This window comes from Manis pentadactyla, chromosome 10 (genome assembly GCF_030020395.1).
Source record: "Manis pentadactyla isolate mManPen7 chromosome 10, mManPen7.hap1, whole genome shotgun sequence".
Taxonomy (NCBI): Eukaryota; Metazoa; Chordata; class Mammalia; order Pholidota; family Manidae; genus Manis; species Manis pentadactyla.
The window spans coordinates 57,394,002-57,515,897 of NC_080028.1; the positions used below are offsets into that span (position 1 = coordinate 57,394,002).

At 35.9% G+C, this 121,896-nt stretch overlaps 1 protein-coding gene across 3 annotated transcripts; it reads left to right on the top strand.

Annotated features, from left to right (window-relative positions):
• The first annotated feature begins 39,614 nt into the window (after positions 1 to 39,614).
• LEMD3 (LEM domain containing 3) lies at positions 39,615 to 117,705 on the top strand. Of its 3 annotated transcripts, XM_036894909.2 has the most exons (13): positions 39,616 to 41,177; positions 67,830 to 67,867; positions 71,557 to 71,623; positions 74,101 to 74,168; positions 104,925 to 105,004; positions 105,084 to 105,229; positions 106,127 to 106,228; positions 106,338 to 106,440; positions 107,102 to 107,280; positions 113,350 to 113,431; positions 115,004 to 115,109; positions 115,225 to 115,303; positions 115,534 to 117,705. In XM_036894909.2, the coding sequence occupies exons 1-13, from the start codon at positions 39,665 to 39,667 to the stop codon at positions 115,695 to 115,697; spliced, it is 2,727 nt and encodes a 908-aa protein (XP_036750804.2). In that variant the 5' UTR covers positions 39,616 to 39,664; the 3' UTR covers positions 115,698 to 117,705. The 3 variants fall into 3 exon arrangements, with proteins under 3 accessions (XP_036750805.2, XP_036750806.2, XP_036750804.2); XM_036894910.2 differs by lacking the exon at positions 115,225 to 115,303 and having other exon boundaries at positions 39,615 to 41,177; XM_036894911.2 differs by lacking the exon at positions 115,004 to 115,109 and having other exon boundaries at positions 39,615 to 41,177.
• The last annotated feature ends 4,191 nt before the right edge of the window (positions 117,706 to 121,896 follow it).

Consider the following 121,896-nt stretch of genomic DNA (forward strand, 5'->3'; position numbering starts at 1 on the left):
GGTGATTGTTGACAAGAGAGAACGACCAGAAATTCTACCTTTCTTAGTTCACTCATTTTTTTAGTTTTTTTAGTTCATTCATTCAAAAAAAACCACCAGCATGTAAACATGTAAACATCTGATGTATGCACTGCGCAGGCACACAGGTTAGAGAGGCAAGTGAAAAGCCCCTGCTCTTGAACTCTCAGTCTAACGGGGGAGAGCGTTCAGAATGAACAGTAAGGAGAGATGAATGTCACCGTGAGGACATGCCCTGGGCATGGGGGTGCCCTAAGGCGAGATGGGCTCTGCAAAGACTTCTTAGAGTTCAGGGCACTTGGGCAATATCCTGCCTGAGGAACTGAAGGTACATAAGAAGGAGACAGGGGATGTCCATGCACAGAGAGCAGCAGGAATAAGGACAAAGAAAACAGAGAAAGAATGGTACTGTCCAGGAGCTGCAACTGGAGAGAGGGAGAGAGGAAGCGGCTGGCCAAAAAGGTAGGTAGGAGTTGATTATGGAAGATTGTGCCAAGAAGAATAACAAATAACTGTGGAGAGACACTGTCCTCAAGGAGGTGGGGCATCACTCCTCATTCCTTAAGTGTGGGCAGTGGGTAGTGACTCACTTTCATGGAGTTCAGTATGGAAAGGGGAAAAAAGAGAAACTTTACAGTGGAGGGACCTGACCAACACGACCTCATTTAGGTGATTAGGTCAGCACCAACAGTGAGAGCTCATGGTGACAGTGTGTACCCTTGATGTGATGATCTGAGAAGGGCACTTTACCTCTGTGGCCTTTTCCTGAAAGCCTATAACCTCTGTTGAACTGTGAGAAAAACATCAGGAAAACCCAATTGAGGGACAGTCTACAAAACACCTGGCCAGTAATACTAAAAGTTGTCAAGGTCACCAAAAGCAAGGGAAGTCTGGGAAGCTGTCAAGCCAAGAGGAATCTAAGGACACTTGACAACTGAATGGAATATATCCCAGATGGGATCCTGGAACAGAAGAGGGACATCAGGTAAAAACAAAGAAAACCCGAATCAACTACTAATGACAAAGCTTCAGTATTGTGGCTCATTAAATGTGGCCATCTACCATACTGACGTAAAATGTTAATAGTAGGGAAAACTGGGTGTGAGGTATATGGAGCTCTTTAGGCTATCTTTGTCATTTTTCTGTAAATCTAAAACTAAAATTTAAAAAATAAAACGTTAGTTTAAAAATACAGCATAAAGACCTAGATACATCCCCAAACACTTAGCTGCTGATGTTTCTCATAAAATTTGGATTTCTAGCATCTCAAGGCTCATGCTGGCTTCTCATGGCCTTTCCAGGAAAAGCTGGAGGCTGGCCATGGTTCCTCCTTACAAGGCAAGGTGCATGAGAAGTGGTTGCACCCCAAGCAGGGCTAGCACCCTCCAGCTGTGACAGTTACACTACTCTGTCTGGCCTGCTTCACTCATTTACTTGGCCTGCTGGGCTTCCGTGGGCTTCTGCAGGCGTCCATGGCCTCTCGTGGAGGAGAGGCAATGGGACAGGGAGGGCGAAGGTGGCGGGAAGGGCTAAAGCCAGCCCTCATCCTGGAAGAGCGGTTGTGTGGAAATAAGGGCAAAGCCTGGTGTACAGGAGGGTCCTGTCAGTGCCCAGCCACCCACTTGCCTGGGCAAGCTGCCTCTCTGCTGGCTACTCTACCTTGCGGTCTCAAGCCAGTGCTGTCTTGGTGACTACAGGTGTCAAGCCTAAGACTGGGGCATAGCAGCTGCACCCTGAGCTGTGTTTGGAAAAGGAGGGGAGCAGGTAGCCCTGCCAAACACTGGCATGGAAAGGCAGCCTCAAAGTAGTAAGGGAAAGGAGCAGGTTGTCAAGCATCATTTTTAATGCAGCCCTTGAATAAAACAGTGTATGTGTACAGTTTATGTGTGTATAAAACCATGTATAAAAATGTCTAAAAGGTTACATGCCAGGACATTTTTAGGGATTATCTATGGGGAGTGGGACTGGGGATAGGGAATGATTTTCACTTTATGCACAAATATTTCCCAATTTAAAAAAAATGAGCAGAAGCTATTATAACTAAAAACTATTTTAAAAAGAGAGAAAGGTCATTTCTTCCCTGTTTCAGTTAGTTTCTCCCCAAGTTAGCAGCTGTCACCACCCTAGGCCAGCATGTGCTGCTGTGCCACTTGCAGAGTTTATCACTTAAGAACAGTACATCACAACACTGGAGAGCTCGTTACCGCAGCACAGCACAGCTGAGGATTCCTCCTGACCCCATGCATAGCCTTGCTCTTCTTTCCTCACATGATGGTATTGCCAGGCAACCTCCCATATCTGGTCTTCCACAAACCATACCCAACATTCTCTGTTCATCCATACTGTTTCATCCCTATGACATTTAACACATTTAACAGAGTATTTTTTTATAATGGGAAAAAACAAAATAATTTTATTGCCCAATATTAGAGGAATGGAAAATAAATTAGAATACCTTCATCAGTGGAAACATTATTGAACTATATTCTGACAGTGTACTCAACTGTGCACGTGATATGTACGTGCAACCACAGAGAGTACATCATCACTCCCAACATTAAATCAAACACTTGATGTGCAGTTTATTAAATGTCAACTGTATTTCACTAAATCAGTTTTTTAAATGTTTAAAGAAATAAAAAACGAATGTTGCATCAGAACAAAAAAGCACTAACCATAAAAGAAAAAACATTGGTAAGTTGGTAAGCTGGATTACATTAAAATTAAGAACTTCTTTTATCGAAAGATACCACTGGGAATGAAAAGCCATAAAGTGGGAGAAGTTACTTGGATGTATAGAAATTGTACCCAGAAAACATAAAGAATTTCTAAAAATTCTTAAGAAAAAGGGCAAACAATCCAGCAGAAAAATGGACAAAAGTCTTAAGCAGGAACTTCATAAAAGAGCATACTTCAATGACCAATTAACACAAAAAAACCTGATCTAGTTCATTAGCCATCAGAGAAATGGGTGTCAAACAACAGTCGGAAATGAATTCACACCCATCAGAATGGGTAGAATGAAAAAAACAGGATATATAAAGTTGGTGAGGCTGGAAAGCATATACTGCTGGTGAAAGTGTAAATCAGTACAATCATTGGGAAAACTGGAAATAACTACTAAAGCTCAACTCAGCAATTCCACTCCTAGAGACAAGCCCAACGAACAAATGTGTACGTATTCACCCACAGACATGTTTATAAAAGCATTATTTATCTTGGCCCCAGAATGTAAACAACTCAAATATTGATTGATAGTGGAATAAATTAATAAATTATTATTATTACTATTACACAATGGAATACTCCATAACAATGAGGGCATACAAACTACAATTACACACTATGTGGATGACTCTCACAGACAGCATGTTGAGCTCAATAAGCCTAAAGAGTACATACTGGATGACTCCATTTACTAAAATTAAAAAACAGGGAAAACTAAGTATGATTATTAGAAGTCAAGATAGTGAAGGGATTACTTTTGGAAGGTAATAATGCTTGGAAGGGGAATAAAAGATGTTTCAGAGTGCCGGTAATGCTTTGTTTCTTGATCTGGATGTTAGCTACATGGGAATATTTATTTTCTGAAAAGTCATTGTTGCCTGCTTATGATTTGTCCACTTTTCTATATGTATGTTGTAGTTAAATTGAGCACTTGCTGAAAAGTATTATGTTATATAAAAAACAAAATTATAAATGATCTAGTAGAACACATGGTTGAATGTATTTGTAAGCTTAGAATGGGGAAGACCTTTCTAAGCAAGACAGTTTAATGCTATAAAAGAAAAGATATATAAATTTGACTTGAAAAAATGGTTTAAATAGGTAGGTAGCAATTAAAGTAAAAATAGCTACAAATAAACAAAACACTGGGGAAAAATATCTGCAAGCACATGACAGGCAAAGGGATAATTTCCTTAATTTCCAAAATGCTTATAATAACCAGTAAGCATCTCATCTAGTAGAAAAATGGACAAGAACATAGATTTCTGTTTCACAGAAATAGAAATACAAAGGCCAATAAGTACATAACTAAATTCTTAATGTAAGAAGTGCAAACCAAAACTGTGAGATATTGTTTTGTTTTACTGATCATCCACATTATAAAAATTGATACTTACAAAATTAGATAAATTAACATTTAGCTAAATGTAAAGTATTGCCAAGGTTGTAGGAAAACAGATACTCTCATATGTTATTGATGAAGATGTAAATTGATTCATCTATTTTGGAGAAGGATTTCTAATTTCCTAATATCCACCAAAAATTCCAAATGCATATACCCTTTGACTCAATAATTCCACTGTTAGGAATTTATTCCATGAACATACACAAAAGAAAACCACACCAAAATAAATTTACAGAGATAGTCTTTGTATTACTGCTTGTAACAAAAGACTTGAGATGATCTAAATATCCCTTAATGGAAAATTAATCAAACCAGTTACAGCACATGCATGCAGTAGAATATCAGGCAGCCATTATCCAGATGAAGGAAATTCTGTAAGGTGCTGATTGTTAAAGCACTCCAAGATTCATTATGAGGTGAAGGAAGCAAGATGCAAGCAGTGTGTATAGTCTGTGTTCCTTAGTGTGCATGAAAAAATGAATATGCACCCAAACATTTTAATACAGATGTATGTGTACACACAAAACATAGACACAGTGGCATGCACACATAGCCACACACACACCATAAATGTATCTGCAGGAAAAAAGTACATAGGAAACTTGATGTCAGCTTTCCTTGGGAGGAAAGAACCATGGGTTAGGTAAAGTTTTGGGGGAGAGGCTTTTTCTATGTTTTTTTTTTTCCTCCATCATTTGAAATTTTTTAGACATACAACTGATTTCTACTTTTTGAAATATTAATAAAAATTACTTGGGTAATATGATTATGAGCCATTTGAATCATCTTCTTTGCTTTTCTATTTTCAAAAATAATAAGAAAAAAATTTAATGACATTTTCAGACACTTTATATGATTTTGAGCAAAAAAACCCCCAAGAAAACAATGTTTTTGTGTAATGTATTATGTGTATTATAAACACAAGAAAAGTAATATTAAGAATGCCCTAAAATGTTAATGAGAAATAAGAAACTTGCCCCTTTGTACTAACAAGAATGATATTGCACTTACATAGCATGGAGAGACAGACTAGGTTCAGACACTCAGAATATCAGCAGAAAAGCAATGGAATATCGAATAAATGATGTTGAGGCCACTGGTTCCTGCTTGGGAAAAAAAAGGGTATCTCTATTTCATACCATGGTCCAAATAAATACCAGACAGATCATATATATATGTTATCTATATATAGCAGGAAACAAAATGCAAGAAAAAAATATGACTTAATATTTACCTGAGAAGAACCATTTAGGCATTAGCATTAAAGACAGAAAACATAGAAAGAAGTTTAAACTTCATTATAATAATGTCCACTGCTGTATTGCACATAGCAATAACAAACTGGAAGCCACCTAAATGTCTAAGAATCAATCATGGGTTAGATACGAATGAAAAGAAAGAAAATACCGCTCATCATTAGGAATGAATTTTGGAAAATTACATAACCACATTTAACAACATCTATGGCATATTGTTGGGTGAAAAAGAGATCATATTAAGGAATATTTTATAATGTGGGAAAGTATTTAAAATGTTATGTGTGTGTGAAAATACATGACTGCAGAACTAATACTTCAAAATGTTAATAGGAACACCAATGTTTACAGCAGCTTTATTCACAATAGCCAGATGGTGGAAATAACCCAGATGTCCATCCATGGATAAATAAAAGTGTGGTATACACAAACAGTGGAATATTAAATATTTTTTAAAAGGGCATGGAATTCTGATACATGCTACAGCATGGAAGGACCTTGAAAACATTATGCTAAGTGAAATAAGACACAAAAGAACGAAAATTGTACAATTCCACCTACGTGGTGTGCCTGGGATAGGCAAATACATAGAGACAGAGAGTAAATTAGTGGTTACTAGGAGGAAAGGGAGAATGAGAAGTTATTGTTTAGTGGGTGTGGAGTTTCAGCTTGGAATGATGAAATGCTCTGGAGCTGGACGGTGTTGATGGTGTGAATGTACAATGTGACTTCGCAAATGTTATTAGTAGCTATCTCAGCTTTGAAAAAATTTCCTTCTCTTATTTGTACTTCCCTCTTTTTGCTTATTTTAATTTTACTTGCTTATTATTACTTTATAACATTCCTGTAAGTGTCATTAAATGTTTATTGTAAATAATTGTTAAAACAGTAGATACGGATTTTTGTGGAAGGAGTGAAGTACACTAATGTCTTTTGAGCACCTTCTATATGTGACAACATTGGTTTTATTAATTTACTCCTCATGAGCATTCATCAGGGAGTCATTATGCATATTGATACAAGAGGCTTGACAAGGTGAGGTCACATAGCTAATCCTCCACAGAGCCAAGGAGTGACCTCAGGCAGGTTTAACCCCAAGTCTGCATCCATGTTGCCACATGATGCAGTCAGGTCTTTTAAAGTATTAAAGAATCAGGTCCCAATTAAATTTCTGATTAAAATTCTTCCCAGATAGTCTGGAAAAACCTCCCCTGATGAGATACAAGAAATTATGTCCCTAAGGAAGGCCTTGAGTTCTGAAGGAGGAGTTGGGCATTTGACTGAGAGGCAGAAGGGAGGGATGGGTGCAGCTAGCAATCTGATTTTCTCAGGCAAGAGACTGAAAGGCTGAAAAAGAACTTAAACCCCAAATGTGTTCTTTCAATAATAATCACATAATTCATGTGAAAGCAATTGTAAGCAGCAAGGCCCCACTAGTAGCTGGTATTTTATGAGTTCTAGCAGCAGCGGTCTGAATCGCTGACATCAAGGCCTGAAGCTGCTCACTCACCTGAGGCCGTGTTCAGGACAGAGGAATAGGAAGGTTTTTCAGCTGTGATCACTGATATCTGAAGTCTCCAGAGCATATGAACCTTCCTCCCCTGATTCTTCTCTCTGACTTATTTGCCAATCTGAGTTCTAGTCTTTCACCCATTCCTATACCCAAAAAGTGATTGCAGACACAGACATCCTAGGATGCAGACACCTGAAGCAATGGAAAATTCCCTGGGTAACAGATACACTATGTGAAGGAACTTCATTCAGATTGAGCCTCAAGAGAAAGAGCAAAATAATTTTGACGTGAAGCTTTGCTGAGGCCATGTTGCCTACAGCAGGATCGGGCACACCACACCCACTCATCCTTTTGATGGGATTGTTTGGGCAACATAGGAAATGTGGCTGCTACCACTGCACAGTAACCTCGTCTCCTCCTTCCCAAAATTTTTGTCTGGTGAGGCTGAGGGATGGCAAAGAGCTGAGAGTGGGATGGAGACATCTAGTTTGTGTATCACTTGGGAAAAGAAAATCTTGAAAGTGTGATGGCATGTAAACATTCTAGAAAAAAATTTCGATGACCATTTGGCAGTCTTTCTAAACAAAAGCACCAAAGATATATGATACAAATATCATATATGAGTCCCAATGATGTATATATTTGCCTTTATATGGTTTCTGTGTGCATATGCATACATATCTATATCTATATGCTTAGTGACACAAGAAACAACTTTAAAAGATAAATGATACCCTGAGGGGAAAATGTTGGGTTAAAGTCCTTAATATAAATCCATTTTTTGCCAAAATTAAGAAAAGAGGTGCATATACCAAAAGCAAAGTGGGCAAATCTCTAGGTAATTGACATACACATACAAATAAAGGAAAAACTCTGGGCCCTTAACATTTTAAAAGATATCCAACTTTACTGGTAATCTTAGAAATGCAAACATATGTGGTATATATCTGGACACTATTTATGTTATCAGTGATTAATTTTAGATGGTTAAGTTACTTCAGATTTTCACTTTCTTTTATATAATTTGGTTCATTATAAGGTTTACAATAAACATGTACTAATGAATAGTAAGGCTATTTCACTTTGAAAAACATTTAATGAGGTATTTTTTTTTTCAGACAAAGAGGTTGAAACAAAATGTCATGTACCCCCATGAATAATGACTGTTTTAAAGTCTGCAATAGCATTCTTAATAGTTAGCCATCAACAAGCCTGATCAAATGAAGTTTTGCAAAGCCTTCATTTGCAAGAATATCCAAGGAATTGAGTGCTTTGGCGCCTTGTCTACATATGTATTTATACCTCCTGTTTAGGTTTTTAGCGCCATATGGGAGGAAATGTAAAGGAAAGACTACAGACTGTGCAATCAAGACAGCCTCCACCTTTCCTCTTCTACCCTATACCCCTTCTCCCCAACCCACTGAGTCTGTATTTGAGGACATTTTGTTTGATTAGCTGTTTCAACTTAGATTCAGTTTAAGGAACACTAAAGTGCCTACAATATAATAGGTATTTCTTAAGTGTCTGTTAAATATTCTTTGAAAGACTTGGTGCAATATTTGGACCCAAATGGCTGTGATTGGTTCCCTCTTGCAACTTACTAGCTTCTTCCATGTTACTACAGGCAGTCTGCAAAAATTTACTTTAACTCAGGCTGTTCTAATGGCATGAATGCCTTTGACATTTATCAACTAATTTGTATGGACCCATATAACTTATTCCCAAGAAGAAGCTGTACCCCGCCCTTTGGATATTTCACTGGAAACTTTACCATTCATGGACAAAGGAGGCACAGGTCTAACTTCACTGTTTGTGCAATCCTAGGAGCATCAACTAGGATCTCAGAGAGCAAGGTGACTCTAAAAGCTCTTCCCACATACAAAAAAAAAAAAAATTACCGTAATTTAAAAAGTTGCACCAAAGCTTTTACAAGGCATATTGTGGAAGTTGCTTTGTTGATAACTGACAACTACAATAAGAGTTGAGTTCTTCTCTCTGGCACTCATCTACATGAATCTCCAGTGGAGTAATCAAAAGATGTGTAGATTGTGGGACAATTTATGTGTGGTCATATCTAGTGCACAGCAGGGCATCAGCCATCTGTGCCTGTACCCTGTAAGAGCCCAAAGGACCCTCCTGTCATTGTAACATCCAAACAATACAAGATTATGTGGCTGGCTTCACTTAGGTAAAATACTGAATAACATTTGTACCTATAATAACCCTCATGAATTTTAAAAGGACACATTGAAAATTTCCAGAGATCAACTAATGGTAAAATGAAGTCCTATTGAGGAGATAATACCCTGTAGAGTTAACACAAAATAGGAAGTTAATTTTGTGCATACAGATCTCAATTTTGTTACTTCCAAGTTGACCAGAATCTCAGAGACTGTTTCATGCAAAACAAACTCAAGTCAAAACTAGGATAAACCAAAATAATAATTTATTAATCTCTTCAGTATGGGGAATGTATTTCTGGAGACTAGAATATAGAAGTCAGTACTTTAAGACATCCCTTTCCTAGCATGAAAGTATCTGCAGAATTCAGTTCGTAATCAGAAGATTGATACACATCAATCCCAGGTGAGAGTATTGGATGGTGAGACAGTTACTTTGTCTTAGCCAGTGAGTCTCAACTGCCACCCACTAGGAGGCATATTAGAAGTTTGTGTGGATATTGTAGGTTGTTAAAATGACAGGAGGGTCCTTTGGGCTCTTATAGGGTACAGCCACAGATGGTTGATGCCCTGCTGTGCACTAGACATAACCAGACGTAAATTGTCCCACAGTCTACACGTCTTTTGATTACCCCACTGGAGATTCATGTAGATGAAAACCTGTTTGCAATTATCTGAACCTAGAAAACTAGCTCCATTTTACATATAAACATACAGGTTTTACTACGTACCAAATTTTCCAGAAATGCAACTGCTGGGAATAGTAAGATTCTGTGAAAAGTCAGATTGTACTTTGGTTTAATTTGGACTTTTACCAAGAATTATTCACATTTTGGAAAAAAACCACATCATGTCTGCTTTTTTCATTTTCCCATACTTTTTATAAAAGCTTCTGATCTTCTTGCTTCCCTTAAAAAGCAAGCTTTTTCTTTAAAGTAGATGCAAGCATCCAGTTATTTCATTAAGTCTAGAATAGTTGTACTTGACCATTTTCATTTGAATACATATTATTTTATAATTGATTTTTTTGTTTCTCATATAGGTTAGAGCATTGTATTTTGAAATTGTATGTGTCAGCATAGCTAATTCTACCTTTGGATTCTATTTGAAGATAATAAATGGAGAATAACATAATATCTATTATAAAAAGGCAGCTTTGGGTCAGACCGTAAAAAGCCATGTACTGTGTGATCTGTCTATGTGACATTCTGGAAAATCAACATAGGAGAGGGAACACACCAGTAGTTGCCAGAGGCTTGGAAGGTTTAATTACAAAGGGGCAGCATGAGAGCATTTTGTTGGGGGGCAATGTTGGCCATTCTGAATCTTGACTGGTAGTGATTTCACAACTATCTGTATTTGTCGAAAGTTAGAGACATGTACACCAAAAAAAAAAGGAAAGTTAATTTTACTGTATGTGAATTTTTTAAGGTTTTAGAAACTAGGGTAAAAGAAAAACAGAACACAGAACAAAACAACCAAAATAGTAACGCTGGGTCTCTGCTGAGAACCGACTGAACTACACCATAGAGACTTCTGGTGGCATTCATGCCCTTGCAGTATAATTCATGTCTCTAAGGACTGAGCTATCATTCTCATAATTCTCCTGTGAATAGTGTCAGATATGCAGAGGGGGAAGAAAAAGCCTCCTCTTTATAGAATTCATGACTGTGACTGAACTATATCTTAACCAAAGCTAGCAAACTATTGACAATTAGGGTTAAAGCCTAGCCACTTATTTCTAGTTATCTTTTACTGCACCATACTGCCTTACTAGTTGTATGCTAAAATAAAAGAATACTGTGAATTCTTAAGTTTTTTCCATTCATTGCTGGTATTACACCTCTAACGTAAAATAAAATACCAGTGCTCACATTATACTACCACCTGACTACTAAGAAAACAGACAAACAAACAAACAAATCATAGTAACATCGCCATTCACATTCCTGGAAGAAAAGCATACTGTAATGTCACCACTATTGACAGAAAATATAAGTCACTTATGTTTTTTATAAGGCATTTACAGTAGGTCGGTGTTTTGGTTAGGGTGTTAAAGGCCTTTTTTGCCATTTACAGTATTTACTCTGCAGCCTTCTGAAACTGCTTTGGGAAATTTTAACATGTAGCAATGTTTAGTTCACTTATTGTAAGTGATTAAGGGAGCAATATTAACTAATAAATGCCTTAATTTGGATAATATACAAATAATAGGTGTCAGAATGATGAATTATTAGCTCCTTAGATTTTCTTGCCTAACAGCTATTCAACCGGTTAAGCTACGTGAATAAGTAACAAGAATATGGCATTTAGGTAATCACTAACTGTTACCTGTGCTAAGAACCTGTGATTCAAATCCATTATGCTGGCTTCCTAAAAGAACCACATAAATGTCACTTTTAATAAATTTGCTTTGCATTGGAAGTTGACCTTGCAACTGAGTGTGAATTAAAATGATTTAAAAATAAAAACCAAAATGTACCTGTATTGATTGTAAGCTGAACTTTGTTGATATGAAGGCAAGATAAAGGTATTGATGTCCATACCATACATTCTAACATCTTGGCACGCAATCAACCTTCAAGTGGTATTCCTATTTCAGTCACTCATAATTGGGTGTGCAGTCCACCATCAGTTTAAAATTGGTAGTTTCTATCTAGGAGGGGTGAGTGGAGGGGAAGGTATAGATGAAATAAGACTGGTCATGGGTGGGTAGTTAGTGAAGCTGAAACTTCCTCTCCTGGCTAGGATGGAGTAACTGGTACTGGACCTGTCCTCCCATTGCAAACAACCAGAAACTGGACAAAATAAAAATATAAGAAATACCTGTCTCAAGATATTGGACAACAGAAAGGGCAGCTTTTTTGCCATGAAAGAAAGGAAACAAATCATTCAAGCCCAATGGTCATGCTGGCTCTCTTTCTGAAGTTACCTTCTCAACTGTGGATCAGAGACAGGGAATCCAAGTACAGCAAGGTAGTCTCTGAGAGGACAGAGACTGGGAAGGTTGAGGCAGCTGGAATTTGTGGAGCAAAAGACTTAGAGGAGAGATTATGTTAAAAACAAAACAAAACAAAAGCCAAAGAAGTCTTCATCAAAGTCCCCTTGAGTCTGTTTCTCAATGAATACTAAGCTGAAAATTCATAGGGGGAAACTTCACAAGGCTAGTTAAAGAACTACTGGGAACCTGTAAACTGAAAAATTCCCAGAGCTCACTCAGAGCAAAGAGACATGTGGGTTCCAATCAACCAAACTGAAGAGACCTTGGTTAACACCTGAGGCACTTGGTGGAGACCCCAAAAGGATAATCCTTTAATGGTAGCGTTAAAGTAGCTCTAGATTAAACACTACTCTAGATCCACCCTAATAAAGCTTAAAAACAAGATTCAAAGCAATCAAGCTAATCTGCAAGTAAGTTAACTCCCTTCAGACAAGTTCAACACTCTTTAAAGAAGAATTTAAAAATCGAGACATTTAAAACCTAAAATTCATAATGTCTGATGAGAAAAGTACTAGGCTTGCATAGAAGCAGAAAAAGGTAATGCATAAACTAGGAGACAAAAATGAGTCAATAGAAAAAGATCAAGAAATGACAGAAATGATGGAATTCACGGATAAGGACTTTCAAGCACTTTAAATATGCTCAAAGGTTTAAAGGAAAACATGAATATAATGAGGAGAGAGATGGCAGCTGTGAAAAAGAATACAATTGGAAGTTACACACAGAGAAGTGCATAATGTGAAATGCAAACTTCACTGAATGGGCTTCAGAGTAGACATACTGTAGAAGAAAAGACCAGTAGGACTAGAAATCATCTAAACTGAAGTACAGAGAAGAAAAGAAGACTGGAAAAAAAATGGAGCCTTGGTGATCTGTTGAACAACATTAAGCAGACTTATATATACGTCATTATAGAGCTCCAGAAAGAGGGAGGAAGAAAAAAATATTTGTAAAAAGAATGTGAAATATTTCCAAATCAGATGAAAACTGCAAACTCATAAACCCAAGAAGCTCAGCAAATCCCAAGATAAACAGAAAGGAAACTACACCAAAGCACATCTTAATCAAATTGCTGAAAAGAAGTGATAAAGAGAAAAATCTTTAAAGCAAGTGTAGAGTAAGACACATTACTTCCAGAAGAATAAGCTTGAGACATCTCTCTAGAAACAATTCACACTTGAAGAAAATGGGTTTATTGTGCTGAAAAGGAAAATAAGTTAACCTAGAATTCTATATTTATTAAAAGTGTCTTTCAAAAAATAAAATGAATGAAAGATTTTCAAACCAAAATTGGAAAAAAACAGTCACCAGACCTCTATTACAAGAAATATGAAAGGAAGATTATGCCAGATGGAAACTAGAAAAGCTAAATATATAGATAACTATAAGATAATATTTCATTAAAAATTTTTTCCTTAAAAAAATTGACTCTTTAAATAAAAAATAATGACAACTTATTATGAAGTTTATAGTATGGCAACAGCAGCACAAAGAATCAGAGGAGTTTCAAAACAAAAGTATACTGGCACAGGGTTCTCATATGGAAGTAGTACAATGATTTTTGAAGGTAGACTGCTAAGTTAAAGATGGATGTTGTAAATCCTAGGAAAAAAACACTACAAAATAAAACAAAGAGGTATGGTTAATAAACTAATACTGGAGATACTATACAATACTAAAAAATAATCTTAAAGAGGGGGAAAAATAACAGAACAGATGTAACAAACAGAAAACACATAGCAAAATGGTAGACAAAGTCAACCATCTCTATAATTACATTAACTAAAAAGGTTCAAAACTTCATTTAAATAGCAGGACTGTCAGACTGGATTTAAAAAAGGAAGATTCAGCAACGCTATCTACAGAAAAAAGTATTTTAAATATGAAGACTCAAGTAAGTTAAAAGTAAAAGGGTGGAAAAATACCAAGAAAACACTATTCTGAAGAAAGCTGGAGAGGCTTTAGTAATATCAAATAAAATTTACTTGGACACAAGGAATATTAGCAGAGATAATTGTTGAGGCTGGGTGATGGATGGGATATAGCAGTTCATTATTCTATTCTCTGCTTTTGTATATGCTTGACATTTTTCATAACAAAATACTGAAAATTGAAAGAGAAATATGTATCAAAACAAAGTTGTTTTTTCTGTGTAGAATGAATATATCCATCACTTATTTCAGTTACTCATTTTTAAGCAAAAATAGCTTTTGCTGTGGATTTGCATTGTTAGCCTCAGACTACAGAGATTTACTCTTTTCTTTTTCTATTGCTGTATTTTCTCTTATACAAATTATAATTCTTCATTTTTTGAAATAATGATGCCTAGAGGTATTAGGGAAGGTTAATAATTCCCCTGGTGAAAGTAGATATTAAGTTCTGGAAAGCTGTGGGTGGATTTGTTTTATTGAGTTCCCAGAGCTACCATATATATGAAACACTGTATTGCAATTAATATTTTAGAGCTGTTTTTCTTTTCAAATAATCCAGAACAAAAAACAATGTTTTCCATTATTAACAGAATATTTTTCTTTTCTTTTCTTTCAGAAAAAAAGAGAAGTCATTTGAAAGTTGCCAGATGGGAAATAGCATATAGTTTACATGATAATAAAACATTTTACAGGGAATTGCTATAAATGACATTTAGCCCAGTATAACAAGGATTTTATCATTTAACTTCTGTCTTCTCTATTGTTATTTATCACCCTTACAAGAGTTTCATACAGTCTATCACAGATAGATACTATTTTCAATTTCAGACAAGGTTCTAGAAACTGACATTAGACCGTTATTCTCCTATTCATAGGTATATGCACGTTCTTCTCTGATTCATGAGGTATCATTCAATAAATTTCCATCAGAAACTGAAGGATGAAGAATTAATATTAAATAGAATTTCATCAAATATGCCACCTTAAACATGCAACCTTTTTTGTTCTATTTTGATACGTTATATTTTTATGGAACTATACCAAGCACTTACATATGGTAACGCACTTTATTTAGCAGCTGTTACTTTCATGAACAGCAATACAGTTTTGTTTTAACTTACACCTTGTTTCAAGAGATTTTAAAGTAGTTTAAAGATTCATTGAATATAACTGGATAACATGTTTTCAACCAGGGATCCTCTTAAAGTCTATACCAGAATATATAATTCACTCCTCTGCTCAAAACCCTATATAGGAATCCTATATATAGGAAACCCTATATGTGAACTATTTACAGTTCGTTTTTAGCACAACACTAGGAAATAGATATTTGTGATTTTTGTATATAAATCTGTAGACATTTGCAGATATTTTGTAAATTTTTTCCTCAGCCTCCCTCTGTCTCACTTCCCTCTAACTTGGTAGAGAAGAGCTACTTCTCTGGACTGTTGTGCATTTTGCCCCTCATTGCCACCTGAAATTTCAAATTCCAAATATATTTTCATTCTCATACGATGTCCTTACCTCCCACACAAGTACCAGGAAGAAGTGAATACAGAGCAGGACACATTTCCCTTGCTGGCTCTTTATTATCCACTCAAACACACTTACATATAAGAATGGACATATTAGACTTCAGTGAAATCTTGGAGTAGAAAAAAGGGGTTGACATTAAAGAAATGCCAACATAGACTTAAATATTCAACATCCCTTTTCTTCTTTGTTTATTCACCTCAAATTTCTGTTTATTCACCTCAAATTTCCCCCTGGCTGGTTTTCTCCATAGGCTCCAGGCTTCTGCTGTTGCCCTTTTGCCCCTCTTCTCTCTCCCATATTCTCTTGTATCCCTAAATTCTGTCTATTTCTGCATTAAATACAGTTTCATTAAATTGTCCCCTTTTACTACATGCCCTTAGGTCCCGTTTGCACTTCTGACTTGTTGTTAAGATATTTTCCTAAGGAAAATCCACTCTTCCACCTTAGGAAGAATTACAGTGCCAGCTGTATAAATTGTTTTTCTCCATTTAAAAAAGTTATATATGAAGGGAAAGAAAGAGGTTAAGGGACACACAGACACACACAAGGCTTCAGGATTCAAACCTAGATCATCGGTGATACCTCTATTTTTTTTAATGTGTGGATGATCCAAGAATCCTGGTCTGGGCAGGTTCCTGTTGACCTTGCATAGAGGAGGATATCAGCTCACAGGAAGAGTGCCTTGTTTCGATCTTGCTTATACATGTGGGTCAACCCAGGACACTAGTCTTTTCATCATACCACACTACAATAGAAGTTGAAATATCTTATGTTGAGAAAGTATGTTTGGTTAATATGATTAATGTCACTATATTAGTGAATATAACTAATCTCACCATAATGCCCTATTTTGAGGAGCTATAAGCTTAGGAAGATATAATTATAGCCATCAATTACCAGTTGACAGGCACTCTTTTGAACCTTCCACATGTGTTTGAATATATAACTCATATAATCCTTGTGATGACCCAAATAATAATTATTATTGTTATTATCCCTACTTTATGGTCAACGTCACACAGCTAGTAAATGATAGAGCTGGGATTTTAAACCAAGTAATCTGGCTCCAAGGTGTATACTTTTCATCACTCTTCAGTATAAAGAAACCATCCCTACTCTACATTCTGACTCTACCCAACCATTTGAGGACTGGCTCTATGCCAGGCTATTCTAAATGCTTCATGTATGTTATCTTATTTAATCCTTACCAAGTATTGGTGAGGTGGGTATGCTCACCCACATTTTATAAATATGGAAACTAAAGCTCACAGAAGTTAATTTACTCATATGAGGTTATGAAACAAATAAATGGTAATGCTGAGATTTGAACCATGTCTTACTATTTCCTATTCTCTTTTCAGCATATATAATATAAATATAAACATACATAGACAACACATGGACTCTAAGCTCTTAATGAGTTTACATGTTAAGAAAACATACAAACACATGAACTTCTGATTTTAGTTCTGATATAAAAAATATGATAAAGATGATTGGAAACATATTTTCCCCTTGACCTTGAGGGCAAAGATGATGTCCTACTTTTGTTTGCTACTATACTCCTTGCTGATATAAGGATTTTTCTTAGGGAAATAATCAAAGTTTCAGACACAAACCTAGGTGAAATTTCCTTGTAGCATAATTTACAATAGCAAAAACATTAGGAATGGGGTGAATATGCAACAATAGGGGAAAGAGAGTATTATGCAGTTATGAACATTGATTAGGGAAATGCTCCTGATGCAATGTTTAAGTGAAAATGACACATAAAATGTTCCCAGTTTTGTTATTATGTGTAGATGGTCTTGTATAAGGTTCAGATTGGGGTGAAATTGGGAAGAAAGAGTAGTTTAAGTGACAATGACTATATTGTTCGTTGTAGGAGGATTTGATTTGCCAGTATATTTGTATTTCACTGATTGAATGACTTAAACCACAGGTGTAATTCCAATTAAAGAGTTTCCTCCTTTATTTCTAGTTGGTTTCAGTATTAATACTACATTTAAAATTAGATAAATGTAAGTGTTCATGTTAAATGTAATTAATTTAAATTTTATTATGTTTAATTAATAAAATGAAAATGCACTTAAGTGTAAAGGACTAGGAATTATATCCTAGCACTGGAATTAATTCCTCATGTCACAACCTATTTCTGTACAAGCCCTTTTAAACACATGGACTCAGACAAATTTATTCCACAAATATTACTGAGTGTCTGCCCTCAAGGAAGTTACAGTCTAAGAGAGTACATAAGACAAAGATGCAATGTGAAATAGTATAAAGAACACAATATGGAATTAAAACACAAATGTTTGAGTCTAGGCTTTGGTACAACCACAGTTGAGCAGTCTATGCAATCTTTTGCAGGGTATGAAGTAGAACCTAAATTATAAAGCTCAATTATGTAATCAGGGAATCATAAAAAGCTTTTTCATCAGTCTGAATGCTCTGTGGCAAGCGTAGCAAGTATGTATTTACCAAGCTTAGAGTTAACATTACTCTATCCTTTTAATTCTTCTCTGCTGCAGAACAGACATGCACATTGTTCTCATTTGCATAATTACAAAAGGTTTGGCATATTGGTTACATCGTAAATAAAAATTTAAAAATCAGAACTAATGGTTAAAATAGAGGTGGCATTATGCTTAGAGAGGCAAATGGGTTATCTTATGCCTGATTCTTAATTAGGGTAGGTAAGAAGACTGAGAGGGCTGTCTAGGAATCTAACTTATGGAAAATAAGCAATACAACATTTTTAGGAGCCAGAGATACAATGATTTTTAAAATTATACAATAGAAAGACAACCCAACCCAATAATGGAATAGCCTCAAATGGATAATGACTGAGGGGTTCAAATAAAATTTGAACGAAAGCTAAAACTGAAACATTTCTAGAAATGAAGACTATGAGCAACTAACGCAATGAGATTTCCAATTCTGATATTTCTCTCTCAGCACAGTACCCTCATATTCTAATTATCCCATTCTTTCACTCTTATTGAATCTACTATTTGTCCAAATAATAAATTAAATTCTTTACTGTTCTCTGTTCTTTCAGAATACCTACCTGCTGCAACTTCATTTACTTTCCTACCCAGTATAACTGTGGCCACCTTGCCAGTAGTTTGAACACTAGACTGACTCTTTCATCAGTATATAAATATGTTGCATTGTCTTTTTGCCAGACATTGAGTTTAGGAAATTCCTAACGTCTCTTGACTCATACACTGAAGCTACCAAACCCAGCTATAGAATCACAGACCTAATCTCAGCTCCTGCTTAAAATGGTGATAGAAGACACAGTGAAAAGTGTCTTCCAAATTCCCTCCTAATTAACCAAGAAAATACATTAAATGAGGAAAATCTTCTATGAACATATGGTAAAATGAAAGGTGGATTCTGTTAAGAAAATAATCCTGCCTGTCTGTGGGGGAAGTAGGATTGAACTGTAACAACCTTGTTCTTGCTCATGGCTCGTTGCCAAGGTGACCATGACTCAGCCCTACAGGCATTGTCCCTACACCCATTTGACCTACCTAGGCCATCTATTACAGAGCCCGAAGCCATGGAATAACATTTTTAGGTACCCAGGGACTCAGGAACCACATTTTGTCTTCCCAGATAAAAGTCCTAAAGGCCCGCTTCCGAACCCCAAGATATTAGTGAAAATTTAGATCAAGAAAAGAAGAGGGGTGGCTGCAAGGAGATTGGGGTTATTAATAAGATAAATTAAATATATAGAGATCAATTGAATTTATACAAATAACGTATATATTTGAAATAAAGTTACTTGAAACAAATGGTTTATATACTATTTAACATGAAGTCAATGTTGTAGTTTACAACTACAGTCGAAAAAAAAAAAGAAAGGGGAAACTCCATCAAAGGAAACTAAAGCCCTGAATTTCACATCCTTCATAGAGGGAAGTAAAGTTCTTATGTTGCTCCCAATTTTAATAATTAGATGGTAAAGATCTAAGATCGGTTTAATCAAAGCAGAATGCTTTCCTTCTTAACTGTAGCAGAGAATAAGAACAAACTTACAGTCAGTGTCTAAAAAGAAGAAAACGATGAAAGTCCAGAAAGTATAAAACAAGATATTTTATTTCTATAACCAATCAAAATGGTCAGTTATGTCTTTTTCTGCCCAGGGTTTCCACATTTTTCTAAGAGAAGCATCCCAAGCCTCTCATCCCCACTCTAACCATAGGCTCCAAATGGACATAACATTGTTTTATATACTCTTACTTGCCTGGACCTAGAAGTGAACATCTGACTTAAGCAGGATCAATCCTAGACCCTCATCATCCCCACCCATTCACCACCCAGCTCTGTAAACTGATCCAGCACACAGGCACAGAGACACCTGGCACAAGCTATGATCATCATACTCATGCTCCAAGGTTTGTTCAACAGGACCTGCATGAAAGGGAGTTTTCACTTTGGAGATAAAGCTGGGAAGATGTGTGGACAAAAGCAGTCAGAGAGAAGCACGAGAGGTAGAGCAAGAGAATCTTCGTGTATCAAGGCTCTGGCTCAGTGAATCTCTAGTTGTACTCTTACCTTTTTTGGCTGCAGGAGCCAGTGAATTTCCATTCTCCCTAAGCAAATTCAAGATGAATTTCTACATCTTGCAACCAAACACATATATGCAGAATTATGATTTTAATAAAAATGAGTTTGATTCTCAGCAAAAAGTCAAAGATTCAGATTGGAATGACAAACAAAATCTGGTTATTTAGAAGAAAGACATCTAAAATAAAAGAGTAAAATCAGTTGCAAATACAAACCAGAGAGGTATATTAGACATATATAATTTAAAGTTGAAACTGTTACACAGAAAAAATGTGGTCCCTTTGTATTGATAAATAGCATAATCCATAGAAATGACATAGCAGGGCTGATGTAGCTGTGCAAGAATGTCTTCAAGGAACTTTGGTATTTCTGTTTCTTCATTCTTGGTATGTGGCTCTCATTTTGGTTACAGAATGGATGATGCTTCAGTTTCAGACATAATTTCTGTGTCCCAGGCAGGAATAAGAAGGGAGAAAAGGGGTTGTATTTAAATTAAGAAAGCAAAACTTTCTAGGAATCACTGGAAGACTTCTGTTCTACATTGCATTGGTAAGTAGTGTTATCACATTGCCATGCCTAGTTGCAAGGGAGGCTGAGAGTTCATAAGCAGAGCATGTTGCCACCTCCAAATCATAATTTGGTTACAAAAAAGAGTGGCTGCACACCTGTCAAAGGTAACATAAACTGGCCATGTTCACAGCTCTTTGGTAGTACTACAAATGATTTGGTAAAATCCTGTTGGAAAGTAATTTGCCAGGGCAAGGTATTTCCATCCTTCAATCCAGTTGTTAGGGTGGAAATGCATCTTCCACACTTCTATGATTTTTATGAGAATTTTTCTAAACATGCTCAGTCTCTGCACAGCTCCTGCCTCAGATGTCCCCAGGAAAGACAAAGTGACTTCTCTGCTTAGTGAGTTTAGGGTAAAAAAATGGGCATGTGTAGTTCAGCTGTCTCTTTCCTCATGGCAGCCGTCTCTTCACAGGCAACACATTTTGGTTGGCTCCACTATGCCACTGGTGTTTTACAGCATTGGGTCCATTGTGAAGAGGCCGCGCTTACCCAGCTATGCCTCTGATGGGTAGTAAGCCTAAATCTATGTCTCAGGCTGTCACACATGTAAGGTACTTTCTCCAATCCAGCCTTAATAATTAAAGGGATATTTAGAATTAGCTTGTCAACTTCTGTAAAGAAATGTTAGGGTTTTGACTGATTGCACTGCTATCTTACGTTAAACTTTTTGAAGAACTACCAAACTGTTTTTCAAAGTTTCTTATTTTATATTCCCACCAGCAATACTAGATCCTTATCAGATATTTAATTTGAAATATTTTCTACCACTCTGTCTACCACTTTGCCCTTTCTTGATAGTATCCTTTGAAGCACAAAGGTTTTAATTTTAAGTCCAATCTACTTATTTTTCTTGGTTGTTTATGCTTTCGATATCTTGTCTAAGAACTTATTCCTTAATCAAAGGTCTTTTGATTTACAACTTTGATTTCTTTTAAGAGTTATATAGTTTCAACACTTACATTTCAGTCTTTGATCCAATTTTAGTTAATTTTTGTGTATGCTGTGAGATAGGGATCTAAATTAATTCTCATGCACATGGATATCCAGTTGTCCGAGCACCATTTGTTGAAGAGATTATTCCTTTCCCTTTAAAGGGTTTTGACACTCTTGTTGAAAATCAATTGGCCATTGATGTTTGGGATTATTTCTGGACTATCAATTCAATTCCACTGGTCTGTATATCTACCTTTATGCTGCTACCACACTGTCTTGATTTCTGTAGCATTGGTGTAAGTTTTGAAATTGGAAAACGTGAGTCCTCAGCTTTGTTAAACTTTCAAAATATTGTTTTGGCTATTCTGGGACCTTTTGCATTTTCCATATGAATTTTAATACCAATTTATCAATTTTTGTAAAAAAGCCTACTGGGATTTTGATTGTGATTGAGTTGATTGGTAGACTAATTTGGAGAATTCTTCCTGTAATGTGTAATGTGCGTAGATGTTTTTATTTCCTCTTTAATCAAGAGTTATTTTAAAAAATGTTTGTCTATCCTTTTGTTATGAATATTTTTATTACAACATCATTAGAAAGTGTGACTTTGGCTTTCGTTGAAATCATCTTTGTTCTCTGATCCAAAATCCATTTATCTGATAATATTTCATAGTCACTGAAAAGAATGCTCATCATATAATCATATGTGCATGTATGAGTGTATATATATATATATATACGCACATACATATATACATACTATATATATGTGTGTGTGTATATGTATACTCTCCCTACATATATATATATATATATATATATATATGCTTTTAATTCATGTTATTTAAATCCTTGTTTATTTTTGTGTTTGTGACATATCTGTTTATAAGAGGGTTTGTTAATAGCGTTAATGATGATTGTGGATTTGTAAGTATTTCTCTAATAAGAGTTCAAAAATGTGTACTTTGAAGCTATGTTGTTAGATTTATAAAGGTTCATAACCATTATACCTCCATAGTCACTTGTTTATTGCATTCCATGTTTTCTTTCCAGTGACTAGAAGGCATACTATATCCCTTCAAAACGTTTTAACACACATTCAATTTCTATTTTACTCATCAACAGCTGGAGTGAATCAGCATTCTCTTAAGACGACATTGAACTTTGGTGCTCTTCCCTTATCCCTTGTATGGCCCCCTCCACATTACCTGACATCTTGAAATCATCTAGGTTTCTACTGCTAGAAAATTAATATTTTATATTGTGTATTAATAATTAGTCATAATAGCTAACTTTTACAGATTCCTTTATTGTGATAATTAAATGAACTAATGGATGAAAAGTACTCAGCCTGGTGCTTGGCAGATACTAATCATTCAGTAATGTTTGCACTGATGAGGGTTGTCAACGTCATTATTATTCTGCACATAACCCTTCTCTCTCTTTTGGTGATTTTATCCTCAACTTTCATTAGCACTCTTACTTGGATGATTTCCAAACCTATGTCACCTACCTGGGCACTGCTCCTGGGGTCCCTTGTTTCATTTACAATTTCAGTTACACATCACCATCTAAATATTCCACTAGAATATCAAGCTCAACACACCCAAATTAAACTACCTAATTTCACAATTTCTGTTCAGGAGACAAGCATTCTCCCTGTTCCCCAATCTGGAAACCTTGGCAATAGCTTTGCCATTCCTTCTATCTTGCCTGCATCCCTCAGTTAGGTAGTTGAGCCCAATGCCTGTATTATGTAGCTGCACAGTTAATGTTAATCTTCTTCCCTCTCCTCTAACTTTAATACATTGCTAAGCCTATGAAAACTTTAAAATGCACTTCCATTTACCTTCCTCTTTATGGCTCCCTCCTCCTAATGTATTACTTTTCATCCAGTATGGAGTTAGACTCTTAGTTTTCCTACTTCCCAATTTCTTCTCCCTTCTGCTACTCTCACAGGTTAATCCTCTTCAAATGCCATTCCAATCATGTTCTTGTTATATCAGCTCCTTCTTTTAACGTTAAGTCTAAACCCCTCAGCCCACTACTCCCAGCTTTCCAGTGATACGAGCCTAATCTCCATCATCGAGTACTCACTGATGGACCCTAAAGATCAGTAAACCTAACACAGTGGTTCCTGGAAACTCCAAACACCTTATGAACTCTTTGGTTTTATTGATATTCCTTGATACTCCTTCTGCCCAGAAAGCTTTCTAACCATCTCTGCCTGCCAAAATCCTGCCTATCTTTCTAGGATCTTCTCAAACACCACCCCTGTCAAAAAGCCTTGACTCACACACCAGATATGATTTGTTCTTTCTTTAAACCACTGTAGTATTTTGTATGCCTCTAGTAGTGATGAAAATAGTTTTACTTTAAGTTGAAGATTTTGAGGATTTTCTCGACCTTTTACCAGACTGTAAGATGTTCATCTTTCAATTTTCTGTAGGCCTTTATTAGTACAGCATATTTCACAGAGTTGGTATTCAATAAATATGTGTTGAATTTAATAAATATTTTATCACTTGAGACAAAGAAAAAATGGTTCTGGAAACATAACCCAAGTTTCTTAAACAGACTATGTGAAATAAAGACTTGTTCAAGCGCCAAAAAAAAAGGCTATTTTCTCTATATGAATCTTTGCTTGGAGAATGGGCTAACTGAACATCTTTGGATAACACACCATTTTTATGGTGGTAAACCTGAAGGAAACATGTACTTTGCAAGAAAATCAGACCACAGAAACAGCTGTGGCATATGAATGGACATCTTTTTGAATATTTAATAAAGTGTCAGAGGTTGGCCTTTGCACACAGCTTATTTAGAACTATTTGGCTTTCCATGGTGCTTCTGTTAATAAAGATAATGATAACAGCTTTCAACCACTACACTATATACACTACACTGCTACAGCCTAGTAGATTTAAGAAAATAATGGGGCATAAATCTACAAATCTACTCTGTGGCCCGCTTCTAGAGTACCTTGAATGCTGGTATTAGGATTTTACATAGTAAGCAGCCCATTGAAATTTTTTATTGTTGCTTGTTTGCTTTTGATCCTCTGAGCACCATCACAGAGATCCACTTCAGGAAGATTATCCATGCAGCAGAGGGTAGGTTGGATTGGAAGGAGAACCTAGAGGTAAGGGCTTAGCTGTCTATTTATAATGGAGTAGGATGAGGTCAAAGGAATTAATGTGGCAGAAGCAAGGGAGAGGAGGGAAATGATGCTGATGCAAGAATTATTACAAGGATTTAGCAAGTGACCTGTAAATGACTGTGATGGTCAGGGTAAGGAGAAACCAAAAATAGCTCCTAAAGTTTTGACTCAGGGAGAAGAGGAAGACAATACTACTGTCGAGGGGTGGAGGAGGGAAGGAGAGAGACCCTCCAGAAGTGGGAAGGTTGGTCCCTTTACTCCTGTGAAAACAGGCCTTCTTCTTAACTCTCTCAGTGGTCCTTCTCTTCTGTACATTGTTTTTTTTTCATTTGCTCTTTTAAAAGTTAGCACTTCAGACCAAGTTACTAATATCTTGGCAATGCAAGTCAATTTTGCAAAGCAAGGAGAACAAAATTTAAAGGAGCTTATCATTTCCAGTGTTATCAATGTAGAAAAAAATAAGATTGATTATATGCTCCTGAGGGAGTATAAATTGGGAATTTGTTTTATGATCAGATGTACATATACTGTATAGTTTGGTTTTTTACAAAGGTACATATACTATATAATTTGGGGTTTTACAGTTTAAATCAACTTTATTGATATATAATTTACATTTAATAAAACACAACCATTTAAGTGTACTGTTAGGTGAGTTTTGACAGACGTGTACCCAAGTACCTAAAAATGAAGACAATTTTCATTTTAAAAATTCACTCACGTTCCCTTGACTCTCATTCTCTCTTCCAGCTCCCACCAAAAACACACATTATTCTACTTTCTATAACTATGAATTAATTTTTCCTGTTTTAAAATTTCAAGTAAATGGAATCAGCTAGCATATACTCTTTTGTGTCTAGCTTTTTAACTAAAAAAAAAAAGCTTTTAAAATATGTCCAGATTGATGTGTATTAGCAGTTCATCCCTACCATTACTGAGTAGTTCCAATGTACAGTTGACTCTTGAACAGTGTGTGTTTGAACTGCATGGGTCTACTTCTACATGGATTTTTTTTCTATAAATATATTGGAATATCTTTTGGAGGTTTGTGACAATTTGAAAAAAATATTTTCTTTCCTCCAGCTTACTTTATTGTAAGAGTACAGCATTTAATACCTGTAACATACAAAATACAAGTTAATGGAGTATTTATGTTATTAATAAGGCTTCTGGTCAACAGTAGGCTGTTAGTAGTTAAGTTTTGGGGAGTCAAAAGTTATCAGTGGATTTCAACTGTGCAGGGGGTTGGCACAGTTGACCCCTAGCCCGTACCATGTTCAAATGTCAACTGTAGTTTCAATTTGTTTACACATTCACCTGTTAGATTCTGTTTCCAGTTTTTGCCTATTATGAATAAAGCTGTTGCTAACATTCATATTTAAGTCTTTGTGTGGATATATGGTTCATTTCACTTGGGCAAATACCTAAGAGTGGAAATGCTAGATTATATGATAAGTATATATTCAAGCTTTCTTCCAAATTGTTATCCAAAGTGGGTGTACCATTTTACATTCCCACTAATATTGGCTGCCAACCCTTGGTTATGGACACCCTTTTGAATTTTAGCTATTCTAGTATATGTGCAATGATATTTCATTGTTTTAAATTTGCATTACTCTAATAACTAGTAATGTTGAACATATTGTCATGTGTTTATCGGCCATTTGTATTTATCTTCTTTTGAGAAGTATCTGTTCAAATACTTCACCCATTTTTAAATTGGGTGTCTTGTCTTCCTGTTGAATTAGAAACATTTGAGATTCAAGTTCTTTATCAAATATATGTATTGTGAATATTTTGCCAGTCTGTGGTTTGTCTTTTCATTTTATTACAGGTGGTTTTTGAAGAACATAAGTTTTAAGCTTTAATGACATCCAATTTACCACTTTTAAAAAAAAGAAAATGCAAGCCTCAGCTTCAGTATTTGCTTCCTGTCTGTTATTAACCTGGGATGCTTGAAAGTTACAGAATTGGGCTAGAATCTAGGCAAATGTTACAAAATTCCACATATGTGACAGCCACTTTTGTTTATGTTTTATCATTTCGTGGGTGTATCTATGCAATGAGCAATGTAAGAAATCCTTCATATGTATTTCATTTAATCGCTGTACAAAAGGCCTTACTGAAGAGGAAACTTGGATTTAGAGTAAAAAAATAATTAGACTAAAGGCTTAATTAAATATTATCAGTGGCAGAACTAGACTGTAACTGATTCCAAAGCCCCTTGAATCTTAAAAGCTATTCCATGTCCAATACAAAATTTTTGTATATGTCAAAGTGATGAAGATATTTTTCCTATGTTTTTTTCTAGGAGTATTATATTTAATTTTTATCCTTGGGCTTGTAATCCATTTGAATTCATTTTTGTATGTAGTATGAGGAGGGACTGAAATTCATCCTCTCCCAAATTGTTCCATTATCATTGTTGAAAAAACTATTGTTTCCTCCATTGAATTACCTGGGCACCTATCTGGAGAGTTAATTGACCACGTGTATGGGGGTTTATTTCTGGAACCACTGTTCTGTTCCATTGTTCTATATCTCTATTCTTAGGTCAATACCATACTGTATTGATTACTGTAACTTAAGAATATGTCTTGAAGTCAGACAGTGTAAGACTTCCAACTTTGTGGTGGTTTTTCTCCAACATTGTTTTGACTATGCTAGTCCTTTGCATTTTTATATAAATTTTAGAATCAGTTTATTAATGTCTATTTTAAAACCCTGCTGAGATTTTGATTGAGGTTGCATTGAATTTAAAAGTCACTTTGAGGAGGATACACCTGTTAATATTTAAGTCTTCCAATTTGTGAACATGCTAAAACTCTCCATTTAATTAGGTCTTATTCCAATTCTCTTAGCAATATTTTTTAGTTTTCAGCGTACAGATAGTACACATATTTTATAAAATCCATCCTTGAATATTTCATGTTTTCTAATGCTATTATAAATGTTTTTTAAAATGTTTAAATTTTTGATTGTTCATTGCTCATGTGGAGGAAATGCAATTATACTTAATACTTCCAGTAGGTCTTTTTTTGTAGGTTCTTGATAATTTTCCTTGTACAAAATCATGTCACCTGTGAACAAGAATAGTTTTACTCCTTCCTTTCTGACGGTATGTCTTTTACTTGTTTTTCTTGCTTTAGAATACTGACTAGGACTTCAGTGCAAATGTGTGCAAGATATGTTGGATGTGGCATGTGACATTTATTCCCACTTTCTTCTAGAGCTACTTCTGTACAGAAGTAGAGGAAAGTCAAATACTAAATTTCCTTACTTTCTTGTTGCCAGAGTTCTACACATGTTTAGATTGCGCCATTTAGATGCACCTACTTGCATTTGAAAAGCTGGAGTGAAAGGGGAGCCTGTTTGCTGATGACAAGCGCAGTTGTGGGACTGTGGGTCTTCTGCAGTGTGCTGTCTCCAGCTTCTACCCAGAGGCAGTGACAGCAGCATCAGCATCAGCTGCCTGGTTCTGGACTGCAGATATTGTTTTTGTTTGTTTGTCTGATTTTATTTTTCACTTTCGTAGTCCTAGTGCTCTCCTGATTCCCTGCCTTCCTGCTTATGGCAGAGGGGGTAACTCCCCTGGAAAGTCAGTTTCATGGTGTTCATGGAGTCACTCCTGGCTCTCAGCTTACAACCCAGTCTTCCAGCCCTTACAGGGATCTTGTAATGATCTAATTCTCTGTATTAAATCCCTTTATGCTTAAATTAACTTCAGGTGGCATCCTTTCCCAGCACTGAACGCTGCCTGATACACATGGTTAGGAGGAACATTCAACAAAGGCTCAAACAACCAGTAATCCCCAGAAGCGGAGCTCAACAGGCAGTTCAGGGACAAGAAGTTAAGTCCTTGGAGTGACAGGTGTGCCAGACACATTCTCCATCACAAGAAAATAATGCATTACCCTAGTCATCAGGGAACTTGAATACCAACTTCCGGACAGGCTGTGCTACAACATAGCTTGTGTGTTGAGTTGGAAAACCTCTATCTTGGGGCTTTTGTGGTTCCTCTTGCTCCCTATGCTGAGAACAAGTCTGATCCCAAAGTGCAGGGCAAGGTAATAGTGTCATCTCAAGGTGAAGCTGTCTCAGCACTGACAGCTAGAAAGATGCAGGAGCAGGGAAATAGGCAGGATAGATTAAAGCTCAAAAGAATAATGTCAAGGCAAGTAAAAGGCAAAGCTGCTTCCTACAGCCTTTAGTAGATATTTGGTACTCATTACCCCAAAATGTGAAACACATATAGAGCTTCAAATGTGTTTTTCCTCATATCCTAGCAAGACACGAAAGTGATTGGGCAAATCATGAAGCTCATTTGTCATCCAATTTAGAAATTCCCTCAGTGTTACTGACTCATGGTTATCCAACTCTTACCTGAGTAGTTAGACAGGGAGTTCATGATTTCATGAACAGGCTAAGATGTTTCTCTAATTATCAGAATGTTATTTTGTATGTTAATCAGTAGTTTTTTCTGTCTGAGGGTAAGCATACGGTCAGTTGTAAAATTTCTGTTCAGAATATCTCTGGTATCCATTCTCACTTTAAAAAAATCCTCGATTTCCTTTTAGGAATTTCATCTCTTTCATGGTGTATGGTTTTCCATGGAGGAGATCTGAATGCCTGCCATTTTGAGGTAGAAACATTTGTCCATATTTAGTCTTGCTGTTTATTTACCTACCAGTCACTCCTCTTGTGTTTCATAGTTATAAAGTGCAAAAACTGCTTAAAGGATGAATGGTGACGTGAGGTGGTTGTGGACATGCAGATAATTTGCAATAGTAATTCTAAATGATTCCTCAGGAAAGCAGGTAGGTCATAGTCTTATGAAAAATGTGTTTTTACACTATTGTAGAACAAATATAATAGTAATTTTATACTTTGCAATATCTATTACTAATTTCATGAGTTTTTGAAATACTGTATTTCTGACAGTTATGAACCTTTTCTCCTTTTGTTACACTGAGTCAAAATGCTATGACATTGGAGGGAGAGAGGCATATTCCAGCTCTGCCCACCCAACCACCCACCTCCTCTCTCTGACACTGATAGATTTGCCAGTAGCAAATTGCCTCCTTCTACTCCCATTCCCCCTTCCAGCACCATCCATGCGTTTGGTGCTATCCTATGGAGAAACAGAGATTTAAATTAAGTTTATCTTATTTAAAAAAAAATCTTTACTTATATGAAACATATCCAAAATTCACATGTATCCAACATCAAATCACTTCTCTTTTTCTCCAGTGCTTACCATCCTGGTCCAAACAATATTAGCTCTTGGCTGTATTCTTGCAGTAACCTGACTTGTTTTAATGGTTCCACCTTTGCCCACCTCCTACAGCCTCTTTCCAACAAAATTCCCAGAATTATGCCTCACCAACATGTGAAGTGCAGTCACTCCTCTACCCGAATCCTCCACATGGGTCTCCAACTCACTCAGGTAACTGGCCAGTCTTGGCAGTCACCTAAAAGACCCTACCTATTCTGACATAGAGTAAGCAACAAATTTCTATTGAGTGGATGATTGAATATCAAGAAAGTTTGATCCTGCTTATTTTCAAATTAATACCCTAGTTCCTCTGAAGAAAAGGCTTCCAGACTTCCATTCTGGTCACACTCCTCTCATATGGACTTTAGATTTTTAGTGTCCCTCTTAAAAAAATGGCACCAAGATGTAAACATAATGATACAACTTTGGTGTCATCAGTGAAGTTTATTTCATACATCCTTCTGTCACTTGGGATTGCATTAGCTTTCTTGGCAGCCATGTCATAACATTGGATCACATTTTGTTAGCAGGGAATGAAAATTCCCACGTCTTCATCCAGAAATTGATGTTAATTCAAATCTACCCACCCTTGTACTTGTGCAGTTGGTATTTTAAAACTATGGAAGGACTGCCCCCAAATTATCTTCTTTTATAGAATTTGATTCTTTTTGTTCAAAGACATTTACATCATGCCTCTAATTGCTCAGTTTTGCTACTATGGCAACCCGGTTAGTTGTTACTATTTTTTCAGCCATTACATTTCCCATCATCAGCTTGTCCCTCTTGTCTTCCAACTGGTGTTCAACACAAAAGTGTGGGTTTTTTTTTCACTGAGATTATTGTGCTAGATCATTTAAATATTTCCTGATATGACTAACTGTAGAAAGAAAAGTTAAATGAAATTCAGAAGATTTGGGTACTGTCCCATTTACGAGCTCTGTGATCTTGGAGAAGTTAATGAAACTCTATGCCTTGATTGCATCACCTACATAACATGAGAATAATAACTTGCATCTACTACTCAATAGGGTTACTTCAAAGTTCAGTGAGATCATGGAAGTGCCAAAGGAGTACTGATAGAAAAAAAGAAAAATGGCTAGAGAAGCAAAATCAAATTATAAGCAAACTCCTCTGGGTGGGCTAGTTTTTTCCTTTAAATTATAGCTCCACCGTACAGAGAACTGGTCTGAAGTTAGGATCTTGGGTTCTAACCCGAATTTCTCACTACCCAGTTAAGACATCTTGGACAAATGATATATCCTAGTAGGCTTTATTTTCTTAGCCTAAAAAAACAATAGGATCTGCCTACATACTTTCTAAGATCTCCCTCAGCTTTTTGAATTTTAAGAAATCTGTCATGCTGGCCCACGCTCAAGAATAACAGAAATCTTATTTGCACATTTGTTTTCATCAAGGTACATGTCTGGTGCTTTTATAATGATTAAGATACTCATGCTGCATTTCAAATAGAACAGGAGGTGTAGTACCTGTAACAGCTAAAAGCTTTTAAAGGAGTCCTAAAACACCAAACTGAAACCAACAAGGTTTAGTTCAAGTAATTAAAGAACCACTTGAGCTAAACTAGAAAGAATTTTCCACTTACTGAATATGAATTTCATAACTCAAACTGCACCCAAAACCTGTGGGTACTAAAGACTTTAATAACAACAACGCATCTGTTTAAATAAAAAGTTAATCTAACATGAGGATTAAAAGATGCAGACATTACCAATCAGTTATTTCTTCCTTCCTTTAGAAAAAATTTACCACATGGACTTTTATGCAAAGATATCAAATACTCAAAAAAGAAACTAAGTTAATATGAGCATAGAAGAGAAGGACAAATTGAGACATTGTGTTAATTTCTCTTTGTGAAGTTTATTTTTATTGAAAACATTAAACATTTAAGACAGTTAAAATATATTCATAATCCAACTACTATAATGCAACTTAAAAAATTTTATTACTTAATTTACATGCATATATTTGAAATGTTTAAACTTTTTGGGACTAATCAGCCTTAGGCCTTCATGGCAAGAGCCTCCTAACTTGTCTCTTTCCTTTCCTCCTTCCCCTCCTAAAGTCTATTCTCAACACAACTGGTCTTAAAAGTAAATTAGATCACATTGCTCTGTTCCTCAGTACCCTACAATGGCTTCCCATCTCACTCAGAGTGAAATCCCAAGTCCTTACCACGGCCTAAAAGGCCCTACAGGATCTGCATTCCGGCTCTGCCACTGATGTGACCTCATCTCCCATGACTCATGCCCACACCCACCTTCCTCTACCAGCTATACTGGCCCCTTTTCTGTCCCAAGCATGATCCCACGACCACTCCAGGTTTTTGCCCTTGCCATTCCCTTCAGATGCTTGCTCAAATGTCACTTTATCAGAAAGGTCTTCCTAACTACCCATATGAAATAGCACCATCCACCTGTCACCTATATTCTTTATCCCATTTTACCTTACTTTTTCTTCTTAGCACCTACCACTGACATATTGCATGTTATTTGTTTAATGGTTATCTTCTCAATAAATATTTGAACAAATGAATGAACAAATCCTGTAGCCTTAATCAGAGACTTGACAAAATATGCATGAGCAGCTAAAGAGTAAACATGCCATTCATAACTTTGATACAGTGAAAATGACTGAACTAGAGTTACATGTCTGAATCTCATAAATACAATGCTCATCAAGAATGTAAGTTGCAGAAAAAAACATATAGTGATATATAAAAAATTTTTAATGAACATATATATACATGTTATGTGGGAGATATATATTTAAATCTATATATCTATATTAAAAGAAAGCAGAAGAGAAAGAGATGATATATGAGATGATAAACACCAAATTCAGACAACAAAAGGGTGTATATCTTAGGAAGGTAGTATGGGCACAGATGTTCATGATATTACTCTTTTTGTATGGTAAAAGAAAAAAATTAGTTTTGTAGACTTTACTGAAAAATTCTTAGGTCAATGGAGAGAATCTTTATACCTTATGAATAATACAACTGAATATAATTCCTAGTACACAATACTGTTTTCCTTCAGAAACTTTTTGTACTACTTGGCCTCAAGTCTTCACCTTTTAAAAAAAAAATCCTTTTATTTTTGAAAACTTTCAAGCATGTATAAATGTAGACAGATTAGTATATTAAAACTCCCATGTACTGAGATTTCTTTTTTCTTCTTTTTATGTATGTATGTATATGTATTTATTTTATACTCTTATTTTTTATTTTGGTATCATTAATCTACAATTACATGAGCAACATTGTGGTTACTAGATTCCCCCCATTATCAAGTCCCTACTACATACCCCATTACAGTTACTGTCCATCAGCTTAGTAAGATGCTATGGAATCACTACTTGTCTTCTCTGTACTATACTGCCTTCCCCATGTCCACCCCCTCCGCTACGTTCTGTGTGCTAATCATAATGCCCCTTATTCCCCTTCTCCCTTCCTTCCCACCCCACCACCAGTCCCTTCCCTTTGGCAACTGAGATTTCTTCTTGTTGTCAAAATGGAATAATAGGGATTCAATTTATACTCTATCCTGGAACAACTGAAAATAAACTGAAACAACAGTTTCAAGACATTGGAGGACAGTGATACTTGAGAAAAGGGGAAGGAATGAGGTGAGCCTAAGACTGTCTCAGTTTTGTCTGGAGAGAAGTTTCAGGCCTTGTAGGAGAGAGTGGAACCCAACAAGCATTGCCACTTATTATGGACCTGTTGTTGGGGGCCAAATGAACAATGAAAAAACACACACCACTCAGAAATGTTCCTCTAGTGTGGATGGGCAGAAAATGTTCTCATTTAGAGATAAGCAGTAGAGGTCAGGAGCAAGTCTTAGTCATGAGTGATGGGAAAGGATACTTTTCTACCCCATTATTAAAAACTAACAGTGGCCCTCTGTCCCTGCTGTGCCCTCTGTCCAACCTTATGCTTCTGGGAAGAACAGGAAAGATACATCAAAGAATACATAAGCCACAGTTGGGAAGTATTATAAAATGCAAACCTGATGATTCTCTATGCCTTTTTCATACAACTTTTTCTTACAACAAAACAACATTTAAAGAAAGGATTGCGTGGAAAAAAATGGGTAATCACAAACTGAGGTGTCCAGATCTATTCGTTTATACCTTTGCTCATCCAAAAACATTGGTATTAAAAACCTTTAGCTGCTTAAGGAAACTGAATCCACAGAATGGCCTGGGTTGTGAGCCTCTGGAAAGATACATTTCTTAAACTTCATGAATTTGTAGACTTTCGTTTTTCTCCTATTTCTAGATAATCCTACAGGAGTCCTATCCCTAATGTATTTTTTCTTTATGTCACCTTAAAGTCTTCCTATGGTATTTTGCAACATGTGGTATGACCATACTATTTATTCATTCAATACACTAGGAGCTGGGAGGGATGCAAATTTCAGTCAGACACAGACCCTTATCTCTAAGAACCCAGAGGGAGAAATAAGGCAAATATATAAATAACTCTATTGAAAAGTATAATAATAATAATTACTGTAAGAAAGTGCTCTCAGGAAATTTAGGATTTTTAATGGTTAAATATTCTTCCTTACTTTAGAGATGAAGAAACTAAAAGAAAAAGGTTAAATAACTCATTTTGTGTAGTACAATCTATTCATGTGAAGCATCATTGTGGGCTAGAAAGAACAGTGAACTCAGAGGCAGACAACCCAGGAGTGATTTTGGATATCAGCCTTTACTAGCTTCCATAGAGGACAAATGATTGAATCTTTCTGAGCCTTAGTTTTCTCATCCATAGAAGCAGATAATAATGCTTGCCTGTTATGGTTGATGTAAAGACCAAGGGAGATAATAAAAAGGTTTTGTAGACTATGAGGCAAGATAAGAATGCAAAATATTGCTACAATTAATTAATTGCAGAACTGGGAATAGAATGCAAATCTCACTTTGAGGCCCTTATCCATCATGTATTCATATGAAATGCTCTCCATGACTGTTAGTACATGATTTAGCAATTCATCTTCTTGTATAGAATAGAATTATCAATCACACATATCATTTACTTGACTCACATGCTCATTCCTCACCTATTTGAATTATATGTATATAGAAAAATAGGACAGTGCTCTTGCTATGAAACTTTCTTGGCTAATTCTCTCAGTAAAAGGATAAGAATTTTGTCCAACATTTTCTCAACACATACCATGTTGTATTTTCAGCCTGTTTATTCTGGCTCCTTCCTTAGAAGCAGTGCTGAATAAAAGTTGAGCAATTAAAAAGAAAAATAAACACCAGGAACTTTGTAGACCAGACTAGTGAACATATACTTGAGGCACTTTAAGAGAAGTTAAGTGATAGTATCATTATAATATTGTGTTACTTCTTTGATCTTCTAAAAAGTTAAATGATATGATCAGTTTTATATTTCTAAGTTTTCTTTCTAGTTGCTGCATGTGAAAGCAAAACTAAGAAATATTATAAAAGCTTTTGTCCTCTTCCTCTCTCCATTAGACTCCTTCCTCTTTAAGGTGGGTAAGAAAAGAGGGAATTAAGTTTATTTTTACACATATTACTTTATGATTTAAGAATGGTATTCAAAAGATGGTATCCTATAGTAGAAAGAACATGGAATTTAAACTCTGAGGTTTCAGTTTTCCATCTGATTCTTTTGAGATTTGACTCAAGTAACTTTTCTGGCTCAGTTTCTTTATCTGCAAAAGATGAAAAGTAATAAAATCTACCCCTTAGATTATCAGAGGAATTATATGGTATTCCCCAATATAATTAAAAGGCAGCTAAAAAGATGCATATCACATTAGAAACATAAAATTAAAATCATTTAAAAAAGTGAGGCACATGAATATAAAGTTAAGAAATTTAGATGGAATCAACAATTGGATTAATTTATAAAATATATGTCATAGAGCCCTAGATACTTGGCTATGGCTGGGCTACAAATTTGAGTCTGAAATTTCTACCTGCTGTCTCAAAGAGGAAAACATAGAAAGTCATCATCCATCCATAAGGTTAGAAACAAGTTTTGTGATTCCTTAAAAAGTTAAACATAGAATTACAATATGATCTGAAATTCTTAATGTCCAAAATAATTGAAAACAGGTATTCAAACAGATACTTGTACACCAGTGTTCATAGCAGCATTATTCACAATAAAAAAAAAGTGGAACCGAAATGTCTATCAGTGGGTGAATAAACAAACTGTGGTATATCCATACAATTAAGTATTATTTATCCATAAAGAGAAATGAAGTACTGATACATGCTATGTCACAGATGAATCTCAAAAACATTATTATGCTGAGTGAAAGGAGTCAGACACAAAAGGCCACATACTATGTGATGCCAGTTATCTGAAATGTCCAGAGGAGTTAAATCCATTGAGACAGAAAGTAGATTGGTGGTTGTCAGGGGCTGGAGAGAGGAAGAAAAAGGAAATCCCTATTGAATCCCATTAGGTGCAGGGAATTCCCTTTGGGAAGTGATGAAAACATATGGGAATTAGAAGTAATGGTTACACAACATTGTAAATGTACTAAATGCCACTAAATGTATGCTTTTAAATGGTTAATATTATGTTATGTGAAATGAATTTTACCTCAATAAAAAATAAAGCAAAACCAAACCAAACCAAAAAAAAAAAAATGAGTTGTCTGGAAAAGTCCAACTGTTTCTAATAGGACCAGGCGGAGTGCGGTGTGGCCAAGCCATACTGGTCTCTGATAAGTAGGCTTAAGGCAGAGATAAAATTATAAACATCTAGAGGAAAAAATGGACTGCCTATCCTTTTGTAATCCATCATCAGTGTGTTCCTCAGTTGTTTTTGGAAGCTACAGAGCAGGAGTGAATTTGAGATTGCATTCCCTGTGTCAAATATGTGCAGTTTGCCAGTTTACAGCCTCATGCTTTAAAAGTTAGCCAATCTGAAAGCAGGAGTGAAATCCAATGGTAAATGAGGAGAACATTGGAAATGAGTAGTGATGGTGCAGAGGTAGTGAAGGTCCATCTGAGAAAGTATTGGGTCTGCTCACTCAAAGGGTAATTATAACCCCATATATTTATAGTTACATGCAATAAATCGTGACCCAGTATCTTCAGGAAGGAAGGGTTTCTTGTAGACTACATGCTACCATGTATACGATAGCTCTTTGTAAAGCGTAAAATTTGTATCAGTTGTAGTTTTCACTGTTATATACCTAGCATGTAAACAGCACATCTGAACAGCATTTTCATATACAGTACTCATCCATCATTTTCAACAAATACTTATTGAATATCGTGTGCCAAAGAGGGTAGACAATATTAACAACATTTTAGAAAATAACACATCGAGGTTTAGAGAGCCTAAGACTTATCCTAAGTTACATAATTTGGAGACTCAAGAATTTTGGTCCCTATTTCATTCCAAACTTTGCTGCCCCAAAAGGCTGAAATGGCCAAGGACTTTGGTTGCCAAAATCCTTCATCCTCACTATTAAATGTGATTTAGTGCCCTGGGTAAAGTTTCACCAGTTCTATTTCTGTCTGTGCAGTGGCATTTTCTTTAATGGCTGTTACATGGAGTTTCAGGAGCTATGCTACCACACACACAATGCGTGGCTTTACATCATTGGCCAACAGTTATCAAGAGCACATTGTGTTAGGCATAGTGCTAAGCATTTTGAGGACCAATGCTCCTTTAAGCCTTAAAATAGTCTTCTGTGGAAGGCTTATCATCTCTTTTGTTTATACAGAAACTAAGGCTCAGAAAGATTTAATAACTTGCCAAAAGTCACAGGCAGAAATATAAATGATCTCTCAACCCTTACAGAAGGATATTTAAAGGTTCATTAAAATCAGAGGCTGAACCAACAGATTTCTGATTCCTACCTGAGATGCCAGTAGGGTGTGGAACAAATGTTGAAATAAGAATGGAAGGCCAGTGCTGGGTCCATATATAGTTTTGTTTAACTCCAAAGCTCACAGTTTAACTACTCTGCTATACTATAAGTTTGCATTCATTTGATTCCCCACCCAGACAATTATGGTAATAAATTCTGGGTCATTATCATCATAGTGGCTAACATTTACTGCATTGAACTCTTTGATAAGTCTTAACATAGATTTGAGAGCATTTGTAAATTTTAGTCTCTTCATGAAAGACAAGGAAGTGTCTGTCCACATAGTTTTATTTTTTGAGATGGAAATCTTATGCTAAGAAGTCAAGAGTTCAGGCTACTGAGTATTATTCTGCTTTTGGCTTTTAGGATGTTGAAAAGTTAGTATCTATACTTTTGGGTAACGTATCTTTTTGTTCAGATGCATATAATAGGGTAAAATAATTCATTCAACAAAAAATGATTATAGTGTGCCAGATATTTGTGTTGCGGTGCAGCTGCTAGTGTTTCAGTACTCAAGAAGTGTCAGCTGTGCTGGGATTTGAGGAAAAGGGAAGAAATCCGTACCAAACTGGATGAATTTCACCTCTGAAGGATGTTTCCTACTTTGTAAAGGAGGGGGGTTGAATACCCAGGTCTTAACTGTTTCTGGTTTTTTGATTTTGTGTGAAGGTTATTCCTCCTCATCTGCCACTATTCTCACGTTAAAATATTCCTTTCATACTATCCTAGCTTTACAATTCATTAATTAGTTCAATGTTTACTGAGCATCTAGTGTCACTATAGGGGAAATCTGCAAATAATAGAAGCAAGGTTCCTCTGCTCACAGAGCTTACAGTTCAAGGGGATAAGACAGTAAATAATTAAATAGATAATATAATTGTAAGAACAAATACATAAAAGTAATCATTAACAATAAATAAGTAACTATAGGCTGAAAAGGTGCTAAGAAGGAAAAAAGTAGGGTGGCTGTTATCTTTTCTTCAGTCACAGAATGATGCAAATGATAGGTTCTTTCAATTACAAAAATGACCTATAATACCTTACAACTAAAGAATGGATATCCATTACTCTTGGGGGAAAAAAAGTATTGGGACTGGTGTGCTCTGTATCTTTTCCTCAGAATGTAAGAGCAGCGAGATACCCCCCACCACTCCCCTTTTTCTATAAGTCAAGCGGAAAGACAAAGTGAAAGGAGATAACCAAGGAAACTGCCAATCTAAGTGGAGCCATCAGGATTTTCTTTCAGTCTCTCTAGGCTCTCCTCGGCAGCGGGAATCTGGATGGAAAGAAAATTAATACCATGAACTTCAGGGCAGGTAGATATCCTTTCCATTTTACTGCCCGGGGGCTGGAATCTGGGAAGAGGTCAAGGTGTGGTTTAGGAAGAGGCAGCTCCCAGGAAAAACATTTGAAAAGCAGGGCAGAGAAGAGCGGCAGAAGGCCACACACAGAAGTGTAGGAATACGCCAGTACCCCAAGGTGAGAGCGCAGAAAAACGCCGCCGCGAGAGCCGCGCGCCGCTCAGGTGGCCTTTTCCCGCTCAGGTGAGCTCCTCCCGCGCCTCCCATTGGCCGAGGCGTCCGTGGCGCTGGGAGGGCGACGCAGGCCGGTCTAGTTCAGGGTCTAGGGCGGCGCGTCACTTCCGGTAGCGCGGAGCTTGTAAAACACCCCGGAGAGAAAATGGCGGCGGCAGCTGCTTCGGCGCCTCAACAGCTCTCGGATGAGGAGCTTTTCTCTCAGCTCCGCCGCTACGGCCTGTCCCCTGGCCCAGTGACGGAGAGCACCCGTCCGGTGTACCTCAAGAAGCTGAAGAAGCTTCGAGAGGAAGAGCAGCAGCGCCGGAGCGGGAGCCGCGGCAACAAGACGCGGAACAGTAATAACAATAACACGGCAAACGCCACGGTCGCTGCCGCGGGGATGGGGGTCCGGCCGGTGTCGAGAGAGCTCCCCTACTTGCGGACTCCTGGGGGCCTGGGCCGAATGTCGGCCTCGAGCCCGGAGAGCCCCTCGGTGGGGGCCGGGGGCGCCTCGGCCGCCCCCACGGCTGGCAGCAAAGTGGTGCTGGGCTTCAGCTCCGATGAGTCGGACGCGGAGGCGAGTCCGCGGGACCAGGCCGGCGGCGGCGGCGGCGGCGGGAGGAGAGACCGGGCTTCCCTCCAGTACCGCGGGCTCAAACCGCCGCCGGCGCCCCTGGCCGCGGGCGAGGTGACTAACAGCAGCTCGGCCGAGCGAAGGAAGCCGCACTCGTGGTGGGGGGCCAGGAGGCCGGCGGCTTCCGAGCTGCAGACCCCGTCGCTGAGAAACGGAGCCGCAGAGGACGAGGGAGAGGACGGGGAAGACGCTGAGGGCAGGGACCCGGAGGCCGAGGAGCCGCTGTGGTCGAGCCGGACGGTGAACGGGAGCCGGCCTCTCCCGTACAGCTGCCTGGAAAACTATTCCGACTCGGAGGAAGAGGAGGACGCCGACGTGGCGTCCGCCAGGCAGGTATTAAAGGACGACTCCCTCGCCCGACATCGGCCCAGACGGAGCCACAGTAAGCCTCTCTCCCCGCTGACTGCTAAATTTGCCGGCAGCCGGCCGGAGACCTCAGTGCCGGGAGGGGGAGGAATCGCGATGAATGACAGGGCGGCGGCTGCCGGTAGTCTAGACAGGAGCCGAAGCCTCGAAGAGTCGCTGGCGGCGGCGGCGGAGCCGGGAGGAGGGTGTGATCAGCTGGACTCCAGCCCCGTTCCTAGATACCGTGTTAACGCCAAGAAACTGGCTCCTCTCCTGCCCGCGCCGCCGACTGACGTGGACTCAACCTTAGATTCGACCGCAGCCTCCCTTCTTAAAACCAATAATCATATCGGCGGTGGAGCCTGCAGTGTGGACTCGCCAAGGATTTTTTCCAACAGCCTCTCTCCCAGTGCGGCGGTGGCCGCCGCTAGTTCACTCAGGATCAATCACTCCAATCACACGGGCTCCAATCATAGTACCTACCTGAAAAACACATACAACAAACCGAAGCTTCCCGAACCCGAGGAGGAGCTTCTTCAGCAATTTAAACGGGAGGAAGTGTCCCCAACAGGGGGTTTCAGTGCCCACTACTTGTCGATGTTTCTCTTAACTGCTGCCTGCTTATTTTTCCTAATACTGGGACTGACTTACCTGGGAATGAGAGGGACCGGAGGATCCGAGGACGGAGGACTCAGCAGTAAGTATTAAGCCCGGTGGGTACGGTAACAAAGGGAATGTTAGTGGTCTGCTGTAGTCACACTTGGCATTTTACATGAGGTGGCTCCGTCTGCATGAACACGGTTTAATCGTGAAACACAACAGATTTGAGTGCATTTGTGTCATCTTTCTTTAAGGGCGAACATTGTAACCATTATCGGAATGATAATCCCATGGCGAAATTAAAAATTTTTCTGTATGATGTTTTGGGAAATTCAAAACATCTTATAAAGGAACAAAATATTGTAAGCATGTTAGTAAAACGCATTTATTTGTGTGACACAGGTTTTCTTCTACCCTTAATCAAGTATATGTGGGGATACTAAATTAAATTAGTCAATAGTTTTGAAGTATGTTGATTGTTAAAGAGGCATCGTTAATGCCCGTGTTTTTTCAAATTAAGTTGTGATTTCTAAAAGGCAATGTAAGATCTCTTAAAATTCTAGTTAAGTATATTGTAATATTCAGTATATGTGTAGGTAGTTCTGTAGTTTCTTTAAAATGAATTAATGTAGGGAGCAGGAACACACCTCTAAATGGATTTCTCACCTCAAAGCACTTCACCCTCCCACCAGTGGAAAAAGTAATGGTAGTGCAGTGCAGGAGTGCACTCAGATTTATCTGGATTGGTTTCTAAGCCTGCCATTTACTTGCTAAATGACTGTAGGCAGAGGTGTTCATTCATTCGTTGAGCCAACATTATCTGTGTTGAGTACTCCACACAGGGCAGTGAAAAGTCAAAAGTATTGCTGTCCTTCAAAACAAGAGGAAGATGAGTACAGGTCTTTCTATGTTCTGTGAAGGAAATAAGGATGTACGCCACTTTACAGGTGGTGAGAGGTGAGATGGTGAGATTTCACTCACTGTTCCGAGTGAGATCTGAAGCAGGAGAAGGAAATGGCCTTGAAGGGAGATGGGAGAGCAGTCTGGGCAGACATTATAAGAGGGAACAACAGCCTTCCTGTTGGTTGTTGATTCAGATGATGCCTATGAAGATTAAAAGAAAGTAAATTTAGTGCATGATAAATTGCTGAATTACATAGTGTAAGTCTCAGTGTTAGGTCTCTCTCACGTCTCCTGCTGAAACATCCTATGCTTTTCTACCAATCAGAATTCACTGTACTGTCCATGATTTGTATTAATAAAACTAGCTTACTATTTTTTATTTCATCCCCTGTTTTATTTCAAAATAGTAGATGATGCAGTTAGCAGACTTAAAGAGTAGGAATCAAAACTTTGATTTGTGGATAGCCAATTCTAAGATAGTCAATTAATAGACTATCGCTTTATTGCTTAATTAGAGGGGTTAGAAGAGTACTGAAATCCAGCACTCACTTTAATTGGTACCCTGGGAGCAAGAGAGAGATATTGTGTCCTGCCCCAGATATTTGGGAGAAAAAAGGTCACACTAGAAGTTAAACATAAATTAAATGACGTTACCTGTCAGCAGATGCCTGTCTGCATCCATTTGTTTTCTCTAATATCACCAATTCTGTGACCTGGTCCTTTTCTAAGGACTAAATGCTTTTCACATATTGTCTCTTTCCAGCAACTTGCAGTGGCAGATGGTGTTATCCTTAATATAGGTGAGGACAGTGAGACTCAAGGAAGTTAAGAAATGTACCCTCCATTGAACAGCTAGTGAGTGACAGGACTAAGATCTGGTTTCAGATTTTTTTTAACTATAATGATTGCCTATATTCTTACAATTGTGGGTATTGTTTGTAGAGAGCTTTCTAAATAAGAGGGTACTTCTGTTTCATTGGGATTAAGAAAATATTTGAATATTAGTAGGATTTCACACAGAATTACTGATGAGCACAATTCTCAATTAAGGTAACTCACATCTTCCTCCTCATTAAGATGGACGACTAGACTAACGTTTTCTTAGGTACTAAAATTTCAAATGGAATAGGAAGGATAGGACTGCTTGGGTTTTGGTGCATCCCCCTTCCTCCCACCTCCACAACATGGAAAGAAGGAAATTAAACAGCGTTTTGCATTTTAATAAATGGTAAATGCAAAGTGACCTGGTAATGGAAAGAACAGTGGCTAAGAGGTAGAGGATCCGGCTCCCGGGACATGTCAAAATGACCTTAGTCAGGTTCTTTAACATCTGGCCCTTAATTCTTGTTCATTAAATGGGAGGAATAATTTCTGTGTTTATAGGGTTGTGAGGATCAAATGAGATAGTTTGCTAAACGTAAAGTGGTATTATTAAAAAGTTTAGATAAAATTCATTGTATTCCTGGTAAACTATATATAAAGGGAAATATTTATAAAGGGAAATAGTTGTTTCTGTAAATGATATTTAGTAGTGTATTTCTTGCTTATTCAACACTTAATTTTTATTACATTCTCTTAAGTACACATTGTAGACATCAATACAGAAATTTGAATCAAAGTGTAATGAATCCTTAAGTGTGTTACATACTTGATTTATTGTATACCCTGGTAGAAAGAAGTGCCTGCTATGCTAGTTTCAGTTAGTGTGCATACCTAACGATGAATAATTTCCACTTCTGTATTTATGTATTGTGAATCCTTTGTCATTTTACAATGGTTAATTGATGGCTTAACCATAGGATTCATTGGTCAAATAGTATTCTTTAGGAAATAGTTTTACTTAGAGTAATAATTTCACCAGAAAATTTTAGGTTATATGCCCAAGTAAGCTTCAGTAAGCTTTTATTAGTTATCATTTAAATGATGTATTACATATAATAGATTAGCCTTTTAAATAGTTCTTAATGATTTGGTCTTTGAACATTTTTCATCAATACCCTAGTCTTATTAAATTACTTTTATTAATTAGTAGGAGTCTCCACTTCCTCATCTATAAAATTAAGGTGTTGGATTAGATGATCTCTAAGTTCTTTCCAGCTCTAAGATTTAACATTTTAACTTTGAATTGCCCTACCAAAACAAAAAGAATCACCCTGTAATCAGATTATATGATGACAATTTACCAAAAGAAAATAGGCAGAATAGATTGTATCTTAGGCTCATATGATCATTATTTAAAAATTGTTTTTCAATTACAAAAGACATGATTTTAGTAGAAAATTTTAATAGATACTTACAAAGCAAAAAATGAATGGGTATTGTATACCTCTCCTAGTCTCATACTCAACCCTAGTGTAAATAAATTCAAATAATAAATACTTTCAGAATTTTCTTAATGTCTTTCATGTGAATACATACATTCGTAATATATGTGTTTATGTGAACATTTTCATTCACCAGTACAGTGGCAACTAACTGCCAAGCACTGTTTGAAGCAACAGAGATGTGTGGTGAACAAGGCGGATGAAACCTCTTCTCATGGAGCTAATAACATTCTAAGGGGGAAGATTGATAAGTAAATAAGAACTATTAGATAGTGATAGCTGCTAACACAAGGTAACGATAGTAAATTTGGGTAGAGAAGTATGCGCATATAGATGGTCAGGCCTCTAAGATGACATTAGAATCTGAGTGGCTTGAAGGAACTAGCCACGGACAGGGAGGAAGAAGAGCATTCTAGGCAGAGGTAACAGCATGTGCAGAATCTCTGAGGCAAGAACAAGCTTGGCGGGTAAATGTCAGAATAGAAGGGGCACTGTGGCTGAGACATAGTGGATGAGGGGGAGAGTGGCATATGATGAAGTCAGAAGTAGGCGGAGCCCAGATCATAAAGGACTTTTAGGTTTTGAGGGCCATAGAAAGCAAAGAATCTTATGTTAAGTGACATCATACTGTTCATATTCTGCAACTTGTTTTTTCACTTAAACTTGTAACATGGGTAACTTTACATGTACTAAATTTAAGTACAAAGGCATAATTTAAAAATCTCACGCTTCATCGGTTCCTTTGCCGTCCTACAAAAATGCTAAAATCCCTGCTGTCTTTAAAATGTTGTTCTTCAACCCTCTCTTCTCTAGTTGTTAATCTCTTGGCCAAGAGTAGTATGTCTTTCCCTGTGCCTTTTATTCAAACCCTTTTTAGTTTAGCTTTCTTTACCATCCATTCTTCTGTAACCTTCCTGCTTCAAGTCATCAATTACTCAGCTGCCAAATCCAAGAGAGGCTTTAAAGTTCTTATCTTTACCCCTTTGAATCATTCAATACATTGACAACTCCCTTTGTCATGAAACTCTCCTCTCCAAACTTTTGTTTCATTACCCTCTCCTAGTTTTCATTTACTCAATGTCTGCCTGTGTTTCAAATATTGGTGGTCTCTGGAACTCTTTATCTTTGTATAGTTTCTCTAGTCAGTTTCATCCACTGTCCTGGCTAATAATTTCCAATTATGTATTTTCACCTTAGATTTTCTCTCCTGAGTTCTCAACTTAATCTGTTTGTTTATTAAACAGTATCTTTTAGCTATACTGTAAGTACCAGCAACATTGTACTCATCAGCTTGTTTCTCCCCTGTTTCCTGTTTTAGTTAATGACACTTCCATCCACCCAGAGCTCAAGCTAGAAACCTTGCATTTGCCTAGATTTCTTCCTTTTGTTCATTTTCCTACCAAACCTCAGTCTAATTGGTAACCAAGTGTGGTAGTTCTGCCTCCTACACTTATCTTTTCAATCAATCGATTTCTCTCCATCATCACCGCTCTCGGTTAGTTTCTTGTCTGAACTGTCTCAGTAGCCTACTTACAAGTGTCCCTGCTTCTAGGGAGTAGCTCTTTCGGTCCATTTTCCAGTGCCAGAGCTATATTTCCAAAAGAAAAATGCAGTAACTCACTCTCCATTTAAAATTTCTCAATAGTATTTCCCTTATCATAGAATCTAAACTCCTTGACTAAACTGTTCGTGATCTGACAGTGTGCCTGCTTTTCTAGCTTCATTTCCTATTGATCTCTCTCATCACACTTTACTTTCTGGAAAACTGGAAGTTTTTGGAACACTACCTGGTGTTCATGGTATATGTCATGAAATTTTGTGCCTTTATTCCTTTGCAGGTATCATTTCCTTCTTTGGGAAGCTTGTTTTTTCCTCTCTATTAGCTGCTGTTCATTCTTAAAATTGTCATCTCTGGGTATCTTCTCTGACTCCTTTATTTAGTCTTAGAGTTTGGCCCATCATTCTCTGCTCAGGTAAGATCTTATACATCCTTCAGAGCATTTACAACAGTGTATTATAATTGTGTATATCTACTGTGCCAGATAGATTACAGCTCCTTAAGGTAATGTTTACATAGGAGCTGTTGAGTACACTGGTTAAGGGCACAGGATTTTCACCCAGTTCTGGGTTTGAATCTTATTTCTCTCTTACATATCTGGTCTGTGACTGCTAGATACTCATTTGCCCCATCCTAAAAATGAAGGTGATAATACCTGCCTCATGGTGGCTTTAAGCATTGCAGTTGGTATTGTATGTAAAGTGTTTCATGTCATTGCCTGGCATATGGAAATAACTTAGTAGATGGAAGTCACATTAGTATCCTTGGCACAGATTCATTAGTCAGTAAATATTTATTGAACAAATGATCATATATCAGGTACCCAGTATACATGCACTGATTAACCCATCATCTTACTCAGTAACTGGTTACCTTGTACCCTACTTAATATTCAGTACTGGGAAGGATCAAAAAAAAAAATCTCAGTCCTGCAAAAGCCTCTACTCCACTGGGAATAGTCATAGGAAATGGTTAAGAAACATACAATATGTGATAAATGTCACACTTTTGTAAAACGGGAGAACTCACTGTAAACTGGATCAGTCTCAAATGATCAAAAGCTCTGCTTCCAAATTTGGACTTCATTCTGTAGGTTGAACAATAGGAATCCATGAAGGTCTTAAAGCAGAGGACTAGCATGATCAAAATTATCTTTTAAGAAGTATAAACAGGTGACAGTTTAGATGAGTGACAGGATTGGAGGGGATGGGGTGGTAGGTATTGGAAAAAGGCATGGAGTGATGAAAACCTGTAGAGGTTGATAAACCTCTACAGTGGGGATGGAGTCACGCCTGTTATTGAGAGAATCCATTTGAATAAAAAAATACATGTAATACTTGACTGTTTGGATACTGAGTATAAAGGAAAAGTAAGAATCAAAGGTTATACTATGGTCATGAACCTGGATGAGTAAGAAAATAGTGATACCATTGACGGAATTAGAGGTATGGAAAAGGGATCTTGTTTGCCTAAAGGTAGTATAGAGAAAATGAATTATTTGCACCCCTTTTTTTTTAGTTCAAGTAGAAGTATCCTGTAAATTACTGTAGTTAACATAATTGGATTGAAGATGAGAAACTGGTACTGAGTGTACTAGTACTGTTTAATAAAGGAATAGATATTTTAAAAACATTTGTTTCTTCTTTTATCAAGTGTTTTCCTTCTAAAGACAAGACCAAGCATTACAAAGGTGTACCATAGTTTTTAAAAAATAGGTATTTTTACTTTTTCAGGTAGCTAAACTAGCCAGAGGTCCAAAACTTAGTATCTATAATGAAAAAGATACAAGGATTTTGAAAAATAGTTGTTACCCTCATTCTTGATGAAAATTGAATGTTACACTTGAAGTTTTTAAAAGTTGACTACTTCGTAAGGAAAAAGAAAGTTCCTAGATTTCTAAGAATGTTCCTGGGAACACCAGGGCTTTGCATATCCCAGTTTGATAATTTATGAAATTAAAATCTACTCTGCAAATGTCTTTCATTTGAAAATTATCTCTAGAATAACTTAAAAACATAGTGAAAATTTGTGAATTCTCATGACTATGTCCACTGAACTGGTTTGAAGAAGCATTGGCATACTTACCAGGTCTTGGATAGTTAAGGAAACAGACCTGGGTTTGAAAATTGACGCTTTCACTTGTTAGCTTTTTTATTAAAGCAATGTACTGAACCACTGTAAACCTCAATTTCCTCATCTGTAAAATAGAGTTAAGTGAGAATTAAATGATGTAATGCTAGTAAAGTACTTGGCTTAGTACATTTATTATTACTTTTAAAATCTATTATACTTTATATTTGTTAATTTATTATTTAAGAACTATAATTACTGCTTTTTAATATTGCTAATATAGTTCTACTTTTTATTATATTATTATGTAAGTATATAGTACTATTACTATAACACAGTGATTATTTTTATAACAACTAACCCTTATGTATGTTGTACTGTGTGTGAGGCACTGAGCTAAACAATTATAATCGTTATTTAATCTTCATTAGGCAAGTATTTATTCCATTTTGTAGATAGAGAAACTGAGACTTGGAGAAGTGAAATAACTTGCCCAGGGTCATGTAGCAAGTAAGTGCAGAAGCAGTATTTGGACTAGGGTGGGGGCTCTTAACCACTCTGCCAGATTGACTTTTAACATATGTAAGTAATAAGGACTCTGTGTATATTCTCTACTGTTGTATTATCCAGAAAATTATGAAAGATATGGGTGGGTGAAGCAGATTAATACATTAAATCCTAGAAGAATTAATGCATAACTGATCCCAGGAATAATCTCTGAATCCTAACAACTTCAGGACAAGAAAGTACAAATTTGAACTCACTCAACAATTAGGAATGATGTAGAACTGTATATCCTTACTTAAGGTTTCAGAGGAATTTGTTGATACATGAGGGGGGCAATCTGCTATAATATAATACAAACTATAAAGTATACTATGTAAAACTGTGACACATAATACTATTTCTAAATTTTAAAAGATTTGCAGTCTCAAAATTGGTAGGAAATGTAGTCCTCTGATTAGCATTACTACTTTAAACTTAATGTTTTCCATTGTCGATTTTCAAGATTTAAAGACCTTTTAGGACATTTGTTCTCTCTCTTTTGCCTCTTTTAAATAAACTTTTTATGTTATTTCCATATACTTATATTTGTTTCATTGAGAATGAGGCCTTCTACAATTTTAAGGATGCTTTGAAATATTGTATATTTTCATGATTCCTCAGTAGAGTTGTGACATTTTAAAACTAGTTTCTCCTTGCTTGTTAATTATTCTATATTAGCTTTACCTATCTAAAAAATATTTTTGTATAAATAAAAGAGACCTCAGGGGAAAGAGATATTTATAACATCACTGCAAAGAGGTACCTAATCTATTTTATAAGTAGTTTAAAAATGAAGTATACCATGAGCTATTAGAAGTCTCCTCCAAAATATATGGTAAATAAGGAGTAACTTCTTTAAGAAAATTGTATTACTAATAGTATGTCTTTATTCTAATCTGTCTCTATTGTACACTAAATATTGCTACCATTTAATTTGGAAACCCAGACCAATACTAATAGTGGAAATTATTATAGTAATTATTGTGTCATAACTTTAATTTTGACTTTCATATTCAGAATGCATTTTAACTAGATTTTAAAGTGATCCACTAGCAGTATATTTGAGTAGTAACCTTTGGATTTTTTTTTAAAAATAATGTATGCTTTAGCCTGATTCATACAAGTGATAGTTTTAAAAGAAAAAAAAACCCTTTGATGTTATTAATGTATTTTATTAACAACACTGTCAAAAACAATTTTATGTAAGAGTTGGCCAGGAAGAACATGTTTAGGTTTTCATATTTATTTACCTCACATTTTATAGTTAATTTCTACGTAAGGAAATTAGCTTTTTAAAGAGATTCTAAAAATTTATACTAACAGGATTTTAGATCTATCATGTGGAGGCCATTAAGTATTTTATGATGTCTTCAATTTTTTTTCTTTATTTCTAGAGGTATAGAATTTAAAATTAAATTACTTCATTTGTCTGGTTAGCAGACTTATTGCTCTATGCCCACAAGCTTTTTGTTTAAAATGTTTTTGCAAGATGATTTCTGAATTCATCTTTATAGCTATGTTGATACCAAATGGCAAGCTAACATTTAGAAACAGCACTTGGGTGCAAACTATGCAAAAATTTAGTTCAGCTGTCCTGAAGTAATTGAGTGATAAGTATGCACCAATTGCTCTCCTGTCCTGAATGTGATATGAATAGAAAAAAACCTTGTAGGAGCAATGTTCATTTTTGACACATAGCAGAACGTTAATTTTGTTCAGCAGTTAGAGACCCCTTTTATATGTATAAATGTACAAATGGAATTGCTGATTGTGGCTAATTCCTAAAAACACTTTTTAAAGAAAGGTTTTGCTCCATAGAAATTTACCTAGGTATAATTTTTTAAACTTACATATAGAGACAGGTCACTGAAATTAATTAGGAGGGATTAATCTTAGAATATCTGTGTCTGCCCTGGGGCTAGAGCTTAGAATCTGGGTCAGCCTTATTGATCATTTATGAGGTTTATAAGGGTACCTCCCATGGTATTACAAATGCTTTCTTGTTTGATTTTAGTTCACTTGAAAAAACAAATATTTCAGTTTTAACCATTCATTCATTCAGTCCCGCAGTCATAAATTATGTATTGAATGCCTACTATGTGCCAAGTAATACCAGAAGGTGAGTATATACTTTCTAGAACTGTAGGGGTGAAATGCTTTCCCCATATACAGTGCTTTCCTTCCCCCCACACTGTTGGTAGCATTCTCTTCTTATTCCTAACTATTTAAGTACTAGCTAGCCTCCAGAATTGAGAAGTGACACTGTTTCAGATTTGTGTATTGTGACTTTAAAATTTAGCAAGTTTGAGTATGCTCTATAGTAAATTTTACCACAATATGTTATCTACAAAAGAAATAGTTTCATTTCTTTCAGGTTTTTAGAAGTAATTTTAAAAGTAGAAAAGGAGAGACATGGAGAATTAATTTGCCAAAAATGAAAATGTTCCAGTCTGACATGCTTATGATTATGGTTCATGATGTCCTAGAAGTATTCTTTTGCTTATGACAATAAGTTTTGTTTTTAAAAAATGTCATCTCCAAATTTCCCATCTTTCAGATTCCAAAGCCTTAAATGATAAAAGCATTTATTGAGAACTTTCTGTCTGTGAGCACTTTATATTGATTTTCATGAGGGAACTGCTGTTACCTCCATGAGAAAACAAATATAGAGGGAATAAGATCACAAGTGACTTGTCCAAGATCATGCTCAGTTTTGGAGTCAGGATTTGAATACATAATCTGGCTTCATAGTCCACACTCTTAACCACCAGGCAGAAGTAGATTTTCTTATGCATCTTTCTTCATCTACTAACTAACTTTATTTGTGCAGGTAAGTCACTCATAACCTCTGGGCCTTAGTTTTTGCATCCATCAAATGGGGTATAGTAAAATCAACTTTATTTCCAGCCAGTGACTTTTGTAGGGAACTAATGTGATAATGACTATGGAAATCCTTTGAAGAAATTTGAAGTAACATATAAACTATATGTTTTTAATACCTTAAGTTAGAATTTCCCAAAGTAATCTAATTTAAGCAAAAATGTTTTCAGCACTGTGGCATGGCCTCTCAGTAATGTTAATAAGTAATAAAAGACTTGGTTAAATTTATAGTCTTTATCAGTATTTTTAAACCTTTCTGTCAAGCTGTATGAGCAGATAAAAGAAGTAGTCTTTTTATATTACCTAATTAGTGTCTTATCTCTAGGTGCTGAAAAAAAATTTTCTCATTTTTGCAGTTACATTAATTGAATAGGTTATGTAGTTATTTTAGATTTTAGCATTGTTGACTAGATTTTAGCCTGGTAGTTTGTTGATAGGAAAGTCACAGGTGGGTTATGTTGCTTTAATCCAAAATACATTAGTGAATTTTAGACAGAAAAATGTTTCTTAGGAATGTGGATGGGTCTTAGAGTAAGCTTCTGTTAACATTGAAGAACAGACAGTGCGTGCAGCTGATAAAGGATGGCCTGTTATGTGTCTTTCTTCAGCTGTTTGTAAGATACCATGAGTACTGTTACTGTTAAGTGGGAGAGTGAGGTGTATCCCTGTGAATAGGCAATAGACAGAATGGGGTAATGAGATTGGGGGGTACAAAATTATGAAATGCATTTGATAAACAAGATATTAAAAATCATGCTACTTAAATTATAAGGAATTTAAAGTACATTAGGATCTTCAGTCTCCTGGATAATTCATATGAAGCATGTAATGAAATTTTCATTCCACTTTGCATATGAAACTGTATGTGATTTGTTTACATCAGAGCTGTTTAATAGAAATATAATATAGGCCACATGTATAATTTCAGTTTTTCTAGAAGCCACATTAAAATGTAAAAAGAAGCAGGTGAAATTAATTTGAATAGATTTTATTTAATCCACTGTCTCTGGATATTATATCGACATATGATCTGTGGAAAAATTGAAATGCTTTACATTTTTTTTGTAGTAAGGCTTTAAAATTCAGTGTGTATGTTATGCTCACAACATATCTCAGTTCATACTGGCCACATTTCAAATGCCCAGTAGCCACATGTGGCTAGTGGCTACTGTATTGGACAGCACAGGTCTAGACTGCCCTAAGTTAGGGAGTTATATTATTGGTTGAATGAGATCTAACAGCTACTAACTTTTGAATCTTTAAATGTGCCTTGCATTGTGTTCTCTATACTATTTTCAATTAATCTTTGTAAAAACTCCATGATGCAGGTTTATTCTAATTTTACAGATACTGTGAAGTATAGAGATAGTAATTCATCCAAGATAAAAAAGGTAGCAGAGAAGGGATTTTAAGTTTGACCCTATAATCTTTGTCCTGTTCACTCTGTTGCACTGTCTTAGAGCATGGCCACTTAGGACAGGTAGGTAGTGTGATTTAGTTCTGACAGTGCTCAGATATTTTTGATCCACTGCAGTGACTTATGATTTAATTACCTCTTACTTAAGGTATAAAGGGCTCCTTGGCTTAACATGGAAGTGGTATCCCCTAAATTCTCACTCATATTTATTTTTGGGAATATTCCTTTATGTTTTCACCATTTCCTATTGTACCTGCTTTGTACAGTTCTTCAAACTAGACATGTAGGAGGGAGGGATGGTCTTTGGATTCTGGCACATGACTGTCCTAGAACATAAGGGAAAAGTCAGCTTCTACTGAGAAAAAAACAGAATGACCAATAAAACTACTGTTGGGGTAAAAAAGTTTTAAGGTTTCAGTACCTTACATTGAGAAGAATTTGGGATGCTCTTGTTGTGTTTTTTGAATTATAAAAAGCATCTCAATTAGAACAGATGGACCTAACAGACATCTACAGAACACTCCACCCAAAAGCAACAGGATGCATATTCTCCTCAAGTGCAAAAGGAACATTTTCCAGAATAGACCACAAACTAAGCCACAAAAAGAGCATCAGTAAATTAAAAAAGATTGAAATTTTACCATCCAACACCTCATATCACAAAGGTATGAAACTAGAAATAAATTGTGCAAAGAAGACAAAAGAGCCCACAAACACATGGAGGCTTAATAACATACTCCTAAACAATCAATGGATCAATGACCAAATTAAAACAGAGATCAAGCAATATACGGAGACAAATGAAAACAACAGCTCAACACCCCAACTTCTGTGGGATGCAGCAAAAGGCAGTTCAAAGAGGAAAGTATATGGCCAAGCAGGCCTATCACAAGAAAGAAGAACAATCCCAAATGAACAGTCTAAACTCACAGTTAATGAAACTAGAAAAAGAAGAACAAAGGAGCCCCAAAGTCAGTAGAAGGAGAGACATAATAAAGATCAGAGCAGAAATAAATAAAATTGAAAAGAATAAAACAATAGAAAGAATTAATAATACCAAGAGCTGTTTCTTTGATAAAATAAACAAAATAGATAAACCCCTAGCCAGACTTGTCTGGAAAAAAAGAGAGTCTATACACAAATAGAATCAGAAATGAGAAAGGAAATCTCTCTATGGACATACAGAAATACACAGAATTATTAGAGAATACTATGAAAAATTATATGCTAACAAATTAGATAATCTAGAAGAAATGGACAACTTTCTAGAAAAATATGACCTTCCAATATGAAGAACCAGAAAGAAACAGAAAATCTGAACTGATCAATTATGAGAAACAAACTTGAATTGGTAATCAGAAAACTACCTAAGAACAAACCACTGGATCAGATGGCTTCACCGCTGAATTTTATCAAACATTTAGAGAAGACCTAGTACCCATCTTCCTTAAAGTTTTACAAAAAGTAGAAGAGGTGGGAATACTTCCAAACTCATTCTATGAGGCCAGCATCACTCTACTACCAAAATAAGGCAGACACAACAAAGAAAGAAAATTACAGACCAGTATCCCTGATGAACATAGATGTAAGAATACTCAACAAAATATTAGCTAACCGAATTCAAAAATACATCGAAAAGATCATCCATCATGAGCAAGTAGGATTTGTTACAAGGATGCAAGGATGGTACAATATTCGAAAATCCATCAACATCAGCCACCACATCAACAAAAAGGACAAAAATCACATGATCATCTCCACAGATGCTGAAAAAGCATTTGACAAAATTCAACATACATTCATGAAAAATCTCTCAACAAAATGGGTATAGAGGGCAAGTACCTCAACATAATAAAGGCCATACATGATAAATCCACAGTTAACATTATACTTAACAGTGAAAAACTGAAAGTTTTTCCTCTAAGATCAGGAACAAGACAAGGATGACCACTCTCTCCACTTTTATTCAATAATACTGAAGGTCCTAGCCACAGCAATCAGACAACACAAAGAAAGAAAAGGCATCAGGATAGGTAAGGATGAAGTTAAACTATGACTGTTTGCAGATGACATGATATTGTACATAAAAAACCCTAACAAATCCACTCCAAAACTATTAGAACTAATAACTAAATTCAGCAAAGTTGCAGAATACAAAAGTAATACACAGAAATCTGTTGCCTGCCTTAATACTAATGATGAACTCGCAGAAAGGGAAATCAGGAAAAACAATTCCATTCACAATTGCATCAAAAAGAATAAGATACCTAGGAATAAATCTAACTAGGAAGCAAAAGACCTATACCCTGAAAACTACAAGATGCTCTTGAGAGAAATTAAAGAAGACACTAATAAATGGAAATATATCCCATGCTCATGGGTAGGAAGAATTAATATTGTCACAATGGCCATCCTGCCAAAAGCAATCTACAGATTCAATGCGATCTTTATCAAACTACTGACAGCATTCTTTAATGAGCTACAACAAATAGTTTTAAAATTCGTATGGAACCACAAAAGACCCTGAATAGCCAAAGCAATCCTGAGAAGGAAGAATAAAGCAGGGGTATTATGCTCCCCAATTTCAAGCTGTAATATAAAGCCACAGTAATCAAAATAATTTGGTACTAGCACAAGAACACACGCATAGATCAGTGGAATAGAATAGAGAGCCCAGATATTAACTCATACATATGTGGCCAATTAATACATGATAAAGGAGCCCTGGTTATACAATGGGGAAGAGGCAGACTCTTCAACAGCTGGTGTTGGCAAAACTGGACAACTACATGTGAGAGAATGAAACTGGATTACTGTCTAACTCAATATACAAAAGTAAACTCAAAATGGACCAAGACCTGAATGTAAGTCATGAAACCATAGAACTCTTAGAAGAAAACATAGCAAGAATCTCTTGATTGTAAACATGAGCAACTTTTTCCTGAATACATTGCTTGGGCAAGGGAAACAAAAGCAAAAATGAACAAACGGGACTACATCAAACTAAAAAGTTTCTGTACAGTAAAGGACACCATCAGCAGAACAAAAAGGCACCCTACAATATGGAAGAATATATTTGTAAATGACATATCCAACAAGGGGTTAACATCCAAAATATATGAAGAACTCAGGTCTCAATACCCAAAAAGCAAATTACCCGATCAAAAAATGGGAAGAGGATCTGAACAGACACTTCTCCAAAGAAGAAATTCAGATGGCCAACAGACACATCAAAAGATGCTCCACATTGCTAATTATCAGGAAAATGCAAATTAAAACCACAATGAGGTATCACCTCACACCAGTTAGGATGGCCACCATCCAAAAGACAAGGAACAACAAATGCTGGTGAAGATGTGGAGAAAGGGGAACCCTCCTACACTGTTGGTGGGAATGTAACTTAGTTCAGCCATTGTGGAAAGCAATATGGAGGGTTCCTCAAAAAACTAAAAATAGAAATACCATTTGATCCAGTAATTGCACTCTTAGGAATTTACCTGAAGAAAACAAGATTACAGATTCAAAAGACATATGCAGCTCTATGTTTATCACAGCACTGTTTATAATAGCCAAGATATGGAAGCATTCTAAGTGTTCATCAGTAGATGAATGGATAAAGAAGAGGTGGTACATATACACAGTGGAATATTATTCAGCCATAAAATAATGAAATCTTGCTGTTGGCAATAACACGTATGGACCTCAGGGGTATTATGCTACATGAAATGAGTCAAGACAGGAAGATAAATACCGTACGTGTGATCTCTCTTAAATGTGGAATCTAAGAAACAAAAAAACAAAACAAAGTTATAGAAACAGAGAATATACTGGTGTTTGCAGGATATGGGGGTTGGAGGAGTGCGAGAACTAGGTAAAGTGTTTTTTTGAATAAAAATTCAGGAAAAAAAATTAAAATACAGGCCAGATTTTTTTTTTTCCAGTCTACGAAGAGACTGTTTAGTACCTGATGAAGCGTTAAGGACCATAGTACATCTTTAACCATTAAAAGTATCTTCAGTGTTTGAAGTATTCACAGTGTGAGAGCTACATGGAAACTGAGAGCAGTTGAGGGAATAGCATCATCATATCTCCAGTCTCAGAGTTTGTCTAGGACACATACTTACTGATTGTAACAGCCAATAGTATGATTTGGGGGAATTGCAGGCACCATTTTTTAGCATTCATTCTCACTTACCTATTCATATTCTCCCACTTTGCTACAAGTGGGAGTTGTAGAAGTTAGATGTAGACATTAGGAGAAAATCTGATAGGATTCCAGAGTGTGTTCTATTTTCTATTTATTGTGTTCATGGGGAAACATGGGTTTTACTCTTAAGGTTCAGTATATTACAATCAACCAAAAAAGTCTTATTTAGCCTAGTTTACAGCTTGTTGTAACTGCTTACATTTTGTCTTATCTGGAGGTTTTGTTTTTGACCTTATGATGACATAAACATTCCTTTATTTCCCAGTGACTTTTCATTTTTGTCTGGTTTCTTCCAGAGCTAAGAGTCAAGATTAACTTTTAAACACATTGCTCCTAAAATCATTTATGGGGATTTCCTTTTTAGCTCTAAATTAAGTTTATATGTTTGTTTCGATCATACTGAAGTCCCTGCTTTGTGCATAGAATTCCCTTTTCCCTTTTATCAGAGCTATGTTCCTTATCCCCATTTCTGAGTGCGATGAGAATTGTCATTTAGGCTTTTTTTCCTATTCGCTTTCTGTTGCACTACAGCTTTTCTCTTTCCACTTTTCTTATTTGCATAGTGTTTTCATGCTACACAAAACTAAACTGGTTTTAGTATTTATTATCCCTAGTCATTTAAAGTGTTAAATGCATGCATTGTAATTGAGAATGTTACTAAGTAGAAGACCTCTTGTATTTATTTGAATGGGAAATGCATATTTTATTGCATTGCAGTGGAGTTAGGTTGTACAGTGTATCACAGATCCCTTTTGGATCTCCAAATTCTCATTTAGCAATATTCTTTCAAAACACACCTTGCTATAATACGGTTTCACTTGGATTCCTGGCAATGTAAACCTTGAGGAAGGGTTATAGCCAGTCTCTAGTGTCTTACAGTTAATGTTTAAAATCTTTTAATTCAGTGAGCTGTAACCATGTTTAATAAATTACAGTATTGCATTAGCATAAATTCCTTTGGGTGCCAAGTTATCTTTTGCACAGATGCTTGGTATTATTTATAGCTTTGTATCTAACCTTTGTGGGTTGACTTGCTTTTATTTTTCTGTTCACTTGTCAGCATGCAGTAACATAATTCTTTAACTGGCATATGTACAAAAAATAGTTTTCAAGAAGAGAATTATGGAAGTACTGGAAAAGATCACTCAAACTTTAGGAGCTTGAGGAGTGTAGTAAAGTAAAGTTCCCATAATTTAAGACATTGCTTTGTCTTTATTTGCATGTACAAATTAGATGGAGGCAGCAACGTAATCTTTTCCTTTGAAGCTTTGAGCCGCTAAGTAAGACTTGTGTGTGTGTGTGTGTGTGTGTGTGTGTGTGTGTGTGTGTGTGTGTGTAAGTAATTATGTGTCTTGTGGTGGGGAGAGATTCATGATTGACTTGATATTTATCCTAGAGTAAGTTGTTAATAATTTAATTAAAGTCTAAAGGTCTTCCCTTGGATTAAACTTTTTTGTTTGAATGGGTCACAGATCAGATTGATTCTATCAAATATTCTCATTTGATTTATGGATGTTAAGATCTTATCAACTAATTTTTGGAAGGAATAGACTATCATTAAAGCCTTTTAAACATGTAATATTGTGATATTTTCTTGATTTGCTAATGATCTAACTTTCTAATTTAGTAATTTTATTTTAGTAAATGAAACAAGTCTTACAAAAATCATTGGTAGGTGAATTACCTCCAACTTAATAGGTAAAGCATGTTAGAAAATGATTTTGAATATTTGTGAAACATGAACTTATTAAAATTTACTAGACATAAGCTCCTATACTTTGGCTATTTTCCTGTATGATGAGTTTCTGACATTATTTTAGTGAAAAAGAGAACTTAAAATCTTATTTGTAAGTGTAAATTATGTGAATTAAAAAAAAATAAGGCTGTATTAGCCAGGTCTTTCTAAAACAGAATCCTAATATAACAATAACTCCTTAGATTTTTGCAAAAGAAAATAAAGTTTTCTTTTTCAGTCTTTGATACCTCAATTTAGATTGAATTGGAAGGAAGATAATGTTTTTTTCTTGTATAAGAAGCTGCAGATTTTTTAATTGGGGTTTTTACCTTAAGTATCTAGGTATTAAAGTGATATTTTACTAGTTTTCTGAGAACTTCACCAGCAACGAATATTTTTTATGCTGCCCTTCCCAGCATTTTATGATGAAAAATTCACATAGAAAATTGAAAGATTTGCACTTTGAGCACTCATATACCCACACTTAGATTCTACAGGCAGCATCTTCTATGTTTGCTTTATTCTATTCTTACCTATCATGCCATTCATCATTCATTTTGTCTTCTTAAAAAATGTATTTCAGAATAAGTTGAAGACATTATGATACTTTAACCTTACATACTTCATGCATATTATTAACTAGAGTGAGGATTATTTTTGTTTTTAGGTAAAATTTGCATACAGTCAGATGCACAGATCTTTAATGTACTATCATGAGTTTTGATGCATGGATCCAGCTGTGTAGCTTAACTCCCTGCAGATGTAAGAACATTACCTTCACCTCTAAAAGTTTCATGCCCAGTTAGTACTCCATCACTGTTCTGATTTTTTCACCATAGATTTTTTTTCTGTTCTAAAACTTCTTCACCTAAGTGAATACTCTTCACGTGATACATTATGTTATACTCTTCATGTAATTCTCTTCCATGTAAAAATACTCTTTTGTGAGGCTTTTTTCACTCAGCATGATATTTTTGAGATTCATCAATGTTGCATTTTCTAGTAGTTTATTCCATTTTATCACTCTTCGTTTATTTTCAAGGTTCAAATTTTTTTTGGCAGAAATTATTTGCCCCTTCCTGAATTGTTAAAGCCCTCTATACAAAATGTTAAGGTAGTATTGATTATATTATATATTGTAGGTACTCTGTCTCCAATACTCCTTAAGCAGCATATTCTCAGAGCATGATGTATTAAATATACTCTGTAAATACTTTTGAATAGTCTATGCTTAGAAGTCTTTCTTACAACATTTGTTACAGAAATCCCAAACTTACGGTATAGTGATAATGTGAAGTTAGTGCTTGAAGAAACACAAAAATTTTCAATTATGGTTATTCATTTTTCCCCTGTAGGGAATCTTTATTTTTATGGTGAGCCAATGTGAGACTTTCAAATGACTACAAGGTTGAAAGAAAACATAATGTTCTTTATTATATGGAGATGAGAGGAATAAGAACCAGCTAAACAATAAGGTTATTGCTAATTTGATTAAGAGTTTTGACCTTTTATTTCTTTGGATACATTATTTTGTTTTTCATTATATTCTTAGGACATTGATAAGTACATTTAAAGCCCTATTTATTTTTACTTTATAAAATCACTGTGTATATGTTCTGTTATTTTTTAAGATAGCATATTTGGGAGAGGCATGGGGTTACTGCCTCTCTTAAAACAGGGCAAGTAAAATATTGGGAGTCCTGCAGGATATGAGAAGTGGTGAAGCTTTTGAGTTTTTGACCTATTCCCCTAGTGTGAACTCATTATCCCCCTCTAGGTTTGTACCCCATTTAGGTTTGTAAATCCAGATAGGCAGATGGAGTTAAAATGGAAAAGTTATTTGTAAATAGGACAAGGGTGGTTCAAGAGTTTGCTTTGTGCAGTTTTATAGTAGAAAGTTTTCCTCTAAAACTTTGATTGCTGATTTAATCTCAATATTCATAGTAATTTTATTAAGTAAACTTGAAGTGAACTCCTGTTTTTTAAAATGACTGTATACGTAATAGAGCTGTGAAACAATGGGAGAACTTTCACAGAACAAATGGGCAGTGTGCTGTGTCACTAAAGAATGCACTGCCTTGGTCACCCTGTCCATATTTAGACCAGTCTGACTGATGGCAAAATTCAGAAGTGTTTGCCACACAGGTGCAGTGTTCTGCAGCTGTTAGAAATATTTGCTCCTCACCACCAGCATATTCACAGATAATTATGTTCTGTTTAAACGATTAATGCTGGAAGATGGGATTTGAGAAAGTGAATGTGTGTTTACCAAAATGAACAAGTAAGAGAGATAACTGGTTGTTTAGGCAGCTGAATTTAACTACCTAGATGATTTGAAGTTTCCAAAGACTAAAACCTAGCCATAAGGTCCTTGAGTTTTAGAATTAGAAAGAGACTGCCTTCATAAGTGCTTGTCTGCAGAGTTGCTGCCTTCCAGATTGAACTTTCTGGGGACAGGGCTTATATATTTTCATTTTTTAAATCTCCTGCAACTAGCATAATGCCTCACACATAGTAGGCACTTGGTACATGTTTGTGAATATCTTATGTTGGAAGATGAAGCCAAAATGCTGTTTACATGTGGTATGGTACTGAATCAGAAATTTATTATTATTTTAACTGATGCCTTACAGTAAGTTTTATAGTAGTTTTAGGAACAAAGTTTCATGGCAGCAGAAGGAAGGAGAGTGATTAATGCTGCCTGTCATGGTTATGGCACACTTATTTTGATAAATCATGGAAAAATATTTTCTGTGACTACAGTTAGAGAACTTGGTTTTGAGTTTTCCTCATCTGGGAGACAACAGTGTATTCCCCAACAGCAGTGTCTTACCCTCCTTATACCCAGTTTGGGCATTTTTCATGCATTACATCTTTGAGGTGTTTTAAGTTTAATGATTCCAAATCTGAAAGTCCTAGAGAGTAATGCTTTCCTTAAACCAAATAGAATGGTTTCTTTTCTGTAGTTGTTTTTTTCTGTAATGAAAATAATCTAGGCTTTGGAGTTGGACATAGATTTGAATCCCGCCTTTTTGAATTCCAGTTTTTTAAACTGTGTTTTACCTCAAGTAAGCAACCTACTTTCCTCATGTAACAGTTTCCCTCTCCATAAAAATGGAGGTAATACCTGCTCTAAAATAGTGGTGTAAGGATAAATTCTGCTACCACCTGAGTACATGGCATCAGTATTCCTGGACCATACCAAGAGCTCAATAAATATGATCTCCTTTTTATTCCGAATAGGAGGTTGCAGAGTAATCAGGATTATGAACCCCTCTGGCATTGGTGAAGCTATTATTCTAGGAAGTTGCAGTATGCCTTCAAGCTTCTATTTGTTCAGTACACATTTGAGAGCCAGTGTCTGCCAGTCATCAAGATAAGAAGAGATTTTTCAGTCTTGTTGGGGGAGGAAAGGAACAACAAATAGTTAAATTATGAGTAGTAAACATATAAACATACTGAAAATAAATACATAGGGGTTTGATCAGAGGAAAGTCACGATGTGTGCAGTGGTTAGGCATCCTCCGTGACTAGCAGAGCTGCAAACTGGACCTTGAAAACAGAAGGGAGGAGCTGGAAAAACCTTCAGGCTTGAAGACGACCAGAAAGATCAAAGACTCCGAGCCTTGCTGGCAGAATTTTTTTCCCCAGCTTTATTGAGATAATAATTGACATACAGCGTTATGTAAGTTTAAGGTGTACAATGCCATGTTGATTTGATACATGAATGTCTTGCAAAGTGCTTACCACCAAAGCACTAGCTAACATCTCTATTCTGTCACATAATTACCATTTCTTTTTTGTGGTGAGAACATTTAAGGTCTACTTTCTCAGCAATTTGCAAGTATATATTACAGTATTATAATCACTTTACTGTACATTATATCCCCAAAAGTTGTCAATTTTATAACTGGAAGTTTGTACCCTTTGACCAAAATCTCCCAATTTCCTCTACTGCCTAGTCCCTGGTAACCAGCACTGTATTCTCTGTTTCTCTTAAGTTTGGCTTTTTTAGATTCCATAGATAAGTGACATGCATTATTGGTCTTTGACTTACTTAACACAATGCCCTTAAAGTCTGTGTTGTTGCAAATGGCAGGATTTCCTTCTTTCTCATGGCTGAATAAATAATATTCCATTGTATGTGTATATGTATGTGTGTGTGTGTGTGTGTGTATGGGGTGTATGTGTATGTATGTATTCCACATCTTTACCCATTCATCCATTGATGGACAGTAAGGTTGTTTCCATATCTTGGCTGTTGTGAATAATGCTGCAATGAATGTGGGATTGGAGATACTTCTTCACCATATGGTTTTGTTTCCTTTAGATACACATACCAAGAAGTGTTATTTATGGGAAGCACTATTCCATTGTATGTATATGCCACATCCTCTTTATCCATTCATCTATCATCAGACCCTGAGGTTACTTCCATATCTTGGCTATTGTAAATTATGCCCTGATAAACATAGGAGTGCTGTATCTTTGCAAATTAGTGACTTTGTTCTCTTTGGGTACATTCCCAGGAGTGGAATTACTGGGTTATACAGTATTTCTGTTTTTAGTTTTCTTAGAAACCATACTGCTTCCCATAATAGCTCTACCAGTTTATATTCCTACCAACAGTGTAGCAGGGTTCTCTTAGCTCTACATTCTTGCCAATATTTTTTGTTTTTGTTTTTGATACTAGCTGTTCTAACTGGTATGAGGTGATAACTCATATGATTTTTTGATTTTTTGGTTTTGATTTTCATTTCCTGATGGTTAATAACATTGAGCACCTTTTCATGTGTCTGTTAGTCATCTGTATTTCTTTAGAAAAATGTCTATTCAGGTCCTCTGTCCAGTTTTTAATTGGGTTATTTGTTTTTTTGGTGTTGAGTTGTATGAATTCTTAGTATATTTTAGATATTAGCCCCTTATTGGATATATCATTTGCAAACATCCTTTTCCATACAGTAGGTTGCCTTTTTGTCTTGGTGATGGTATCCTTTGCTGTGCAGAAGCCTTTTAGTTTGTTTTAGTCCTGCTTGTTTATTTTTGCTTTTATTTCTAACTCCAAAGGACTTGGAAATGCTTTACCTGCTTTGTATTTTAAACGGAGTATCTCCGTTGTCTCTTCTAACCCCTCTAGAATATATGCTCCTTGAAAGGCTTTGTGATTTTATTCACAAAGGAACTTTGGTCTCCACAGACTTTTCTTCCCTTTACTGCTATGGAGTGACCAAAATGGAGCCTTTTTGAGCAGAACATCAAATTATTTGGTAAACATTAAAGCATATACTTTGTGAATATATTTATAGGTTTATGTATTCATTTCTTTCCTTTTTCTATGGGAATTCATAATGATTGATAAATTTATCTCAGCCTAGAGAATAAAAAATGTTTACCCTTGACAGAAGGACCAGTAAAACTAGTAACATTTTTGGAACTGATGAGAAAGAGAAAGAAGTTTGGAGGAGAGTCAACAATGTGTCTTAAAAGTAAGTAGGAATACATCACAAGATTAGAATTAGTTTCTTGAAGCAAAATATAATAGGAATCACTGGGTGATTTTAAGGGGTCTAGTAGTGTAATGAAATATTTTTAGGAATTTGATTTTTACCATCATTAGGATAGTTTGAAAGGGAAGAGAAGTAAAAATAGTAAGGACATTTACAAAGAAAAGTTTGGTATCTAAGGTTTGAAATAACCTGAACAAAAACATTGAGGGAGAAATGGCCCAAACCCAGGAGAATATTAGAAAAAGCAGTAATGTGAAGCTGTTGTGAGTAGGATATAAAGGAGGGCATATCAGGTCAAAAGTAGCTTCAAGGTAGGGGATGGAAAAGTAGTTTGACATAATAACAGTGTTATCATTGCTTTAGGATAAGATATGAGAAAGAACTACAATTTACACTTCACCCATCCCTAGACAAGAGGCTAATAAGTGAAGTGGCAATTTTTTGCTGTGGGATGGCCTTTGAAATACAGTTTCTTCTGTACAGTTGCCTAATTGGCAAGGGAGGAAGTAGTATTTTTACTAGGGATAACAGTCTGTTGTTTCCATTGAAGATTGCAGGTAATTTGGATGAGATAAAAGATACTAATGTGGTTTTAGACATACTAAAATGATTTGGGAGAAGAAAAGTTAGATATATACAGATACATCTTTTAGAAATTTGAGGGCTTTTGGTTTGTTAGAATTGGCTGTTTTTAGATGGATTTCCTCCCTAAAACAAACTCAAGGGTACATTTTACTTCTACTATTGATAATTTAATAAATCTGTTAATTTAGTAGATGATGGTTATGGTTCTAGGTGGTTTCACTGTAAGCATCTTGGCCACAACAATTTACTATGTGGCTAATTGGCAGTAAGGCATCTTTGCCATAAGAAATAAAAAGAATAACTGGTTGACAGTTTAGTTTGACAGTTTGCTTTCATGAGACTGGTTGACTGGTTTCATCTCACCATTGACGCTGTGTTCTTTTGTGTATTACCTAAATCTCAGCCCTCAGAATTCTCCACATAGTGGCTCCGAGTATTGAAACCATATTCCCATAGAACTTCAGATTGTCTATCAACAGACAGGTGACAATATGCCAGGAACAAAGAACAGTGTAGAAGGCTTTTACAACACAACACAAAACTCAGTTACAAATAAGCATCTTAGTATTTGGGAACTGGTAGGTCTCTTAATGAAGAAATTTTAGCAAAAAAAGAAAAAGCACAATGCCAAATGGGGAGACAAATCAACAAGCAAAAAAACAAACAAACAAGTATAATACTATAAACAAAAGACTTTGAAAACAGGTACTTAGGTACAATCCACAAAATAAAATCAGTTCTTTGCATGGTATTGCCATAAATCTACAGTATACATTTTGAATGTATTGAAGAATTTTACAATAAACTTTTTAAATTTTGTTACTCATTTTTCATGTGTGATTATGTCCTTTTTAATGAATGACCATTTATATTTTTTGTAATTTTATCTTTTATTGCAGAATTGCCTTATGTGGCAAAAAATGTTTACAGTGAAAATGCTTATGGTGAAAATACTGGAGATGGACAGTTGTCATAGGAAATTGGGGAAGAACGTTTTTAACATAAGATGTGTAGGATGGAAAGCATATCGTTGGCATTTTAGATTTGTTACACTCTTGGGTATCTTAGCCCATTAGACAAGAGGCAGAAATCTAGAAAGATACAAAGGGCAGAGAAATGTTTTTCAACATAATTATTGTTCTGCTCTTTGACTTTCTTTGTAATCCTATACCTATCCTTCCCTAGTTACTCAGAACATACAGTTCTCCAGTTTCCTGCAGAATTTAATACTTACATTACAATGTTAAAACACACCATGGAATAAAGAAGACTGGATTTAGTCTAGATAGCACAGCCAGCACTTTTCAAGCACTAACTCTATGGCCAACACTATGCTTGGCTCTGGGCACACAAATGTGAATGACGCATAGTCTGTGTAATTAAGAAACTCACAGTAGAGCAGTCTAGTGGGAGAATATCCATAATCTCCAGTAAAACTTTCATAGATACTTGAAGAGCTAGTTTTCCATTTAATAATCCTGACAAGAAATAAGTATATTTGAGTGGATACAGTCAAAATAATGCTATCATGACTTCTTAAACATTAAACCTGTTTTTTAGAATTGTGTGTTTTAATCTTTTTTAGAATTATAAAGAGCAAATAAAATACCTATTTTTAGTATTTTTGACCAATTTTAGTTAGATTGACAATATGTTTTTTGGTAGTGTATTGAACTAGATATATAGCTTTATTTTAAGTTGTTCAAATTTACATTAATAAAAATTAATGTTATTAAAAATTATCTTTTAGTCCAGGTGTGTTCTGATTCTTAGCATTTTATTTAATCTTTAAGATATATTATTTCTTCTTCCTATTCCCCTATGAAACACTTTTGAACTTCTTTTTTTCATAAATTTTCTTTCCCAGCCTTAAAACCCTGTTGCTCTATAGAAAAATGTCTAAAAATCCATTAAGAAAATTCCTTTAAATGATAACAGGATTTTTTTTTCCTTGCTTTTTTATTGTACCTTGTTAAACTGGTCTCACACATGAACTTTCTTAGAATCAGGCAGTTCCTGGTTCCTATGAAACTTCCTGTTTTCTCAAATAAAAATAGAAAAGCACCTCAGAAAGGAAACCTGGTCAGTGTGAACTACTTTGTAGGCTTAGTTAGTCTTAGTTGTGACTTGGATTATAAAGATCCAGGTATCTGCAAGCTTTGAACATTTTGCATGTGTTTTTAAAATAGATGATAAAGAGGAGATTCTAAATAATAGCGATGGAAGATAGTACATATTCAGCCATTAACTTGTTTGTATCTTTTTTTCAGGGTGGTGAGTATAGGGAGGTTGTATGGAAAGTGGTAAATCCTTTCCTTATAATATTTATTGGAAATATAGAGTCATTGAATACTGAGACTTGATTCTTAGCTACTTTGATCTGTGTATTTGTTTCTTGTGGCTTTTCCAGATGGTAGGGATTAGGAGGTGGTTTTTATTTTTTTAATCATTAGAAGTCAAAACTCTTAAGTGAATTTTTCAGTTTTGAAGTATCTTGTAGATTTCCTCAAGTATTAACTGCTTTTAGTCTTTATTTTAAAAAGAAGCCAAGTTAATGTGGAAAGAAATGATACTGTCATTAACAGTAGCAATAGTAGGTAATATATTAAGTATTTTATATGGTTTATCTTATTTAATCCTCACAACTGTATGAGGTAGGTATCACTGTTACATTATCCTTTCTTTATAGAAGAGGAAACTAAGGGTAGCTAAGTAGATGTTAGTTAAAGGTCTTTATTAGTAGGTCATGGAGCTGGGACTTGAATCCAGCCACTCTGACACCAGAGCCCCTGCTTTCTATTATTTCAGAGAAGACCACATATTCAAACAGATTGGTAAGTATAGTAAATCAGAAAAATTGCTTCCTCAATTTTTATTATTGTCAGTTTTTTTACATTTTATTTGCATATTTACATTCAATTTTAGCAAAGTACATGCCTTTCAGAGGGCCTTTTAGTGGGATTCTAATTCTCATTCTGAAATGGTGCTAATTATTCTCTCTTTTCTTTCCTTGATAGTAAAAAACCCTTTTGATGAAACATTTGGAAAAATACAAGTAAGTAAAAGATCGTAATACTGGTATTTTGTCTCATGTTTTATATGATAAAACTATTAGGGTGACTGTAAACTAAAAAGGTTCTTTTAGGCTGAAGCAGTTAATTTTCTTATTTTAAGTATTAACTGTATATTATTAAATTTGGCATATATTTTTATCCTAAGAGCTGAACAGTTTATCCTTTAAGGAAAACGCCAACTTCCAAGTAAAATGACAGTGGCGTATGATCTGGGGATCTGGTCTACCCTTAAAAATATGCCTGTTTTTTTAAGTTGTTAAAATCTATCAGTTTTTGTCCTCCTTGCCCTCATCTTATCTCTCTTTGGATCTTTTGCCTATTGTTATGCCTATTCAACTATCAGAAAGGCAAAGAATTTAGAAAGAAACATCCCTTAGGCTACTATTTATGATTTCTTTTTAAAGAATGTATAATACAAATTTTAACCTAAATTTTACTTACATGAAAATTTTCACTTCATTATAGGCACTTCAGAGATTAAGATATATATGAGCTATCTTATAATACATAATTAGTTAACTTTTTAATTGTAGAAAGTGACAGTAATACAGACCTGTATAGAAAATGTTATTGTTGTATTGAAGGATGAGTAATGTGTAATTAGATACATAGAATATTGCTTTGGATTGTTAGTGTGGGACTTGGTAATGATTATTTTTAGTAGTATTCTATTGGGGTGATACTTGCTTAAAAAAAGTTGACTATCAGTTTTGTTATTAAGCATAACTCTGCTACTAGCATCATAATTTAAATTTCTAAAATATACTTACTGAACATTGGAAATGCAAGACTTTATTTTCATCTGTATAATTTTCCCCATGGGGGGAACTGGAGTTCTGAACCTCTAAATAATAGTTAAATTGTAATGAAGATAATGGCAGTTCACTTACATTAAGTGTTTATTCTGTACCAGGCACAATGCTGTGTTTAATCCATTATTATCACTTTATCAGAGACTTGGTACAAATAGTTGAAAATATCCTTGAGGAGAAAGGCTGAGGATAGAAAAGAAATATTTTAAGGTGGCAATATATGAAAAAATTTGGTAGAATAACCTTGCAGTTTGATTTTTCTCCCAAGAATGAGAACTTTGCTTCAGAGAATGATATGTATTACTAAAGAAATCTGGACCTTACCAAAACAGACAAAATTAGAAAGTAGATATTTTAAATTATAAATTTTTTAAATTCAGTGAACGGTTACTTGAAAGCTTACTTTAAATATGGATTTATTTGTAGATCTTTAACTTGTTTTCAGGGTGGTTAGGGAGCCCGTGGTTAGAAACATTTTAAGGTGAGTGTTAGGAGACAATCTGAAAAGCAGTCAGAATGGAAGACTGTAATGCAACTAAAAGCCAGTATAAGTTTCTATAAGAAAAGAGCTTTAAAAATTGATTTACATGCTTAGATTTACTTCTAATTTAGCATACTGGTACTAAAGATAACTGAACTAAAGCCTTTGTATTTCTTGCTTAAAATTGATTCATTCACATTAATAACATTCCATAAAAGCAATTTAGATCATAATTCAGTTGATCATTTGGATGGCAGTTGAGACCCTTGTAATATGTAGATGGTCATTTTGAGTAAGTTGCTACTGGAAAAGTAATTCTTGAAGAAAATTGCAGTTGAGTTTATGGGGTACTTAAACTGTATGAGAGTTTAACAGTGTATTTGTTATCCAGTAGGAGATACAGTTATATCTGATTAGCTGTGTTCCTCTGTTCATCTTGTTCAGTGTTAATATCTGTGATTAAATGATGTAGTTTATTCCCAGGCTTCTTGATGTTCATTAAAGATTTAATCAGAGGATAGGTATCAGGTTTTTGGATTTAGTTTTGTTTTTGAAGGGGGAGTGGGGATGGGCATGATCAGGAAATGTAAAACAAAAAGGGAAGCAGTCCCTTTTTCAGATAAGGGAAGAACAAACCCTGAAACTCTTAGCTACTTTAATCCCAAAGCTTAATTAGATTATGGTGGCTTTATGTAAAGTCCATAAGCTATACTACTATCATTGAGGCTCCTTCCCATCCTATGATATTGACCATACTTACTCAAAATGATCTTGTGTAATGTTACCACAATTGCGTAGTTTTTAGAATTCCAGGTTTCAGTCCCTCCAGTTACTTTTTGATGTCCGATTGTGGTTTGGCTATTTAAGTTTATGTGAAGTTGAGGACTGACTTCATTAAGAATCTGGTTGAGATTAGAGTTGGGTGGGGGACCAAAAGGGTTGGAAGACAAGTAGTCAGCTGAAGAAATGTCTCTTCAGCCGTCTGACGTAAAAACCAAGGACACTGGTGGTAGGATTGTGGGTGAGTTTTCTTCTTCCTAGTGTGACTGATTAAAGCTGCATTAACAAAAGCACGTCACCTGTTGTGGCAAGTTTGTCTCTTCTGTTCCTGAACACATAGCATGAAAATAAATGGATGAGGTTGCATGTCATTGGGTATATAAATGTTACTTACCTAGCTTTTTTTTTTATATCCTACCTGAATGTGCTCCTGATCACACTCATCCAGTAATTCTGTTTTGTTAGACACTTCAGGAAGAAAGGAAATAAAAAAGACAGCTTCCTTATAAATAATGAATTTATTTCAAGTAATGTGATAAGCTATCATTACCTTGTTTCCTCACTTACCCTCCCCTGTTGCTTATATTGGTCCCTCTTAATTCTGATAGCTCTTAAATTGGGGGTCTCATTGCCTTACACTACTTGGCAAGGTGCTTTGACACTGCAGTAGTGTCCACTCTGGTTTTCTTTCATGTAGTTAGAGTAATATTCGTAATGCACATGTCCTCCCAGTTTTTAGAATGAAGTAAAACTTTTTGTCTCGGTCTTTAGCAGTTGATTACAAACTACTTTTCCAGTAGTTTGCTGAGTCAAAGTAGGCTACTTGTTCTATAAGAAACATAACCAGTGCTTTTTATGCCTTTTCTCATGCTGTTCTTCTTCCTGGAATGCTGATCGATTCTGTTCTTCCTATGAAGTCTGATTTAAATATTCTCTCTTCCATAAATGGATCTTCCCTTCCCTCCCCCTTCTATATTTACATTATATTTTGTTTGCACCTGTAACAGAACACTTAATATGTTTTTTTTTTTGCCCTTGAGAATAGGAACCATCTTGTTCACTGGGTTTTGCTTTGCTGAGAATAGTTCTTGACTCCTAGTAAATAATTAAGAAATGTATGTTTCACTTTAATAGTACATAAATTTATATAGGGCCACTTTGGGAGCTTAGGAGAGGTTGAGGGTCAGAGTGTCAGTGTACATTCCCTTATTATGTGGTTGGGTCAGATTGAAACAAAACGTGAAGGGCAGTCTTGAAGAAAACAGTCTCATAAGAACAGTACACATGAACATGCATTGTAGAGAGGGGAATTGGGAGCATTACTTTGCTGCTTTGTACTACTTTGTGTTAAGACCTTTTTTAGCACTAACTTGAGTTCTAATTTCCTGTTCATCCTCAAGAAAGTATAATGTTTAGAGTGATAATTTACATTCTTAGATTAGTGTGTCTTCAAAATATGGTAACAATTGATTAAATGTGAATTTATCTTTCAGATTGTGTAGCTTCAGTGATTTTAAGTTCATTTGTCCTTTTGAATGGTGATTTGATGCATATTTTTTCTTATAATTGAGTATTTTATAATTTCTTTTAATTTTAGGAAAGTGAAAAAAATCTAATGATGAACACTTTATACAAGCTTCATGATCGACTAGCACAACTTGCAGGTAATTGTTTTAACACTCATTGTCTCTAAAAATGTTTTGAAAATAATTTGCATATGTAGCATGCTGTATCAGTAGAAAGTTTTTTCCAAGTCCAAAATTTTTTTGTGTTTGTGGAATGTTTTCTCTTTAGAAGTCTTTATTACCTATGTGGAGTGGGTTTTTATTTTTATAGATATATTTAATCATGGCCTTATGCCTGCCTGCTGTATGTATTTATATGAAATATGTCTATATTCTCTTACATAATTTTTAAGTCAACCAAATTTCTTCATTGTATTAATATAACAAAAAATTCTGAAAGGTTAAATACCAACTTAATTGGATAAGCAATGAATTAACTAAAATCCTAGATGAATTAACTAAAATCCTAGATTAAATATAAAACTGCAGACTTTTCTTTGGTAATTTTATAGGTGTCATTTCATAGTATAAGGTAAATAAATATATTCTAGAACATATTTTCTCCTGATTCATTGCATTTTTCTCATATTCTGCTCTGATATGTCTTTGAGAGCTCTCAGGTATCAACATACCTTCAATTAGAGTACTATTGCTGAATTGTACCAAGTTTAGCTTCTCTAAGCTAAAGTAGCAATTTATCTGTTTATTACCTATAACTTTTTTTTTTTACCTATAATTTTATTTATATTATTTTTTTACCTATAAATTTATTTATATTATTTTATTTATATTATTTATATTATATTATATTTATATTATATTATTTATTTAATATTTTATTTAATATATAATATTTAATATTTTATTAATTATTTAATTTATATTACATAAATTTATTTATATTAAATTTATTACCTATAAATTTTTCTCATAATCTGGAAGAAAGATGTTGGATTTTCTTCTTATAAACACTTACAAGAAAAGAAAAATGTAGTATCCCAAACTGTTATATATAGCGGATCCTTTTGTAGAAACCAGATAGATCCTTGATGAAAGCCTAGTGGGTAAATGTGGAACTTCTGTGGTTGAATGGTGGAGGCATTAGGATCCTGACAGTTCCCTGTCCTCTCACCAGTCTTTGCTTTTTCACTTTGTGTCCTTAATTCTGGTCAGTTCTTTGGGCTCACAAGTCTGTGTATATCACTGAAAGCCTTCTTTGCACTGTCATTCATACACTGCAAGCTAAAGACGTTCCTTTGGTACGCTGTAGCACCCTGGAATCAGGCTGAGTGTATGTGCTAGCTGGAAATTCCTTATGTAGCTGCCACAGGCTTCTGCAGCTGTCTCTCTAGTATGGTGTTATGAAGTATGCTAGCTCAGCACAGTCTAGGGTGCTTTTAAAGGTATAGAGATTCCTCCTCTAAAACAGGGGTCGGCAATATTTTTTCTGTGACGGGACCAGAGAGTAAATTTTTTAGGCTTTGCGGGCTAGACTGTCGCAGCTTCTCAGTTCTGCCATTATAGCATGAAAGCAGCCATAGATAGAGTGTGGCTGTGTTCCAATAAAACTTCATTTATAAAAACTAGTAATAGGCCAGATTGACTCTGTGAGCTGTAGTTTGCTGACCTCTGCTGTATATCTGTGAGATCTGAATCTCTTAGGATGCATCGTAAAGTGTTAAGTTTGAAGACTTGTTCATGTAATAGGCATTGCTTCCTTTTTTTTACAACTACAACTATTAAAATGTGACTATTTGAATATAACTGATAAATAGAGATGTGGTTACTTTTATGGTAGAAAAATTTGCTAAGCATTTTAACTACTGTACTTTAATGTTAAAAGTTTTTTTAAAAACTACTTCAAAGAAACAAGGCAGGAGAAACTTAAAATTGAAGTTTGGCATATAGATAATTGATTTTTAATAACCACAAATGGCCTGGAAAAAAACACTTTGGATTCTTTTTTTATAAATAGCTAACAAAGGAAAAAGTAGTTTTCCTAATTTTTGAATGTAATACATCCCTTTGAAGAAACCAGGTCATAGCTTGATGCTTTCATCTAATTTCCTAGTTGATCTGTGTTACAATAATTTTTAGGGCATGTACACCCCTTGCTAAAAATAGGTTTAGTTATGTTCCAGAAATGCACATTTTAATTCAAATTTGTTTGAACCCTTGAATTACCACTTTGGTAGTAGATATATATAAGTTAGCACAATGAATTTTCCCCCTGAGAAGTAACACATCTTTGGAGGACCTTCTTTTTGCTAAGATCTGTGAATGGGTATCAGTGTAACATAGTTTCTACTCTGACTAACAATTTAGATGGGAATATAAGACGAAGATGTGTTTCTGTCTAGAGTGAAATGCATTTTAAGGTTGTGGTTTATATAAAGATAACTGTTCATTTATGTTAATTGCTGGGTTTTTTTCTAGAAAATAGAAATGATAATTGTTCATTTTCTTTACTGATTATAATATAACTTATAATTGTGTAATTTATAAAATTGATTAATATGTTTTCTTCTGTTTAACATAGTACTGATTTAAAATTAATAATATGCTAATCTTTCCAGGAGATCATGAATGTGGCAGTTCTAGACAGAGAACACTTTCTGTCCAAGAGGCAGCTGCGTATTTAAAAGTAAGCAGTGAAATTAGAATTTTAATAGCTATATTCTTAAAACATATGTAATTCATTACAACTTATATCAAAAGTACCATGCATTTGATTACTTTAATTATACAGTTAAAAGCTTGGGTCTGCTGTTTGGTGTGATGTGAGCAAATAGAGAAAGCAGACTTTCTTTTGTTTTAGTTACGTTTTAGAACATTGTCTATGAGAGAATGCACGTTAATTTGGAAAGGGTATAAACATCACTGGTAACAGAGAAATTGAGATAGGTAAGTAACATGTAAAACAAGAGGTGTCTAACTGCTGTCATGTATTTCAGAACTTCTGCCCCAGATTAATTTAATCTTAGGATATAGGAAAACTTACAGATGAATTTTCTAAATCACTCTAAGTAATCTTTAGGAAATCTTACATGAAAGAAAAAGTACTAGAAGGTTAAGAGGGACAAGTGTCATTTGGATTTCTAAAAAGTGGAAAGTAGATTTAGAAAACCATACTGGGGAGCTTAATGTCAGTTCAATTCCATAAAGATGATTCCATAAAAATGTGAGTGTTTGCAAATGGAAATGCTGAAAACTAGAAACTGGCAAGGGTTCACTGGAAGCAAGTCATGTCATACAAACTTTATTTCCCTCCTTTTTTATTGTGGTAAGAAACATGTAATATGAGATCTACCCTACTAACAAATTTTTAAGTATACAGTACAGTGTTGTTAACTGTATCCATATGTTGTACAGCAGATCTCAAGAACTTTTCCATCTTACATGACTGAATCTCTATACCCATTGCATAGCAACTCTCCTTCTTCCCCTCCCAGACTCTGGTCACCATCAGTCCACTTTCTGCTTCTATGAGTCTGACTATATAGTAGATAGCTCATATGAATGGAATCATAGAGCATTTTTCCTTCTGTGACTGGCTAAAATCATTTAGTGTAATGTCCTCAAGATTCATCCATGTTGTAATAACGTATGATAGGATTTCCTTCTTTTTTTAAGGCCTAATAATACTCCATTGTATATATACTATGTTTTATTTCTCCATTGATCTGTTGATGGACATTTAGGTTGTTTCCACTTCTTGACTATTGTGAGTAATACTGCAGTGAACATGGGCATGATCTATCCCTTAGATCCTGTTTTAAACTCTTGTGGATAAATACCCAGAAATGGGACTTCTGGATCATGTAACAGTTCTATTTTTTATTTTTTTTAGGAACCTCCATATTGGTTTCCATAGCAGCTGCATCATTTTACATTCCCACTAACAATGTACAAGGATTCCTTTTTCTCCACATCCTCGAAAACTTGTTTTTTTTGTTTTGTTTTTTTACTAATGGTTATCCTAATTGGTATAAGGTGATGTTCTCACTGTGGTTTTGATTTGCATTTATTTCTCTGATGATTAGTGATGTCAAGCATCTTTTCATATACATTTTAGACCTTTGTATGTCATCTTTAGAGAAATGTTTGTTCTTTGCCCATTTTTAATCAGGTTATTTCATTTTCCTTAGTATTGAGTTGTGGGAGTTCCTTATTTATTTTGGATATTAACCCAAATCAAGTATATAGTTTGCAAATATTTTTTCCCATTCTGTAGGTTGCTTTTCCATTCTGTTGATTTTCTTTGTTATGCACAGTGTGGAAGTGTTCCCTCCTCTTTGGGTTTTTGGAAGAATTTAAAAAGGATTAAAGAATTGTTAATTTTTATTTAAATGTTTGGTAGAATTCTCAGGTGAAGTTACTTAGTCCTGGACCTTTCTTTGTTGGTAGATTTTTTATTACTGATTCATTCTCCTTACTAGTTATAGGTGTGTTCAGTTTTTCTTCTTTGTGATTCGGTATTGGTAGATTATATGTTTCTAGGAATTTACCCATTTTTCTGTAGGTTATCCGATTTCTTGGCAAATAATTTGTTCATAGTAATCAATTACGGTACTTTGTATTTCTGTGACATAAATTGTAATATCTCCTCTTTTATTTCTTATTTGTGTCTCCTCTCTTAACTAAGGGTTTGTCAGTTTTGCTGACTTAAAAAAAAAACTCTGTTTCATCTAACTTTTTCTAATTCTCTATTCCATTTATTTCTGCTCTAATCTTTATCATTCCCTCCTGCTAAGTTCGGGCTTAGTTTTTCTATTTCTTTGAGGTGTAAAGTTGGGTTTTTTGAGATGATTGTTCTTTTTTAAATTGCTTACCACATGAATTTTCCTCTTAAGTTCTGCTTTTGCTATATATCTCATAAGAAGCTGTTGGGCTTCTTGAATCTAAATGTGTATTTCTTTCTCCAGATCTGGGGAGTTTTCAGTCATTATTTCTTCAAATAAGCTTTCTGCCCATTTCTTTTCCTTCTAGGACTTCTATAATGAATATTTTGGTCTGATCGATGATGTCTCACAAGTCTCTTAAGCTTTCTTCACTTTCCTTCACTGTTTTTTGTTTTTTTCTTCTTTTTATTAAGATATCATTGATATACAATCTTATGAAGGTTTTTACAACATCCATCCATCTTATCAAGTCCCTTGCACGCCTCATTGCAGTCAAGTCATTCAGCAGCATAAGATGCTAGAGTCACTAATTGTCTTCTCCATGCTATACTGCCTTCCCTGTGTGCCACCTATATTATATGTACTAATCATAGTGCCCCTTAATCCCCTTTGCCATTCCTCCCTACCCCCTTCCCTTTGGTAACTTCCTGTCCCTTCTTGGAGTCTGTGAGTCCGCTTCTGTTTTGTTCCTTCAATTTTGCTTTGCTGTAATACTCCACAAATAAGTGAAATCATTTAGTACTTGTCATTCTCCGCCTGGCTTATTTCACTGAACATAATACACTCTAGCTCCATCCATGTTGTTGCAAATGGTAGGATTTGTTTTCTTCTTATGGCTGAATAATACTCCATTGTGTGTATGTCCCACATCTTTATCCATTTATTTACTGACGGACACTTAGGTTGCTTCCGTATCTTGGCTATTGTAAATAGTACTGCAATAAACATAGGGGTACATAATATCTTTTTGAATCTGGGCTCTTTTCTCATTGGGTAAATTCTAGGAGTGGAATTCCTAGGTCAAATTTCTATTTTTAGTTTTTTGAGGAGCCCCCATATTGCTTTCCACAATGGTTGAACTAATTTACATTTCCACCAACAGTGTAGGAGGGTACCCCTTTCTCCATATCCTCTCCAGCATTTGCTGTTGCTTGTCTTTTGGATGTTGGCTATCCTAACTGGTGTGAGGTGATATCTCATGGTGGTTTTAATTTGCATTTCCCTGATAATGAGCCATGTGGAGCATCTTTCCATGTGCCTGTTGGCTATCTGAATTTCCTCTTTGGAGAAGTGTTTATTCACATCCTCCACCCATTTTTTAATTAGGTTCTTTGTTTTTTGGGTGTTGAGGCATGTGAGCTCTTTATAATTTTGGATGTTAACCCCTTATCTGATAAGTCATTTACACATACATTCTACCATTCTGTAGGATGCCTTTTTTTTCTACTGACGGTGATCTTTGCTGTACAGAAGTTTTTAGTTTTATGTAATCCCATTTGTTCACTTTTGCTTTTGTTTCCCTTGCCCAAGCATGTGTTGAGGAAAAAGTTGCTCAAGTTTATATTCAAGAGATTTTTGACTATGTTTTCTTCTATTACTTTCATGGCTTCATTGACTTATGTTCAGGTCTTTGATCCATTTCGAGTTTACTTTTATGTATGGAATTAGAGACTAGTCCACTTTCATTCTCTTACATGTAGCTGTCAAGTTTTGCCAAAACCAGTTGTTGAAAAGGCTATCTTTTCCCCATTGTATATTCAGGGCTCCTTTATCATATATTGATTGGCCACATATGTGTGGGTTTATGTTTGAGTTCTCTATTCTGTTCCATTGTTCTATGGGTCTATTCTTAGGCCAGTACCAAATTATTTTGATGACTGTGGCTTTATAATAGAGCTTGAAGTTGGGGAGCAAAATTCCCCCCATTTTATTCTTCCTTTTCAGGATTGCTTTGGCTATTCGGGGTCTTTTGTGGTTCCATATGAATTTTAGAACTATTTGTTCTAGTTTGTTGAAGAATGTTGTCAGTATTTTGATGGGATTGCATTGAATCTGTAGATTGCTTTAGGCAGGATGGCCATTTTGACAATATTAATTCTTTCTGCCCTTGAGCACGGGATGTATTTCCATTTATTGGTGTCTTCTTTAATTTCTTTTATGAGTGTTCTGTAGTTTTCAGGGTCTTTCACCTACCTGGCTAGGTTTATTCCTAGTTATTTTATTCTTTTAGATGCAATTATAATTAAAATTGTTTTCTTGATTTCTCTTTCTGTTAGTTCATTGTTAGTATATAGGAATGCAACAGATTTCTGGGTATTAATTTTGTGTCTTGCAACTTTGCTGAATTCAGTTATTAGTTCTAGTAGTTTTGGAGTGGATTCTTTAGGGTTTTTTATGTACAATATAATGTCACCTGCAAACAGTGGAAGTTTAACTTCTTTCTTACCAATCTGGATGCCTTATATTTTTTTGTGTTGTCTGATTGCTGTGGCTAGGACCTCCAGTACTAGGTTGAATAAAAGTGGGGAGAGTGTGCATCCTTGTCTTGTTCCTGATCTTAGAGGAAAAGCTTTCAGCTTTTTGCTGTTAAGTATGATCTTAGCTTTGGGTTTGTCCTATATGGCCTGTGTTATGTTGAGGTATTTGCCCTCTACCTGTTTTGTTAAGAGTTTTTTCATGAATGGATGTTGAATTTTGTCAAATGCTTTTTCAGCTTCTGTGGAGATTATCATGTGATTTTTGTCCTCCTTTTGTTGATGTGTATAATGTTGATGGATTTTTGAATATTGTACCATCCTTGCATCCCTGGAATAAATCCTACTTGATCATGATGGATGATCTTTTTGAATTTGGTTAGCTAATATTTTGTTGAGTATTTTTACATCTATGTTCATCAGCAATATTGGTCTGTAATTTTCTTTTTTTGTTGTGTCTTTGCCTGGTTTTGGTGGTAGAGTGATGCTGGCCTTAGAATGAGTTTTGAAGTATATCCTCATCATCTACTTTTTGTAAAATTTTAAGGAGAATGAGTATTGGGTCTTCTCTAAATGTTTGATTCAGCAGTGAAGCCATCTGGTCCAGAGGCTTAGGTAGATTTTTGATTTCCAATTCAATTTCCTTGCTGGTAATTGGTCTGTACAGATTTTCTGTTTCTTCCTTGGTCAGCCTTCGAAGGTTGTATTTTTCTAGAAAGTTGTCCATTTCTTCTAGATTATCCAATTTGTTAGCATATAATTTCTCATAGTATTCTCTAATAATTCTTTGCATATCTGTGGTGTTTCCTTTTTCCTTTCTCATTTCTGATTCTATTTATGTGTGTACACTCTTTTTCTAGATGTGTCTGGCTAGGTGTTTATCTATTTTATTTTTTCAAAGAACCATCTCCTGATGTCTTTGATTCTTTCTATTGTTTTATTATTCTCATTTTTATTTATTTCTGCTCTGATCTTTATTATGTCCCTTCTTCTACTGACTTTGTGCCTCTTTGTTCTTTTCTGGTTTCATTAATTGTGAGCTTAGACTGTTCATTTGGGATTGTTCTTCTTTCTTGAGGTAAGCCTGTATTGTAGTATACTTCCCTCTTAGAACAGCCTTCACTGCATCCCACAGATTTTTGTTGTGTTGAGTTGTTTTCATTTGTCTCCATATATTTATTGCTTGATCTGTTTTTATTTGGTCATTCATCTATTGACTATTTAGGGGTATGTTGTTAAGCCTCCATGTGTTTGTGGGCTTTTTGTTTTCTGTACATGATTTATTAGTTCAATACCTTTGTGGTTTGCGAAGCTGGTTGGCACAATTTCAGTCGTTCTATATTTACTGAGGCTCTTTTGTGGCTTACTTTGTGATCTATTCTGAAAAATGTTGCATGTGCACTTGAGAAGAATGTGTGTCCTGCTTTTGGGTGGAATGTTCTGTATATGTCTGTTCGGTCCATCTGTTCTAATGTGTTGTTCAGTGCCTCTGTCTCCTTACTTATTTTCTGACTTTGGGCCTCCTTTGTTCTTTTTGTAGTTTAGTTAATTGTAAGTTTAGATAGTTCATATGGGGTTGTTTTTCTTTTCTGAGATAGGCCTGTATTACACTATACTTCCCTCTTAGCACAGCCTTTTTGCTGTGTCCCACAGATTTTGTAGTGTTGAATTATTGTTGTCATTTGTCTCCATATATTGCTTGAACTCTGTTTTTATTTGGTCATTGATCCATTCATTATTTAGGAGCATGTTGTTAAACCTCCATATGTTTGTCGGTTTTTGGTTTTCTTTGTGTAATTTATTTCTAGTTTAATACCTTTGTGGTCTGAGAAGCTGGTTGGTACAATTTCAGTCTTTTTTAATTTGCTGAGGTTCTTTTTATGGCCTGGTATGTGGTCTATTCTTGAAAATGTCCCATGTGCACTTGAGAAAAATGTGTTTCCTGCTGCTTTTGAATGGAGTGTTCTGTAGATGTCTCTTAGGTCCATCTGTTCTAATGTGTTGTTTAGTGCCTCTGTGTCCTTACTTATTTTCTGTCTGGTTGATCTGTCCTTTGGAGTGAGTGGTGTGTTGAAGTCTCCTAAAATAAATGCATTGCATTCTATTTCCCCCTTTAATTCTGTTAGTATTTGTTTCACATATGTAGGTGCTCCTGTGTTGGGTGCATAGGTATTTATAATGGTTATATGCTCTTGTTGAACTGACCCCTTTATCATTATGTAATGTCCTTCTTTTTCTCTTGTTACTTTCTTTGTTTTGAAATCTCATTTGTCTGATACAAGTACTGCAACACCTGCTTTTTTCTCCACACTAGTTGCATGAAATATCTTTTTCTATCCCTTCACTTTTAGTCTGTGTATGTCTTTGGGTTTCAAGTGAGTCTCTTGTAGGCAGCATATAGACAGATCTTTTTTTATCCATTCAGTGACTATGTCTTTTGATTGGTGCATTTAGTCCATTTACATTTAGGGTGATTATCAATAGGTATGTACTTACTGCATTGTAGGCTTTAGATTCGTGGTTACCAAAGGTTCGAGGGTAACTTCCTTACTATCTAACAGTCTAATTAAACTCATGTAGTATACTGTTACAATCTAAAGGTTCTTTTTTTTCCCTCCTTTTTCTTCCTCCTCCATTCTTTATATATTGGGTATCATATTCTGCACTCTTTGTCTATCCCTTGACTGACTTTGGGGGTAGTTGGTTTAAGTTTGCATCTGCTTAGTAATTAATTGTTTGACTTACTTTACTGTGGTTTTATTTCCTCTGGTGAGAGCTACTTAGCCCTAGGAGCACTTCCATCTATAGCAGTTCCTCCAAAATACACTGTAGAGATGGTTTGTGGGAGGTAAATTCTCTTAGCTTTTGTCTATCTGGAAATTGTTCAATCCTTCCCTCAAATTTAAATGATAATCTTGTTGGCTAGAATATTCTTGGTTTGAGGCCCTTCTGTTTCATTGCATTAAATATATCATGCCACTCCCTTCTGGCCTGTAAGGTTTTTACTGAAAGTCTAATGATAACCTGGTGGGTTTTCCTTTCTATGTGATCTTTTTTCTCTCTCTGGCTACTGTTAATGCACTCCCTTTGTCCTTGATCTATGTCATTTTTAAAAAAATTTTGGTATCATTAATCTACAATTACATGAAGGACATTATGTTTACTAGGCTCCCCTTTTCACCAAGTCCCCCCCACATCCCCGTTCACAGTCACTGTCCATCAACATAGTAAGATGCTGTAAAATCACTACTTGTCTTCTCTGTGTTGCACAGCCCTCCCCATGCCCCCCCACACACTATACATGCTAATCGTAATGCCCCCTTTCTTTTTTTACCACCCTTATCCCTCCCTTCCCACCCGTCCTCCCCAGTGCCTTTCCGTTTGGTAACTATTAGTTCATTCTTGGGTTCTGTGCTTCTGCTGCTGTTTTTTTCCTTCAGTTTTCGTCTGTTCTTATACTCCACATATGAGTGAAATCATTTGGTACTTGTCTTTCTCCGCCTGGCTTATTTCACTGAGCATAATACCTTCTAGCTCCATCCATGTTGTTGCGAATGGTAGAATCTGTTTTTTTCTTATGGCTGAGTAATATTCCATTGTGTATATGTACCACATCTTCTTTATCCATTCATCTACTGATGGACATTTAGGTTGCTTCCATATCTTGGCTATTGTAAATAGTGCAGCGATAAACACAGTGGTACATCTGTCTTTTTCAAACTGGAGTGCTGCATTCTTGGGGTAAATTCCTAGAAGTGGAATTCCTGGGTCAAATGGTATTTCTATTTTGAGCATTTTGAGGAACCTCCATACTGCTTTCCACAATGGTTGAACTAATGTACATTCCCACCAGCAGTGTAGGAGGGTTCCCCTTTCTCCACAACCTCGCCAACATTTGTTGTTGTTTGTCTTTTGGATGGTAGCCATCCTTACTGGTGTGAGATGATATCTCATTGTGGTTTTAATTTGCATTTCTCTGATGACAAGTGATGTGGAGCATCTTTTCATGTGCCTGTTGGCCATCTGGATTTCTTCTTTAGATAACTGTCTATTCTCTGCCCATTTTTTGTGGGATTATTTGTCTTTTGTTTGTTGAGGTGTGTGAGCTCTTTATATATCTTGGATGTCAATCCTTTATCGGATCTGTCATTTATGAATATATTCTCCCATACTGTAGGGTACCTTTTTGTTCTATTGATGGTGTCCTTTGCTGTACAGAAGCTTTTTAGCTTGATATAGTCCCAGTTGTTCATTTTTGCCTTTGTTTCCCTTGCCTGGGGAGATATGTTCATGAAGAAATCACTCATGTTTATGTCCAGGAGATTTTTGCCTATGTTTTTTTTCTAAGAGTTTTATGGTTTCATGATTTACATTCAGGTCTTTGATCCATTTGGAGTTTACTTTTGTGTATGGGGTTAGACAGTGATCCAGTTTCATTCTCTTACATATAGCTGTCCAGTTTTGCCAGCACCATCTATTGGAGAGACTGTCATTTCCCCATTGTATGTCCATGGCTCCTTTATCGTATATTAATTGGCCATATATGTTTGGGGTAATGTCTGGAGTCTCTATTCTGTTCCATTGGTCTGTGGCTCTGTTCTTGTGCCAGTACCAAATTGTCTTGATTACTGTGGCTTTGTAGAAGAGCTTGAAGTTGGGGAGTGAGATCCCCCCAGTTTATTCTTCCTTCTTGGGATTGCTTTGACTATTCGGGGTCTTTCGTGGTTCCATATGAATTTTTGAACAATTTTTCCAGTTCATTGAAGAATGCTGTTGGTAATTTGATAGGGATTGCATCGAGTCTGTATATTGCTTTGGGCAGGATGGCCATTTTGACGATATTAATTATTCCTAGCCAGGAGCATGGGATGTATTTCCATTTGTTACTGACCTCTTTAATTTCTCTTAAGAGTGTCTTGTAGTTTTCAGGGTATAGGTCTTTCACTTCTTTGTTTAGGTTTATTCCTAGGTATTTTATTCTTTTTGATGCAATTGTGAATGGAATTTTCCTTAGTTCTCCTCTATTAGTTCATTGTTAGTGTATAGGAAAGCTACAGATTTCTGTGTGTTAATTTTGTATCCTGCAACTTTGCTGAATTCTGATATTAGTTCTAATAGTTTTGCAGTAGAGTCTTTAGGGTTTTTTATGTACAATATCATGTCATCTGCAAATAGTGACAGTTTAACTTCTTCTTTACGAATCTGGATTCCTTGTATTTCTTTGTTTTGTCTGATTGCTGTGGCTAGGACCTCCAGTACTATGTTGAATAACAGTCGGGAGAGTGGGCATCCCTGTCTTGTTCCTGATCTCAGAGGAAAAGCTTTCAGCCTCTCACTGTTCAGTATGATGTTAGCTGTGGGTTTATGATATATGGCCTTTATTATGTTGAGGTACTTGCCCTCTGTGCCCATTTTGTTGAGAGGTTTTATAATGAATGGATGTTGAATTTTGTCGAATGCTTTTTCAGCATCTATGGAGATGATCATGTGGTTTTTGTCCTTCTTTTTGTTGATGTGGTGGATGATGTTGATGGATTTTTGAATGTTGTACCATCCTTGCATCCCTGGGATGAATCCCACTTGGTCATGGTGTATGATCCTCTTGATGTATTTTTGAATTCAGTTTGCTAATATTTTGTTGAGTATTTTTGCCTCTACGTTCATCAGGGATATTGGTCTGTAGTTTTTTTTTTTGGTGGGGTCTTTGCCTGGTTTTGGTATTAGGGTGATGTTGGCTTCATAGAATGAGTTTGGGAGTATTCCCTCCTCTTCTATTTTTTGGAAAACTTTAAGGAGAATGGGTATTATGTCTTCTCTGTATGTCTGATAAAATTCTGAGGTAAATCCACCTGGCCTGTGGGTTTTGCTCTTTGGTAGTTTTTTGATTACTGCTTCAATTTAGTTGCTGGTAATTGGTCTGTTTAGATTTTCTGTTTCTTTCTGGGTTAGTCTTGGAAGGTTGTATTTTTCTAGGAAGTTGTCCATTTTTCCTAGGTTTCCTAGCTTGTTAGCATATAGGTTTTCATAGTATTCTCTAATAATTCTTTGTATTTCTGTGGTGTGCATCGTGATTTTTCCTTTCTCGTTTCTGATTCTGTTGATTTGTTGACTCTCTTTTCCTCTTAATAAGTCTGGCTAGAGGCTTATCTATTTTGTTTATTTTCTCAAAGATCCAGCTCTTGGTTTCATTGATTTTTTTTCTATTGTTTTATTCTTCTCAATTTTATTTATTTCTTCTCTCATCTTTATTATGTCCCTCCTTCTGCTGATATTAGGCCTCATTTGTTCTTCTTTTTCCAGTTTCGATAATTGTGACATTAGACCATTCATTTGGGATTGTTCTTCCTTCTTTAAATATGCCTGGATTGCTATATACTTTGCTCTTAATAAGACTGCTTTTGCTGTATCCCACAGTAGTTGGGGCTTTCTGTTGTTGTTGTCATTTGTTTCCATATATTGCTGGATCTCCATTTTGATGTGGTCATTGATTCATTGATTATTTAGGAGCGTGTTGTGAAGCCTCAATGTGTTTGTGAGCCTTTTTGCTTTCTTTGTACAGTTCATTTCTAGTTTTATGCCTTTGTGGTCTGAAAAGTTTGTTGGTAGGATTTCAATCTTTTGGAATTTACTGAGGCTCTTTTTGTGGCCTAGTATGTGGTCTATTCTGAAGAATGTTCCATGTGCACTTGAGAAGAATGTGTATGCTGTTGCTTTTGGATGTAGAGTTCTGTAGATGTCTATTAGGTCCATCTGTTCTAGTGTGTTGTTCAGTGCCTCTGTGTCCTTAGTTATTTTCTGTCTGGTGGATCTGTCCTTTGGGGTGAGTGGTGTGTTGAAGTCTCCCAGAATGAATGCATTGCATTCTATTTCCTCCTTTAATTCTGTTAGTATTTGTTTCACATATGTTCGTGCTCCCGTATTGGGTGCATATATATTTATAACGGTTATATCCTCTTGTTGGAGTGAGCCCTTTATCATTATGTAATATCCTTCTTTATCTTTTGTTACTTTCTTTATTTTGAAGTCTATTTTGTCTGATACTAGTATTGCAACACCTGCTTTTTTCTCTCTGTTTGCATGAAATATCTTTTTCCATCCCTTGACTTTTAGTCTGTGCATGTCTTTGGGTTTGAGGTGAGTCTCTTGTAAGCAGCATATGGATGGGTCTTGCTTTTTTATCCATTCTATTACTCTGTGTCTTTTGATTGGTGCATTCAGTCCATTTACATTTAAGGTGATTATTGAAAGATACGTACTTATTGCCATTTCAGGCTTTAGATTTGTGGTTACCCAAGGTTCAAGGTTAGCTTGTTTACTACCTTACTGTCTGTCTGAACTCAGTTATTGAGCTGTTATAAACACAGTCTGATGGTTATTTCTTTCCCTTCTTTTTCCTCCTCCTCCATTCTTCATGTTGGGTGTTTTGTTCTGTGGTCTTTTTTAGGAGTGCTCCCATCTAGAGCTGTCCCTCTAAGATACCCTGTAGAGGTGGTTTGTGGGAGGCATATTTTCTCAACTTTTGCTTTTCTGGGAACTGTTTAATCCCTCCTTCATATTTAAATGATAATCGTGCTGGATACAGTATCCTTGGTTCAAGGCCCTTCTGTTTCATTGCATTAAATATATCATGCCATTCTCTTCTGGCCTGTAAGGTTTCTGTTGAGGAGTCTGATGATAGCCTGATGGGTTTTCCTTTGTAGGTGACCTTTTTTCTCTCTCTGGCGCCTTTAATACTCTGTCCTTGTCCTTGTACTCTGCCATTTTAATTATTATGTGTCTTGGTGTTGTCCTCTTTGGGTCCCGTCTGTTAGGAGTTCTCTGTGCCTCTGTAGTCTGAGCAACTATTTCCTCCCCCAGTTTGGGGAAGTTCTCTGCAATTATTTCTTCAAAGACGCTTTCTATCCCTTTTTCTCTCTCTTCTTCCTCTGGTACCCCTATAATGCGGATATTGTTCCTTTTGGATTGGTCACACAGTTCTCTTAATATCGTTTCATTCCTGGAGATCCTTTTATCTCTCTCTGCATCAGCTTGTATGTGTTCCTTTTCTCTTGTTTCTATTCCATCAGTGGCCTCTTGCATCTTTTCCATTCTGCCTATAAATCCTTCCAGAGTTTGTATCACTTCTGTAATCTCCCTCCGGACTGTAATCTCCCTCCGGACATCTGTAATCTCCCTCTGGACTTCATCCGTTAGTTCTTGCATATTTCTCTGCAGCTCTGTCAGCATGTTTATGATTTTTATTTTGAATTCTTTTTCAGGGTGACTGGTTAGGTCTGTCTCTGCAGATCCTTTCTCAGGTGTTGTTTGAAGTATGTTGGACTGAACTAGATTTTTTTGCCTTTTCATGGTGGTAGCAGTGGCTGTAGGCAGGTTGCGGGTGTGTCAGCTGGGAGAAGAAAGTCCTTACCTCTTGCTGGATGCCTTGCCCTTCTCCGCTGCCTGTGACGGTTACCTGCACTCCTGGAGCAGCCACCGGGTTTGTCCCCTAAGCTGCTGTGGACGGGGTCTCCGTCAGAGCAGCGTGGAGCCCTGCGGGGAGCTGCAGGCACGCCTGGTGTGCTCCTCCATGCTAGTGGCGCCCCTGCTGGGCAGCTGTGTGGCAGCAGCGGCCTTTGGGTCTGGCCCGGGCGGCTGTGCGTTGGGGTGGGTTTCCGGTCGGCTGCTGGGAGCATGTCTGCGCCCTCTGGCTCTGCTGCAGCTGTGCGCAGGGCTCTCCCGCGCAGGCCTCTACTGGGCTTCTCTGCCTCCACTGCCACCGGTGTATGCGAGCCGCACCTGGGCTGTTCGGTCGCGCCCCTGCGGGCTCGCACAAGCCTGTCCTCGTCCTGTCTGGCGCCTTTGGTGCACGGATCTGCTCCCCGTCACTTTTGGTGCCTCCACACCTGGTGCGTGCTGCCACTGTCCCGCGACTGGGCCTGCCACTGTCCCGCGACTGGGCTGGTGTGTTGGGGTCTGCGCCAGTTGGAGGAACGAGTGGCAGGCTGCTTAGGGGCTTCAGAGCTGCACTGCCTCCCCGGGGTTTAGGGCGCCTACGTTTCCCCGGAATTCCCAGCTGCTGGCTGAGTGTGCCGGGACAACTTTGTCCAGCTATGCGTTCCCTGTCTCTTTGAGACTTGCAGGAAGCACTCACTTTTCTTTTGTCTCGGGCGCTGCTTGCGGGGACCTGCCCGCAGGTTTTGCTTTTCCGTTTCTCTAATATCCAGCACCCTGTGCACCTTGTGTCTGCATTCCGGGTGCGGATTTCTAGAGCTGGTTGTTTAGCAGTCCTGGGCTTTCTCTCCCTCCCCGTTCCGACTCCTTTCTTCCTGCCGGTTTTTGGTGTTGGGGAGCGTTTGGGTCCCGCCTGGCCGCGGCTTGTATCTTACCCGTTTTGTGTGAAGTTGGGTTCTCACAGATATAAATGTTTCCTGACTGTTGTACTGCATCCACTGGTGTCTCTTTTACGAATAGTTGTATTTATTGTATTTTCATAAATATATATTTTTGGGGAGAAGATTTCCTCTGAACTACTCACACCGCCATCTTCCCGTGATCGCTGATATATGGCATTTTAATTATTATATGCCTTGGTGTTGTCTTCCTAAGGCTCCTTGTGTTGGGAGATCTCTGCACTTTCATGACCTGAGAAACTATTTCTTTACCCAGACTGGGGAAGTTTTTAGGAATTATTTCCTTAAAGAGACTTTCTATCCCTTTTTCTCTGTTTTCTTCTTTTGGTACCCCTAGAATGTGAATATTCTGTTTGTATTGGTCGCCCAGTTCTCTTTTTATTCTTTTATTCCTAGAGATCCTCTTTTCCGTCTGCCTCAGGTTCTTAGTTTTCCTGTTCTTTAATTTCTATTTCATTTTCTCTCTCCTCTCCCTCATCTAATCTGCTTTTAAAATCCCTCTTTTGTATGTTTCATTTCAGATACTGTATTTTTCAAAGTTTTCTGTTATTATCTTGAAGTCCTGAGATCTTGAATATTGTTCTGTAGGTCCATTAGCATGGTTTTGATTTTTATTTTTAAATCTTTATCAAGAGGATTGGTGATTTCAGTTTTACTTAGCCCTCTTTGTGGTCTTTGAGGGATTTTGTATTTTACAAAATTCTTTTGCCGTTTCATAATTCTAGTGGTTACCATGGAGTAACTTTGTGTAGGCGGTGCCGTCTAGTGCCCAGAAGCTCTACCCTGTGGAGCTGCCCAGCACCTGGAGTGATGGCAGGTGTTGCAGTAGAGCTGCCCTCGTGCCTGCCAGGAGGAAAGTGCTCTTTCCTGCTTCCGCGCTGCAGTGCCTGCGCTCCCTGCCAGGGCCAGTGGGTCGAAGATGCAGGGATCAGCCTCTATGCTATGCCCTGTAGCTGCCATAGGCAGGTACGCCCTCTGGCTGGCCTGGCACTATGGCGGAGGGTAGCAGGTGTGTCTGCCAGTGCCTTCTGGGGGGAAGGAGCTGCAGAGTGCCTATATTGCAGTGTGGAGCCTCAGTGCTGCATTGCCAGCAGGGGAATGGAGCATCTGGAGCTCCTGAGTTTCCAACCTGCTGGGCGGAGTGTGCCAAGGTGATTTTGTCCACCTGTCCTTTCTCTTGAGTAGCAAGCTTGCTAGATTCCTTGTCTCTTTAGCACCCCTCTTGCTACTGCGAAGTCTTTCAAAGTGCCTGCCTTTTATTTGTCCCGGAGCAGCTGGTGTGGGTACCTGTTCTCCACAAGTGGCTGGAATCTCAATCTCTCCAAGTATTCCACCTGTCTTTGCTTTCCAACCCCTCTAATCTCCAGAGCACCGTGTAATGTGGATTCATGCTCCTGGACCACAGTCTCCTGGGTTGGGTGTTTAGCAGTCCTGGGCTTCTAGTCCCTCCCGGCTCCGTTTCTTTTCCTCCTACCTGTGACCTGGGGTTCGGGGGAGCATTTGGGCCCAGATGGATTGTAGCTTTGTTACTTTACCTTTTCTGTGAGGTCTTCTCTTTTCCCCAGATGTAGACAGTCTGTTGCAGTCTTCAGGGTGCCCTTTCAGGATTAGTTGTATTTTGCTGTATTTTTGTGTTATATGTGGTTTTGGGAGGAGGTTTCTGCCTCTTCTCACACCACCATCTTTTTTCCTTTTTTCCCCATTGTTTTCTCTTTGATTTCTTCTGACTGGATAATTCCAAATGACTTGTCTTCAAGTTATTTGATTCTTCTGCTTGATCAAGTTAGCTGTTGAACCTATCTAATGATTTTTTTTTCAATTCAGTTACTGTATTCGTCAACTCCAAAATGTGTTTGGTTCTTTTGAATGTTTTCTATTTTTGTATTGATAGTCTCATTTCATTCATATATCTTTTCCCTTATTGAACATCTTTATTCAGTTATTTTGAATTTTTTTTCAGGTTATTTAGATACTTTAGTTTCTTTAGGGTTAGTTTTTAGAGATTTATTTTGTTCCCTTCATTGGGCCATGTTTACCTGTTTGCTTCTTTGAACTTTGTATTGGAATCTGTACAGTTGAAAGTACTGCCACATCTCCCAGTCTTTACAGATTGCCTTCATGTAGGGGAAGACCTTCACCAGTTAGCTCAGTTAGAGACTCTGGGATTCTCTCAAACCTTTTCTGTGAATGCATCTCCTTTGGATTTGTGGATATAATTCTCAGCCAGGGAGGTTTTGCACATTTTTTTCTGGAGCATGTCAGCTCTTCCTCCCTCTGGTGTCTGTCTGTTGTATTGCAGGTCCCCCGGGCAGCAGCTGACTATTCAGTTGTTTTGTTTTTTTTCAGCAACTCCTAGGCATCTAGACTATGTGAGACCTTGTCAGTGCTTTGAAACAGGTGATACAGAGACCAGTGTCTTGGGCAGCTCCCTGATAAACTGGAATATTGGACACATGCTCCAACTCTTTCCCTCCTCAGGGAGAAGCCAGGAGTTGGGGTTTTCCTTCCACTCCTTCTGTACTGAATTGGAGGTAGAGACAATGGCGAGTATGTGCTGCAGTTCAAACCATTGCCTTTGTTTCCGGCAGCACCCAACCTGGTATTCTTATTCATCAGTGCTTAGATTCAGACAAGAGAGAAACCAGTCCCTTTAGTAGCCCCCCCAAAAGTCTGAACATTCGATATATGTTCCAGTCTTTTTCCTTCCTCAAGGAGAAGCCAGGTGTTCAGAATTTTCTCCTGACTGCATTAGGCTGTGCCAGGGGAAGGTGCACTGGTGCATGAGTACTACAAATACTCCTGTTGGCATCCATGCAGCTACTTTTGTGTTTGCTTGGTATACAGGAGACTCTTTAACTGACTTCTAGATTTTTTACAAAGGGAATTGTTATTATTGAATTTGTATCTCCATCAGGGAAGGAGGACCTTGAGTCTTCCTATTCTGTCATCTTGCTGATGTTTCCCCTGCCCTCCCTTTTTTTATTTATTTTTTTTTTTTTAACTTAGAAAGTAGTGTAGTTCCAAGGATTTCAGCAAAGTTTTGGTGACAATATCCCATGATATGCTGATCAAAAAAGAGAAATATGGACTCCGTTTTTAGCTTAACTCATGACTTACATGTAGATACCCATAAGATGTTATGATAGTATAACATGATGGTGATTTGATGTGGATTCAGATTCTAGCACTGCCACATAGCTGCTGTGTGTCTTAGTAAAGTCCTCTTACTTTTCTGTACCTGTTTCTCAGTGTGAAAGTGGGACTGTTATTAACACCTGTCAGTTGTTGGAAGACTTAAGTGAATGAATATAAAAAGTACCGAGCTCAGTGCCTAATGATTATAATAGTTTCCCAAGTTTTCTTTTTCTGTTTCCTAACTACTTAGACCAGTATCACTCTAAAGATAATTTTCTAATAACATACTACAGGATTGGTTTCTTAACCTATGTTGTTCTCTTCTTCATTTTTAATTTGACCTTGATGAGAACATTGATGATAGACAAGTTGTGGATAGTGAAATAACTAATACATTGGATAGCTGCAGAATCTGGGTCCAAAAAGATCTTAAGTAAGGCAGGGTTTTGGTTATGGGGTTCTGTCTTAAGAGGTGGAAAAAGAATTGCTAGATGGATTGTGGGGGTGGTGGCAAAGAAGGGATTGGATTGAGTAGGCTAAAGGGGACATAGAATAAAAAATTCCAGAAAGAGGGTGTAGCAAGTGGGAATCCAAAGCAACAAACAGTTCGTTATGAAAATTTTGGAAGTGTCTTTACTCTAGCAGTAGGAAAAACTGATTCCAACTTGTACTTCTTCCCTGCCTCTCTTTTTTTTTTTTCTTTTCCATTTAGCTCTTTGAGACATAATGCCACAGATATGTATTATGGCTGGTCTTAAATTCCTGAAGCAAGATTAATCTACATTTCAAAAGAACCTGGAGACTCTTAAAATCTGCTGATTACTGTATCTGAAGGACCGAAGGGATGGGAATTGGGCTCAAGGACAGTTTGATCAGTAGTTAAGGTGGAGCTGAGGAAGAGGCAGGGGTTGGTGTGGAAGGGTTATTGACCTCCTCTCTTTCCCCTCCCCAAACCATTTGATTGCAGCTGTAGGTCATCAATAGGATAAGCTAAAAAGAAAGGGACACAGAACCAGAGTTGGGACCAGTCAGAGTCCAATCCAGGCAGTAGTAGGGTATGGAAGATTAGTTCTTCTAAAGACTGGCTATAAAGGAGTTGCTGGAAGCATCATGCAGGAGTTTAATTGGGAACTGCATATTTAATTGGCGACTACCTTTAAAAAATTGATATTAACGAACTCCAGTCTTAAAGGATTTTCTTATCTCTGGCCTGGAATTTATGTTTCAGATTACATTTTCCTTTTCTTACTTAAGCAAAGTTGTTTTATGGAGAAATGAAATGTTACTCTATTCTATGCATTTAGGTGTGTGTGGGTGTGTGTGTGTGTGTGTGTGTGTGGGTGTGTGTGGGTGTGGTGCACGCAAGTGCACACACGGGCACTTATTAGCCTTTTTGTTTTGCAGGCCCGTTTTCAAGTTCAGTACTGAGATACCTGGTATGGCTTGTCACTATCAAAGATGCAGTTTGGACTGCCATTGAAGAAAAAGCATTATACAGGAATTGCCCCCCAAAATAAAGTTTTATGGTCTAGATAAGAGATTTTAAGTACCATTTTTAATAATTATGCATACTTTTTCAATATAACATTAACTCATTCTCATAATTTAATCATACAGAAAATAAAAGGCAAAACATTTCAAATTCACCACCTAAGGTGGTTAGCCACTCATGTTGGTTCATTTTTCTCTAGTCTTTTATTTTTTTCCTTAAAGTTAATATCATTATAAATTTTATAAATATTTGATATCTTAAATATTTATACATTTTTTTCCTTGAAGTTATTGTGGGCATTTCCCATGTCATTGTCCAGGTTTTTGAAAACTGTTTCCTTTTATCACTGGACAATATTTCTTTATATGATTATATTGTATTGGTTTGTGGTTTTTCCATATTATGAAACATTGTAGTCTTTGCACATAGTATTTGATTTTCTGATCATTTCCTTAGGAAATGATGCCAGAAGAAAAATTACATCTTGAAAGATTATGAACTTTTGTTAAAAGTTTGAATATATGTCACCACATTACTTTCTAATTATAATTGGCAGTTTCAGCACTATCTATCCAAGATTGGCTACTTTATTTTACCCAAGTTCTAGCATAAATATGGAAGAACTTACAAAGGTTCATACAATGATGATTATACATAATATTGTAGGCTTTCTGTTTATGCGGAGAGATCTATTAAACCTTTCATGTATTTGTCCTTTGGTTTCACCAGCAACACAAGCTTTTACATTCAGGAGTAAATGGACCAAAAATGTGTAGGACTCCTATGGGTGTAAGATGATTTTTTTCACCATCTTCTGGTGCATTTTAAGTGCAGTATTAGTACATGTTTGACAGTAAAATGAGTTCATAAGTAAGCCTCAGTAGAATTTACTTTCTTGAATTTGATTCCTTACATCCCATTCTTTTATTTCTCCCACACTCTCCTCAAAGGAAGCCTAAATAAACAATTAATTTAAATAATTTAAAACTTTTTCTAACCCCAAGGTTTTTTTATTAATCGTTTTTGAGATTGAAAGCTTGTTTTGTTTTGTGGAAAGTTAAGAGGTCCCTCTGGTGGAATATTTAGGAAATACATAGCATTCTATTTTCATGAAAAGATAAGATTGGTAGATTGGTTTTTAAGTTAAATGGGGGGAGTTTTATATCATAACTTCCCAGTAGAAAGATATAATGAATGATGGCTCATTTCCTAAGTCACTTTCAAATGTGTTGACTCATTAACACAGTGAATATTTGTTTAAAATTTGTGAAAAGAATAGGAAAGAACATAGCTGCAATTGTGTCAATATATGGGGCTTGATAGCTTGGAATGCTAATCACTGTTAATAAATTGTATCTTTGTAGAGGAAGTGTTCTGAGAAATGGAATGAGGCCTAAGTTTCATAATAGTTTTATTAAGTACAATTTATCTTGGTACTTTCTGTACATTACCTCTAATTTCACAATGATCTAGCAAGTTAAATGGTATCAGACACACCTTATAAAGAAACTAAAGCACCAAGGGGTTTAATGATTGGGTCATTCAACTAGGAAGGGATGGAACTGAAAATAAAATCAGAGTATGTGCTCTTCTCAATACTGTTCTGCCTCTTAGATGGAATGACTGGGTTGCTAACTCCCAGCTCTACCTACTGAGTGGGCAAGGGAATGACCCTGAAGAAAGGTTAGAATCTGAAGAAGTGAGCAAAGTAGTGATCAAATACATCTGCATAAATGAGGTATTTTCTCTTGTCTCCACTTAAGGTTTTATATATATAACTAGTCAGTAATGGAGTCATGAACTGATCCCATACCTGCTTGATTTTGAAAGACTATATTCTTTCCAATTATTCCTAGAGGTGAAAGATCAAGTTCCCACTGAATCATCAAGAATTAAATCATATTTACTCTTGTAGTGATTTCTGTGTGTAAAATTTTAATTGATTTAAAAGGTAGCATCTGATGTATAGTCTTTATCATCTCACAGTTAACCAGAATATTCGGTAACTGGAAAGCCACATAGGTATTACCACCATATAAATGATCTATTTTTGAATTAGCCCCATAAGTTTTTAATATTTGATTCATTCTCTCTGTACCAGTGTCTTTCTCCCTCTTTACTAATGTTTTGTTGTTTTACTTAATGATCTGAGTCTTTCACGTGAAACAGTATTATGTTTATACTTTGAAACTATAATCCAAATCCAAAACTTCTGACATGGATTTTAAAGTACACATTTTTGGTCATTAAGGTAAATTTAGAATTGGAAATCAGGGATGCGTCTGTGTGTACGAGTGTGTATATGCATGTAATGTGCTAAAATAGATTTGCTAAAGATTTGGGAAAAAATGCTTTGAATTTAGAAAGAATTATATGAAGCAGCAGTGTGTTGACTTACCTATTGCCTATAAGTAAATAGTAGTAAGTAATAATAATAAACCTGCTTTAAAAACTTAAAACTTAGTTTCCTCCCAATTTTTGTCATAAGTTTTTAAAAAAAATTTTGTTATCATTATTAATCTACAATTACATGAAGAACATTATGTTTACTAGGCTCCCCCCTTCACCAAGTCCCCTCCACAAACCCCATTACAGTCACTGTCTATCAGCGTGGTAAGATGTTGTAGAATCACTACTTGTCTTCTCTGTGTTGCAAAGCCCCCCCCCCCGACATTATACATGCTAATCATTATACCCCCTTTCTTCTTCCCCGCCCTTATCCCTCCCTACCCTCCCATTCTCCCCAGTCCCTTTCCCTTTGGTAACTGTTAGTCCATTCTTGGGTTCTGTGATTCTGCTCCTGTTTTGTTCCTTCAGTTTTTCTTTGTTCTTATACTCCACATATGAGTGAAATCATTTGGTATTTGTCTTTCTCCGCTTGGCTTATTTTACTGAGCATAAGATCCTCTAGCTCCATCCATGTTGTTGCAAATTGTAGGATTTGTTTTCTTCTTATGGCTGAATAACATTCCATTGTGTACATCTTTTTTATGTACCACATCTTTTTTATCCATTCATCTACTGATGGACACTTAGGTTGCTTCCATTTATTGGCTATTGTAAATAGTGCTGCGATAAACATAGGGGTCATCTGTCTTTTTCAAACTGGAGTGCTGCATTCTTGGGGTAAATTACTAGAAGTGGAATTCCTGGGTCAAATGGTATTTCTATTTTGAGCATTTTGAGGAACCTCCATACGGCTTTCCACAATGGTTGAACTAATGTACATTCCCACCAGCAGTGTAGGAGGGTTCCCCTTTCTCCACAACCTCGCCAACATTTGTTGTTGTTTGTCTTTTGGATGGTAGCCATCCTTACTGGTGTGAGGTGATATCTCATTGTGGTTTTAATTTGCATTTCTCTGATGACAAGTGATGTGGAGCATCTTTTCATGTGTCTGTTGGCCATCTGAATTTCTTCTTTGGAGAACTGTCTGTTCAGCTCCTCTGTCCATTTTTTAATTGGATTATTTGCTTTTTGTTTGTTGAGGTGCATGAGCTCTTTATATATTTTGGATGTCAAGCCTTTATCGGATCTGTCATTTACGAATATATTCTCCCATACTGTAGGGTACCTTTTTGTTCTATTGATGGTGTCCTTTGCTGTACAGAAGCTTTTCAGCTTGATGTAGTCCCACTTACTCATTTTTGCTTTTGTTTCCCTTGCCCGGGGAGATATGTTCATGAAGAAGTCGCTAATGTTTATGTCCAGGAGATATTTGCCTATGTTTTCTTCTAAGAGTTTTATGGTTTCATGACTTACATTCAGGTCTTTGATCCATTTTGAATTTACTTTTGTGTATGGGGTTAGACAGTGATCCAGTTTCATTCTCTTACATATAGCTGTCCAGTTTTGCCAGCACCATCTATTGGAGAGACTGTCATTTCCCCATTGTATGTCCATGGCTCCTTTATCATATATTAATTGACCATAAATGTTTGGGTTAATGTCTGGAGCCTCTAATCTGTTCCACTGGTCTGTGGCTCTGTTCTTGTGCCAGTACCAAATTGTCTTGATTACTTTGGCTTTGTAGTAGAGCTTGAAGTTGGGGAGTGAGATTCCCCCCCACTTTATTCTTCTTTCTCAGGATTGCTTTGGCTATTCGGGGTCTTTGGTGTTTCCATATGAATTTTTGAACTATTTGGTCCAGTTCGTTGAAGAATGTTGTTGGTAATTTAATAAGGATTGCATCAAATCCATATATTGCTTTGGGCAGAATGGCCATTTTGACGATATTAATTCTTCCTATCCAGGCGCATGGGATGAGTTTCCATTTGTTAGTGACCTCTTTAATTTCTCTTAAGAGTGTCTTAAATAGTTTTCAGGGTATAGGTCTTTGACTTCTTTGGTTAGGTTTATTCCTAGGTATTTTATTCTTTTTGAATCTATTGTGAATGGAATTGTTTTCCTGATTTCTCTTTCTATTAGCTCATTGTTAGTGTATAGGAAAGCCACAGATTTCTGTGTGTTAATTTTGTATCCTGCAACTTTGCTGTATTCCTATATCAGTTCTATTAGTTTTGGAGTGGAGTCTTTAGGGTTTTTTATATACAATATCATGTCATCTGCAAATAGTGACAGTTTAACTTCTTTACCAATCTTGATTCCTTATATTTCTTTGTTTTGTCTAATTGCTGTGGCTAGGACCTCCAGAACTATGTTAAATAACAGTGGGGAGAGTGGGCATCTCTGTTTTGTTCCTGACCTCAGAGGAAAAGCTTTCAGCTTCTTGCTGTTCAATATGATGTTAGCTGTGGGTTTATGATATATGGCGTTTATTATGTTGAGGTACTTGTCCTCTATACCCATTTTGCTGAGAGATTTTATCATGAATGGATGTTGAATTTTGTCGAATGCTTTTTCAGCATCTATGGCGATGATCATGTGGTTTTTGTCCTTTTGTTGATGTGGTGGATGATGTTGATGGATTTTCGAATATTGTACCATCCTTGCATCCCTGGGATGAGTCCCACTTGGCCATGGTGTATGATCCTTTTGATATATTTTTGAATTCAGTTTGCTAATATTTTATTGAGTATTTTTGCCTCTACGTTCATCAGGAATATTGGTCTGTAGTTTTCTTTTTTGGTGGTGTCTTTGTCTGGTTTTGGTATTAGGGTGATGATGGCTTCATAGAATGAGTTTGGGAGTATTCCCTCCTCATCTATTTTTTGGAAAACTTTAAGGGGAATGGGTATTTAAGGAGAATGTCTTCTCTGTATGTCTGATGAAATTCCGAGGTAAATCCGTCTGGCCTGGGGGTTTTGTTCTTGGGTACTTTTTTGATTACTGCTTCAATTTCTTTGCTTGTAATTGGGTTGTTTATCTTTTGTGTTTCTTCCTTGGTCAGTCTTGGAAGGTTGTATTTTTCTAGGAAGTCGTCCATTTCTTCTAGGTTTTCCAGCTTGTTAGCATATAGGTATTCATAGTAGTCTTTAATAATTCTTTGTATTTCTGTGGAGTCTGTCGTTATTTTTCCATTCTCATTTCTGATTCTGTTGATGTGTATTGATTCTCTTTTTCTCTTAATAAGTTTGGCTAGAGGCTTATCTATTTTGTTTATTTTCTCAAAGAACCAGCTCTTGGTTTCACTGATTTTTTCTATTGTTTTATTCTTCTCAATTTTGTTTATTTCTTCTCTGATCTTTATTATGTCCCTCCTTCTGGTGACTTTAGGCCTCATTTGTTCTTCTTTTTCCAGTTTCGATAATTCTGATGTTAGACTATTCATTTGGGATTGTTCTTCCTTCTTTAAGTATGCCTGGATAGCTATATACTTTCTTCTTAAGACTGCTTTCACTGCGTCCCACAGAAGTTGGGGCTTTGTGTTGTTGTTGTCATTTGTTTCCATATATTCCTTGATCTCTATTTTAATTTGTTCGTTGATCCATTGATTATTTAGGAGCATGTTGTTAAGCCTCCATGTGTTTGTGGGCCTTTTTGTTTTCTTTGTATAATTTATTTCTAGTTTTATACCTTTGTGGTCTGAAAAGTTGGTTGGTAGAATTTCAGTCTTTTGGAATTTACTGAGGCTCTTCTTGTGGCCTAATATGTGGTCTATTCTGGAGAATGTTCCATGTGCACTTGAGAAGAATGTGTATGCTGTTGCTTTTGGATGTAGAGTTCTATAGATGTCTATTAGGTCCATCTGTTCTAGTGTGTTGTTCAGTGCCTCCGTATCCTTACTTATTTTCTGTCCGGTGGATCTATCCTTTGGAGTGAGTGGTGTGTTGAAGTCTCCTAAAATGAATGCATTACAGTCTGTTTCCTCCTTTAGTTCTGTTAGTATTTGTTTCACATATGCTGGTGCTCCTGTGTTAAGTGCATATATATTTATAATGGTTATATCCTCTTGTTAGACTGAGCCCTTTATCATTATGTAATGTCTTCTTTATCTCTTGTTACTTTCCTTGTTTTGAAATCTATTTTGTCTGATACTAGTTCTGCAACACCTGCTTTTTTCTCCCTGTTGTTTGTATGAAATATCTTTTTCCATCCCTTGACTTTTAGTCCATGCATGTCTTTGGGTTTGAGGTGAGTCTCTTGTAAGCAGCATATAGATGGGTCTTGCTTTTTTGTCCATTCTATTACTCTATGTCTTTTGATTGGTGCATACAGTCCATATACCGTCCATTTACATTTAGGGTGACTATTGAAAGATAATGTACTTATTGCCATTTCAGCCTTTAGATTCGTGGTTACCAAAGGTTCAAGGTTAGTTTCTGTAGTATCTTACTGTGTAACTTACCTCACTTATTGAGCTGTTGTAAAAATTGTCTGGTGATTCTTTATTTCTCTCCCTTCTTATTCCTCCTCCTCCATTCTTTATATGTTGTTTGTTTTATTCTGTGCTCTTGTGTTTTCTTTAACTGCTTTTGTGGGTAGTTGATTTTATTTTTTGCCTTTAGTTAGTATTTGGTTGGTCTGCTTTCTTTGCTGTGATTTTATTTTGTCTGGTGACATCTATTTAGTCTTAGGAGTGCTCCCATCTGGAACAGTCCCTCTAAAATACCCTGTAGAGGTGGTTTGTGGGATGCAAGTTCCCTCAACTTTTGCTTGTCTGGGAATTGTTCAATCCCTCTTTCATATTTAAATGATAATTGTGCTGGATACAGTATTTTTGTTTCAAGGTTCTTCTGTTTCATTGCATTAAATATATCATGCCATTCTCTTCTGGCCTGTAAGGTTTCTGTTGAGAAGTCTGATTATGGCCTGATGGTTTTCCTTTGTAGGTGACCTTTTTTCTCTCTCTAGCTGCCTTTAAAACTCTGTCCTTGTCCTTGTACTCTGCCATTTTAATTATTATGTGTCTTTGTGTTGTCCTCCTTGGGTCCCTTCTGTTGGGAGTTCCGTGGTCTGATCGATTATTTCCTCCTCCAGTTTGGGGAGGTTTTCAGCAATTATTTCTTCAAATACACTTTCTATCCCTTTTTCTCTCTTCTTCTTCTTCTGGTACCCCTATAATGCAGATATTGTTCCTTTGGGGTTGGTCACACAGTTCCCTTCATATTGTTTCATTCCTGGAGATCCTTTTATCTGTTTCTGCCTCAGCTTCTATGCATTCCTGTTCTCTGGTTTCTATTCCATCAATGGCCTCTTGCATCTTATCCATTCTGCTTATAAATCCTTCCAGAGATTGTTTCATTTCTGTAATCTCCCTCCGGACGTCATCCCTTAGCTCTTGCATATTTCTCTGCAGCTCCGTCAGCATGGTTATGACCTTTATTTTGAATTCTTTTTCAGGAAGATTGGTTAGGTCTATCTCCTTCCCAGGTGTTGACTCTGTGAATTTGGTCTGTATCAAATTCTTCTGTCTTTTCATGGTGATAAGAGTTAATTGGGCGGAGCTGGCACGTGTGTCGGCTGGGAGAACGTCCCTTCTTGCTGGTTTGTGGGCTTCCTCTCCTGGGGGCACAGTGACCTCTAGCGGCTTGTGTTGGGCAGCTGCGCTCAGATGGGGCCTCTGATTCTTGCCGGCCACTGTGGAGTTTAGCTCCGAGGTTGCTATGGGCGTGGCCTGCCTCAGGCTGCTGCTCCAATATGGCTGAGCTGTATTGGAGGGGAAACGGCCGGGATGCTGTTTATCTCCGTGAGGGGCATCCGAGCTGCGCTGCCGCCCAGGGGGTTAGGGCACCTGGAGTTCCCTGGGATTCCTAGCTGCTGGGCTAAGTGTCCCGGGACGCTTCCGTCCTGCTGTGGGGTCACTGTCCCTTTAAGACTTTCAGAAAGCACTTGCTTCTCTTTGTCCCAGGGGCGCCGGCTGCGGGGACCCACTCACAGGTCTTACTGTCCTGTTTCCCTAGTTTTCAGCACCCCACGCACACACTGTGTGTCTGCGCTCCGGTGTGGATGGCTAGGGCTGGGTGTTTAGCAGTCCTGGGCTCCCTCTCCCTCCCCGCTCCAACTCCTCTCCTCCCGCCAGGAGCTGGGGTGAGGGGCGCTCGGGTCCCACCGGGCCACGGCTTGTATCTTACCCCCTTCGCGAGGCGTTGGGTTCTCGCAGGTGTGGATGTAGTCTGGCTGTTGTCCTGTGTCTTCTGGTCTCTCTTTTAGGAAGAGTTGTATTTGTTGTATTTTCAAAAATATATATGGTTTTGGGAGGAGATTTCTGCTGCTCTACTCAAACCGCCATCTTGGCTCCACCTCTGCCATAAGTTTTTAGAACATAGGCATTTTGTGATGAAGAAATGCTTTACCTCGGGTTGGCAAGCTACTTCCCTGAACCTGTTTTTGTGCAGCTTGCTAGCTTTGGTTTCACATTTTTAAGGGTTTAAAAAAGAAAAATGACAAAGACTAGGAATGTATATGGCTACAAATCTTAAAGTATTTACTCTTGGCCCTTTATAGAAAAGTTGGCCCATACCTGCCTCACAGCTTTCTAGGTGGCTACAAAAAGCTAGTAAAAAAACACTTCAGATTCTTAGACCAGGTAGATGCTATTTATGCTACAGGTGTTAGCATGAGCTGAGCATAAGCCAGAAAAAGTTCAGCTTCTACAAAAATTCTACATTACGTAAGTTTCATTTTATATTATAGTATTCTATGTATTGTGTAGAATATTTGTGGAAATAATGACTTTTTAAAGACTTCATCCTAACTAATCTTTAATAAGGTTTAAAATAAATTATCAGTTGGTTTTTGAAATGTGTATTCATATAGGAGCATTACACGGTTCTCTTGTATTCCAGATAGCAAGCAGATATAGAATGGTATTAACATGGAAAGGAAAACAGAAAGTGGGAAAAATAACAACAAATACCCTTTTCTTACCCTTATTATTTATAACTAGCAGTTTTAAGCTTATTCCCTCACATACTTAGCTTATTAGAGTAGGTGTCCTTCTTAATTTGAACCATTATGTACATTTTTAAGGATGATTAGTGAGGGCAGTAATGGTATTTTATGTCTTCAGCCTCCTACTAAAATTTTTATACTTAAAATACAAAACTAAAAAACTTAGAAATTTGTTTTTACATTATTTGAAACCTTACCTTTGCAGTCTAGCCATCAGTGCTCTATGTAGCAAAGCAAAAATGTCATAATATTCTGCATATTTTACCAATATATGCTGCTGAGCATGTATATAAACACAGGTAAATATAACATATAGATTTCATTTATTTTAAAAATATCCATGTCTTTGAAGGATGCTATAGTGTCTGTCTCTTTGAAGGATAAAGCCTTTGAAAAGGTACTCAGTATAAAATTATTTTTAAAAACCTGTCTTTAACAAAGAGGAACCAATTCAATGTCTCCAGCTCCATGGATAACCTATATTATTCTTGCTTCGTGGCTTTTCAAAGTTCTGTGTAGCTAGTATTTTATCTAATTCTAATCCATTCAGTGTTATCACAGGTGTGTTCTCTTTGATGTTCCTTCTTCAGAGCTCTTTTCTTGTGTAATTTTAGAGCAAGGGAATATGAATTCCATTTGGTGGTAGTTATACACAGTGATTTCTAATAGTGTATTTAAAACTGTTAAAATAGTAATTGCCTGATATTATTTTTGTATAACTTTGCACATTTTAAAGCAATACTAAAATTTAAAAATCACTTTTTTCATTTCTAGTTTTTATTAATCTTTCATATACATGAATATATATGAATTTAGTGTACTTTTACTGTTTTAAGCTTATAGCTATTAAACTCTCATGTCATTTCTGAATTCATAATATCGCCATTGAAATGATCTCATGTAAGCCATCTCAGTTATTAAATACTTATATTGGCTGTACATTTTTGATATTTATAAATAATGCTGAAATCTTCACACTTTTTTCTTTTTAAATAACAAATAGCCTATAGTTATCTTCACCATCTGAAAAATTCTTGTACTTACGCATAAGTAATGATGAGTAGTAAAATTAGTTCTGCTTCATTAAACTTTTTATTGCATTTTCAAGTTTAATATATTAAACTAAATTGTCAGTTTCATATTAGGAAGTAAATTGTACTGATGAAATGAAAACTTATAATTTCCAATGCTGAAGAATCTGTTGATTAAATGTAATAACTATTACTTTTAAAATTCTTCTTTTAAAGGGATTTTTAAAAATGACGTTTCTACTTTTGGAAATTCATTCTTTGCACTTCAAAAAGTAGATAAAGACATACTTTTGAATAGAATATAAGCTCCATTAACTCAAGGAATTTTGACAGTTTTGTGTAGTGCTACATCTCTAGGTCCCAGAGCAGTACCTGGCACATAGTGGGCCCTCAATAAGTATTTGTTGAATGAAAGAATTTTCAAGGATGTTTGTTATATTATTACTTGATATATGAAAATAATTGGAACTCTAAGCATTCATAAATAGGGGACTGATTAAAATGTAAAACAACCATACAGTGAAGTATTATTTTGCTGGAAAAAAATTGGGGTTTTTTCATGTGTACTGACATTGACACAATACCTCATTCTGAAAAAAGCGGGTAGACAAATCATATACATAATATGATACCACTTTTAATATTTTGATTTAATGAAACAATCTACCTGTATACAGCAGTTCTTACACTTTTTGGTTTCAGGACTCTTTCTTATTACTAAAATTAGCAAGGACCCTAAGTGCCTTTGTTTGTGGGATATATTTACATTTAGATATGTATTTGCCATATTAGATATTAAAACAAAAATATTTTTTAATTATTTAAAATAATAATGAACTTACGTGTTAACATAAAGTATTTTTATGAAAAATAATTTTATTTTCCAAAATAAAAACATTTATTGAGAGTGGCATTGTTTTACATTTTTGCAGATCTGTAATGTCTAGCTTAACAAAAGAACTGGATTCTCATCTGCTTCTGCATTCAATCTGTTGGGAATGTTTTGGTTGAAGTACATAAGAAAATCTAGCCTCACACAGATAGGTAATCTAAGAAGGAAGAGTATTTTAACACCTATTTCAGATAATTGTAAATACTCTTCTTTGGTGCTACACCAAAACTTTACAAGTTTCCATTTTTTAGAGATTAGGTGCAATGTGGAATTTGAAACCCTATCAGTGAACTTTTCATCTATCTTTTATCAGTGAACTCTCTCTCTAAAGTAATTAGGTACTTTATACTAATTAGATTTTATAACTCATGCATTGGTCATTTGGAAAACAGTGGTTTACTAGGTTATATAGGTCTTCTAAATTTTGACACATTTTGTTACGCTGTACTCAAAAGCCACGTTCTTTCATATCACACCCATTCTATTTGCAAAGGTTTACAAGTATTGTGAAGCTGTCAAGGGCATAGTAATGGGTGCAAGTTTTTCAAAATTCTACTTTTCATTTGAAAGCTTGAATATTATTATTGGAGGTTTGAAAAACAGTTATTTATTTTTCTTGAATTGATAGTCTTGCTTCATTTACTGTTGAGAAAATGTCTGTGAAATGGTTTATCATTTGTTCATCTAAAAATAGTGTTCCATAAAAAAAGGGGGATAGATTAATTCACCCTTATTATATGACTTATAAAACAAATAACAAATTAAAAGAACACCAAATCTGTTAATGTAAAAAACTCTAAAGAAAACATAGCAGAATATTAACTGGGTCTCAGGGTAGTAGGGAAATGGTGATTTTTTTTTCTCCTTCTATTTTTCTGTAATGGGTAATATATTTTTGTTATATAGTTGAAAGTGCTATATGAAGTATGATATTTATAGGGCAACTTACACAAAGAGTCAAGTGAAAGAGAATTATTAAGAACAGTTATTTTCTTTATTTTATCTTATTAGGATTTAGATCCTGAATATGAAGATATATTTAACACTTCATTGCAGTGGATTTTAGAAAATGGAAAAGATGTTGGAATAAGGTGAAGAATTTAATTACTTAGACCATTTTGTAGTATAAGAAATAATTTTGACTCTAAACTCTCCCTTATTTTTAAATAGGTGTGTTGGTTATGGCCCTGAGGAAAAATTGACAAATATAACCGATGTGCAGTTTTTACAGTCCACAAGACCACAGATGTCTTTCTGGTGTCGTTTTCGACGTGCTTTTATTACTGTCACCCACAGGTTATTGTTGTTATGCTTAGGTAAGTTGTTAAGATGAGAAAGAAGGTACATTGTAGTCTAGAATTTTGTGTCTGTATTTCATCAAATTATAGGGTTGAGAATTTACTTCGGTGATGGTAATATTATAAATCATATCCAAAGTCTTCAGTAAGGTACAATAACATTGAGGGTTTTTTAAAATGTCAGTAGCACTCTAAGGGCTTAGAAAACAGTGCTAGAAAGGGTAGGAATAAAACTTTGTCATAAGACTGTCACAGAAAAAGTAAGTGTATTGCATAGTTAGAAATCTACTTTAGAAAATGAAACAATAAAATTAAGCTTATTTTTGTAATAACAATATTTAAATTAAGTTCATTAAAATTTTTAATTAAATACCAATTACCCGAATTAAAATTTTCACTCAGATCCTTTAATTTTTTGACTGTTTTGATTGGTAATAGGCATTTTAGAAATACAAATTTTTTTTCTGTCCAAGTCCATTAAAAATAATCATTTTCTTAATGTAAGATGTATGTTATAGTCTCATCAAACTTACTTTTTAAGTAATTTAATGCTGTAAAGGAAGTAGTTTGTGCAACATAGTTACTTTGTTTAAAAAAACAGAACTTAAACGTTCACTTAACCTAATGGAAGAAATGGGTGTTTAGAGAGATTAAGTGTAACTCTGGAAAATGTTTACTATTAAATTTTTCTATGTAGTTTTAATTATGTAGCTAATTCAACCCACTGTCTTGAAGACTTTTTCATTATCCCATTATTGCAATGAAAATAAACATTGTATAAACTGCTAAGTTTCTTTTTTATTTATTTTGTTTATACCTGAGTTAATAACTGACCCAATTACTTCAGGTTGCAATGAATGTTATTGAATGCTGTTGACCACAATTTTTAAAACACAAAATATATAAACATTGCAGGTGTAGTGATGGTCTGTGTCGTTCTGCGTTACATGAAATATCGCTGGACAAAAGAGGAAGAGGAAACAAGGCAGATGTATGATATGGTGGTAAAGATTATAGGTATTATATCTGTAATAATAAACTATTCCTAGAATAGTCATTATGTGATAAACTGCAACATAATGCCCAGTGACTGATTGTTTTGTAAATTTGTTTGATTTATTTTCAGATGTTTTACGAAGTCATAATGAAGCATGTCAGGAAAATAAAGATTTACAACCGTACATGCCAATTCCACATGTGCAAGATTCTTTAATACAACCTAATGACAGGTGTGTTCAAAGCATTATGAAGTAAATCATAATGTTGGTGTCTTCTACAGTTGTAAGAATTATATTGAGAGTTGTGATCCTTCTCAGCTAGACCTGCTTTAGTGTATGAGCTTTATTTTTGTACTTAAACCCTCCAAGTAGTCCTTTGTTATTCTCCTGATTTAGAGTGGCATAGGAGACAACTGGATTTCTAAATCATTCTCATTCCTACACATTTTTGATTCTTTGTTGTCAATCTCAACCTTATTTCCTTTAATTTTATCTTGATAAAGAAACAGATAATAGTCAGTAGTGTTTTACTAATTATGTCTTTACTTTTTGTTTTTAACAAAGCTTTTTAAATAAAAGAACTAAATTATAACTTCCTGAAAAATAAAAGATGATGCTGTATCCTAAAGCAGCATTCTTCACCTAGCAACACATCAGAACACCAGTGGAGCTTTTAGGGGAAAAAATAACTGATGTTTATTTTCCACCTATGGAAATCAAAATTCAGTAGATCTGAGGTGGTGAGATGCAGGCATCTCAGTCACGTTTGAGAAAACTTCATAAGCAGTGATAAGAACAGCCAGAGTTAACAACTACTTTGTTCAATTACTAATATTTGAAAGAGATGACAAGGCAAGATGATAGTAAATTTGTCAATTTGTTCACATGACAGGAAAAAAATGAGGAAAGTCTGGGATAGAGCTGTTGACTTCCTTGCTGCTAATGAGTCTAGAGTTCGTACAGAAACGCGAAGAATAGGTGGCACAGATTTTCTAGTTTGGCGGTGGATCCAGCCTTCTGCATCCTGTGACAAAATATTAGTAATACCTTCTAAAGTATGGCAAGGTCAAGGTACGTATATTTGACAACAAAAGTCTTGCATGTTTAAAGTAGAATGGTACATTTGAAAAACTGACGGAGGCAAAGCTGCCATTCTCGTTCCATCCCATTGAAGGAATCAGCATTAGCTTCTTATATAATCCTTCCCCATTTCTCTTTGCTAATATAAACAAATTGTCTTTACTGTAGTAGACTATGTATATTATTTTGATTTTTCCTTTTCCACTTAAAAAAGCAACTTAGTATTATGGATCTAATTGCCTTCTTTTCCCCCAATTTTTTTTTTGCAAATAAGACACACACGTAATTTATATACATACATATGTAAGTGGAATCATAACATTTTAACTGCAATTTTTTTTAGTTGTTTTGCTTGCCTGCCTCTTTTTTACTAAGGCCCTTCCACCTGCATGTCTCTTGTGCTAAGTAACTTTTGTGGATATCTTTCCATATTTTTCTTAGTGCCTGCATAGTTGCATACTTTTATATGTAAGTTTATTGGGAGAGGAGGGGAGTTGGTGAATGGTGGGTTTGTCTTTTGTACCCAAGCTTCTACTAGTGATTTAACCTCACTTGAATTTTTTGGTACCCTACTGGTTGCAAAATGAAATCTCATGGCTAGTTTAATTTGCGTTTCGGGTCTAGTAGTGAGTTCAGTTTCTTTTAATCTTAATCTTCTTATCAAATAAAGGCATATTTATCAGTGTTTGCTAAACATAGCATTTATGGGAAAGGTAAGTAAATTGTTTTGAAATTGCAGTAAAATAAAATCCAGGCAATCCCTTTTCCTCTATTCTTCACTTTCAAAGAACTTGAATAATAGACTTCTATAATCATGGTATAAAAATGAAGCTTTAATGTTGCCAAAGATAACACCATGCAGTAAGCTATTTGCTTTAAAGGGTGCATGCAGAAGGGAGCTGTGAAACTGGAAACAGAATTCAAAGCCAACCAGATCTGATTACCTTAGTGCTGATTATAATGGGTGTGGAGTGTCAGGCTAATTTTTTATAGAGCTAGCAATTGGTGTTCATATATGCATTTGAAGTTCTAGAAAAGGCCATTATTTTGTTTATATGAATTTTTTTATAATTATAGTTGTCTTGTTTTTAAATTGTGAGGTTTTCAGGATGAATGTATAGATCATTTCTTGACCTTAGATAATCCATATTGTTCTTACAAATTAGTGGTGCTGAAATATACTTTCCATGTGTTATATTGTATGTTCTATAAACTCTACCTCAGACTCTTCTTTTTCCTTTATCATTTTCTGTAGATAGGAAAAGACTATGAGAGTGATAAAATACAACTATAGGTCAGGTACAGTAGTAGTAAAACTCAGCATGAATTGATTTTTTTTAAAGAAGTGTCCTATTTTTTTTTTTATGAATTTACTGCTGTTTTATTCATTATGTTTTGTTTGTTATTAGATTGCACAAATAAGTGAAATCATATGGTATTTATTTTTCTCCACCAGGACTTTTTTCACTTAGCATAATACCCTCTAGATCCATCCATATCACCACAAATGGCAGGATTTATTTCTTTTTTTATGGCTGAGTAATATTCCATTGTGTTTATGTACCACATCTTCTTTATCCATTCATCTGTTGATGGACATTTAGGTTGTTACGTATCTTGGCTATTGTAAATAATGTGGCAATAAACATATATGTGCATTTATCTTTTCAAATCAGGGATTTTATTTTCTTCAGGTAAATTCCTGAAAGTGCAATTACTGGGTCAGATAATATTTCTATTTTTAGTTAGTTGAGGAACCTCAATACTGCTTCCACAATGGCCACATCAATTTACATTCCTACCAGTCGTGTAGGGGGGTTACCGTTCTCCACATCATCGCCAACACTTATTTCTTATCTTTTGGATAGTGGCCGTTGTAACTGGTGTGAGGTGATATCTATCATTGTGGTTTTGATTTGCATTTCCCTGATGATTAATGATGTGGAGCATCTTTTCATGTGCCTGTTAATCATCTGTGTTTCTTCTTCGGAAAAATGTTCAGGTCCTCTGCTTATTTTTTCCTGGGGTTATTTGGGTTTTTTGTGGGGAGGAAGCGAGTGTTAAGGCTTATGAGTTCTTTATATATTTTGAATGTCAGCCCCTTATTGGATAAATGGTTTACAAATATATTCTCCCATACTGTAGGGTGCCTTGTTGCTCTGTTGGTGGTGCCCTTTGCTGTACAGAAGCTTTTTAGTTTGGTGTAGTCGTTATTGATTTTTGACCTACTTTTGTTAGTGTTTCATCAAGGTTCCAGTGTACTATATGTTCACAAACTATATGCCAAGTACTGAGCTATCTTAGTTTGGATATTTCTAAATAGGCTGTGTAAAGAATCATAAATTTAATCTGTCTTTACTTGGTAGTCTTTGATAAACAGTTACAGTGGTTAGGGGCTCCTGAACATAGAAAGGAATTGAGACATCTCTTATTTAGTTAGCAAATAGAAAAAGGTGTAATATCTAATGTAATTTTAGTCTGAAGGCAGAAAATTCTGAGGTAGAACCTAGTAGCTATTTGCTTGAAGTGTACCAATTCAGTTTTTGGATGATAAAACAAGTCTGGAGACTCATGGCAAGAGAGATTTGAGTTCCTTTAAAATTTTCATCATAATGAGAATTGTTACAGGAGGCTATAATGAGTTTTTGGAATATTCCTTAATGATAGTTATACATCTGTTGCCTCATTTAAGAACATGTAGCTCTGATAGAGAATTCAGTTTTAATCTGACTTGAATTTTTTATACAATTAAATATGTATTCTATCTAAATATATAACTAAATGACTGTGACCTACCTTTTTAAAAATACTGACACATAAGTTTTCCTTTCATGCAAATAAATATGAACACAATAAATCTGAATAAAATAAATCTGTTGTGCTTTATTAATATGAGTGTATAATGGAGGGTTTGGGGGATGTTTACATAAAAAGATAGTTTAATTAACAAGCTTAATGTTTCTTCCCTTACAAAGGCAGTGGTTTAATAGATTAATGACTAGAAGGTTCATAATTATAGTAGTCTTTTGAATTCACTACTGCTATAAATTGTTGTCATTTAAAAGTATTTTTCCCAAGTAATTGACCTTATTAGTTTTAGTTCAATTTGCAAAAGATCAATAAATTGGATGTTTATGTAACATTGGTATCTCTAAAGGTATTTTAAAGCACCAGTTAAAAATCAGATAATAACTCCTGGGCAGTCAGGAAGTTATTTATGCTTCTGACAGATGGAGTGTTTGGAATAAACAGCGTTCATTTGCAAGACCCAAAGGTAACTTCTTAGGTATTTCAGCTGTATCATTTGGTAACTACCATATCTCTGCTTGGTCTAGGAGACGATTATGATTTAGCTAGGGAGGCAAAGCATGTATCTTAAAAATCAATTTGATCTTTGTAACTACCTTCTGACTAGAATTGGCTAGGAATAGTTTCTCCCATATCTGCTATTTTGTGAAAATTTGAGTCTAGGCTAGGATAATAAGGTGGTATGAATGCTTTTCTCTTGTTTCATTCCTTGCTGGCCCAGGCCAATTTTGAAATTTCAGGGAAGTCAAATTGCCTGCAGCTAAAAAAAGGTCACCCAACTTCAAAACCTATACATTGCTTGAAATGTCTGGAAGACACTAGAAGTTCACAGACCTTGATCTAGGGTTTGGCAAAGATTTTTCCTGTCCAATGACCATTCCTCAGCCCTATATCAGGCACCATTTGGACTTTCACACCCCAGATGTTACTTATCACTAGATATTTCTGAAATCTTTAATTGATAGACTCTGGTCTTTAGCCATAAATCATCCTTTCAACTTTTCTTGCTTTATATATTTGTGGGTTTTTTTAAACTCCCCCAAAATCTCCAATTCTTTGTTGTACCTACTTTCTCTACTACTTCAGCCTTCCTCCTTGTCTTCACTTCTTTTTCTGTCCATCTTAGTTTCCACAATCCATCTTTCCAGTCACACTCTTGCTAAAACCCTTAAATCATTACCCTTAAGAACATTAAGATGTTCTTCATCTTACCCTGAAATATTCCAACCAAGGATGAAACTGTTTTTATGCCTGTCTTTGTGCAAGTGAATGAGCACAGCCAAAGTAAATCATACAACTTGGTAGATCTGTACCTTCATAAATAATGCATCTCATTTAGGCCCTCAGCACTACCTGATTTCCATGTTCTTGCCCTACTGTACTAGTCACTTCACTTCTCTTCTCTATTCAGTAACAATTTAGATTATTTCCCCACTTTTCAAACCTTTGCCCTCTCCTCCCTCTTCTAATTCTTAGTTAACACAAGTAGAAAAAAATCAGATTTTCTTGCTTCAAATTGCCGCTGACAAATCTATAAAATTACCAGAATCCACACTCATCCTCGCCTCCTATTGCAATTGAGGAGCTGCCTCACTGAACTGCCCTTCTAGAGGGTATGAGATCCAAATACTCTGGATCCCATTTCCTCTAGTCTTCTCAAGTACCTTTCCTTACTGTGCTTTAAATTTCTGCCTCTACTGGATCTTCTCAGCAGCACTTAAACATGCTGTAGTCTCTCTCATCTTTAAAACACATTGTTGGACTCTACATTGTCCTGTAGTTATCACCCTATCTTTCTATCTATTCACAGCTAAGTAACTGTTACAAACAGTTTGCTCACTGTCTTTGCTGTTCACCTCCTATTTAGTTTTCAGCTAACTTCAGTCTACTTTCCATCTCTATCATTCCAAGGAAACAGCTCTCAGATTTCCATATTGCTAAATTTGGTGAGCATATTTCTTTTCTGTCCTTATTTTACTTAACAGTGTTAACAATTGAACCTTTCTTGAAACTTTCTCCTTTTGGCTTTGGGGATGCCACTTTGTTCTGGTTTCTCTCTAACTGTGACCATTTAATCAATCTTCTTTTCTAGACTTTCTTCTTTTCCTTGACCTCTTGATTGGAGTTTCTCAAAACCATCCCTTGCCCTGTCTCTAAATGATCCCATGCTGCAGGTTCTTCTACCATGTATATGTTGATAACTCTAAATTTTTATCTTGAACTAAGTTCTGTTTTTCGCATTTTTATACCCAGCTGTATACTTATCTTCTCTAGTAGGAGATGGGCACTGCAAATTCAACACATGCCCAAACTAGATGTCTTCTCTACCCAAACACGTCCAGTATTCCTCTCTAACTAATGATACCCCTTTTCTGTTGGTGTTGCCATAAACCTAAGAGTCATCCTTAATCTCTGTCATACTCCCCTTTCCCCCATGTGTAGTCTTGAAGCAAGTTGTATCATATCTAGTCCATAATGGACTAGATTCTATCCACTTATTTCCATATGCATTGTTGGACTGTCTCATCCACATTACTGTCATCCCCATTTAGGCAACTATAATAACTTTCTAACTGGTCTCCTTGCATTCATTTTTGTTCCCACCTAATTGATTCTCCACATAACAGTCTGTTTTAAAATGTGTAATTTTAAAAGACTGATCTCATCATATTCTTTTCCTTAAAATAACTTGAGTGGCTTTCTGTTGCTTTTATGGTAATACCTAAATATTTAATGTGGCCTACATGGTCTGAAATAATGTGACATCTTCCTCTTCAAGTTTATCTTTCTGTTGTTCCCACTCTAGCCATAGTGGCTGTCTGTTCTTTTAGTTACTTGGTTATACCAAGCTCTTTCTTGCTTCAAGGACTTAATATAAGCTATCATCTTTGCTTAAAATATCCTTTGTACCTCTCTTCACTCTGCCTGGTTTTATTTATTTTTTGGTTCCAGCGTAAATTTCACTTCCTCAGTTGAAGTGTTGTCTGATATTCTCAGACTTGCTTAAGTTACTTTGACAGCTCTCTGCACTCTTACCACAAATATGATTCCTTGGTGGATAGCGTTTTTCATGTCTTCCCCACTAAACTAAGCTCTGTGAGAGAAATGACTTTGTCTTATTCACCTTAACATTCAGGGGTCTGGCTCATAGTAAAAGCACACAATGAATGTTTTTTGAGTGAACTGAATAACTGAATGCCTTTTAACAAAATGGAATAATGGCATGTAGTAAAATTAACTTGTTTTTTGTAGCTTTTCATTTAGACAGAAGAAATTCACCACCAAATAGTTTGACACCGTGTCTAAAGATACGAAATATGTTTGATCCAGTTATGTAAGTAGTTTGATCAGAGGTACATGTAGTTTTTGTTTGGAATATTTGGCTGAAAAATGCATAATATTCTTATTAATGCTATTTCTGTAATTAAAAAATCTTTTACTTCTGAATCTCTAACCACGGAAATGTTATATTTTCTCTTTTCTTTTGTTAAATTCAAAACAAAGGTTTGGCCAAAGGAGATAGATGTATAATGATTTATAAAACTTTAATAAATCTTTATATTCACCATGAATTCCCATAGCAGTTAAATGCTTAAGTCAAATTAATGACATGCCCTTTATTAAATGTATGTCATGTCTGCCAACAAGTAGTGCCCTTTATTAAATGTATGTCATGTCTGCCAACATTCTATGCTTTGGTAAGCAACATAGATAAAAATATCTGCTATTTATAAATTTCCAATCTCTAGTTCTAAAAAATTCTCCACAATGCTGTACACAGCTTCTCTTCTACAAGTCCTGTCAACTTGTCCGTGGAATACTTGAGAAACTTTTCTGTATAATTATAATCTTCTCTGTATAATTGGAGCAACACATGCATCCAGAGAATGGCACAGTCAAAAGTTACTGTTAGAATCCATGATATTTCACATATAAGCTGTACTAATCTTTAGAACTTGCTTCTGGAGGTGACTGTTTATCTGTCCAATGATATGACAGGTCAAATTCTGATTTTTAATAAAATCTTGAAAGTGGGAATTGTATTACATATAAAATTCCTCCAAACCCTATCTAATAACTCATTTATTTCAAGAAATGGCTGATGTGATGGGATTCCAAACAAGTCACAGCAAGGTTGGAAATGTGGGGGAGCACCATCAGAGCACACACCCTCTGTTTTGCAGGTAGAAGCAGGTGGCAGTGTGGTGATCCCTCTTCTGGGAATCTTACGTCATACCTTAGGGATTAGGAAATCAATACTAGTCAAGTATTTTATTACTTTATGAAGATTTATGATTTAAAGTATAGCCACCTTCCCCTCTGCCCCACCATCTGTATCTTAAAAAGCAAAGTAAAAAAACTGTCCAGTACTGTAGCAGGAAATCTTAGGCTTTTGTAGTAGTAAGGTGACAATGCAAAATTTTTGTCATGTATCACTTTTCCATTATTTTGGGGAAAAAAGCTCAGGATACACTATTTACTAAGCATTTTCCTAAAGTTTAAGTATTTGAAAATGTCACTAAAAATAAAGTAAGATTCAACTTTTTCAAGTATGCTGCAGTTGATTAAAAGTGCTTATTTCCACTTGTCTGGAAAGGAAAAAGAAGTACTCTCAATACATAGGATTTCAAACATAAAAAAGAGCACATTTGTTCTGCTGTAGTGAGCAAATCCTTCTTTGACTCAGCTCTATGTGTTCTTAAATTGGAAAGTGAGAGAAGGGCTGGGATTTTTTAATGCGAATATTTAAAAAATCTACCTACTGTTAATAAGATTTACTTACTACTAGTTTTAACAGTATGGTGGTTTTTAAACTATCCCCATTACAGCAGGTATATGTGAGACAATAAAGACTTTTTACTGAGTAGGCATATGCTTGTTGATTTTTGTTTTCATTAATTTTTAGGGAAATAGGGGATCAGTGGCATTTGGCAATTCAAGAAGCAATTTTAGAAAAATGCAGTGATAATGATGGCATTGTTCACATTGCAGTAGACAAAAATTCACGTGAGGTAAAGTAACTCTTACTGTTGAATTCTACCTTTTGGATTTGTTGCTATTAAACTAAGACTATTTCTTTTCTTTCTCTCTTCTTTCTTTTTTTCTTTCTTCTTTTTAATATCACAGGGTTGTGTATATGTTAAATGTCTGTCTCCAGAATATGCTGGAAAAGCTTTTAAGGCATTACATGGCTCTTGGTTTGATGGTAAGATATTTGAGTATTATAAACATTTTGAAAAGATAAAAGTTATGGCTTACTGTTACTTAGTTCTAAAATACTTAATTCTAAATTTAAAAAATTCCAGTCAGCATTTTTAGACTAATTTTAGGTTATTTTGTTTGCATTTTATGTTCATGTCTTTTACCGCAGTTTGTTTTCTGTAAATATTAAGCACACTTTTACAGATCTAAAATATTATTTTTATCTTATAACAGGGAAATTGGTTACAGTAAAATATTTACGACTAGATAGATATCACCATCGTTTTCCCCAAGCTCTTACTTGCAACACTCCTTTGAAGCCATCAAATAAACACATGAACTCTATGTCTCATCTTCGTCTTCGGACTGGCCTAGCCAATTCGCAAGGAGGTTCCTGAAAAGACTTTCTTCTGCTCCTAGGACTGTTATTTACAATAGGAAAATTTGCTATTTGGCTTCCTGTCTTCCTTTTTAAAGTGCTTTTTGTATGCAATATTTTTATTGAACACAGTTCTGTTTGAACGTTCCAGAAATAGTAAGGTTCCAAAGGGACTTAGCAGTGAGGCAGCAGTGTTTAGTGGATAGAATAATTGTTTCATTCAGTTTTTGGAGCTCAGTTAAGCCAATGCATTTGAAATTTTGCATGAGGAACATTGACTTTATTAAGCATTTCAGATGTGGTGGTTGTATTTTTGCACCAAAAAGTATTTGGATAACCACACAAAAGCATGGTGGAAAGGCTTATTGTATTTCCATAATTTCCTGTGAACTAATGTTGTGAATTTTTGTATGCACTCACCTGCATAGTTCCTACAGGCTAATGTGGTAAAACTGTTAATTTCCCACTTAGGTTTCTGTTGCCTAAGAGATTCATTTCCTACAGCTGACATGAGAAAATTAATTTGGGTTTAGTGGTTACATGTAAGTAGATATACATGTACTTAAGCTGGCTTTTGTATATATGTATAAATGCCGGTGGTGGCGAAAGTGTAGTCTTGTTTTGTGAGGATGTCTGCACTAAAGCAGTAAAATAAGCTTCCTGTTCTATTCATAATCTCACATGTATATATGTATGTGTATATATGTGTGTATGTATATATATGTATCTGTATATGTGTATATATGCACACACATATATACATATGGCTGTACTATCACATAGAACAAACAGCCAAACACCTGGAAGTATTACATACAAGTTTAAAATATCTTTTATAAGTTTTATATAAAAATGTCTGAGTATGATTTTGTGTGAAAGTTGCTATACCAGTTGTAATGGGTTCAAAATTTATGTGAGCAATAAAGAAGCAATTGGCAGATATTGGGAAAGTATTTTGTGAAAAGCTGTATTTATTATAAATACTAAGGCTATGACATAGTACCTTTGGGATTGAGTCATTTTCCCAATCTATTTATAATTTAATGAAATGTTAGCTTCTCTGTTATATGTCAAGTTTAAAGCAGGGCACATTGTTGCAGCAAATGTGTATTTAAAAATTTATATTTGAAATTTTGGGTCATGAAAGTTTGCAGTATAGTAAATGCAAGAGTGACAATTGCTTCGTGCCTCAGTATTTACTTTGTTTCAGTAAAGTTACTTTTTTACTGTTTATGATTTCAGCTTAAAATGGCTGCCAGAGCAGTTTACTTGTGATGTAACAACTGGCTTTTAAAGAAAATAACCTGTTGATATATGGTCAGTCCAAATGAATATGTGAAATAGCTAGAATTGTATCAATTTTGATTTTGTTTAAAGCCCAGTTTTGTTTTTGTTTTTTATTGTATATATGTTGGGTTTGCAGCATGAACTTGCACAGATAATGCACGTTTTCTGGTTAAGTAAACATGATGCACACTGTTCTGTAACAGAAAACCCTATTGTGCCTTACCTATGTGCTTTTGTGGGCACCATGTTTATGAAGAATAAAACATGATTTGTTATCTGAAGAGAATAAATTTTAAATTCTCAGTTTATGTCTCAGATGCTGAAGTGTGAAAATATAAATATATATATATAATATATATATATAAAATAATCAATCTTCCTGTATTTTATGTGCATCATAGTGATTTATCTGAGCTTAGTGACCCCCATCTTGTGACCTGTTGCAAGAATGAATGTAAAAAATAGTTGTGGCATTTTAAAAGGTCGCCTTTTGATGCAGATGCATCTTTTTCTTGCTTCTAAACCTATGTCATGTAAACATTGTACATCTGTTATTGTAATATATACTATTATGCAGCTTATTTTACCTGAAACTGTTAAGCCGACCAAGATCCCTCCCTGCAAGACAGATGGGAATGTGTATAAACAATAGATATTTGAGAAGTTCCAAGTTTGATGTAATCTGTTACTTGTCCTGTTACAAAAAGAAAAAAATTCTAATTAAAAGTTTATTAGGTTTTTTTTAATGCGTCTTGGCTTTTTAAAAAACTTAAGTGCCCTGTGTCTTTATTTGTTTATTTTTTTACCTGTGAAAATAAGTGTCTAAGTCTTGGGGATCTGTAAATATATGTATGCTTATAAAGATGGGTGGACTCTAAAGTTAATTTGAACCATCCACTCTTCATCTCATTTTGCTTCATGAAAATGCCTTCATCTAACTATGAAGTGTCTGGGTCAAAGTGTGGGACAAAAGTGTAAATCAGCTGCATCACTAAAGCACTGTTTTGTTTAGCTAGACATTTTTTTTATAGCAGACTTTCTAAAAAAAAAAGGAAGCCTTTCTTTTCCACATTCTGGCTCAAACTCCTTATCTCATCATAAAAAGTTATAGCCTAGTTACTGCAAATAGCATTGGTTTTGATTTTTGATGGTTTAATCAAGTAAAAAGAAACCTTGATTAGCCAGCCAGTTTGGTAGACTTTTATCAGTTGCTCAGAAATGTCAGATACTGTTATGTGTTAGGGATGCAAAGATGAAAGACATGGCCCAGTCCTCAAGATGGTCACAATCTAGAGGGAGAGCATTGGGCACATAAAAGATAGTATGAAAAATACAGTAAAAGAGAAAAAAACAGGAGATTCTGGGGGTACAGACATATACCTTACACATTTTCATAGATGGAGGAGATATCCGGACTGATGAGGTAACAGCTGAGCCCTATTTTAGTTCAGCTTAACATTTATTAAACACTTCTTAATTGGTATAGTATGATGACAAGTCTCCTTTTCCTGGAGCTTTCAGAGGAGCTTCTGTTCTTGTAATAAGCTCATAAAAATTAATGTGTGGTACCTTATTTGAAACTGTTACACAGCCTTTGTAAACTTGTCAAGTTTTACTGGCCTGGAAACCGTTTTTTTCTTGGTGACTTCATTTCTACTTTGTTAATTTAAAAATTTATCTTTTAAAGGACAGTCTTATTTTTATAGTTTCAAATGCTGTAATACTTATTTTTACAAAAAAAAAGCTGATGTGGACATTTGAGATTTTATTGGCACTTTATTTCCCAATGAGTAATAATAGCCAAACTCAAATTGGTGTTCAAGACCTGCCTTTATCTAGACCAGTGTTGTCCAATAGAAGTAAAATGTCAGTAACATAAAATTTAAAGTTTTCTGATGACCACATTAAAAGAAGTAAAACAGGTAAAAATTATTACATTTAATTTAACCATATATATCTAGGACATTATCATCTCAACATGTAATAAAAAATTTTGTTAATGAGCTATTTTATATGCTTTGAAATCCAGGGTATATATTATAGCGAGGGTGACCCTGTGTCGTATGACCCTGTGCTGGAACTATGACTTAGAGTGCTAAAACTTACACAGCTGGTCACCTTATTTACCGTCCATCTCAATTCAGATGCTACATTTTCATTGAAAATGAAATCTATGTCAAATCTATTTAATCTATAAATGATCTTTGTTTAGATTTCATAAAATCAAAGAAAAACAAAAAGATTTCGTAAGATCTACAGCAGGAAAAAGGTTCACATACCCACATTCTTTCAAACATAAAAAGTTTTCCTGTAATTGCATCAGGTATCAGTTTTAAAATTGACATTAACTCAAATCAAGTAAAACTTCAGTTCTTCAGTTGTACTAGCCACATTGTAAATGCTTAATAGCCACATGTAGCTAGTGACTATCATGTTAATACTGCAGGTCTAGAACAACCTGTAACTTGCTAGTGAATTCCTAGTCCTCACCTGGCCACTGCTCTTGCTAGAATGCACTGCTTGCCTTTCCGGGCATCCCTAACTGTTTGATTCAGCCTTTACTGGCATTATTCATACGGTTCTTCTGCCTGAAACATCCTTAATTTCCTGTTTGTATAATACCCAAATCTTGCCCATCATATAAAATCCTATTGAAACATCTCCCAGGAAGTGGTGTTGATCACCCCTGGCTGGAAGTAATTCCTTCCATTTGCATTCCTGAAATAATCTGGTTTGCAGTTCTCTAATGGTTTTAACAAGTTTCTGTCTTCTATTACAGTGTTCCCAGTCTGTTCTAGTTTGGCTTCTGCCCTCATCACTCCTGTAAAATCCCTCTTGTAGGTAACACCAAAAAACATCCTTTTGCCAGATTGAAGTCATTTCTACATCCTCATTTTTCTTGAACTTGGCATCACTTGACAGGGCTGATTATTACCTCCTCTTCACTTAAAATTTTTTTTTTAATATGAAGTAATTCACACAAAAATTGAGATTCACACATATGAAAATATATAATGTGTATATTTTACTCAAATTTGAAGGACACCATTATTTAAAATACAGAGCACTAACTTTGAAGCACCTGTGTGCCCTTGCCCAATGCTGCTCTCTCCTTCCCAACCGCCAAATAATTACCCTGAATTGTGTATTAATAATTTTTTATTTTCCATTATAGTTTTACCATGTATGTAGGTGTCTCTATAAATACCTTATTCTTTCATTGTTCTTGCTTTTGAACTTTAGGAGTAGAATCAAATTAATGTATACTTAACTCAGTGACTTTTTCTCATTGAGATTCATCTATATAGATGCATGTAGCCATTATCCATTATCATGGCTGTATAGCATCTTATTATAAAATAAACCACAATTTATCCATTCAAACTTGTAGGGACATTTAGATTTCAGTTTTTTACCATTATAGACAAGGTGGCTATGAACAGTCTTTGAACGTGTTTCCTGCTGCACATATTCAAGTTTCTCTAAATTCGTGATACTCAGATACAAATCAACAGCACCGGCACCACCTGGAAACTTCTTAGTAGAGCGAATTCTCGGACCCCACCCAGACATACTAAATGAGAAACTTCGGAGTCAGAACCTAGTAATCTTAGGTTTTTTTTAACAAACCCTCCAGGTGATCCTGATGCACAGTCAAGTTTGAGAACCGTTGGTATAAAGGTGCCCTTTGTGAGGTTAATTGTAGTTCCTGATTACCACTTTTGGCTTCCATTCTCTTTAGAAACACACTTTTTCCTGTGACACTTGAGAAATAATGACAAGGAAGTGGTTATACCGGTCTAAGAGGTAGACCCTGAAACATACACAGAAAAAGCCTGTCGGATGTATTCCACAGCTAAACTCTCAACACTCAGCAAATCCATAATCGGAGACTGTTTTTGATGATAAAAGTCAGCCTGCTCAAGGACAGGCTGCTCAGTCTAGCCTTTTGCTAGCAGCCAGGGAATCAGTTTACAAAAAGCTATGTAAACAGCATTCACTATTCCTAAATCGCAGTTCCTTCCCTTTTCTCATCTCTCACTTTTTTTTTTCTTTGATTAAGTTCTTGACCATCTATGTTATGTGGGTAAATTTGCCTGCAGGTAACTAGTTAAAAATCTCTGAGTTGATTTTTTACATTCTGCAATCCCGTTTTTCTCCTACTTGTCTGGTTACTCCTTTTCAGTCTCCTCTGCCAGCTCCTCCCCCTTTGTTCAATCTTGATACTGGAGTGCCCTGGGCCTTAGTCTGAGCTCTCTGCTGTCCTATCTAGATGCTTTCTCTAGGTGATCTTACAAGTCCTAATAAATGACTTCCTGATTCTTCTCTCTTGCCTTGACTCCTTCCATAGGTCCAGATTTGTAAATTCAGCTTGGTACTTGATACCTCCATTTGGATGACTTAAGGTTTTTCAAAGTTAACCAAATTTGAAAATGTTAACAAAACTCTGATTTTCATGCCTACTTGCATCCAAACCCATTTTTCCTGTAGTCTTTCTCAGTAAATTTCACAGTGTATGTCAGTTACTTAAGCCGAAAACCCAGAAGTTACTATTTTTCCCTTTTCCTCAATTCCTGCATTCACTTAGTAAATTCTTTCAGTGCTTCCGTATCAGTACCTACCTACCAGTCTAATCTCCAATCTATACATTCTCTTAACATCATTATGTCTTGCCTGGATTGCTGCAAAAATCTAACCTATCCTCCTTTCCCCCGCCAAACTATAATTCATTTTCCATGCAGGAATCAAAGTTGTCTTCAGAAACATGTGTCAGAACATGTCACTTCTTGAAATAAAATCCTCCAATGATTCCCCCTGTATTTGGAATTAAGTTCAAATTTCTCATCATGGCTATCAAGGCCCTCTGTGATGGCCTATGGCCATCTCTTCAAGCATTTCTCCTATCTTGCCTCTTTGCTTAGCTTTCTCCA

Bases quoted from the DNA above. Each gene is read 5' to 3' on its own strand.
- LEMD3 (XM_036894909.2), top strand. From the start codon at position 39,665: ATGGCGGCGGCAGCTGCTTCGGCGCCTCAACAGCTCTCGGATGAGGAG. The intron at 105,230-106,126 runs GTAAGTTGTTAA...TAAACATTGCAG, and splicing joins GTTATTGTTGTTATGCTTAG to GTGTAGTGATGGTCTGTGTC. The intron at 106,229-106,337 runs GTATTATATCTG...ATTTATTTTCAG, and splicing joins TATGGTGGTAAAGATTATAG to ATGTTTTACGAAGTCATAAT.